Below are 140,159 nucleotides of genomic sequence, written 5' to 3'. Positions count from 1 at the left end.
GAAATTGTTCCAATAAGAGGAAGATGTTCATCTCTTCAAAAGCTTCACATTTCCTCGTGTCGAAAACTAAGCAAGATTGGAGATGGGTTGTCGACCTCCACTAATCTTGAAGAATTGAAGTTAAGTGATTGTCCTAATTTAAGTTCCATTCCAGATTTGGAAGGATTTTCCTTTCTTCGAAATCTAGATATATCAGAGTGCAGCAAACTGGAAATTGTTCCAATAAGAGGAAGATGTTCATCTCTTGAAAAGCTTCACATTTCCTCGTGTCAAAACTTAAGCAAGATAGGAGACGGGTTGTCGACCTCCAGTTGTCTTAAAGAATTAAAGCTAAGTGGCTGTGCTAATTTAAGTTCCATTCCAGATTTGGAAGGATTTTCCTTTCTTCGAAATCTAGATATATCAAAGTGCAGCAAACTGGAAATTGTTCCAATAAGGGGAAGATGTTCATCTCTTGAAAAGCTTCACATTTCCTCGTGTCAAAACTTAAGCAAGATAGGAGACGGGTTGTTGACCTCCAGTTGTCCTATAGAATTAAAGCTATGTGGCTGTGCTAATTTAAGTTCCATTCCAGATTTGGAAGGATTTTCCTTTCTTCGAAATCTAGATATATCAGAGTGCAGCAAACTGGAAATTGTTCCAGGAAGGGGAAGGTGTTCATCTCTTGAAAAGCTTCACATTTTCTCGTGTCAAAACTTAAGCAAGATAGGAGACTGGTTGTCGACTTCCACTTATCTTATAGAATTAAAGTTAAGTGGCTGTGCTAATTTAAGTTCCATTCCAGATTTGGAAGGATTTTCCGTTCTTCAAAATCTAGATATATCAGAATGCAACAAACTGGAAATTGTTCCAATAAGAGGAAGATGTTTATCTCTTCAAAAGCTTCACATTTCCTCGTGTCAAAACTTAAGCAAGATAGGAGACTGGTTGTCGACCTCCACTTATCTTGAAGAATTGAAGTTAAGTGATTGTCCTAATTTAAGTTCCATTCCAGATTTGGAAGGATTTTCCTTTCTTCGAAATCTATATATATCAGAGTGCAGCAAACTGGAAATTGTTCCAATAAGAGGAAGATGTTCATCTCTTCAAAAATTTCACATTTCCTCGTGTCGAAAACTAAGCAAGATTGGAGATGGGTTGTCGACCTCCACTATTCTTGAAGAATTGAAATTAAGTGATTGTCCTAATTTAAGTTCCATTCCAGATTTGGAAGGATTTTCCTTTCTTCGAAATCTAGATATATCAGAGTGCAGCAAACTGGAAATTGTTCCGAGAGTAGGGCAGTGCTCGTCTCCTAAACTGTGTCACGTTCTTACACGTGGAATAATGACACCGTGTCTCGTCCCTATGCCCAGAAAATTGAGGATAGTGAACTGCCCGAATTTGAGGTCCATTCCAAGTCTATGTCACTATTGTCTCACTGAATTAGACTTCACTGGTTTAGGCAAAAGCTTAACTTGTCTGTTAGATTTGCTGCAATCCTACACTCTCGTTCACAATCTGACACTATCTGATTTGCCTGATCTAAGATCGATTCCAGAAAGTTTGGGGAAATTGCGTTTTCTCCGTCATTTAACAATCAAACAGTGCCCAACATTGAGGAGCATTCCAAATGACTGCCTTGGCAGCCTTACTTGCTTGAGAAGTTTAGATATTGGTGGTTTCTCAGAAGAGCTAGAAGAATTCCCAGGTTTTGATTCCATCCGACGCCTCAGTGCCTCCCTTACAGAGTTGCGATTGCGTGGATGGGCAAAGCTAAGTTCTCTTCCTTACCAACTCCAACACCTCACTGCCCTTGAACAGCTGGAAATACTGACATTTCACGGCATAGAAGCCTTGCCTGATTGGTTGGGAAACCTGTCCTCTATAAAGCGGCTGGGAATCGATTCATGTGATAAGCTCGTGTATCTGCCTTCTGAACTTGTTAGGCGAGGCCTCTCCAAAGTTATAGCATTTCAAATTTCAGCGTGTCCTCTATTAGACATAAGAAGGTCCAAGGAATGCAGCTCCGAGTAGTTCAATATTTCCGTCATTCGTAGAACCCCAATTAAGAGAAAGCGGTAAGTTCAATATCTAAAACCAAAACATCTGTACTTTGGGCATTTGATAAAAGTATATCATTTTTCTCTAAATTGTTCTTCTCCTTGTTCTTTTCATCCTAAAATCTTGTCTAGTTTCAAACTGAACTTTCATTTCTTTTTTGTGGCATTTTTGCCAGAACTTTACAGGATTTGGATGGATATGAATGATTCATTGACTTATCATCTCAGAAGTAAATATATAGATAGAAAAGTAAGTTCTTTTTCTTATACCCATTTCTTTTCGATAAGTTCTTTTTCTTATACCCATTTCTTTTCAATGCAATTTACATCAGTTCATTCTTCCTGTGATTATCTTTGCAATTTAGTAGACAACCCTGTAATTTTGCTTTGACAAACATTTCATGGATATGACAAGTCCCTTTGTATATATAGTCATTTGGCAATTCTTTTAAGTATTTGGTCGGTTTCTCCATTTAGACAAGATATTTCCCTTCAGCTTGGTAGGCTTATTTATTTATTTTTTCTTTTTAAAAAATAAGAGGTTATTTGTTCACAAATTTGCAGGATTCACTAATTAGCTTGTACAGCTCAAAGACTCATCAGTCATAAAGAGAACGTAGAAACTAAATTTATCCATCGAAAAGTAAGTTCCGGTCACAATTTCTTTTCCATGTAATTGATGACACTTGTACAATTTATTAACTTTTAATTTTGCTTTGATGAAGACTACTTAAAAATTTATTTTCAAATTTTAATAAACTATATAATTGAACATTCTTTGTGTTTTGACCACTTGTTTTACCTTGCTTATGAAGTCTTTGGTTTCACAACTTATCTGAAGCATTAAGGATTACTATGTACAAAGCTCTAGTCACATCTGTGAGGTATTCATTATCGTTCTTGTCTTCTTGCAGCCCATTCTTAGTTTGCTTCCAATGGAAGTGATGGTACTACCATCCTTGTTTCATTTTTACCCAAATCAGCAGTTCTTGACAACATATCACGTACTTGTTCATTGCAACCAGCCTATCTTGCCGCTTTACCTCCGTTCTCTCTGTTTTCTAGAAGGCATGAACTATTATAGTAGGTCAACTAAACAAAGAATACTGCTTATGAAATTTTTTCAAAACTCAACTCACTAGGTAATTATCATTGTTTATGCATTTTGATCACTTATTGTTAACTTGTTTGTAATGTCTGTGGTCATGCAACATTTGCTAAATATATCTCCCTACTTGTCTGAAGCATCAAGGATTATGAATAAGGGTTCTCATGAGATCCAACTGGAATTTAGCCTTGTTCCTGATGGAAGCACTTAGGATAGCCACCCGTTATGGTACTAACCTTGTTACATGTTTCTCCAAGTCAGCTGTCCTTGACAAACATATCATATGCTTGTTCATCATATCTTGCTGCTTTACCACCATTCTCTTTCTTAACCTAGCCTTTTGCATTTTGGCAGGCAAAGTGTCTCCCTGCAGAGAAGTGGTGTTACTTAAGATCATAGAGGAAGTCTCTTGCAAGAATCTTCAATATGAGAGATCCAGGCATGCTTCAGATAGGTCAGTGATGAGTGATGACCAACTTAAGTTATAATCTGAGGATTAAACTTTTTTTCTCTACGTAAAGATTTATGATTTTGCTTTATCAGATGAGCTAGTGAGCTAAATGGCCTCAGCCAAGACCAGAGTGGCCCAGCACCGTACATGGGGTATTGGAAAAGGTCATATGGTAATGGTGTGACTACTTGATGCTATTGAGCTGTGTTTGATTGCAGTCACAGAAAAGGTCCAAGTCAGCTGTGACTACTTGTACAGATTTAGTTTTGTTGTACATAAAATGTTTCTGACAGATTAGCCGGGAAAAAGCTGCATTTTTCCAAAAGGCATAGACTATTATAGTAAGTCAACTAAACAGGAAGACTGCTTATGAAAAATTTTCAAATTTCAACTCACTAGGTAATTATCATTGTTTATGCATTTTGACCACTTCTTTTGCCTTGTTGTCTTCAGTCATGCAAGTCACCTAAGTATTTCTCCTACTTGTCAGAAGCCTCAAGGATTGTGAATAAGGTTTCTCGTGATATCCGACCGGAATTTAGTTCTGTTCCCGAAAGCCATTCTGGTTCTGCTCCTGAAGGAAGCACTTGCGATTGCCATCCCGTTATGGAACTAACCTTGGCTACCCAAATCAGCTGTCCTTGACAACATATTGTATGCTTGTTCATTGCAGCATCTTGCCACTTTACCACCATTCTCTTTCTTAACCTATTCCTTTTGCATTTTTGCAGGCGAAGTGTCTCCCTGTAGAGAAGTGGTGTTACTTAAGGCAAATAGAGGAAGTCTCCTGCAAGACTCTTTGATATGAGAGATCCGGACATGCTTCACATAGGTCAGTGATAAAACAACTAAAATTCAAATCCAAGGGTTAAAATTTTTTCTTCATGTAAAGATTTATGATTTTGCTTTATCTGATGGGGTAGTAAGCTAGAAGGCCTTAGCCATGACCGGAGAGGACCAGCACCAAATATGAATGGAAAAGCTATTCACAAAGGTACTTTTCCTTCATAGAATTTCTAGGATCTAAAACTTATTGAGTTCACCAATTGGATTGCCTTGGAATTAAAAATAGTAACTTAGTTGATCATAAATACTGTGTTTGGATTTTATCAGGAAAAGGAGCTAGCATCTGTGTATCGAGCTAAGTTGAAGATTTAAGCTTTCAGGTCATAATCCAAAATCATCAGAAAAAAAAGTTGGCTACCCTGTATTTATATCAAGCAAAGAGAGCTTGTTAGTGCCGATTATAATTGTCAGCTTCAATGGTGGTACATCAGTGCAGACTTTACATGCGAGAATCAAGCCAAGTAAAGATTGTTTCAATACAATCAAAGTTCTCTTAAATAGAAGATTTGATCTTCAAGGAATTTGATACAGTAAGATGTTTTTAGTGAGATTAGCGAATGTCATTGATTGTACTTGAACGCCCCTTTTATGTATATATAGTGAACGACTAGTGTAGGTTAATTGTAGAAATTGGAGAGCATTTTATTTGTTAAATCAGGAACTACTTTTTTTAGTGCAAAATTGTGAGTAAACTGAATATTGTTCATCAGCTTGGATCTAAGCTTGCAAGGGGAAAAGATTTAGAGGGAGAGTTATTTAGTTAGAAGTATAGGACTGAAGCTATAACTTGCTGAGTGAGTTGAGTTAAATCATAACTTGTAACTGTTGTTATAGTGGATTAACCTCTGAGCAAGGCTCCTCAGACGTAGGAAATTTCCAAACTGCGTAAACAATTCTCATATCCATCTCTATTGTTCTTCTAGTAGTTACTTTGTCCAGCTACAACTAAATGAATATTTAATAAGCAAAACCCGCAATTCTCAAAGCTTTCATCTTTCATCCATACATCCAAAAGCGAGACGAAGAAAGTAATTATCAAAGGATATGCAAACTTCTTTCATTTATGGAAGGTCCAAAATCTCTTCTCGAAGTCCTTTGACACTGAAAATTTAGGTTTTCGGTAAAAGCTTAGAGTTCGGATGTTGATGATCAATGGTAAAATTACGGAAACACTTGCATTAGGAGTTATATTATTGTAACCTTTAGGAAACTAAAAGCAGCCTAACAGTGCGGAAAAAAAAAGAGGACCGTTGAAGAAGCAAACCACCGCCTTTAATCGACGAAGGAAAACCGCACAAAAAGAACTTCTGCTTGAGTTATTTTTTAAAAAATAAAGACAAAAGGAAAACTTTTTAAAGTTAAGTGGACAAAACGTAAACATAATAATAGTATAAGGATCTTGAATGTAATTTACCCATTTCAATCATCTATTGCTTTTCGTTTCCTATTGTTCTTCGCTTCTCTGATATAGGGTTAACAGTTTTTTCTAACATTTCAAGCTTGTTATTTTGAAGCAAAGATGGCTGAAGCTTTCGTTAGTGCTGTTGTGGGAGTAGTGGCGTCAAAAGTGGCGTCAGTTGCGGTTGAGAAGATTAACCAAACCAGGTTAATGAACAAATGAATCATGAAAATCCGTACTTTCAATTCCCTCCAGTTCCAAAAATCTCATCTCCAACGATCTTACCCTTCTTCTTTTCACCGTTTTCAAACCTCAGCTACTTCAAGCCACGCCAAAAAATCCAACCCTTTCCTCAGCTTAGCCCAAGACCCCAATCCCACATCATTCTCTGTTCCCTACTACTCTAAACTCTTGTCAAAATGCAATGCCTCCAAGACCCTATATCCAGGCATGCAAATCCATGCCCATGCACTCAAATTTGGTTCAACCAATGACCCCAAAAGTAGGAACTTTTTGATCAGCTTGTATGCAAAACGAAAACTTTTTGGCTATGCCAGGAAACTGGTCGACGAAAGTCCTGAACCAGACTTGGTTTCTTGGTCTGCTTTGATTTCTGGATATGCCCAAAATGGGCTTGCTAGAGATGCCATTTGGGCTTTCCATGAGATGCATTTGTTGGGTCTTAAGTGTAATGAGTTCACTTTTCCTAGCGTTCTAAAAGCTTGTGCTTTTACAAAGGATTTGGAGTTAGGGAGGCAGGTTCATGGAATTGTGGTGGTTAACGGGTTTGAGTCTGATGAATATGTAGGTAACAGTTTGGTTGTCTTGTACTCAAAATGCGGGAAATTTGGTGATTCGAGGAGGCTCTTTGAGGATATACCTGAAAGGAGTGTTGTTTCATGGAATGCATTGTTTTCTTGTTATGTGCAGAGTGATTACTTTGGTGAAGCTGTGGAGTTGTTTCGTGAGATGGTTTTGAGTGGAATAAGGCCTAATGAATTTAGTTTGTCTAGCATGATAAACGCCTGCACTGGGTTGGAGGATAGTGGTGAAGGAAGGAAAATTCACGGGTTCTTGATAAAGCTAGGTTATGATTCAGATCCTTTCTCGAAGAATGCACTTGTGGACATGTATGCAAAGATAGGGAATCTTGAGGATGCTGTTGTCGTGTTTGAGGAGATAAGGGAACCTGATATCGTCTCTTGGAATGCTCTCATTGCTGGTTGCGTTCTTCATGATAAGCATGATTCTGCTTTAGAGTTTTTTGGGCAAATGAGATTATCTGGAACACATTCAAACATGTTTACCTTGTCGAGTGCTCTAAAAGCTTGTGCTGGCATCGGTCTCAAGGAATTGGGCAGACAGTTGCACTGTAACTTGATAAAGCTGAATGTAGGATCAGATCCTTTTGTGCATGTTGGACTTATAGACATGTATTCGAAAAGTGGTTTGATGAACGATGCAAGAATGGTTTTTAATTTGATGCCAGACAAGGACTTGATTGCATGGAATGCTGTTATCTCTGCGCATTCACAAAATGGGGAAGATATGGAAGCTCTATTGCTGTTTCCTTTGATGCATGAGGCAGGAGTTGGATTCAATCAAACAACATTATCGACAGTCCTCAAATCCGTTGCTAGCTTGCAGGTGAACTATGTTTGCAAACAGATTCATGCACTCTCTGCAAAATCAGGATTTGAATCTGACCGTTATGTTGTAAACAGCCTTATTGATGCATATGGAAAATGTGCCCTTCTTGAAGATGCAACAAGAATATTCAGAGAGTGCTTGATTGTAGATCTGGTGGGTTTCACATCTATGATCACAGCTTATTCTCAGTCCGGACAAGGTGAAGAAGCTCTTAAGCTGTATCTAGAAATGCTAGATAGAGGGATAGAGCCGGATCCATATGTTTGTAGTTCACTCCTAAATGCATGTGCAAATCTATCAGCATACGAGCAAGGGAAACAAGTGCATGTTCATGTCTTGAAGCATGGATTTATGTATGATAACTTTGCAGGAAATTCTCTCGTGAACATGTATGCCAAATGTGGAAGCATAGATGATGCTGAACGTGCATTCTCTAGTATTCCTGAGAGAGGAATAGTCTCATGGTCTGCAATGATAGGAGGACTAGCTCAACATGGGCATGGGAAAGAAGCACTACGGGTTTTCAATCAAATGCTTAAATATGGTGTTTCACCCAATCAGATAACTTTGGTCAGTGTGCTTTGTGCTTGTAACCATGCTGGTTTGGTTACTGAAGCCCAAAATTACTTCAGATCAATGAAGGAGTTATTTGGATTTGAACGTATGCAAGAGCATTATGCTTGCATGATTGACTTACTTGGTCGAGCCGGGAGATTAGATGAGGCAATGGAACTTGTAAATACCATGCCTTTCCAAGCGGATGGCTCAGTTTGGGGTGCACTTCTTGGTGCTGCTAGAATCCACAAGAATGTTGAGATTGGCCAACGTGCTGCAGAGATGCTTTTGATTCTTGAGCCAGAGAAATCTGGTACCCATGTTCTTCTTGCTAACATATATGCATCAGTTGGCATGTGGAATAATGTAGCAAAGATGAGAAGACTCATGAAAGACTGTAACGTGAAGAAAGAACCCGGGGTTAGTTGGATTGAGGTTAAAGACAAGATATACACTTTCATAGCGGGAGACCGAAGCCATGTTCAGAGTGAAGAAATCTACGCAAAGCTTGATGAGCTAAGTGAGCGTTTGAGCAAAGCCGGGTACATCCCCAAGGTGGAGTTTGATCTTCATGATGTGGAACGGGATGAAAAGGAAAAACTTCTATACCACCACAGCGAAAAACTTGCAGTAGCCTTCGGGTTGATTGCCACTCCGGCAGGAGCTCCAATTAGAGTTAAAAAGAATCTTAGAGTCTGCATGGATTGCCATACTGCATTCAAATTCATTAGTAAAATTGTGTCCAGGGAAATTATTTTGAGAGACATCAACAGATACCACCATTTTAAAGATGGTTCATGCTCTTGTGGAGATTATTGGTGATAATATTTTTTTCATGAGTATTGATACTTTGGCATTTAATGCCTCAATTTAGTGACCGTTATCCCTTTTAACATCGGTGAATTTCATCGATACCTGATTAAAAGTATTGACACTTTAGGTATGTACAAATTAGAGCATTTTTTTGTTAAATTAGGAATTACTTTTTCATTGAAAAATTGTAAGTAAACTAAATTGTGTCCGAGTTTTCAAGAGGGAAAGACTAAGAGGAGGAATTATTAGTTAGAAGTATAGAGTGAGACTGTAAATTGCTGAGTGTGTTAAATCACAACTTGCAGCTGTTGTTATGGTGAATTACTCTCTAATTAAGATCCTGCATATGTAGAAAACTTTTGAACTGCGCAAACAAATTCTTGATCTCCATCTCTATTTTTTTTCTTTCAAGTTACAACAAAACGAAAATTAAACAAGCAACATCAACGGATTCTCAAAGCTTTCATCTTTCATCCTTACATCCAAAAGGGAGAAAAAGGTAGTTGCCAAAGGATGTGCTTGATGAACCACAAAGAAGTTTCAAAATGAATGGGAAAAAATAACCCTTGGAGAAGCAAACCACCACCTTTCACCAACGAAGGAAAACCACACAAAAAGTACTTCTGCTTGAGTTATTTTATCGAAAATAAAGGCAAATGGAAAAGGTCTTACTATAGCAGTCGGAGATGTGAGCGATGCCAGCCCTAAAGCCGGGTTGGCTGCTCACAAGAAGGCAAAGACAGCAAAAATAGGGTAAAAAGATAGGAGGGCTCTAGAGAGAAAAATATAGAGGGTTTTCGTTGCCATTAAAGTTCAAATCAAAATTCCTGTAATTTTTTAAATAAAAGGGTCTTTTAATAATTTCCTCACTGCACCAGGGCAATTATACTTAAATTCAACTGCAGCAACAAGTTGGTTATCGGTAAGAAAACAATACAATGCAATAATACTTGAATCCTGTCATGAATCTGAGATTCATAAAAAAAAATCACTGCCTTCTTCACCAAAGATTTTAACATACATTGGTTAAATCCAGGAGTCAAACTCAAGAAATGGCATGCATATTGAACAATTCAAAACAATGTTCAAGTGAAGGGCTTAACACCCTATATTAATCACTATTTGGACATTCTATATATATATATATGCTGCTTCATACTCTATTAAATCCTAAATCCATTTGTTTTCTTTCACCACCATGGATCAAAAATGACAGGTAATGCAATCCCCCACCTCTCACACCAATACCCAGAATGATTCAAAACCGAGCTTTTTCACTTGCTGTCAGTGAAATCTGCATCAATTACATCTCCTTCAGGACCCTTGTTTGATGAATCTGAAGGCCCGGTTTCACCACCAGGTGCAGGTCCTGCACTGCTGCCTCCGGCACCAGGTTGGTTGTAAAGTGACTGGCCTAGTTGCATAACTTCTTGGTTGAGTGCAGCCATGGCATCCTTCATCCCTTGTGTTGAGTCCCCTGCAATTGCATCCTTGAGTTCTTGTAACTTTGCCTCAACTTTCTCTTTGACTGGACCAGGAACCTTGTCTCCAAGCTCTTTCAGCTGCTTCTCGGTCTGGTAGACAACGGAATCAGCTTGGTTCTTTGTGTCAATGGCATCCCTTCTCTCCTTATCCTCCTTTGAAAACTTCTCAGCTTCCTTTACCATTCTATCAACCTGTATATTTTAACAGAAGAATCAAGCCAACAGTTTATCATCAAGACTTACATCAGAAAGGGTTTCAGAGCAATTTAAATTTAAATGCACACCTCGTCATTTGGCAAAGTACTGGCACCAGTAATAGTGATGTCCTGCTTCTTCCCGGTTCCTTTATCGACAGCAGTTACAGAAAGGATGCCATTGGCATCAATGTCAAATTTAACTTCAATCTGGGGAACACCACGTGGTGCTGGTGGAATACCATCGAGTCGGAAGCTGCCAAGAGATTTGTTGTCCCGAACAAATTCTCTTTCACCTTGGAGTACATTGATCTCAACACTTGTCTGGCCATCAGCAGCTGTTGAAAAGACCTCCGATTTGGAGGTGGGAAGTGTGGTGTTTCTTGGGATGATTTTGGTCATGACACCACCAAGAGTTTCGAGACCAAGTGACAACGGGGACACATCCAAAAGCACGATATCACTGACATCTCCAGATAAAACACCAGCCTACAACCAATAGGGGCAGACAGAAAACATCAAAACAAGAATTTAACATTAGTAAGATGAGTTGTAGCAAGTAAACCACAAACACACCTGAACTGCAGCACCCAAGGCAACAACTTCATCTGGATTGACAGTCACATTAGGTTCCTTGCCGGTCATCTTCCTCACAAGTTCCTGAACAGCTGGGATACGTGTTGATCCACCAACAAGAATAACCTCATCTATGTCTTTAAAGGACAATTTTGCATCCCTAAGGGAATTCTCCACTGGTGTCTTGAGCCTATAGCATATATTAGATACCGAAACTTAACACCTTCAATGATTAACACGATAGACCAAACAGTATATATAGAGAGAGAGAGATTAGCATGATAAAAACTACCTGTCAAGAAGGTCTGAGCACAATTCCTCAAACTTAACCCTGGTAATGGTGGTCTCAATGTGTTTAGGCCCATCTGCCGTGGCAGTAATGAAAGGTAAACTGGAAAAACGAAAAGGTTATGTTATTAACACAATGTAGAAAACGCACAATCACTAGTATGCACAAGAAGAAAATACAGAAACAATTTTACCTTATATTTGCCTGAGTCAAAGATGATAACTCCATTTTAGCTTTCTCAGCTGTCTCGGTTAACCGCTGAAGAGCTTGTTTGTCTTTCAAAAGATCAATGCCTTCATCTCTCTTGAAGCTGTCGGCAAGCCAGTCAACAATTCTCTGCACACAAAAACATAACATATACAACATACTTCAGCACTGAAAATTACAATTACTATTAAAGAAAAATTCATCAGTCCCAAGTATAAATATACCTTATCAAAGTCATCACCACCCAAATGTGTGTCCCCAGATGTAGAAAGCACCTCAAACACTCCATCACCAACTTCAAGCACTGAAACATTTTAACACATGAACAATCAAACATTTGCTAGTATCTTCTCACTTATATTGCACCAAAGTACCAATGTCCAACACTCGTGTCCAATACATGAGTTTGAGATATAATCTTGAAAGAAACTCCAAACACATGAAAAAACTTAAAAAATTTTACCATGTCCCTTTATTTGACATTCACCCCAGTAAAAAATACCAAAGAGATCCTTGTATTAGGATTCAGACTGCAATTTGAAATCCGCTCAAAAAATGGGCAACTTAATCCTTGTATGATAGATCAAAAAGTAAATTAGTCCTTCAGTTTCATTACATTTCTACTGTTAGCCACGCCAATTTTTCAAAAATAGATAAAAACTTAACAAAACAGACCAGTTTTCTCTTTAATTTAACCTACATGGACTAATTTACCCCTTTTTAGTAAATAGGCAAAATACAATCAGACTCCTAGTACAAAGACCTCCATAGTACTTTTACTCATTCACTCAGATCCCGATTAACATATATTATGTCCAATATAGGTACATTCAATATTTCCAAGACTAATGTATTATCACATTTCCAAATCCATGTTCGGATATAAGTCGAATATAAGTCGGGAAAGTTACCTGAAACATCAAAAGTACCACCTCCAAGATCAAACACAAGGATGGTTTCATTGTTCTTCTTCTCAAACCCATATGCCAAAGAGGCAGCCGTAGGTTCATTGATAATCCGAAGAACTTCTAACCCAGCTATTCGACCAGCATCCTTTGTTGCTGTCCGTTGGGAATCATTGAAGTAAGCAGGGACAGTAACAACAGCTTTTGTTACTTTATCGTTTAAAAACTTTGAAGCATCATCAACAAGCTTTCTTAAAACCTACATCAAAAAGTAAAAACAATCCATTAACGATAGAAACATAGAAATATGCTAAATATAGAACACAATAAACACATCAAGTAAATTATGCTATTAGTCCCTGTACTTTACAAAAGTTGTAGATTCAGTCATTTCCTGTAGTTTTCAAATTTTAAAATTCCAGTCCTCACAGTTAAATTCATTAAGTTCTGATATTTCTAAAATCTGAAGGGACAAGTATATCATAATATTTAAAAAATCATGTCAGATATTACTCGCTAAAGTCCAGTTAACTGGATTAATGACTGTCATCTGTTGCAAGACTAAAATGAACAAATTTAAGTGCAAGGATTAAATCAATCACCTCCGCAAAGTACAGGGACTGATAGCAGAATTTAACCTAAATATTAACAGTACCTGAGCTGAAATTTCCTCGGCGGCGAATTGTTTACCAATGGCAGGACACTCAAGCTTAACATTACCATTGTCATCCCTTACAACCTTATAAGAAACCTGTTTAGATTCCTCGTCCACTTCTGACATCTTCCTCCCAATAAACCTCTTAACAGAGAAGAACGTATTCTCAGGGTTAACGACGGCTTGTCGTTTAGCAATCTGCCCAACCAACCTATCCCCAGTTTTTGTATACGCCACCACTGACGGCGTCGTTCTTTGCCCTTCCGCGTTCGTAACAATCGTGGGTTTCCCTCCTTCCATAGCCGCAACCGCCGAGTTAGTAGTCCCGAGATCGATTCCGACCACTTTCTCGTTCACAACTCTAACCGGCCCAACATTGTACCGTTTTCCATTGGTTTTCGCTAACCGTAAGAAGGCTGCGTTTAACGGCGACGGTTTACCAAGTCGTTGACCCAAGAAAACGGTTCTGGGTGAATGGTAGTTGGGTTTTCGAGAAGAAGCGAAACCGATTCCACCGAGTACGTTGATTTGAGCAGTGGAAGAAGCCATTTTAAAAACAATTGGGATTGAGAAATTGAGAGAAGCCCAAAACCTCAAAGGGAAAAGAGAGAGTGAACTAATATAAGGGACGGTCAAAGGGGTATAGGCTTCTAGGAAGAAGATAAGGGGGGAAAAGGGAGTAAGGGTTTATAGGATTTTATATTTTTTTCTTAAAAAGAGAAAACAAAGGGAGTAGTGTGAATGTTTGCGTGCGGTGTGTGTGAGGGTTAGGTGGTGACACGTGGATTACTTTCTAGAATGATCTAAAGTGTTGGGTTTCATTTAGGACCTTGATGATGATACTTTGAGGCTGTTTGGATGGAGAGAAAAATCCAGCTGGATGGAAAATTTGGGCTGAAAATTCAGATACTTGTTTGGTTTGAAACAACTCTTGAACAAAGCCCCAAAAGCCCAAAAATGATTTCTATTTTCTCTTTTTATTATTATCAAATAAAAATTTATTTTACCCTTGAATTTAAAAAAAAATCATTTCAATCAATCATTTAAATTTTTTGATTTTTTGGATTGCCACGTGGATATTACATTGAGAATTAATTAGTATTTTAATTTTTTTATAAAAAATATTTTAAATTTTTTTAAAAATTAATTAATTACTGATGTGACATACACATAGTTAACAAAGTTAACAGACAACCTAAGTTCAAAGACTAAGAGAAGCAAAAATTAAAAGGAAAGCTAAAATGACTTTTTTGTAAAGTTGTAAGGCCAAATAAAACATTATACCTTTAAATTTTAGTTTATATATTTTAATTTTGAGACACTGAGTTCTTATACTCTTTTTTATTTAAAATCTTAACCTATGTCGGTTTTGTTGTTAAAATGACTTTTTTGTAAAGTTGTAGGACTAAATAACACTAATATAATTGTAACTAATATCCAAACAATAACAATAAAAATAGTAACAATACAATAGTAAAATGGCAGCAAATTTGGCCAAAAGAACTTACCTGATGTTTGACCAATTTAGAAAACAAACTTTATTTTTTGTCGAAATCCATTTTTCAAGCATATAATTTTATCTAAACCCTTTCACTTTTTAGACAAACATTCATGCTTGAACAAGTGGCTTAGTTCATGATCAGGTTTAATTCTAACTCTATCTAATAAATCATAATAAAAATAAATTGAATACGTAAAATTAAGTAAATAACATCTTAAGTAATTAAATTATTAGTAAATTTATATTTTGATCACTTAATTTTAAAAAATTAGATTGATCTGAACATTCCGAGTTAGGTTTCACTTTCTATATAAGTTTGCTTAACCCAGATATTCAGGCTTGTATCATCATATAAGCAAGCCATACATTGTACTTTTTTGTGTTAGAACTTATATTAAATGTATCATATTAATCATGTTTAAATACAAAAACATCATTTTGTATTTTCGAGATTATTGAATCTATTGCAGTCGCAACATACATACATCAAGAAGGGATGATATACAGTTTAGAATCTCGATGAATCAAAAACTGGAAGATCAGTGCTTTTCCCATTGATTTCTGAGGTAAGGAAGATCGATTTTCGATCTGTTCTGCGTGTAATATGTGAGCTCTGGAGGTGTAAGTGCTTCGATTCTTCCACAACTTCAAACTGAATCTTACTTTGCCATGGATGAACTCTTGAAGTATCATGACGTATAGCACAAGTAATCTCATTCCTTCTCACTGATAACCACAAACACATCCTTCACTGACCATCTTCTTCTCTCGTTTTTGTTTGGCGGATTGATAACGGCTCTCTCGGCATTTGCTAAACGGTAACCGATAATAATCTCTCTCTTTAGTCGAGCTCGTAAGATTATTTCGTAGAAACTCAGTTCTTCACCTTCATGAAGGTAAAGCTCTGCTAATCTAATATGCAGCTCATTTCCCTGAAAACAGAGTATCCAAAATTACATGAATGATTAACTTTAGCCCCTATACATTAGAACAAAAAGTAAATTGGTCTTTTCTGTTAAAAATTTCATCTACTTGTACTATTAAAAATTGGCATGGTCGATGGAATAACCAAACAATGACACATGACATGTCACGTATACCTCATGCTGACGATACTAGTTTTATTAGTAGAAATGGATGAAGTTTTTAATAAAATGACCAGTTTACTCTTTGATCTAACGTATAAAATCTAAATTGCCCATCTTTAAGTAGAAGAGGCAAAATGTAATCTGGCGCCTAGTACAAGACACCCATGATACTTTTACCCATGATAAGTATGTTGTAAGAGCATATAAACCGAAGCAAGGAACTGAATAACCTAATATATATGTATATAAGCCTAAGTGACTTTTTGGCATTTCCAACCTTGTCCAACATGAGTATGGAGATGTGAACCTCAAAAAATCCTCCAAATAATAGGGAGAACATTGAAAAAATTGAAAATACCAATATCAGATACATACACTCACACCTGAGCCCAAGCAACACGGATTTTCATCATTATCTTTTAATCCTTTGAATGACCATGCCAATGGTATAAATCTTTTTCGATAGGGTGATCGATTCTTGTATCTGATATGTGAAAAAGGAAATGAAGAAGCTTATCCTGTCCAATCTTATTCAACTTCGGCAGCTTTTTGGGCCATTAAATGTCCTTCAGTCAGAAGGATATTGATTTACGGAAGCTTATCCTGTCCAATCTTATTCAACGAGGTATTAACTTCTGCCTCGAACCAAATCGACTCATTTCTTATTCCCAACCCAGTAATAAATAAGGAAACATATAGTGTTATGCTATAAATACTATTTGGACAAGTCTCATGACATGATTTAGCAGATCAGGGGCAACTTCTGCACAAGTTAAAAGTCGACATAAAGGTTACGGGAAAGAGAGAGTACCTCCTCTGCAAAAAGCTCTTCTAGTACATCATTTATTTGTCGATCCTCTGCAACCATGGCCAAGGCCATACTGACCAGCTCATTTGATAAAACATAATCACTAATCTTTGACATGGACAATAAATTTTTAGTCCTCGGATCAAGTATTTCACTAATTATTACTGATCTATCGGAAGCTTGCTGCATCTCCCCAATCCAAGAACCTCGGGAGAAACTTCCTCTTTGACCTCGGGTTACCATAGCTTCTCTATAAGGAAGACGCTTAGCCTGCCAAAAGCAAAATATTCAAATTTATGGCTGAGAAAGACAAAGACGGAAGTCAATATCTGAAGTATAAGCATGTAATATGCTATCAAGATTCACGAATATGCCTGTTTTCATGGATAATAATAAATAGTTAAAAATATGCTTATAGTTTGTTGATGAAAACCAAATAGTTCACAAAGAAATTGAGTCGAGCCGTAGCAACAACAAGGAAAGCTTTTCCTACTAAGCAAGTAGAAAAACTATGGACCGAAAAGAATCCATTGAATTGAACTAGACTTAAAGATCAAAACTCATAACACCTGAATATCGCGAATCAATAGCAATGTGGCAAGAGATCTGGAATCAGCTTGAATGGCCGAGTCTTCCACAGATTCATCAGCCAGAATTAGGATCTGTACAGACCATAAAATAGACATTTAGAAACCAAAAAAAAAAAATCCCTGAAACCTACCTCTTCAATCATCACATATCCTAATTCAGAAGGGTATAAAGGACCTATTATATGTCAAATAGCACAAAAAAATCATGCTGTGAAGAAAATCCATTTTCATCTTAAAATGCTCATTATCCGACATTCATCTAAAAATGTATTTTATCACGACAAATCTGCAAGGTGGCTGCCAATGCCACGCCTTCTAACAATTACCAAGATTATTATGAACTGAAAATTCCCTGTAATTTTCTATCATAATATACCATTGATAAAGATACTTACTGAATCAAACGATTCCAATGGAAGACTTTCTAGGTGACGCCGTATCACTGCATTACCTTCACGATGAACCAGTGTTATATTAACCAATCTACTGAGGTCCAGACCACCATCAATGAGCTTCCTTTCCCTCTCACTTTCAACTACCTCATTGAACATCCAGAGCTCTGATCCAGGAGCTAGGAAGGCATCCAAAACCTAAACAAAGATTAACGAGTACACATCCGTTGTAAGACAAAGAACAAAATGTGTTCCTATTTTGTGCATCAAAAGTAAAAACACAAGGGGGAGTCTTGAAATTGGTGAAGATTTCTTGGAGTTAATAGCTGATATTGAGTGACAATTTGCAGAGTGGGAGCATCATCCTTGATTCCACATAATATTACCATAATCATGTCTTCCATATCTCGTCGCCAACCACAAAGAAGTATTTTTTCCATCAACTTTGGGACAATAAAGTCTCCAGGTAAACTCCCTCTCCATACCTGCAGCATTCAGCCGAAGAGAAACACGATTAGGAGCTACAAAAAGAACGTACCACAATCATATCATCAACGTCTCTCCTCCATCCACAAAGTAGAATCTTCTGGGGCTTTCTTGCTGGTCGAGCAATGTGCATGAATGATGCTCCATTGACCTGAATGACCAAATTGATTATATTTTTGTAAGTTGTTTTAACTATGGTATGCCCCACTTATTAAATTTCATCATCGGCACCACCCTGTTGTGACAAGCCATACCAGCTCCTTTTCCAGTCCCTTTTGGTTCCTAAATTATCTTAATCAGTTTTCTAGATTACTCCACAATCATAGCAACAGGTTCTTTATCAGATTAGACTCAGAGAGAAAGAGAAACAATCAATAAGCAATTCTCTCCAGTTTTTGGTTCAGTTTTCCACCAGTTTCTTGTGCCACCATTGATGGTGTTGACCACAGAACATGGTGATGGCCAAATTTTAGTTAAAATAGACTAAAGGCAGACAACAAACCTATCATAAATCTACAGTTTCCTTCATAAAGTGTGCATAAATATACAAATGACCACTCCGGATTGAGACAATTTAGAAGAACTACCTGAAAACTGACTGAAGACCAGATAACAAAAGCTATGTTCTAGTTCTTGCCATGAATGTGTTCTTTATTAGACTGATTTGTTTCTGTCTTTAGTTTATTCATTTAATTGATTTCTCCAACTACTGAGCCTCAAGGCAGCCTGATTTGAACAAGGCAACCTATAGGCCAAATAGAACCACAAAATGAAAAAATGGATAAGGCTAGCAAGAATAACCACAAAATATATTTTGCATTTAGAGAAAGAAAAAAGCAAATGAAATCACCATAGGTAATGCGCCTGGAGCATAGGTGTCATCATCTTCTGCTATAACAAGAACTTCGTCTCCTTCTTGTAGAACATACGAGTCTTCAGGATTCAGGATAATTTTACCCCCTCGTGAAGCAACTTTGACTCCACAAGGAATAGCATCAGGAAAACTAATCAATACATCCTCAAATTGCATGCCATCCAATTGCGGCCATCTTTTTATGTAGAACTCACAATTTTCAAACCCAAGGATATCCTCCCATATCTGTCATTATCACTCCAATATTACTAAAGGTATAACTGATAGGATGCTAAATATAGTCCAAAAAGATCAGCAAGAAATGTCACACTATAAATTGGAGAAGCTAACCTGTGCAAGTCCAGGTTGCCTTGCACATTGAATCATCAAGCGCCCAATAACATCATGAGCTACAACTGTTTCAACAAGTTCTCCACCAACAAGTTTCACCAGAACCTCATTGTCAAGATCACTTAGTTCCACTACAATATGTCCTCTTAGACCTTCTTTTACTCCAGTCAAACTTAAAACTGTTCTCAAAGCACGAGCATCACTCTGCATTACACCATGAACAAGAGTCAGCATCCATCATCTAACCAACATCAGAGATACATCAGATTAACACGTTTGCAAAGACCTGGTCAGCATTTCCGTCATCAGCAAGGACAACAATTGCACGGGCCTTGGACACAGAAACCTGAAAGAATTGGCATGTTAGCAGAATAATTAGTGGCCCCAGCATGTACAAATCCTTTAAGCTTTAAACATCTTCAACACCAAACGCATGGATGAAATTAAAACAAAATGAAGCTGCAGCTATCACACTGGAGTGTTGTAAGGTTTCCTCAACTACACTAGCTGATTCAGCTTTATATTTTTAGATTATCTTTAAAGAGGGTTGAGCCTGCTAAATCTGATAGTGAGATTTTTAGCCAACTTATTTTGAAATACAAATCGAAAGGAAAGGAACTGTACTTTTTTAAGGTCAGCCAGAATTAGAGGGCTTCCACTTCTGCATATCACAGATGTCCCTCTGAAATCAAACTCCATTTTAGCAATATCTAGCTCCATCTCCTCCTTGTCCCGTTCAGCCATCACCACAACAATCCCTCCGCCCAAACTCTCATTAGCTATGGCAAGTTGATTGAGCAATGAACCCTGCATTGACAACAAAATAATCAACAACGTAGAGAACAACAGCATAAAACCTGTCACATATATAATGTTGAGTCTGAAATTTGTAGAGGTACTCATAGGTCATCAAAGTGGAATAAAACAATTTTTAAAATACTAAACAAAAATGCCAAAGTGTCTTCTGTGAATTCAGAAACGTAATTCTATACTGAACATTAAATCAGGCGGTAAGTCCTGGATCTTGCATATAGTATGTGCAAAGACAAATTCAGATGTTCGTATGATGTAGAACAAGAATCTAGAAAGAGTTAGGGAGTAGAGATTGTAGAAAAATTTCAGAGAGAGAGAGAGAAGAAATTAGGGAGAAATAAAAAGAACTAGGGTGGAAAACCAGAGAGAATAATATTTTTTTTTCTTAAAGGGGAAAAAATAGAAGGAAACAAAGAGAGTCAACACAGAGGAAATCTCAATATCATAATTTACAACAACTGAAATCGACAACATAAGTGCTTATAAACTCAATCATGAGGAGAAAATGTCAAATATAAACACATGTGTCCAAAATTTCTGATTGCGAAAGATAACTAATTATATTTCTTGAATCAACTTCCTTCATCCTGTATCACCAGACATTAAAAAATATATGATACATATGCACATGGTGTAAATATATGTAAAGGTCCAAATACTAGAAAGATTGGCCTTTATTCAGGAAGAAAATGAATTACATCAACCAAGAGTGCACAAACTTAATAGATCCAAACCCAATGAGATTCGTAACCATAGATAAATTGTCTGATTAAAAGTTTACCAATTTATCACTCCACCCAAGAATTAGAGTGTGGTTTTGCTCAACAACCTCACTTCTTCCTTTTCTCAACGAATCGAGCTTCTCAGAAATTGCCTCAGAAACAAGCCCAAGCATCATTGCAAAGATAAGCATCCCACCAAAGCTTATTGAAACAGAAACTAATCTGGGACCCATTCCTTCAGAGTTGGCATGGTTACCTGAATCAGCAACATAAGTCCAAGATAACCAAAGGCAATCGGCTAGGCTATCATCAGTGACACCAAAGAGTGCCAATCCTCCAAGGCAAATAAGCATTAGAGTTGCAACCAATAAAGCAAGTGCCTTAGCATATGGATGAACTGATAAAAGGACATCTACCCGATATTCAAGTTGCTTATTAAGAGAAACCATTTCAGAACAATTGTATGAGGATCTAAACTTAGAGATATAGTCAATATACTTGAAAACAAAGAGAGGCATGGATAGCAGTGCAATTGAGACAGTCAGAGCTAGAATTTTTAATCCTTTACTAGAAAGATGATCACTCTCTTGCAATATAGAAATGGTATCAAAAGTGTCTGACGTATTGCAAGCTTGTAATCTAATAGTCATAGTTGAAATTTGGTCCTGCAATCAAGAAACAATTTTTGTTTAGCAAGTTTTCTCATATTAACTAGTTAACAATAAGTCGTAGATGGATCCTATAGTATGAGCAGATGCACATTCATTTAATTATTATTAAGTACACTAAACCTAGATTTTATATGTTCGAAAAGGTATTCGCAAGCAGAGGCTTCATTTTGTCATTACTGTTTTCCTTTAGTTCAAAGAAAGGAAGCTAAAAATGCATTTCCATACAAAAACACATAATAATACTTTTGCATGATAAGAAACCAAATTTGTGACTACAAACTATGGAGCATTTTTATGTTATATGAGACAAATATGTTCTTTTTTTATACAACACAAGTTCAAAAACACACACGCTCACCTTAGTCTCAAGTATGGATCAACTCACTTCAGCTAATGGGCCTACCACTCGACTTCATGAGACAAATATGTTTGAATGTGCATTATTTTATATCTATTTGACATAGTTAGTTTCATAGCAATTTTTCCAGAAGCAAAAAGTAATAATCAAAACATAGTCTCAATAAACAAATCATTGAGGCATTAACTTCTCGTGCAAGTTAACAGCAGTAAGAACCAGTTACTGAAAACTCTTTAAAGTACAAAAAAAATGATAAACATGTAAAAATAAGCTGAATCATCAGACCAAAAACAAAAAAAGGCCAACTTGTTGGCCATTGAAGCAAGTTCATGCACTAAAATAGAATAGTTCCAGTTAATTAAACAACATAATTATAAAATAGGATCAGCTCTATAGGGAAATGTACCTGCAAGTCAATGACTTGATTATGTAAAGAGAAATTCTTGTGCACTAAAGAACCAAAAGCTGTAAATAAAATCTGTAAAAACAAAGTATACAAACACTATCAAATATCGACCAAAAAATAAGAAGAAGAAAGTCAACTAGAACAAAATGGGGAAAAAACAAAAAAAAAAAAAAACATACAGCTATGTAGGAGGCCATCTGCCACCGGATTTTGACCCGTTGACCGAAAACCCGAATACCCATTTCGCCGATAGCTGTTTTCACACCGGAAACAGCCTTGGAAACGACCCGTTTCTGTTCCAAAACGGGGCCCTCCTTTTCTTGTTTTGCCGTTTTCTCGCTCCTGCGAATAAGTTCAATTCTCCGACGACCCCTACCATACTTTTGGTCTCCATAGGCGGCGGAACCAGAGGAAGAAACGCTACGGAACGTTGAAGTTTTGGGTGGCTTCGAATCAGTAGGAGAAGAGCGAGAGTGTCTTGGAATAGTGGAGAACTTACGGGGGTAATTTGGGGATTGTGGAGAATTAGAAGTGGAGTGGATAAAGGAAGGTGAAGGGAAGAACCAGTCCCTGCTGGAGGAAGGAGATGATTCTGCTGAATCCTGGGACATGAATAGAACAATTGGAAATGTTTCGGGGGTTTTTTGCAATTTGTGGATTTTTTTATTTTCTTTGAAATAATTTTAGTGAAGTCCTACTTTGGAACCAAATTTATTAATACACTATTGATTAGTTGTGAGATTTTAAAATAATCAAAAATTTCAATTACATTATTTTGATTGATAGTGAGGTTCTTTGAATCCTATACAAATAATAATATTTTATTATTATAATAATTAACTTATTGTTTTAAAAGGACCGATAATAAATAAATAAAATTTAAGAGTCAAAATGTAATTTTTATCATTATATTAATTTATATTTTCTAAAATTAAAGGGACTATAAAAATAATTTTTCATTTGAAAGAGACTAAGACCATTACTCGCCCTCTCCCTCTACCCTTGATAAAGGGTTTGCTTTGTATACATCCCAATCGTCAAGCATTCCATCTATAGGTCACTAAGTTGAATGCTTGGTATATTCACTTCAATGACATGATATTTTACGAGGTTAAGACTAAGCTTCTAATGAAGTTGAGCTTCGTCAATTTTTACTTCCAAGTGTTGGGTGATACATCGAGTGTTTGACTTGGACATAAAAATTGCCCTTTAGATGAAATATGAATTAAATCAAAACTCTGATGATGCTAAAAGAAAATTCTAAAGCATTACGATTAATGTTTCAATTGTTGTGCCTTTGCACTAATTGTTCGTAGACACGCACCTTTGCTTTGAATTTTGAAATAATATTATTTCTTTATCACAATTATTTTTTTAAGGTCATTTCAAATTCTCGCTTAAATATTTATAAATAAAACTTTTTTATGAATTCAAAAGATTTATTTTCTTCTTTGCATTCAATTTTTTTATCGAGGAGATTCTTTTTTCATTCTATATCTTTTCGTGTTTGTTATTTTATTCTTTAAAGTGGACATCGATTTTTCCAAATTCCAAACAATCATTGTTCTAATGGTAGGCTTGATGTGGAGTCTTTAAAGAATGTCATTGAGAAACAAGACATTCAAATTACTTCACTAAATTCAAATCACTCGTGGACACTAAAGAGGTGTGTGTAGAGGTTAAGGATGCCTTTACTTGGAGCATATGTTATATTAAAGTTAACGTCGTGTTTAATATTTAGAATTTATGGTCTTTCTTACTAAGTGGGATTAAGTAGAGTGTGGCATATGATATCCCAATGTCATTTGAAATTTGTTTTCCTTTAAAGCTCGAATAGAAGAACTAGTGTAAGGAGATACAAGCCGCTACACAAGTAAAGATGATAGTTGGTGAATCGTCTTCCCTCGGACAAGGCATCTAAAAATATTAGTACAAATCTATTTTTATAGTCCATGGTATTTATGTACTAAGACATCTCATGTTGGTTATTTTTCATCAAGGGGGCGAAATCTTCCACATTGGCCTTGACAAGGCTCTAAGGGGGGACGAGACCCCTCACCTTGGCTATTTTTTCATAAGGGGGCAGGCATCTCATCTTGGTCTTCATTAAGCTTTAATGGGGAGCTAGACCTCTCACCTTAACCATTTTTCATCAAGAGAGATGGCACCTCTCACTTTGGTCTTCACTTCGTCCAAGAGTGACAAGAAGTCTCGCATTAGCCATTTTTCATCAAGGACAAGACATCTTGCCTTGCTCTTTATTAGGCTCCAAGGGGGGGGACGAGATCCCTTGTCTAAATATATACACCAAGGCTTATAATATAGCACACTCTTAAGTAGCTCTCAATAAGCTCTCTTCTTACAAATGATGAGAGTGGTGTATCTTATTTACAAGTAACCAAAATGCATCATACTACTAATTTTTATCCATTTGGACACTAGGATTGTTTTTAACATAAATATCTTAGTTAAAGGTGGTTTAGGGCCCTTTAAGGCAAACAATAGCTTAATTTTCTATTTGATTTATCATACAGAGACTAATTTGTTTTTTTTTTAATAAATGGGGGCAAAATGTAATTTGGCTCTTAGTACAAGGGCCTCCGTAGTACTTTTACCGCTCACCCTTTAGCTTATTAGCATGTATTCAGTATAGATTATTTACTGCTTCATTTGTGTAGCTCATCGGTCTGTTTCATAATCTAGACGTGGCATGTTGTTTCGATTAGTTGAATGTAAGATGTTTTTGGCTTTGCAGTTCATGCTCATATTCGCTACCGATATGTATGGTCCTGATGTTATTTAGGCTTGCAGGGAAGAAGGATAGGATCTCTTACTAGATTTTCGTTAAATTTGCAGTATAGGTTGTGAAGTCTAGGCCTGCCGACAACGTGCCTATGCTATCCCGATACAATCCTTTACTTATAATGTTACGTTTCAGGCTGTAGCTCCGAGAAGTGTACTTTTCTACCCTTTAAATACTAAGCTGAGGTATGGAAATTGTAGCAAGGGAGGGTGGAAATGCTCTGTCGGGTCCAAGGCCGATGGAATGGTCCACTGGCTCATACGCTCCACAAGGACCAGACAGGAATGGAAATAAGCATACATCGAGTCCGGAATCACCAATGATGTTGCTAACCGGACATCAGAGTGCTATATATACGACGAAGTTCAACCCTGCCAGGACCATCATCGAATCTGGATCAAATCGGGACTGCAAAAACTTTATGACTGCAAAAACTTTATGGTTCTAAAAGGACACAAGAATGCAGTCTTGGATCTTCATTGGACCATCGATGGATCCCAGATAATATCAGCAAGACCCGAGTTGAAACGGGAAAACAAATCAAAAAAATGGCGGAACACTCTTCTTTTGTGAATTCATGCTGTCCATCACAAAGAGGACCACCTCTTGTCATTAGTAGCTCCGATGACGGAACGGCTAAGCTTTGGGATATGCGTCAAAGAGGTGCTATCCAAACATTTCCTGATAAATACCAGATTACCGCCATTAGTTTCTCCGATGCATCGGATAAGATCTTTACAGGCGGGATTGATAACGATGTTAAAGTTTGGGACTTACGTAAAGGTGAAGTATCGATGACACTTCAAGGTCATCAAGATATGATAACGATGGTTCCTTTCTTCTCACTAATGGTATGGATTGCAAACTCTGATTATGGTATATGCGCCCTTATGCACCACAGAATCGTTCCGTACAGATTTTCGAAGGGCACCAACACAATTTCGAAAAGAACTTGCTGAAATGTGGCTGGTCAACCGATGGAAGCAAGGTCACATAAGGGATCGTGTACATATGGGATACAACATCCCTGCACATCTTGTATAAGCTACCTGGCCATACAGGATCTGTTAACTAAACCATCTTCCATCCTAATGAACCTATCGTCGGTTCATGTAGCAGCAATAAACAGATTTCTCTTGGGGAAATCTGAACTGCTCCAGGGTATTTGCTTTCAAGGTTAAATCTCGGAATTCTTTATTCTTCTCTTAAGTAGGCTTTGCGGAATGTTATTTTCGATGAACTTAACACCTTTTATCGACAATGTTTTACATTTTTTTATACAATACTATCTGCGGATCAAACTCTAATCTTGGAGACGGGTGAACTCCCTTTCGACCAATGGGTCTACTTCTTGAGCTCGACAATGTAATACATTTTGCTCAAATTTCTTTCATTTAGAGGAATACTGGTGGAGTATGTATACAGATCATACAATTGATTAATTGCATTGTGTACTACAGGTTTCTGTTAGCTTCCTATTCCTTTGATGATTTGACTTAGAAACTATGTTGTATTTTTCGAAAAATCAGATTTGAATATAAAAGTATAATTCCTCAAATGAGAAGAGATTGTATGAAATTATAATTTTATGTCATCCATATCCCTTTTCAATACGAAAATCATAAATCAAATTTTTCCTCCTTGTTTTCAACTTTTTACCCTGGAAAAATTAAAATCCAACTAGAAATGCTAAAAATCAAGAGGAAAAATCTAATTTGACATTCTCGTATTGAGAAGGGATAAGAATAACGTGAAATCATAATTTCATGCAATCCTTACTCTTCCTCAAATATATGAATAAAAGGGTTTAATTCTGAATTTCATCTCTCTACTAGACCTGTCCATGGGCCGGGTCGGGCCGGGTTTGGGCCGAGCCCGAAAAAATTTGGCCCGACTCTTAGGCTCGGGCCCGGCCCGGCCTGAAATTTTGCCCAGGCCCGGCCTGGGAAAAAATAATAAGCCCGAGCTCGGCCCGGCCCGACCCGGTTTTTAATAAACACAAAAAAATATTTTAAAAATAAAAATAAAAATAAAAAATATATATTATATTCGGGTCGGGTCGGGCCGGGCAGGGCAGGGCCCGGGCTAAAAAAGTTAAGCCCGAGCCCGGCCCATTTTTTAAACGGGCCTCGTTTTTTTGCCCAAACCCATATTTTGGGTCTATATTTTTACCTGAACCCTCCCATATTTCGGGCGGGCCGTCGGGCCGGGCCGGGCGGCCCCATGGACAGGTCTACTCTCTACTATGAAAAGTTGACATTCTATAATTGATTTTAGCTAATTTATAGCATATAAATTGTTAAATTTTGATTTTTGTTAAGGTCAAATTATGCTAGTAGTATTTGTTGTATATTTAGCTTTTATTCTTTAATTTGATCAAATTTTAGTTCTTATACTTTTTTAATTGGTTAAATTTAGTTTTTGTATTTGTTAAAGTTTAAAATTGTAGTCCTAACCCAAGCAATAGCAATTAAAGCTGTTTGATTTTTGTTAAGGTCAAATTTTGCTAGTAGTATTTAGTCCATGTTTTTCAATTAAATCATTTTTAGTCCTTATTAGAGGTGCTCATGGGTCGGGCGGTCCGACCTGGCCCGACGGCCCGCCCGAAATATTGGAGGGTTCGGGTAAAAATATAGGCCCAAAATATGGGTTTTGGCAAAAAATGAGGCCCGTTTAGAAAATGGACTGGGCCTCGGGCACCACTTTTTTGGCCCTGAGCCTGGCCCGGCCCGAATATATAATAAATATATATTTTTAAAAATTTTTTAATTAACCAACTTTTTTGCAAATAGACTTTTTTATGAGCAATACATGAATATGTGAATATATAGAAATAGCAAGCTTACGTGGCACTACACATCACATGAGATTCTAAAGATAACAGAACTTAATGAATTTAATTCGAATAAAACTAAAAATGACTAAATTAAACTAGAATGTCTAAATTTACAATATACACATATTACAATGATTAATACCATAATTTAACCTTTTTGCTAATTTGTTTTTGATACAATGCATGTTTAAACTTATACACCCATCATACTACTACATAGATAAACTTCCAAATCTAATCTAATCTCGAGCATGGATGCATTCACGTCAATCAATGGATCTATTGCTTGAGTTCACTTTTTTATTAATTACGTGCATATAAATTATTAAAATGTTAATTTTCATGACAAATATCAAAATAACCGAATCACGATAAATTTAAGTAAATTAACATTTCAATTTTTTTTAGATAAAAAAAATTAGAACCAATCACTAAATTATTCATGTGCCATCATGCATAAGCCAAACATCCAATCATGCTTTCTTTGCAATTATTGCCAGAGTCTCCTGGAACGCTATCGGATATAAGGGAAAACTCTCATTATCTATCTACAGCTACATTGGCTTTTCTAGAAGTTTACTGTATGACCCACTGCTATTGTCTCCTACATAGCACTTGAATTCTCATGACCAGATCCGAGTTCAAATGCTGATATTGAATTAAGAACCTAAATTAAATTTAAATTATAATTTTGGCCTTTTTTTAAGGGGAAAAAAGGGACATATTGTCTGTTTTATAATGCTTCATTATTACACTTTAAAGTTTAGCAAATAGCAAAAAAGCTAGCCGTTACAAAAGCTTTTCGACTTCAAATTTTTCTTAGCGCTCTAAATTCGAACGTTAAACCCCCAACACTATATATACACTCTTTCATCTCCCCCCTTTCTTCATCAACAAAACCCTAAATTTCGATTCAAATCCAAGCTCTCATCAATGGGGTTTTCAATTAACAACTCAGTAACCCAATCCCACACTCGTACCCACAAAACCTTCCTTATAGCCAGCTATTTCCTCTTGGGAACAGCCTCCGGTTGTATCTTCCTCACTCTCTCCCTACGTTTACTCCCTTCCTTATGTGGTTTCTTCTTCATCCTTCTCCACGCCATCACCATAGCCGGTGCCGTCACCGGTTGTTCCGTCGCCGTTTCTGGGTCAAACAGATTCTACGCAGCTCACATGGTGGTTATGGTGTTAACATCGATATTTCAAGGATCCGTTTCGGTTTTGATCTTGACCCGAAGTAGTGATTTCTTGGGGTACTTGAAATCTTATGTTAGGGAAGATGATGGGATCGTGATATTGAAGCTTGTTGGTGGGCTTTGTGTGACGGTTTTTTGTTTGGAATGGATGGTATTAGGTTTGGGATTCGTGTTGAGGTATTATGCTTTTGTTGAAGGTCATGAAGGTGTCGTTAATGGCGGACAGTATCAAAGGAATGGGAAAGTTCAAGTTTAAAGAAATGAGATTTGTGTTTGAAATATCGTAAAAAGCTTTGCTTTTTGCTTTTTGATTGCATATTCTTGTATTGTTTGTTGAATTATCACTTTGTGATTCATAATTTATATTCTTGATTTATATGATACTTAATTTATTGAAAATGTGATCTATGCTCTCTTTAATTGTGCATGTAGGAAGTATCGGCATTATTGCTTATGTAAAAGATATAAATATAAACGTGGTGAAGTTTATCTATCTTCCTATTAAATGATTAAAAAAGTTATAATAATTCTAAATAATTTGTATCAAAAAAGAGTTCTGAATCTCGAGAGGATTACAAATTAAAGTATTTTATATTAAATTCATAACTTTTTTAGAAATTTCAAAAAAAATAGAAATATTGTATTTGTTAAATCGAAATTTTCAATCATTACTTAATTATTACTATTTGGATTAGGAGTGAAAATTCGTAATTCAAAACTATAAAAAGTAAAAAATTGACTAAATTAAACCATAAAGACTAACTAATAGTGGTAAAAGTACAATGGAGGCCCCTATATTAGAAGTTGAATTACATTTTTCTCCTACCCAAAACATAGGCAAATTAATCTATGTATATTATATCAAAGGAAAAACTAGCCCTTTTGTTAAAAATTCTATCAATTTCTACTATCAAAAACTAGTAATCATACATCAGCATGAGATGCATATGGCACATCATATGTCATTCTCTAGTTATTCACTTAGTCACGTATAGATAAAAAAATTAATAAAAAAGTCAACTTCTATTTTGACCTAACATATATGGATAAATTTATTTTTTAAGTAAAAAGTGATATAATGCAATCTAACCCTAAATATAAAGACATTTACCACCAGTAACTTGTACCTATTACATTGATTAAGGGTGGGTTTGGATGGGTGATTGGGTGCAGTGCAGTGTGTTTAACTTACTTTTTGTCTAACATTACAGTATCTATAGCTACCGCTATTTTTACACTAACAGCAGGTAAAAACAATCAAAGTCTATTCAAAGGTGTGTAAAGCTATAAATATATACTTGAGTTGATTACAGCTTGTTAGAGAGAGCTATGACCCTTTAAAATATTGTCCCAATTCCCTAAAATTTTGCTAGAATCATCATTCAAAATTTACAAACTAATTTTAATTACAACAATATTTTAAAGACATTATTGTGAATTTTTAATTGTAAGTAAACAGTGTGTTTGAAAAAGACAACCTGGGAATCACATTCAGAAGACAAACCATCTTTGTTTGAATTTCGAGGGACCCCTTCACGAATTTCTATGGCCATGGAAATGGAATTCTATACTTGGACTTCTTTGTAATTTTGAAAAATATATATTAAATTCAATTTATTCTATTCATCTGCAACAAGTTTTTTTGGTACGAAAAATAATAATTCCATCCGTACTTAAATTATGCTTAGTCCTTCAATTTCAAAACATTTTAATTAAGTTCTCAAAGTATCAATATTATATCAATTAAGTCCTTCTCATCAAACGTCTTCAACTACTAGCTAAATTTTAAATTAATCTTTAAACTTTAAAATATTTTGATTGAGCCCTCAAAGTATTAGAATTGTATGAATTAAATCCTTCCATCACCGTAGTATTATCTTGGGTTTTAAATAGCCACTCAAATGTGATGTGAAATATGTTTAAATAAATTGGATCAACTTGTAAATGCGTATGTACATATTACACACACAACGCTTATCCAATGTGTGAAGAAAAAAGAAAGAAATATCCTCCTAACATGTTAGATCTACATTATCAATACGGTAGATACATATGAGTTTACAATTTGATCCACGTGTTTTAAATATGCTTCTAATAAAATCTGAATAACATGTAACATCTAAATTGACGACTAAGTTGACGAAAGGACATAGTTGATACAATATTAATACTCCGGGGATTCAAAAGCTTAAGACCAATTTAAATTTTAGACAATAATTTAAGAAGATTTGGTGGAATTAACCGCAAAAAATTAAAATTATGCCATGTTTTATCTATGTTAATTTAATAAATATCCCTTCACTTAGAGGTGTTTATGAATTGAACCAATCTCGGCTCCAAAAAATTTTCATGATTTTGTTAATAGAATAAATTTAGTGTTAATTGTGAATTTGTTTAATTTTGCGTTTAACTTATCAAATACAGTTCGATAAATGCAATTTAATATCGGTTTTATGATAATATGATTAGCTAATTATGAATTTTCATCAAAATAATTCTAAAATCTGAAGTAAGCACTAAAAAGTTAACTTTTAAGTACCTGAATGTGTAACTTTTGACAAAGAGTATCACATTAAACCAAAAATCACATAGGTGTATTAAAAAAGAGTGTGAAACACATGTACTAAATTATATATATGTTGCTAATAAGGCTTTAGTTGCATCCATAAACATTGATGTATTCAGATTTTGAGTATTTAAACTTGAATCTCACTATATATAAATTACGCATAGATTTTTCTCCATATTTATTTTGATTATTTATTTTCTTGCTTGGCAAAAGTACAATGGAGAACTCCGTACTATGAGTCAAATTGTATTTTACTCTTTTTACTCAAAAAATGAGCAAACTAGTTGTTTCTATTAAAAATTTCACCCATTTTTACCATTAAAAATTTCCATGTGTACCTTATACTGACATACAAATATCAGTTTTTAATGAAATGACCAATTTGCTTTTTTGATTTAACGTACAGGAACTATTTTACCTTTTTTTTTGTAGAGGGAACACAATACAATCCAATTTTTAATACAAAGATCTCTATGGTATTTTTACCTTCATTGCTTATAATGTCCATATTTATACATAAATAATGTATGGATTAGTCTCTATCTAGTTATTCAATCCAATGTTTATAGTAATTATGATATAATTTTACTTTTAAAAAAACAAATATGTATTATTATATAAATAAATTTTATAGATTTTTTTGAATAATCTCATTATATGCTCTTTTTAACACAATGTTTTGAACTACCTGTAGCCTCTCTCAACCCATAAATAGGAAGATAATGCGCTTCAGCACAGTTAAACTCACGTCCTCTTACATTGACAATAATATTTATACCAATCAAGTTAAGATTTAATCGGCGGTCCAAAATTATATCATTTAAATATGATTCTTTTTAAATGTAAACTTTACTGTGGTGACTCTTTTCAATAATTTGAAGCTTATAATTTTTATTTTTTAATAAAAATATATTTAAAAATGTAAAACCTTCAACTATTGATGATCAGAGGAAAGAATAATAGCATGTTATATGACTGTCTAACATGAAATAAGACAAGATATTAGTGCTGACAACTTCCTAAGTTTAGACACAAATCTCATCGACATATTCTATTTATAAAATATGTCTTAATGGTACACATACTAAATATAGCTTTATATTTCTTAATTAGAATAAAAAAAAATTTATAGCTTTATGAGTTTATAGGATGAATTTCTTTGCTTTATTTTACAATGAAATAAATGTTATTTTTATATTAAATATTTTGTTTTTTCTAATGTAATAAACATTTGGGTTAAAATAAAATTTTGAGATCTTGAGGGGTAAAATTAGAAATTCTTTTGGGTGAAATTAATTTATATATTTATGTAAAAGCTAAAGTGTAAATTCATTATTGTATTAGCTTATATTTTATCACTTTTAAGAGCTCAAACTGCAATTTTACAATATATTAACTAATGTATAATTTTTATAAATTTTAGAGAGTTTAAAGTTCATTCTTTCTATTTTAGGAGGTCAAGGCCCTGCCGCCATTGGAGGTATTGGCTTAAAGGTAAGGTTGAGGTCAAAAGTTTTCAAGTTCAAGTCTCACCCTACCTAAACTATACGTGGATCTTCGATCCAAAAATTTATTTTAATTTAAGTCTCACCATCTATGCTATACTCATATTTATTTTAATTCAGATCTGAATACATATTCTAATCATTAATTCAATCAAGCATTTTAATAATTATTATTCAAATGTGTATTATTTATCGTGAAAATGTATTCTAAATAAGAAAATCAATCCAATGCAAATTAAAAGATTATATATTTATTTAAATATAATAATATATATTTAAAAATTTAACCTTATTTTTCTTGGGAGAATGAAAGGAACTTAGAATATATATATAATTATGCTTATAAATTTAGAAAACAATAGGTCAAAGAATAATGAACAAGGAGCCTACCAAATTGGATTAAATACAAACCAACATTCTCATCTCTCAGAGCAATCACAATATTAATTAATATAATTATTATAAAATTGCAATACATTGATTTTTTTTCTTTTTTTTTTAACTCAAAAGTATCGATTGAGTCTTAGCTCGATTGGTATGAACATTATTACCAATGCAGGAGAATGTGGGTTCAAGTGTATTGAAGTGTATTATTCTCCTATTTATGAGTTGGGAAAGAACTATAAGTAATTCTAAGCATTGTATTAAAAAGAATAGATATTATCAAAAATCATAATTAAAATTTTCAAAAAAAATTAAACCCAAGCATTATCCGGCTTTTTCTTTAAATTTTTAGTATTAAGCAATTATATTACATCCTAATTAAATTTGAAATTAAGTAAGGTCAATTTTTTGAATGAAGATCAAAAAAATCATAATTATCTAATAACATCAGTAATTAATTTTCATTAAAAAACTAGAATTAAATATAATATGTTGGATGATATTTGACAAATCAAACGTAAAATTAAATAATTTTACAATTAATACTAAATTTATTCTATTATTAATATCATGAAAAATCCAAACCTAATAATATTAGCAAGTAACTTTCATCAAATCAATTTTAAAACTTAAATTAAACACTGAAAATTTAACACAGTTGTCTTTAGGTGCCAAATATAGGTACCAAATTGAGCAAAAAAACAACATAATTACCATATTAAGAAAATATTAAACTCGAGTATCAAAAAATATATTAAGCTAAAAAGTTTTTTTTTACTTATTTTAAAAGCCAAAATGAAAGGTAAAAGTAAAAAATTGAAGTAACCAACCATATATATATATATATATATATATTCTTTTAAGTCCTTTTTACATGATGAATGGTAGCTTTGAATTTGATAAAGCGTGTAGGGACAATAAAGAGGGAAGAGCCTCATAGATTGTTAATAATTTCTGACTAATTTGCTTGGTCCTTTCTTTTACAAGTGGGTGGATGTCAAATAACTTTGGAAATATTAATTTATTATTTTTTGCATATTTAAAAAATTTGCAATAGGAAAGGGCTAAATTGATAATATTTTAACTTTTGGTTAAATTTTGCTATTAGTTTTTATATTTTATGAAAGTTTTGGATCTAGTTTTTGTACATTGATTTTATCAATTTCGTCCTTATATTTTTTAAATTGGTCAATTTTAGTCATTGTATTTTTTGAATTTTTAAATTTTAATTTTGACCCAGATAGTAAAAGCTGGGTTCATTTGGTCAAATTTAATTATTAGTTTTGTACTGTAACACCCTAAACCCAGCCTAGATGTGACGGCCGAATCCAGAGTTGTCACAATGTAGGATTTTTAAAATAGGGTCATTCCGTCAAATCATTCAAGATTCATAGTTCATATTTGTTTATAACCATTTTCGAAAATGATATTGAATTCATTTATTTACTAAAACATAATTTATAGCAGAAGTCTTAAAACTGTTATATTTTAGAAATCTAGTTCATGTTTTCAGAAAAACCTTTTGTTTTTGTAAAACCATGTTTTCCATCATGCATCTCAATGAAAGAGTCAAAAACCGCATCTAAAACCAAAATAAAAACCAACAGTCCAGAGAATCCCAAAAATTACAAACTCTCAAATGAAACTAGAATTATAAATAATTTTTGATCAAGTGGTCACCGCTGAGCCTCCGTCGCACCGGCCCGTCTAAGCCTGTGGATTACCTGAATAGGACAGACAAACAGACGTGAGTTTTCGTAAACTCAGTGTGTAACCTAACAGAAATATACATGCAATACATACAGTAAACTCGGACACAGTCAGATACATATTCAAATTCGGACCTAAGCCCTTTATAGATTCAGATAATAGAACAGATATGCAAATCAGAAATACAGAATCCTACCCCCGTCATCTACACACCAACTCCGACCATCCCATCACACCATGTGGGGTTAAAAACACCCACCCATCCTTACACTTCATATCGTGCAATTACGACACATGTCAGATAATGTGTAGCCAAGCTGTCAGAATATAGGCGATGATCGTCATACAAAACACTTCATCCACATATACAAATCCCACCTAAAACATAATTATAGATTACATATACAATGATATCACGCTTAACATGCTCTTATACAGATATCGGATATACAAATATAGCAGAATAAGCAGACGTGATAAACAATGTCATAATCAGAGCAAAATATTAGACTATCAGATCACATAGTTTTAGGGTTTGGTTAGCCCTTACCGACTCTACCGTAAGCCCACAGTCGATCGGAGTGACCCGTGCGACCCTAAGAAAAATTTCAGAAATATGAGTCCACATACTTGTGTGAGCCCACACGCTCAACCTGGCCTGGCCCGTGTGGCCCACACGGTCATACTCACAGTTCTCAAAAGAATATAACTAAATATTTTTATATTTTAATTGAAAATTATTGAATGAAAAAATGAAGACGATAAAATTAATTAATTAATATTTAATAAATAGTGCATTCTTATTTTTATTTAAATTTCACTTAAAAATATTAAGCAATTAACTAATTTTTATTTTAAAAAGTAAATTAAACGCCAAAAAAAGTTGAATTAAAAGCATTAATTAGAATAGATTTTTATAATAATAATTAGAAATATAATTTTCTAAAATTTTTATTTTTTTGAAAAACTTTTCTAAAATTTTTACGATCATATAAAATTATAGAAATTTATTAAATTTGAGTTCGCAAATAAACAGTCCAATTTGGTTGGCTGACCTAATATTCACAAAAATTTCACCAAACTATGCTTATTTATTTATCGTGTAATGTCCTTTTTAAAAAGAAAAAAAAAGGAAATAAAGAAGGAATCCCATGAAAAATAAATAAATAAAATGTACTCCTTTAGAGTTGAGAAGAAGAGGAAGCAATCATTGCAAACAAATTTAGGAGAAATTACATAATATAATATTATGAAGAGATAATATAACTTTATCGCTTGCGATTTTCGAATTTGATAAAAATTATGGAACATAAGCGAAACAGACAGAGAAAGAATTGATCGATATAGTTATCCAAGTAAAAGAGTTGAATCGATTGATTCGAAAAGTATTTGAAAATATATTTTTTAAAAGGGCAAGAATCGATAGGTGAAAAAGTTGGACCAGTTTAATATCTTGTTTTAGATTTTATGAAATTTTAATTATTTCTTTCACTATTGTTGGTCTGGTGGTCGAACAAATCAAACTAGTTGGATTAAGAGCCAATGGTCTGACTTGTTCAAGCGATGATGTAGTACCATCTAAAATTGAAACGTAATTACTAAGTTTAGGAACCAAACATTATATTATCCTTATTATAAAATTAAAAATTGATCAGATGAAATCAAATTAGATCTTAATTATCAAAATTGAAGTTAACATAATTTTTTAACTTATTTTTCAAATTTAATATTTTTTTACGACCCCTTTTGAAATATTGAATTTACCTTCAAATTTAGAGAGATAACTCGATTCTTGAATAAATCTATCAAAAATATTTAATTAGGTTTAAATAAAAATACCCATAAACATTGTATTTTAAATTAAAAGCATTAACTAAAAAGATATTCAATTGACACTTAAAAAAGACACTTTTCTAAAATATCTTTTTAACATATAAAATTATAAAATATATATAATAATTTTAATTTGCAAACAAACATTCCAATTTTGTTGGCTCACCTAACCTTCACAATTTTTAAACCAAACTATATCTATTTATTTATTTATTTTCTTTTTAATAAAAAAAATAAAGGAGCCCCATAATAAAAACATGCTCCTTTACTACTTTAGTGTTCATAAGAATACAAGGTAAAAAAAGAAATTGAGAAATAATATATGTATACATTTAAAATATGTTCATGCTTTGTAGCTTATGGACCGACTTTGAATTTCGGGGACTATTTTGATATTTAAGTCAATAAAAGATGAAAATGAATGAAAAACCCAAACTAATTCTTAACACAAATAATATAACAGTTGAATCGAGAAATGATTGTACGAAATAGGAATGTCGCGTTATCTGTATCTTTTGTCTAATAATTTAATGTCACATCAATATTTTTATCTTGAAAAAATTAAATCTAAATAAAAATCCTAAAATTTAAAATAAAATTATTGATATGACATTAAATTATTAGAATAGGAAGACAACCTTTTCCCAATATCATATGAGAAAATATTGTATGAAATTGGGGCACAGGAATACTTTGGATTGTCCGAGTCACTTAATAGTCAATTTACTAACTCCCATAACCTAAGTTGCTCAAGGTCACTCTTGGCAATATTGTTCGATCTTGAGAAATACTTGCCGTTCCAGGTGATTTGACTTCATGATTGACAACTGGATGAGCTAGATGTTCATCGAGGATGACTTGCTATGTCTAATTATTATTTGGGGTTTAACTTTCATATTTGTTCAGTTAATCTCTTAATTTGGTAATTATTATTATATTGGAGTTTAAATTTTTTTATCGAAATTGATCCTGAATTTAGCAATTGTACTCATATCAAGACTTCAACTTAACAATTGTTGCTACGTTGGGATCAAAACTTTAAAATTTTCGAGAAAATATTAAAACTCCAATATGAGAAAAGTTGGAAAAAAAAGTTCAGGTTCTAAAAGGTGTTTTAATCCTTATTTTTCTTGAAAGTTTTATTATTATAAATATATATATAAATTCGTACGTATAAAGACATGTTCGAGCAGCTACAATATAGAATCAAATCAATACAAATAACCACTGAAAAAACTCATACATAATATACATGCACGATGAGATTAAATATTCACACACTGTAATTATGTATGATGTCATTTGAACTTATATTGTTCAAGGTCCGAAGCCTCCACGTTAACCAATAATGCTAAGGTCTCGTAATAATTTAGTGTGATTTAATTATGTTTTAATAATAATATAAAATAATATAATATAATTATGTAATACACGTGAGCCCTATTGTTGAATTCAGAATTCAATCAAATAGTGGATATTATTATTTAAAAAAATAAAATATACAAATTAATTAAAGTAGCCCTTAGTTTTCCCTATTGAAGCAATATTTGAATTAAAGGGAAGAAAAGAGAGAGAGAGAAAAGATGAATCCACCACTCAGCCACCACCATTACTCGCTCGGTTAGTGCTTATTTGTCTTTTTTTGTTAAATTATGTTCAAAGTCCCTGTATTTTCTGTATATTTTAAATTTAGTCACTTATTTCTAAGAAGTTAGTCCCTCTATTTTTCAAATTCAAAAATGAAATCCTATTATTAAAATTGTTATTTTTTTTATTAAATTTAGATCAATTACATTACTACAGAACGAGTTTTTTTTTTAATTTCGAAATATTATACTACCAAATTTAATAGAATAATGTTAGCTAGGGATGAATTCAGAGGGGTAGGCACAAGGCTAGGGCTTGGCCCCCTCTCTCGGATGGAAAAATTATTTCGAGTCACCTAATAAATGCTAGAATTAAAAGTTATTATGAGGAAAAATATGTAGCCCTTTCAAAAGTGATGAAATCATAAGTGAATATAAAATAAAATTTTATTTTAGCCTCACAAAAAAATTATACTTCAATTCAAACCCCTTAAGAAAAACTCTGCAATTGTCCCTGAAGTTAACAGTATCAACAATTGGACCTAAAATTTCAAATCCGAAAAACAGATAGATTAAATTTCTAAAAATAAAAATAATAGGACTAAATTTTAAATTTACGGAGAATACAAGGACCTATAACATATTTGACCTTTCTTTTGGGTAGGTGGGAGCATAAAGGTTTTACCTTTCACGTTCTTTTTGGCAACAAAAAAGAGAATTAACACACTTTTTTATTCTAAAAAATATTTTTTAAAAAATAGAATAAAATATTGCTAAACCCCTTTTCTTTGGTGCCTTTTTCTCTTTATTTTCTTAAAAAAAAAAGATCAATGAATATTCTGCCCTTTTTTTGCTACAGAGAAAAAAAACTAAAAATAAAAATTTAGGGGTAATTTCGTAAAAGCAAAGTGGATTGGATAAATTTATATTTACAAGTAATTACAACATCTCTTTGAAAGATGACGGACAATAGCCGGTGAAACAGTGGGGCACGAGGAACGAGAAACTGACAGGTGTCGTCTCCCACGCGAATCACGGGTTTTCTTGCCCTTTTCAAAAAATCGTACCCGAATATCTGATGTGTTCGGATGGGTCCACTCCATTCCCACCGACTAGTTTTTGTAATTTTACGTTGGATTTATTTAAATCAAGCGGTTTTTTTTTTCAATTTTATTAAAGAAAATAATTATTGTTGTTAATGTTTTTCTTCGATTCGATGCGTTTTATATTATTTTTGAAAATTAAATTTTATAAAATATTATTGTTAATATTTAAAAAATAATTTTAATTTTAATTTTTTAATAATAAATGTAGAATGATAATAGTTCAAAAGTGGTTTGGTTTAGTTCAATACAGATGACACAGTTTCACTTAATTTTTACTCGGACTATACACGATAGTATTAAAGAAGGACGAAGTGTTCAAGAGGTCAATGTTAAAAGGGTTACGTGTATTATGGATAAGGGATATTGTTAAGTTGAACTTAAATGTAATAATGCCTTTCTAGTGGAAATAAATTTGATTGGAGAAACTATTGATAGTCATTTTATGGAATTACGAGCTATTCATAAGTTGATACAAATGAATTGGAGGATTCATATTTGTCATATTCCTAAAACTCTTATCGTAGTTGTGGATTTCATGGTCAAGCATGCTGTTACAAGTTTATATAAATATCGTAGTTGTTTTGTTTTAAAAAGAGGTAAAAAAATATAAGTTTAATATAATTTGATATTTAAACTTGACAAATTTTTTAATTTGGAAAAAAGAGTACCAAATTGGACCCCTAAAAAAATTAAGCACCAACTTAAGAAAAGTACCAAATTGGATAAAAAAAATATTTAGGTACTAAATTAAAAAAAAAGTGCCAAATTCAAATACTAAATATTATATTAAGCCAAAAAAATATAATGACGTTTTCCTACATATCAAAACATTGTACATCATTTTGATATAAGGCTAATGGCAATTTTAAAGAGTTAATTATTGGAAAATTTGGTCCACCCCCTCTTTTAATTTGACACACCAAAGGGTCTTAGAAAAAAATAGAATTTTATTTGAAATTTTATATTTTAAAACTTGAAAACTAGTAGTATTTGTGTAATAAAATCATGTAAATATAACAATCATAATTATTTTTTAAAATATTTTTATATGCTTATTAAGTGATAAATTAAAATTGTCTATACTTAGGGTGAAGCCTATAATTTTATAGAAGTAGCATACCCTATTGCAGATATTTGCAGGGGGTGAAATCAAAAAATATTTAGGGGTTGGAATTAAGTCATCATTTTTGTAGGGTTAAATTTTAATTTTATCTCGTATGAATTTATGAGTTCATCACTTTTGAAGAGATTGAATAGAAATTCTTTTATTTTAACCATTTATTACGGGACTAAAAGATAAATTTTCCATTTGAGGGGGCCAAGGCCACTTATTACCCCCCTCTAAATTCACCTTTTGAACTAACTAACTGTAAAAGTAAAGGACCAAATTATGATATTTTAAAATATAATAACTAAATCTCAAATGTAAACGTAATAAAGAGATTAAAAGAATGTAAATTGACCATTTTTTATAACAACTAAAACAAACTACTTGACTAGTGACTAGTTTGATGTAGAGATGTTTATGGTAAATCAGATATGTATATATATTTCCTTAATTTAATTTATAAAACATTTAAATTCCTTTAAAACCCTCAAATCACATATTTATGGTAACTAACCAATGCATGCATTTATATACTTTGTTGGTATTTGGCAAATTTCAAATAAAGTGGCATTTTCTATAAAAAAAGATTGAACTTCTCCATTTATTACTAATCACTATATTAGATTTTGTAATCATTAATATGATGATTATGTTATTATACGAAAAGATTAATGTGTTAGTTATGATGAAATAATGATTATTAAATTGTTTTCGATTGAGTTTTAATTTGATTGGCGTAAATTTTACTGTTGATGTAGGAGGATGTGGGTTTGAACATGTTGAAGCACATTATCCTCCTATTTATACGATGAGGAGAGGCTATGGGTAGTTCTAAACATTATCTTGAAATTAACAGATATGATCAGAACCTATAATTAGATTGTTTAAAAGAATATTAGACCGAAATTTAATATTACTATTTTTAATAATCATTTAAAAATATTTTCTAAATTAAGGATTAGTGTTTAGTATGAAAGTGATGTTTGTCCCCAATTATTATTATTATTTGATTAGACAGTTATATTTTTTTAATGTAGAAAAAGGGAAAGTTTGAATTTGAAAGAAATTGACCCCAAATGCAACAAATTAGACAGTGAAACAATTAAAAAATAATAATGGATATAATAGTTAATCCCAATATTATTAAAAAATAGATAAAAATAAAATAAAATTATTTTTCATAAAAATAAATCAACTGTATTAATATCATTACACATAAACATTGAATAAAACAAAAAATAATGAATGATTTATAAATAAAGGTGAATGTACTTAATAGGTCTTTCTATTATAGAAATTGTATCAAATTAGTCCATTTACTATTAAATTGATATGTATTATTAAAAAGAACAAATTAAGTTCAAATTTCAAAGGTTTAACATTCAGTGTTCAACGTAGTTATATTTTGAAAGCTTTTTATGATTTTGTGCGTGAAATATTTTGTTTGAAGTTGAACTTTAGATGAAAAAATTCATTTTATGTCATTTTTAAACCATAAATGTTAGTTCTATTACAAATTGACATTATTTAATTCTTTTTAAATAGTACATAGATTAAATTGATCTATTTAATAGTAGATGGACTAATTTGATTTAGTCCATATAATAAAAGGACTTTGCAGGTGCTTTCACCTATAAATAAATGGTTAAAATTCGTTTGTGATCTAGTCCATGTACTTTAAAAACCTTTTTCAATTTAAAAACCCAATCCAATCATTATCATCGTTGATATTTTTCATTAAAAATTGTCAACTTAGGATATATGATACGTCACATGAGAGCAACCTAATACCATATCAAATTGATAAAATTTGATAGAAAATAGTCTAGAGGTGATCATGGGTTGGGCTACCTGGCCCGACGGACTGCCCGAAAAATCAGAGGGTTCGGGTAAAAATAGGCCCGAAATATGGGTTTAGGCAAAAAAATTATTCTAAACGGGCCGAGCCTCTGGTAAGATTTTTTTTAGCCCGGGCCCGACCCGAATTATATGTTAAATATATTTTTATATATTTTTATTTTTAATCAAATATACTTTTTATTAAATATATATATTTTGAACTTTTAATCTGAATTATATATTAAATATATATTTTTATTTTTAATCAAATATAGGTAGGGCCGGGCCGGGCTTAACAATTTTCTTTCGGACCGGGCTTGGACAAATTTTTAGGCCCATATTTTGGGTTGGGCCGGGCCCGAGCCTAGAAAACGAGCCTAAAATTTTGTCTGGGCTCGGCCCAAACCGTCGGCCCATGATCACCTCTAGAAAATACTTATAATTTTAATAATTAGACTGTGATTTTTAAATAAACAACTTGGACTTAATTTTAACTTTTTAAATACATGGATTAAATTTGTCAAATTACAAAAACTAGTTACATATTTTAACCTAAACAAATACTAATAACTTTACTCAAGTATAATTAAATAATAATTAATTATAAATAAATACTAAAACGCTAAGCCCGAATTCAAGAATTATCAATATTTATAATAATTATAATTAATTGGCATTTAATTAGGTTTAAATAAAAATATTAGTATTTACTTATAAGTGACAATTTTTTATTTTATTTAATGTTAAGATGCTGTGTTATTATTTAGTGATGATACATAAAATTCATGTACAAAAATTAAACTATTATTTGATATATCGAAAATGCGAGTTCTATTAGTAAATAAGATTATTCTATAAATATATTTATTTATTTTTATATGAAGCATCACAATTCCTGATTTTTATTTTTCGATATAATATTTACAATTCATAATTTATTTCAATCCTTAAACAAAAAAAATAACGTACTTCAGTGCACTCAACCTCACATCGTCGTGTAATAAGTATCAATTGACAAACATATTTATAACCATACAGAATGTCCAAAATCCAAATCCCAAAAACATAGTTTAAGTTTGATTTTGAAGAAAAAATATATTTTAAGTTGGATTATGATTAGATTTTGATATGTTTAGGACAAAGATATGGTACACTATGGTATGTATGTATCTGTGTCTTTTTATTACATCCTGCCTCATGCTGTGCTGTCTTCAACTCTTCCACTTGCAAATTCCCAGTCGCACCCGTAGGCGCGTGAGCACATCCCGATAAAGCGCGTCTTTCATGAGCTTAAAAATAAGAGAGATTTAATAATAGGTTTAACTGCAAAATTGCCCCTCAAACTATACTATTTTTCATTTAAGCATCCATTTTTTTTTCGGAGTACTTAAATTATCAATTTCATCTTATTTTATATAAAAATTATAATATATCCAATAAAATTGACTGGTATTGTGAGTTTAAGTAAACGAGACAAAATTAATAGACTAAGTATTCACTTTTAATAAAAAAAATACCGGTACCTAAATAAGAAATATGATATAGTTTGAGGACCGATTTTGTATTTAAGCTTTAAGGCCTTAGGATGTATGAGTTTTAATCAAAAAAAATTTATTTCGAGAAATTAGAAAATCGATCAGAAATGTAGTAATCAAATCGAAAAGCATTTGCTTTTATTTTTTTTATTTATATGTTATTTTAAATTTTAAATATTGAAAATATTAATAAAAGAGCATTTATAAATAAACAATATTTTTATTTAAATATAATTAAATATAAATTATAATTATTATTTTATTCGTAAAATCCTAAACCTTAAATTTGAAAGAAAACAATTATATTAATAGTTAAATGTAATAATATTTATTTATAAAATATTCTTTTTTTTAATTTTATTCTATGATAAATTATAATGCATCAAATATTAATTTTTATTTTATTTTATTAACTTATTATAAGATATTTTTTATATATAAAAAAATGACTACCGCAAACCATTTAACATAAAGAAAAATATAAAAATAAAAGGGGAAATTATTATTTAGAAATATTTATGGGTCGGACAATTTACTCGAATTGATCCAACATTTTGATTAAGTTTGAGTTTAAGATATTTACTTTCGACTTATTTGATTCAACTCGTTTTATTATTTAAATTTAATAAAAAAATTGTTTTTATGATTAAAATTAAAATTAAAAATTATCCCGAATTTTCTCATCAAGTCACAGGCAAAACAGTGTAAGCAGCTCATCTTTTAACCACACCCAGAAGAAAAGGAAAAAGAAAGTCCTTTTATATAAAATTGCAAGAATCTCACCACAGTTCTTTTTTTTAAAATAATGATGCAAATCCCAATAATGAAAAAATGTCTGTCTGTCTGACATTTTTAACCTCTTCTCCATTTTTTTCCTTTTTAATTTTTACAAATAAGTTTATTCACTTTTGGGTTAATTTAGAATTGCCTATAAAAAGCAAAAAAAGTTTAAGATTAAAGTTAAAAGATGAAAAGTAAAATATTTGATATTACTGTAAAAAGAAATGTTAGAAAAAAATTAACATATAAATTTGTTTTTAGTCAATATTTGGTTTTTTTCCTCGAATTTAATCATTATATTTTAATTTAAAATAATTTAATCATTTAATTTATAATTTCATTAGTTAATTTAATCATATATCATTAATTATTTTAATTAAAATATTGATGGAAATTTTAAGAAAAAAAAATCCTTCCATCGATTTATATTGGTATGATTAACTTTTTTTATCCACATTAGTCTTGAAACATTGTAATTTTTTTTAATTTGATCCCTAAATTTGAATTCCCTAAGGTGTGATGACGACCTTATTTTGTTTTAAAAAATTACATAAAATTTTAAAAAATTGAAAATATAAAAATTATAAATAAAGTATATATTGTTTATAAAACAGATGATGATGTGGCAGAATCTTAAAGTGTCATATCATCATACTTTAACATAATTCAAATTTAGGGACTAAATTTGAAAAATTATCAAATAAATTAAGAAAAGCAGAATAATGATTAAACTGACTGAGTCTTAATTCAATTAGTATCGAATAGGAAGGCATGGATTCTAATATGTTGAAACGCGTTTATCCTCCTATTTAAAAGTAAAAAAAAAATATTCACGTAATTGTAGACATGGTATTAAAAGAAGTCTTAATAATAAAAATCTAAAATTGAGTAGAGGGATCAAACCCATAATTTCCCCAAAATTTTCAATCTCCACTATCATCACACCTGGATGTAAACTCCACATATTAATGTTAACTGTGTCTGTTATTATGTTTATTTTTCCTTCTTACAAAGTTTGAAATATTGGGTTTTTGGTTTAAAGTTCATCACTTTCAAAGTTTCATCTCTGTAAAAAAGTGGTGAAAAAGTCTGTTTATAGCTCTAAATCTCTTAAACTAAACTTGAACTACCATTCTTCTTCTTCCCCTCTCTGACTTTGAGTTGGAACTTGAAACATACATGCCCATGTTGTCTGGTTTGGTCTTTCTGTAAACACCCATTGTGCTTCTTCTCTGTAATAAACTGAAAACTCCATTGTTGCAGCTTTCAAGGTTGTTCAAAGGTGGGGTTTTTTTTTTCTGAGAAATGATAATGCTGATAACTAAAGCGAGGGATTTTGTTGTTTTGTTTGTTCTCCTCTTTTTCTCCGCAGTGTTGACCGCCGAGTGTTTCGAGTATCACCGCCGTTTACTCCACCAGCCTTTTTTCCCGGTTACTTCACAGCCGCCGGTTTATCCTCCTTCTTCATCTTCGCCGTTTCCGTCGCCGGAGCCACAACCTCACTTGAAACAACAACCGAAATATCCTTTCTCCACCACTCCTCCTTCCACTCCTCATAGTCCTTTCTTCCTTTCTTTCCCTTCTCCGCCACCTCCTCCGTCGCAACCTTCCACACTCCCTACTTTTCCCGCCAATATTTCGTCTTTGCTCATACCTCATTCCCCTTCCCCTTCTTCACACCGCCGTCACCTGCTCCTTATTTCCCTCTCTTCCGCTCTCCTTGCCGCCGCCATCATCTTCTCTCTCGCCGTTTTGACACTCTTCCTCCGTCATCGTAGCCACCAAAACACTTCCTCCGACGACAAAGCTTCCCGTTCAGACTCTCTTCGTTTATTCCCTCCAAATATTCCTCCTTCAGATGCTTCTCAAAAACCACCTACTCCACAACCGCCACCGCACCAACAACCACAACAACCGCCGCGATATGTTTCAACGAATCGAAGCTCGGAGTTTCTTTACCTAGGCACACTCGTTAACACTAGAGTAGACGCTGCTAAAGCCACCGTTTCAAGCAATGGCGGCATCAAGCTAGGTGTTTCATCGCCACCGTACCAAAAGCTTGGCTCACCGGAGCTAAACCCATTGCCGCCATTGCCAAAAGTTCAAACCTTTCAAAGTGGTGAACAGTTCCTTCAAAGTCCATCAATGCGTTGTTTTGAAAACACCATTGAAGTTGAAGAAGATGAGTTTTTTTCGCCAAGAGGGTCTTCACATGGCAAAGAAAGCCCACCGCCACCACCACAACAACCGCCGCAACCACCACCACAAGAACCAGTAGTAAGAGTAGAGTCAAGCTCGAGAAGGGAATTTAATGGCGATAACTATGGTAGTCGAAGCTTCAATTCAAGAACAGCTTCATACCCATATTCCAACTCATGTTCACCTTCTAACTCGTTCTTGAACTCAAGTCCACCGAGTCAAAGATCCACTGTTGTCCCTATCTATACAGTGCAAATAAAAAACCCATCTTCAACCTCACCTTCATCTTCAAGGTTATCTTCATCATCTTCAGAAAGGTATTCACCTGATGGAAGTTCAAGTTTTTCAGCTCAAAACAAAGAATCTCCATCAAGGGTTGTACATAAAAAGCTTCCACCACCACCTCCACCGCTTCCTCCACCATGTTTTTGGGAGGTTCCCGCCGCGAAAAACCCTGAACCTGGTGGTCCACCGGTTCTCGTTGCACCTTCCAGGCCAGTGGTGTTACAGAACAATGAATCCATAGATAATACTACAGCTGAGACCCCGAAACCGAAACTGAAACCTTTGCATTGGGATAAAGTTCGAGCGAGTTCGGATCGGGCTATGGTGTGGGATCAAATAAAAGCAAGCTCATTTCAGTAAGATTCATGGTCTTGAATTACATTTATGTATCTGTTTATAGTTTTGAATTACATTTTTGTTGTAATGGTGGTTGCAGGTTGAATGAGGAAATGATCGAGACGTTGTTTACGGCGAATAATTTGAATTCGGCTACTAAAGAAAACGGTCGTAGGCAGAGTTTGCCGTCTGTTAATCAAGAAAATCGTGTTCTCGATCCGAAGAAGTCTCAAAACCTTGCGATTCTGTTGAGGGCATTGAATGTTACCATTGAAGAAGTCTGTGAAGCTCTCATGGAAGGTAAGCCCGAGCTTGAAATGATTTACTTATGCCATTACCGGAATATATTGAGTTCAATATTCAAACAAAACCGAACCCTTTTGTAGCTTTGGTATATGAACTAGTCCTGTGTCCTTTAGAGTTAAGACAGGTTTCTAATTTGTCACGTATTTGCAGTCTGCTTTTGGTTTATCTCTAAATTGTTTAGACTTTTTTCACTGCAAACAGGTAATTCAGACACTCTTGGGACTGAGCTCCTAGAAAGCTTATTAAAGATGGCTCCAACTAACGAAGAAGAGCGTAAGCTGAAGGATTTCACTGACGAGTCCCCATTCAAGCTAGGTCCAGCCGAGAAATTCCTCAAGGCTGTGCTCGACATACCTTTTGCCTTCAAGAGGGTTGATGCGATGCTTTACATTGCTAATTTCGACTCCGAAATCGAGTACCTGAAAAGGTCTTTTGAAACTTTAGAGGTAAGTCTCGATTTCCTGTATGTATGCCACTTGCATGAGCATGTTGTTCCCTTTTTTAACCTTTATTCTTGATATTCTGATATTTTACCTGTTCATAATGAAGGATTTTAATGTTTCGGTTTATGTTTTGTTGAAATTCTCTGGATTGCTGTGTTTCTCATATTGGCAGGCCGCTTGTGGAGAGTTACGGAATAGCAAAATGTTTCTTAAGCTTTTGGAGGCAGTGCTTAAAACAGGGAACCGTATGAATGTTGGTACCAACCGAGGGGACGCCCATGCTTTCAAGCTCGACACACTCTTAAAGCTCGTTGATGTAAAGGGTACAGACGGAAAAACCACGCTTCTGCATTTTGTTGTGCAGGAAATCATCAGAGCTGAAGGTTCTCGTCTTTCCAATGCCAATCAGAACCCAAAAGCTGAGAAAATACAACAGTCCGATCTTCAAGATGATGTTGAGTTTCGTAAACTTGGCCTGGAAGTTGTGTCCGGTTTAAGTGGGGAGCTAACCAACGTGAAGAAAGCTGCCGCTATGGACTCAGATGTTCTCAGCATCGATGTTGCAAAACTTGCAACTGGCATTTCTAAAATCCGAGAAGTCATAAAACTAAACGAAGAGGTTGCTTTGAAAGACAGCAGCCGGAAATTCTCGGAATCAATGAATGAGTTCCTAAAGAAGGCGGAAGAAGAGATCATAAAGATCCAAGCACAAGACCGAGTTGCCCTCTTAATGGTAAAGGAGATAACCGAGTACTTCCACGGAAACTCGACCAAGGAAGAAGCTCATCCGTTCCGTATCTTCATGGTTGTAAGAGACTTCCTTTCGATCCTCGATCAAGTATGCAAGGAAGTCGCGAAGGTCAATGAGAGAACAATATACAGTTCGGCACGACCGTTACCAAATCCCATTCCACCCCCGGTTTTCCCCGGACTCAACACTCAGCATTACAGTTCCTCAGATGACGAAACCTCATCATTCTCGTCATAGTTCCTCGGGTAAATCCCATCATCGTCATCGCGAAAAACCCAATATCTAACCGGGGCCTCATTTTCATAATCCAAATGTGCTTTTGCTAGTAAAAATGTCCAACATTATAATATATGATATGTAATTTCTTTTTTTCTTTTTGTTGGTTAAATCTGTACTTAAAAATATGTTTACTTTTAACAAGATTTTGGAACTTGTTTTGGTTATGTGTAATATATAGAAGAGGAAATAATGTAAGTGATAAAAAACTAGAGGACCTGTCCTGTAAATAAACAACTTTCAATGAATCTTATATATAATCTTGATGCTATTATTGTGACAGAATGAAGTGGACAAAGATTTGCAGGTTAGGGTTAGACAATGATGCTTTTATTTGGTATTAAAGTCTATTTTGGGTATTAGTGGACTTCTTACAAAGATGATGTAATAAAAGGTGGGTTGCATGAAAAATCTTGAAATAATTTTTGAACAATGTGAAAATTCAGACATTTGTTGATGTGAATTTTGAGTGGGGACACAGCAATTGAAGAGCATGTCCAATCAAATCAATTATGTATGACATGATTGGGACATGCAATTTGTTTATATCTACTAAGGCATAGGGAGATTTAGGCATGGCATAAAGATAGTTGATCCATTGGGCTTTTCAATGGTTTAAGATGGTAATAAATACACCATTGTATTTTTTTAAAGGGTAAATTACATTATAGGTCATTCAGTTATGAACATTTTAAAATTGATCATCCAATTAATCGAGATTTTTCTTTGTCTATTTCCGTTAATTGCACTAGCGGAAAGGTGACATGGCAGTTGAAAAATTGGTATAATAAAAAATTTAGCCTTCAACTTTTACATATTGTATTTAGTCATAAATTTAAAAATTAATCCTCAAAATTTCAAATGATCTTAATTTAATCCTAAGTCTAAAAAATTTAAAAATAGATAAATATACATAATTTTTTTAAAAAATATCATATTAAATTTATATTTTATATTAATATTAAATAAAAAATAAAAAACTCCTCTCCCTCTCCCTTCCCCACGTCCTCCCCCTCTCTCCTTCCCATCACCTTCATAATTTTTATATTAATATAATTATTTTTATTTAATATTAATATAACATGTAAATTTATTATTATATTTTAAAAATATATTTATGTATTTTTATATATTTCTTTATTTTTTTTAAAAATTAGGATAAAATTGAAACTATTTGTAAATTTTGAGGGTTAATTTTTAAAATTATATCTAAACCAATATAGTGTGTAAAAGTTGAGGTCAAAATTTATTATTATACCGCTTTTTCTACTGTCCCGTTACCCTCCTTTTAGTGAAATTAACAGACATGGACCAAAAAAATATCAATTAGTTAGGTGACCAATTTTTTTTAAAAAAATCATAATTGACTGACCAAAAAAGAAACAAATCTATAGTTGGGTAATAAAAAAAGGACCTATGATTAAATTTACCCTTTTCTAAAATACATCATTGCATATTTAGATTTTTAAATATATGTGTTGTCAATAAAGCTTTGATACTATTAGTAAAAAGTTGATATTTTAAAGCTTCGATGTTTTAGGTTTGTTTTTTACTTTACGTAAATTATGTGTAAGTTGTTCTGAATTAGTTCGAATTAAATTTCATTATGCGTGGGTTTTGTTCATAATTAATCTGGTTTAACTTTGGAAATATTTTAAATATTTATTTCGATCACATTATGTAATGTACTCCTAAAATTTAGGAAATAAAAACTATTTATGTTTACTTTAAGATTTAAGAATTTTGAAATATCATATTCGAGACTTATTTTATACAAATTGTGTTTAAATTTAATCAATATATTATTCATTTGGACGAAGTTTTGAAAGACATTTCGAAAACTTGACTTACCTCGACATAACCCACTCGCTTAAAATTCTTTTTGAAAGACATGTTCAAGACCCAAACCATCTAAGTAGAGTTTTGGAGGACATGTCCAAAACTCATCCCACTTAGTTTGGAATATGTGTCCAAGATCTTTAGACAACAATTCTTATAATTTGAATATTTTTCATAAAATTTAATTAACTAAAATATTTTAAAAATAGATGTGAAAATTTTGAGTTGGGATGAAGTTTAAAGAAAATAGCATGGAAAAGAAAAAAAAATTGATTACGGATTAGTTGACAAATCAAAATTTATATACAAGTAAAGTGTTATAGATAGATCTTGTCCCTTAATCATGTGATTGAGGGTTCGATCTTCGCTCATGGGAAATAGAACACATTTTATGGCCAGTCGTTTGCCTGTTTGGAGAGAACCTATGACGAGCGGATTAATCATTGTTGTTGGTGGTGGATGTCGTGGTTCTGTCTTAACAAATTGTTTAGGGACAAAGATAAATCCAATCAAGTTATGTATGGTGTTAATGTCATGCTAAATGCTCTAAAAAGTAGGTAGGATCCCACGTCAAAAAAGAAATAAAATATATTTAGATGTAAAATCAGGTGCCTTGCAGAAACTATCACATATGTCTTTTGGGAATAGGTTAATGATCTCGTGATAAATGGTATTAGAGCCATCCTTAACTTCACATTGAGCACCGCAATGAGTGAAGCAGAGTGGGTCTATTGTGATGGAGCCCGTGACAATGGAGAAGACAATGGGGCAAGCAAGGTGGATCAATCATGATGAATGAGCTCGTGACAAAGGCGTTTGGTGTATGTATTTTATGGTTTGAGAATGCTCAATATCCAATAATCACTTTAAGCTTTGATTAAATTTCGAGTTAAGCCAAATTAAATTATCAAACCAAAACCAATATATATATTCTTTTAATAAGATTCAAATCTTAAACCTTACTTAAATAGATATTATTGAACTATTGATTATTCCCAGGTTAGCAATTCAATGATAAGATTCAATAGCGTTACTCAATTGGTCTAAGTTTTGAGTTTTCGCAAGCATGATGACCAAATCCCAACAAATTAAAGGACTAGCTTCTCAATTATTATAAACTAAAGGGATGAAATTTAGAACTAGATCATATATTCGAAAAGGTTATAATATGCCATCAATCCATGTACTTTTCTCAAATTTAAAATTTAGTCCCCGTACTTTTACTTTCAGGAATTTAATATCTCTATTTTTTAAATTTCAAAATTCATGTCGAACCTTTAACAATGTTAAATTTTTTCCTTAAATTTGTTGATGTGACATTTTGAAATTAAAAAAATACTCCTTCGATAGCCATGCAACTAAAAAATAATGTTGAAATGAACTTGAATGTAACAAAATAATTTAACAGGGTTAATAATTTGACTTAAATTTTGAAATCTAAGAAGTAAAGGGACTGAATTGCTAGAAAAAAGTATAGGGACTAAATTTCGAATTTATGAAGAGTACAGGGACTAATATCAGATTTTAAGCATCCGAAACATTAATAATATTTAAAGGGTAAAAACGTAATTTAGTGAACACAGACTAGGGTTCGTAATTTTAAACGACCCGCTAACATAGCTAAGATCCCAAAATATATAAGCAAATTACACAGTACCCATTACCTTTGTGAACGAATTGTCGTCGAACTGTCAAGGTAAGCTCTATTTTGCTGCAATTTTCTTTTTAAAAATTCAGATTCCATTGAGCAACTTGTGTCAGCTTGAAGACCCTATTTTGGCTTCACCTATGTATTTCCGCCTCTTGTTTATTTGAATTTGTTTTGAGTTTTTATAATCATGGGTACCCTTTTTATGGATTCTATTTTTTCTTTGAAGAGAATAGATTTTTAATTTTGAAGTTTAGATTTTTAGGGTACCCTTTGACTGCATTTAAAAAAAAAAGTTAAATTTAATTGTTTTAGATGTTTGCAGTTTCTTAGTTGAAAATTGCCTTTAGTCATTGTTTGCTTAATTATGGGATTTTCTTATTGTAATTTCACAAAAAAATATATTTATAGAGTATTTGGAGTTCTATGCTTTGTAAAGGGAGGGAATTAGCTGCGTTTATATTTATATATGTGAGTTGTGAGATGTTGTTTTTAATTTATATAATATGAAAATCCAGTATCTAAAAGTACCATAGAGGACTTTTTACCAGGAGTTAGATTGCATTTTGCCACTTCTACTTGAAAAATGGGCAAACTAATCCTGTACGTTAGAACAAATAGCAAATTGGTCTTTTTTATTGAAAATTTCATTCATGTTGTAGGACCAATTTTTAATAGCAGAAATTGATGAATTTTTAAACAGGATTAGTTTCCTCTTTGATTTAACATATAGGGATTATTTTGCTCTTTTTTTGTGTAGTGGGGGAAAAATGCAATTTGGATGTTGCTAGGTTGAAGTTGATTTGATGTGTTTGAATCAGTTTGTGTGGACTCGTGATGTTCTTTACTCTGGATTTGTAAGCATGCATGGTTTAATATATGTATGTGTTTGTGTGTGTGTGTATGCACTATCCATATATGCTAGTCTTAATAGATTGGCTTCCTTGTTGTCTGCTCATTTGTTTGATTTTTGTATCCTTACTTCCATGGGATTATTCGCTTGACTGTAACTGTCATATGGTTGGTAGTTTTGTACGCTGGGAAAGCTTTTGGTATAATTGCGGTAAGGAAGATGAGTACAACAGGAGAGAAAGGGTCGGCAACTACGAAAACACCTGCAGATTTCCTCAAATCGATTCGTGGTCGACCAGTTGTCGTGAAACTCAATTCCGGTGTTGATTATAGAGGTTGGTTACTCTTTGCTCTTTCTGGCTTTATGATTGTTTCGTCTATATATGTTTCTGTTACATTATCCTTTTAGATTTATTTATTCATTTTCTTCTTCAATTTTTTAAGTTCAATTATTACTGTTTATGTCTTGAATTAAGTTAAAGACCAAACATCTTCGTAGTGTCTGTTCTTGGAGATAGATTTGGATTGACAGCTTGTTTGAGTTTGTTTGTCCCATGAAGTTTTTCTGGCATGTGTAACGCTTAACTCAAATTCTCGAACAGGGAAATGATTACCACTTGCTTTCTTGTAACCATCACGGTTTTTCACTTTTTTTCCAATGCTTATGGTCTATGCTATTCGAACTCGAGTGTGTTGAATACGGGTAATGTTTCCAAACACGGGTATGTTCATGACAGCTTGTTTGAGTTTTGTTTATTACACGAAGTCTTTCTCTTTCATGCGTGTGTAGAGCTTAGCTCAAATTCTCGGAAAAGTAAAAGAGTACTGGTTTACTTTCTTGTAAACATCAGGTTTTACATTCTTTCCCATGCTGATAGTCTATGTTACTCAGGCTCGAGTGTGTTTGATACGTGTCCAAATGTGGGGTTGTTCACTAATTTTTAGAAGTTTTTTCATGGGTAAAGGTACCATGGAGGCTCTTGTACTACGAGTCAAAATGCATTTTGTCCTCTTTACTAAAAAATGGGCAAATTAGTCCCTGTATATTAAATAAAAAAGCAGATCGATGTTGTCTGTAAAAAATTTCATCCATTTGTACTGTTAAAAACTAGCGTGATTGACGAAATATCTATTTGAGTAGGGGCCCCTATGGTAATTTTACCCTTTTTCATGAATTTGAGAGATCATATATCCATACCCAAGTATAGATATGTGTCTAACAGAGTGTTTCAAGAAAAATGAAAAGTAGCAGCAATATAACACAAGTCTTCCCCAGAGTTTTATGTCCTTAATATCCCGGCCCCTTTTACAGGTATCCTAGCTTGCCTAGATGGATATATGAACATAGCTATGGAACAAACAGAAGAATATGTCAATGGACAATTAAAAAACAAATACGGTGACGCATTTATTCGCGGGAATAACGGTAATGATTCTTATATAAACCTTAATAACACCTTCCATTCTATCAGTTGTGCATCTTTGTTGGCAATGATGGTGAATTTTCATTTTTACTTATGCAGTACTTTATATAAGCACATCAAAGAGGACATTAGCTGATGGTGCATAGTGTGTTGAAAGTGTCTTTACACTTAAATTTCAAGGCCAATGTGCCCTTTTCCTATTCTAAGTTTTGTATCTTGATTTTTATTACAAATTGAAGCGACTCTTCTTTTTGCCACAATGTCAATTCTCTTCCAAATGCACTATCTGTTAAATTCTACCATTAATCCTTTTATTATGTGTAAGTTGTGGCTTTAGTTTATATATATATTTTAATTTGGTCATTTTCGATTCTTGGTACTTTTTAAAGTTTTGAAATTTTAGTCTAGATCAAATGGCACTATTAACTTCATTAAGTTTGCTATTTTCAAATTTTGATGTGGCAAATATATTATCGTGTATGAAATATCATGTCAGCTTACTATTTTTACATGTTACTGACAAAAAAATCAGTAAATATATTATGTACTGTACAATGAAGTCAAATCTATTCTATGAGTAGGTGTTAAACCCTTGATTGAATAGGCGTAACGAGTTAATTAGACATTGATTCAATTGAGAAATGATAAAAAAAATATTTTTTACAAAATATTAAATATCTTTATGATTGTATTTTTTTTATAATTTTATATAAAATGTAAAATTACACATTTCAAACTTACCATAATTTCTAAACTTAATATTATTTAAACCAATTTTTTGCCCACGCTGATTCCAACCCAATATACCCCCAACATCACCCGATACTTGCCCAACCCAAAATAAAAATTAATTTACCTACCCAGACTCGAAAAATAAAAGCTATACTGAACTCCGATTTGATCTGCTAACAACATAATTTTTGTATACTTTTTTTTTATCAAAATAGAATAATAGTTTTTAATTATTATTATTTTTAATGATACTATTAATTGTTTTTTAGGAATAATTATGTTAAAGTAAATATTAATATATATTTTATTATCATATTTTTAAACTAATATTATATATAAAAATGGGGATTTGGTCATTACTTTGGGACAGATGATTTTTTCTAAGCTCGACCCTATCAAATTAGAACCCACTGTGTTTGGATTTTTTTTGTCACCCCTAATTTTTATATAAAATTTGATAAAAAGTACGAATATTTAATTTTATCATTTTAACTAAAGTCTCACTGGTGTTTTGCATAATTTTTTTTTCTATAAATATAGTTTTTACATAAAAAAACATCTCGAGCTTGCCAATGAAACGGGGGGCGATTGCTTTGAAACAAATCTTGCAGGAATATGAAAATTGTTGTGGTCAATGCATCAATTATGATAAATCCTCTGTTTATTTCAGTTCGAGTACCTCTGAGGGGGATTGATTTGGGGTTTCAAGTGTGCTGGGGGTTCGCTCATCAAATGAAATAGAACGATATTTGGGACTTCCAAATAAGGTGGGTTGGAGGAAGAAGGTTGCTTGTCAATCATTTAAGGATCGGATCAAAAAACGAATTGATAGTTGGAGTACACGACTATTATCGCAAGGAGGTAAGGAGGTATTCATTAAGACTGTTTTGCAAGCTAATGTCATGCTTTTTGTTACCTAAAACATTGTGTGGTGGTGAGTTGGAGAGTATAATTGCTCGATTTTGGTGGCAGAAAAGTCATAATAAAAAAGGTATTGATTGGTGTTAGTGGGCTAGTTTGTGTGAGCTGAAAGAGAATGGAGGCTTGGGGTTCCATTGCTTAAATCAGTTTAATATCACATTGTTAGTTAAACAGGGGTGGCGTCTTGTTAGCAACCTGAACTTATTATTAAGTCAGGTTTTAAAGGCAAAATATTATCCGAATTGTGATTTTGTGGAGGCAAGGTACCTTCATATACCTTGTTTAGTATTTGGTGTTCGAATGGTTTGTTGAAAGATGGCCTTGGTTAGCGTGTTTGCAAAGGTGATCAAATTTCTATCCATGGTGATGCGTGGCTGATGGGGGCTGAAAATTATAAGGTATATGGTGCGATTAATGATGGTAGGATAACAAAAGTCTCTGAGCTAATTAATCATTCGAGTAGGAGTTGGAATGAGATTTTAATAAGGAATACCTTTGTGGGTAGTGTTGCGGAAAAAATATTAAGAATTCCTCTGGCTGTTAAGGAGTAGACCTGTCCATGGGTCGGGCCGGGCCGGGTTCGGATTGGGCCCAAAAAATTTTCAGCCCACCTCCTAGGTCCGGCCCGGCCCATTTTTAATAAACATTAAAAAATTATTTAAAAATAAAAAAATAAAAAAATATTTTAAAAGCATTTTAAATTTTTTTAAAAAAATATATTTATTATATTCGGGCCGGGCCAGGGCCAGGGCCAAAAAGTGGTGCCCGAGGCCCGGCCCATTTTTTAAACGGGCCTCGTTTTTTGCCCAAGCTCATATTTCGGGCCTATATTTTTACCCGAACCCTCCCATATTTTGGGCGGGCCGTCGGGCCAGGCCGGGCCGCCCGGCCCATGGGCAGCTCTATTAAGGAGCATGAGGACTTGATTGTGTGGAGAGGCGAGCTTACAGGAATTTTCTCGATGAGAAGTGCATACAAACTTCTCCTTGAAAATAATCACGATTTACATATGACAAACCTCCAAAATGCCACAAAGGCTTTTTATAAGAAACTGTGGAACCTAAATCTAACCACAAAACAAAAAATTACACTTTGGAGAATTTCATGGAATTATTTGCCTACTTTAGTCAATTTATGCACTAGAAGAATAAGTATTAATATTGCTTGCCCTAGGTGTGGACGGAGTCCAGAATCGGCTGACTATGTGTTTCGGGACTGCCCTGTATCAGTAAAATTGTGGACAAAGTTCAATCTGTTGGAGTGGCTAGTTGATACATGAGCAATCCTAAGAAGCCTCATCTCGATGCAATACAACGCATCTTGAGGTATGTTAAAGGCACAATTAATTTTGGTATTTTATACAAGAAAACAAAAGAATGTCTGGTGGCTGGATATTGTGATACCGGCTATGTTGGAGACTATGATACGTGGCAATCAACAATTGGGTACATCTTCAGTATTAGATTAAGAGTAATATCAGGGTGCAACAAGAGACAACCAACAATGTCATTATCAAGCATTGAAGCAGAATATCGATTGACAACATCAGCGGCATAATAGAGTACTTGGCTAAAACAACTGATAGAAGAACTTCATCAGCCAATAGACTATCAAGTAAGGCTTCTTTGCGATAATTTATTAGCCATACGTCTAGCAGAGAATCCAATCTTCCATGCAAGAACAAAACATATAGAAGTGCACTATCTTTATATTCGTGAGAATGTTCTTGAATGGGAGATCAAGATGGTGCCAATAAAGACAGATGAGCAAGTTATAGACATATTCACGAAGAGTCCAAGTAAACCAAAGTTTGAGAAGTTCAGAGAAGTTTGCATTGAGGGGGAGTGTTGAAAGTCAATGCAACTTCTAGATAAAAGTTAAACTTAACTTTTAAGAGATAGTTTCTTTGGAATATTCTAGAATATATATATATAAAATAAAGAAATAGGATATTTTCTAGAAGATTGGATATTATACATGAACATTCTAGTTAATAAATATTTTTGAAATTAATGGTAAGGATGTTGATATGTGTCAACAATCCAATGATCACTAAATTCTATAAATAGGGTAAGAGCTTTCATTCATGTGATGATGAAAAAGAGAGAAGTAAGTGTGTGCAATAGAGAAGTTTATGCCATATTATAATTGTATTGTGAATTAATAAATGTGTTATTTTCTTTTGTAATTGTAAGTCTTGGTTAAACCTAGGTTTCTAAGCAGTTAGTACACTTGGGTTAGCTTCTATATATAATTGGCTCTGTTGAATAATATATGGTCCACTTTTCCGCCTGAGTATTATAGTGCACTTGAGAGAGATGGTGTTATATTACTTGTAGTTCCTAGGTCTTAACGGAGGAAATAAAAAGGGGCAGCTAGGGGGCCAAAACTGTGTGCAAAATTGATAGAATTCCTAGAAAAAAATCACCATGTTAAATGCCCTACTAAGCAGAATTGTCCGCTGAAAGGGTTGGTGGGAATGTTCATCCCAGACTATCAACATATATGCAAGATGCAAAAAAATCAAAGGAAGAATGACGCTAATGAGTATTGGTTGGAGAGCATGGAGGATACTATTGATCATGATAACCTTCTAGACTGGGCAAAAGAGATCAGGAAAGAGATTACTGAGCTAAAAAGGTATGTACCCTTTCTTCTGTTTACTATATATTACATATGATTCTAATTGTTTTGTGCTTGTGCTTCACTAGCTTATGTCTGGCTTTGGAGTGAACTTTGGAGACTTGAGAATAGAGGAGGTCCGGGAAACTGAGCTGAAAACGCTAACGGCAATGATAGTGGAAGGAAGGAAGAGAAAGGTTTTTGCTTTCGTAGAAACTGCTAGAGATAAAAAATTTAGATTTTTATCATCATAGGAATTTTATCATCGTAGGTGTTATCATTCGTACAAATAATTTAAAAACCCCATATTTACTATCCAAACTACTACATTCTAACCGTTTTATTTGTTTATTTGATTTTTTAATTTTAAAATATGAGATAATTTTTTATTTAAATTGTAATATAAATTCGATAAAAATTTAAAAATAGTTGCGGAATTCACGCGTTAAGTGCTTAAAATAATTAGTAGTCAGTTTTCAACTAATAATGTGTTCCTAAAATAATTGCTTAATATAACATTTGTTATCTAAACTTTACATTTTTTTTCTTAATTTGATATCTAAATATTTTTTGTCCAATTGAGTATGCAAACTTGATGCTTTTTTCTTAAATTGGCACTTAAATTTTTGGGGATCGAATTTGGTACTCGAACTTGACTTTTTTTTCCTAATTTGACACCTAATCTTTTTTATCATTTGAGGGGTTCAAAGTGTAATTTTATCATGTACTAACTTAAAATCTTATCAATTCTAAAGGTCTAAAAGTGAAAATTCTCATTTTAGAAGATTAGGTACCTACCTCCCATCAACGTTGCCCCTGAGTTTATTTATTCGAGTTATTTTAAGTTCTAATTAATTCAAGTTTAGATTGAACCAGCTCAGTGAATTAGGTTGGGACCAAAATTCACAAGTGATTTAATAATATTTGCAGAGCTTTCAAAGTTATTTCCCATGGAAGTAATAATTTGGTTATAGAAAGGAAGCTCATTAAAGAGATGGGTAGAAGCCAACCTAGACTCAATGATCTTGATCTAAGCACTACATCATTACTACAAAATTTTGTAAGACTTTAGTACTTGAATTTCATTTTTTTCCCTTATTTTTCTTTTTAATGATGGCTTAAAATAATCACTTAAATAATCTATTGCATAGACAATTTGAATGTGATGTGCTTTAGAAAATAATTGTTCAATACAACAAATTTTTTGAACAATTTTTATAATTTTTAGAAGATTAAATCAAATTTTTATCATTTTTGGAGGGCCAAAGTGTAATCTCACCATTACTAATTTAAAATTTTATACTTTATAAAGGGTTTATATAGAAAATTTTTCATTTTAATGGGGCCTTGCCAACCCCCTAGATCTGCCCCTGTCTTAGTGGTTTAATTGTGGTTTTAGTCCCTTTTTCATGTTGAAATTTATGATTCGGCATGTATACTTTGATTCAGTGTAATTTAATTTATCTACTTTTATAATATTGTTAGTAGGCCTAGATTGATAAAATCGTTGGTTTGCACTTGTTACTTGTTAAAATGATTACATGAATTTTTATTATCGTTATTTGATCATTTACGGCTGCTTGAAAATCTAATCTACCATGATTAATAAATTTACATGCTAGTCAATAATATTGTAGGTAAACTACACCCAATGTCACTAAACTATTCATAAGTTTATGTTTTGGTCATTTAACTTAAAAAAATTATAAAATGGTCACGAAATTATTCAAAAAATTTCATTCAAGTCATTGGGTGCGACATAATCTAGCATATATTTAAACCGACTTAAAATTTGGATTTTCAGTGTGTATATATATATTTGTTCATAACATTTGATTTCCATGACTATCTATTAATTCAGAATGGTATGCATGATGAATACATTTCACTGTTGAGCAATGACAAAGAGCTTGTTAGGAACAAAAATGGTGCAGCATTAAGGAAACTCTCGCATCAACAGGTTTAATTTGTTAAACCCCAAAAACATATAATTTTTAAAAAAAATTATAATTTTGTTGATTGAGTCTTAGCTTGATTGGTTGAAGATGAGTTATTGATAGTTCTAGGCATTGTGTCAAAAAAAAGCATATATAATTAGAATCTATAAGATTATTCAAATAAAATTTATAATTTTCAATGAATTTGATTCGATTATTAGTTTAAAGCTAATTCCATAATTGTTTTTGGTTTCTGTTTGTTTAGGTTGAAGAATTCATGTCGGAGTGGAATCATTCGTACGTTAAAACTTTCAGAATCAATTGCGAGTTTAGCATTTTACGTTCGTTGAGTGATCGTCAGTTGAGTAACAATGGACGAATCGAATTCAGAGATGACGATCGAGAAATACTTTGATATATCAAAGACATATGTAGCATAAATTAATTGGATTTCGAGTGAGTGTTAGATACGGATATCTATATCAAACATAGGTGACATGTACAAATTCCGGGATAAACACGGAGAAACGGAGACGTAAATGGTGATTTTGATGATGATAAATTACAAAAGCTGAGTTATATTAGGAAAAGAAGATTAAGTTTCATTTGGCTTCTCAAAATATTTTTGTTTTTAAATATAGAATATATAATTACATTAAAAGTATTTATTTGTTAAAAGATTTTAATTTTATGTGTATTCAATACGCATAAAATTTAAATACTTGTATTATATTAATTTTTTTGTTAAAATATCTTCAAGTCTATGTATTCTTCATATATTTAGAATTTAATCCTCTTATTTTTATTTCATAAAATTAATCTAATTCATTTACTTTTCATATTTAAAAATATAGGTCCAACTATGAACATAGTAAATATATATTTTTATGTTAAATTTAAGTTCATAACAATTTTATTTTCTTGTTACTTATCAAGCGAGTATTCTTTTTATGTCAGAACATCACACCAGTAAATTTAATAAAAAAAATTAACAATATTAATAATTAGATTTACATTTTAAAATATGAAAAATAAAAAGGCTCTTCTTGAAATTAGTTCAATATGGAACATTTAAAGAAAATGGAATAACAACAAAATAAGAGTATTTATTTTGTAATCAACCCATATTAACATTTCTATTATTATTTTCCCATTTTCAAACTTCTTTAATTTATATGAAGCATTAATCATTCCACTAAAAGTACATGGTAATGCCATATATATATATATATATATCATATAGAGCAGAACAAATATAGCTTCCATTTTTTGCTGCAATAACTTTGTTAATCAATAGCTTCCATTTAGAACAACGATTCAGTCCCCGGAATCGGCTATCGGTCCGGTTTTGAAGCATTGTATATGGCACTGATGTGTTTTAAGAAACCAACATTTCGATTGACATATGACACACAAATTTGAGTTCTGATCGAAGGTTTGCTTACCTGCAAAGAGGAACCTTACAAGAATCGGGTTCGTTGCACATACGGGAATGAAGTTCGAGAAGTTGCCACATGCGTTTACAATGACCGCATCCTCCGGGACCACGAGTCTTGCAACCGGAGAAATGACGGACTAAAGCTTCGAGTCCTTTACAAGCTGGAAAATTGCAGGCAATCTGGTTTCCTTTCAGCATTTTGTCACGAGGACCAATTGTTCGACAACCGTCTTTGCAAATGTGAAGGACCTCTATCTCTTCGTATAATTGCATATAGACCTTTTTCTCTTCGATCTTCCTTTGCCTCTCTTGCTTTTTCTAGGGGAAAAGGAAAGCAATTAAAACAAGACAATCTTATAACAATATAACCATAAATCGAAAAACGATAAGGGCTCGAGTTTGACATACAGAATCCGCTTTAACAACGGACTCCACAAGTTCTTGCTCAATATATGGATAAATACGTTTCCTCAATTTCCATCCTTCGGTTGAAGATACGGATTTTCTTTACGACCATACGAACACAAATGAGGACGAGCCTTGGTGCATCGTATTTCCGAGCTAACAAAAGGGTATCGATCACGTTTTCGGTGCTCACTCCATTTATTCCCCTCCACCTACCCTTCACTCACACTCCATCAATTTTAAATGAATACCACGTATAAAGGCCAATACCAGCAAGTAGTGAATGATAAAATTAGTGCATATCTTATTATCTCGGTCATCTCTTTCTTAATAAGCTCTTTCAGCTCTCTAGCCGTTTCTCCATGGACCTGCCTAACTTGCCTAGGTTGACCCCATCGGAGCGTATCATCTGGGGATTTCAACTCAGACCAGTAGAATCCTTCCTTGGGTACCCAAAAACTCCATTGATTCTTTTGCACTTCAACATCATGCTTTGGGATTGGAGGAAGAAGTTACCCTCATTAGATGAACAGTACGCCATGGGATTGGAGATATATCGAGATATGTTGTTGCATTCCACAGCATGAGGTTGAAGTGCAATGGAGTTTTTGGCTACCTAAAGAAGATTCTACTGGTCTGAGTTGTAATCCCCTGATATGCTCGATGGGGTCATAGTAGGCAGGTTAGGCAGGTCCATGGAGAAACGGCTAGAGAGCTCTAGGAGCTTATTAGGGAAGAGATGGCCGAGCTAAAAAGGTATTTATGTATTCCCCTTTATATGTCTTATATCATTCGAATTGCTTTCATTTATAAAAAAAATTAAATTTAATGGTTTTAGATGTTTGCAGTTTCTTAGCTGAAACTTGCCTTTAGGGTAGTCATTGTTTGCTTATTTATGGGATTTCCTTACTGTAATTTCACCAAAAATATATACATATAGAGAGAGAGAGTATTTGGAGTTCTGTGCTTTGTAAAGGGAGGGAATTGGCTGCATAGTGTGCTGAGAGTTTTAGACATTGAAAATGTTTTTACACTTAAATTTCAACACCAATGTGCCCTTGTCCTATTCTAAGTTTGTATGTTGATTTTTATTACAAATTGAAGGACTCTCCTTTTGGCCACAATGTCAATTCTCTTCCAAATGCACAAGTCATTTTATTGGTTAAATTCTACCATTAATCCCTGTATTATGTGTTAGTTGTAGCTTTAGTTTATATATTTTAATTTGGTCATTTTCGGTCTTTGTACTTTTAAAGTTTTGAAATTTTAGTCTTGATCAAATGGCTGCTATTTTCAAAATTTGATATATGGCAAATATATTGTCGCATATGATATGTCATGTCAGCTTATTATTTTCATATGTTACAAAAAAAATCAATAAATGGATTTAACAATTTTCATTTTCATTAAGATCAATATTTTGAAATTAAAAAAAATAACAACTAAGAATGGCCCGGATGGAGAACGTAGACTTAATCAAGTAGATTTAATTGTTATTGTTTGGTCAGAATTAAAATTTAATATTCAAAAAGTAAATAAACTAAAATTGATCAAATTAAAGTACAAGTGCTAAAATTACAACATATATATGCAAAGTACACGGTCATGACCTAATAGTAGAATTTGACCCTTTTTATTTTAGATTTTTATTAGGCTGAAATTTGAAATTTAATTGCTTTATAATTCTGTTATTTTATTTTTATAAGAGTCGATCTAAATTGATTAAAATGTTAATTGCTGTAGTTAAAGTGTTGTAAAATGTTTTGGTATTCATTTAGTAGAGTGTACTCGTATGTTTGTTATATTTAGAGTTTGAATTTTTGGAAGTAAGTTTGAGGGCGGTAAAATCTTAAGATTGTTGTGGGTATTTAAAGAAGACAATAAAAGATTAGCTCAGACTTAGCTCAGGCCCAACAAGCTAAGACGGGTAACGACATAAAAGATGTACATTTAGGGTCTGTTTGATTAAATGAATTGATTTTTCAGAAAATCATTTCTAACTTTTCCAGCGTTTGATTGGCGGAAAACATTTTCCATTTGGAAAATGAACTCCAAAACAAGGGAAAATGGGTTACATTTTAGGGAAAATGTCTTACCCTTTCAATTTCGGTAAGACATTTTCCGTTCTCTCTTCTCTATCGCCTCCTTCATTCCTTCCTTCATTTCCGGTAGAAAATTGCTTCTATTTATCGATTTTCCAGTAACTTGTTTTTTTAATTATTCAATACTTGTTTTTTTAACACAATTATAAATAATTTATTTGATATTAATTTTTTCAATTTATAACGATTAATATGTGGCTTAATAATTGAGTATTATTATAAATAAATCATTGCAATATATGTAAAAATAATTTAAAATATAAAAATTTATTAATATATATCAATATATGTAAAAACAATTTTTTCGAAAAATATTTCCAGGAAATTTGCCAAACAGCCGAAAATATTTTACACAGATTCAATCAAACACCAGAAAATATTTTCCAGTAAATCATTTTACAGAAAAGTAAAACATTTTCCTGAAATTATTTTACGGAAAATATTTTACTGGCAATCAAACAGATGACAGAACTTTAAAGGATATGTGAGTATACAAAGAGTACAATTCCGAATTATGCTTTCACAACATGCTGGTTTGGTCATGGCATGATATTTGTCTTGCAAAGTGCACTTATTTATGTATTGTGCAATGAAATTAAATCCATTCTATGAGCAGGTGTAACGAGTTAATTAGACATCCACTCAATTGAAAAATGATCAAAAACGTATTTTTTTACAAAATATCGAATATTGTTACGAGTGTATTTTATTTTACTTTTCTTATAATTTTATATAAAATCTAAACATACACCAATAATAAGATTTCAACTTAAGACCGCATAATTTCTAAAGCTTTGACTTTATAACTCTATTATTCAAACAGTTTTTCTCAACTTTCAGTGATGAAACGATGGGTTGCGATAACTTGTCCATTGATGACCGACTTTTTAGACAACATATTATCCTTAACACCAACGATGTTGTATACCTGGACTCAGGAAACACAACAGCTGGGGGGTACTTCATGATAATAATGGAGAGTGGATCTCTGGTTTAATTGATATATTGGGAGGGGCTCAATATTTGATGCCGAACTTTTGGCCATTCTAGAGGGCCTCAAGCTTATTCAACATAGAGGTCATAGAAAGGTCACTATCCAATCTTACAATTTGGAGATTGTTAAAGCTATCCAAGGAAGTATCTCCACTACGTCTAATTCAACCTTGGTTAGGAGAATTCAAACCATCTTGGCGCACGAAAAATAGTGGCTCTTACATTACATACCCAGAGAGCAGAATCAAGTTGCAAATTGTTTAGCTAAAATAGCTTTGGTCAAAAAAGAAACCTTGCAAAATTTTGACCTCCCTCATATAGAAGTTCTAGATATCTCAGAAATGAATAAGGCAAATGATGTTTTTTTCTATTCAGAACACTCTATGTTTTTTTTTAAAGTATTTTAATATTTTAATAATTTAATTATTAAATTTATATTTATTTATACATAATTTAACATCACATTAATAAATATTTATTAAAATCTCAACTTCGCTTCTAAATTAAAAAAAAAATTCATTATCAATGTATAAATAAAATGTGTGTGCCATCCATAATGCATATCCATAGTCTAAACTCCAAATACCAAAGTGTAAATGTATTGTGAAATATTTGGGTTGAAATGGATAAAGTCTCTCACAATGAATCTTCAAATTATTTATTATTATTTTATCTGAATTTGTTTTGATGAGTAAGTTTGAATATGTAATGATTCATCATGTTGATTTTGATATATGTCGTTGCTTGTATCTTCTTCTACAATTTTAAAATATTATCTTAGCCATTATACTTAACTATCTCTCGCTTGACAACCCAATCACTTTCATCCATGGAGGCTTGCTTTCCTAGTCAAATCTCGTAAAGCTTTCCATAATTTAAGTCATGGTTTACAAGACTAAGATCAAGCCTCATCCAATCATATATTAGTACAAGTCTTTACTTCATGAATACGACACTTATCTTGATACCCTAAATTAATAGTCAATATTTTTAGAATCGAATTAATGGTCGAACAGATCAAGTCAATTTGATTGGTTCAATTAAATAATTTATTAAGGTATTTTTTTATATATATTAATATAGTGAGAAGGTGGTGGCAAAAGAGTTGACCCATGACTTGGAGTGGGGTGCAAGGCCTTTGGGTTTTAATTAAACCCTTTTAAAGTCTTAAGCTACATAGTTCACACCATTTCTTAATTTGTCATATTTATTTGTGAATGATGTTCCACAATATTTGCAGTTAGCATCTGTTTTTGTTGCTTTTGAAAGGCCAAATCAAGGTGACCAACTATTTGTATTTTGCATGCTCTTATTTATTTGTTCTTTCCTCATATCCAACATATATTTGTATCTGATCTTCATTCGGTATTATGCCGATTCGTAATCTCGATTTCATAGCTTCTTGTATCCCAACTTTGAAAGCAAATTTTGTGTATGCAGAAAGATAAACATGGCAATGGACAGTTCAGAAGCTAATTCTACACAGCAAGTTCCGATCCTCGGAGGCAAAGAACATGAAAATTCGACCGTAATTGATCCAACCCTTAATCATGATCAAGCCACTAATAAGCCTAAAAAAAAGGCTCATCAATTCTATTTCGTCAAGTTTTGGCCATATAAAGACTTGGATGAAGAATCCAAAATTTCAAAATCTCAGCAACTGGTTGAAGAAGTGGATCAAAAGTTGAATCGAATGGACCAAGACTACAAACTTCTAAAGGTATGTTTTATGAAATACAGGTTCGTAAGTATCATCTTTTTAACATATGAAAAATCGGTGAAAGGAACACGGAAGCCCTATATTTTAATTATGTTAGATTAAAGAGCAAATTACTCATTTTTGTTAAAAATTAGTGATGTTGACGTAATAACCAAACAATTACACTTAACGTGTCACGTGTACCTCATGTTGACGTAAAAGGACCCGTTTTTAAGAGTAAAAATTGATGAACTTTTTAATAGAAGGTCTAATTTATTTTTTGATATAACATACATGAAGTAATTTATTTATTTATTATTGAAGGGAGCAAAATGCAATTTAACTCAATATATATATTTGTATTGATATATTTTCTTTTTCGAAATTTGGATTAGATATCATAAATTATTGTGGTGGGATTTTGTGGACAGTTGAAATGGAGAGACACACGCTCGCAGCTTTATCGTCTAAGCAACAGAAAATTAAGCATTTTTTATGAATTGAATTTGCAAAAAGATTTGTTGCATCAATTGCAACTTGTTTTGGATAAGCTTAATTTAGCTTGCAAGATTCCTCTTAAGCACAAAGGGGGACCAAATCATACTCAAGTAAGTTGCTCTTTACAATTCATTTTAGCCTTTTTCATGTGGTTGAATGGTTGTTGAATGATTATGTTTCTATATTCATGTTTTGGTATGTTTTGGAAAACAGAAGTTGAAGCTACATTCATTGTTGGTCAAATTCAAATTTTGAAATTTTCGGATCATTTCGAATTTAGGGTTTTAGGTTTGGGTTTTTCAGGTTGGGTATATTCTTATCATTTCGAGTTCGGGTTATTTAGGGTTTATTTAAGGGTGAAGTCAGAATTTTTTTATCATTTGAAGGATTAAAATGTAATTTTATTATGTACTAATTTAAAATCCTATCGATTCTAAAAGGCTAAAAGTGACTTTTTTTATTTTAGGGGATCAAGCCCCTACCTCCCACCAGCGTTGCCCATGAGTTTACTTATTCGAGTTATTTTAAGTTCGAATTGTTTTAAGTTCTAGTTAATTCAGATTTGGATTCAACCAGGTTGGGTTGTTAATTGGGTATCAAAATTCACAAATGATTTAATAATATTTGCAGGGATTTCAAAGGTGGATTTCCCATGGAAGTAATAATTTGGTCATAGAAAGGAAGTTCATTAAAGAGATGGGTAGAAGGCAACCTAGACTCAATGATCTTGATCTAAGCACTACATCATTACTACAAAACTTTGTAAGATAATTATATAATTTATTAAAGTTTTAGTGCATGAATTTCATTCTTTTTTACCTTATTTTTCTTTTTAATGATGGCATTGGCAGATTGGTTGTTTTAATTGGGGAAATAGAGATAAATCCAGGTATATCCATATGCTTGAAGAGCTTAAACAAATTGAAGAGAAAAAAGAGAAAGCTTTGGCTGATTTTGCCCAAAATCCCAACATTTTCAATTCCTCAACTCTGAGAAATGCCATAGAGGAGCAAATCAAAGTAAATTCCCTATACTTAATCCTATGTTTTCATTTTATCTACATGTCTCCGAAATATTCGTTATAAAAATTTTAATCGAATAATCAAAGTATTATTATATCAATAAGGTTCTTTCGTAAGTTTTCAAAGTGTTATCCGTTGGGAGTTGACGAACCTTTCAATGAGTTGTATTATCCCTGATAAGAGTTTTGCCTAACTCTATGGAGTAGGTTCAATAAAATGAGAGCACCTGATCAGACACGATCACCTACCAAGTACATATAAGCATTTACGCTTGGTAGGTGGCCGTGCGTCACTCATGGTTCAAGAGATGCTCCTATTCTATTGAACCCCCCTCAGGCTCTTTGTAAAGTCGGGAGACAAAATCCCGATCAGGGACAATAATGACCTGTTGAGGGGTCCAACATCTCTTGACAAACAACACTTCGAAGATTACTCCGGAAAGAGTCGGCCTCCCCTTAACAATTTTTGTTAACAACCAAATTCAAATTGTCTACTCAATAGGCAGGTAGGTGTTAACAATCTCATCCACGTGTTTCAAACATGCTCTATGTCATATTTAAGCTAGGGGCAGAGCTAAAATTTTACTTAGGGTGCAAAATTGAATGATAATTTTTAAGAGTCAAAGTGTAATTTTACCATTAATTTGTAATTTCATAAATTCTAAAAGGGCTAAAGGAGAAAATTGACCATATTGAGAGGCAAGGCCACTGCCTATCCCCTTACCTCCGCCTTTGCATTTAACACTCAAGCTACTGGTTAAGCTTTACAGAAGAACAAAATTGATACGATAATGATACTTTGAAAACTAGGTTAAAATATTTTGAAATCTGAAACCATTTCAAAATTCAAGACGTCCGGTGAAATTAACTATATATATATATTCACATGCATAGATCGTTAAGAAAATATCACTAGAACTAAGAATCGAGCAACATGAAGTGAAATCAACCATTGAAGGTTTAGAGAAAGAACTTATACCTATGAAAGAAGAGGTGTTTGTTTACTATGATCAACGACGAGAGATGTTGAAGCAAAAAGAAGCAGCCCAATATTGCATTTCGAAACTGAGGCAAACCTTTGTTGAAATGGTAAGCACAAATTTTAACTTTTATTTAATCATGGTTTTAGTCCCCTTTTTATGTTGAAATTTATAATTCGATACCTATATTTTGATTCGGCATGATGTGATTTATCTATTTTTATTTTGATTGATAATACTGTTGGTTTGCTGTTGTTAAAGTGATGATATGAATTTTTATTATTGTTATTCGATCACTTAGGGCCACTTGGAAATCTAATCCGCCATGATTAATAAATTTACATGCTAGTCAAGAATATTATGAGTAAATTACACCCAATGTCACTAAATTATTAATAAGTTTACATTTTGGTCATTCAACTTTAAAAAGTTGCAAAATGGTCACAGAATTATTCAAAAAATTTCATTTAAGTCATTAGGTGTGACATAATCTAATATATATCTAAACCGACTTAAAATTTGGATTTTCAGTGTGTATATATTTATATATATTTGGTCATAACATTTGATTTCCATGATTATCTATTGATCCAGAATGGTATGTATGATGAATACGTTTCACTGTTGAGCAATGCCAAAGAGCTTGCTAGGAACAAAGATGTCGCAGCATTAAGAAAACTCTCGCATCAACAGGTTTAGTTTGTTAAACCCCAAAAACATATAATTTTTAATGAATTTGATTCATTTATTAATTTAAAGCTAATTGTATAATTGTTTTTGGTTGTTTAGGTTGAAGAATTCATGTCGGAATGGAATCATCCGTATGTTAAAACTTTCAAAATCAATTACGAGTTTAGCATTTTGCCTTCGTTGAGTGATCGCTGGTTGAATAACGATGGACGGATCGGATTCGGAGATGACGATCGAGAAACACTTCGGTATATAGAAGACATATGTAGCATAAATTAGTTCGACTTCGAGTGGATATCTATATCAAACATAGGTGACAAGTACATATTTAAAAATATAGGTCCAACTATGAACATAGTTAAATATTTTCTTATGTTAAATTCAAATTCATAACAATTTCGTTTTCTTGTTACTTATCAAGTGAGTATTCTTTCTATGTCAGAATATCACACCAGCAAATTTAACAAAAAAATTAACGGTATTAATAATTGGATTTACATTTTAAAATATGAAAAATAAAAGGACTGTTCTTGAAATTGGTTCAATATGGAACATTTAACGAAAATGGAAGAACAACAAAATAAGAGTATTTATTTTGTAATTAACTCATATTAACATTTCTATTATTATTTTCCCATTTTCAAACTTCTGTAATTTATATGAAGCATTAACCATTCCACTAAAAATACATGGTAATGCCATATACATATATATATCACCTAGAGGAGAACAAATAGCTTCCATTTTTTGCTGCAATAACTTTGTTAACCAATAGCTTCCATTTAGTCTCATCTTTCTTGCATTGCTGCTGTATTTTCTCCTTAAAATGCCTACGAAACATTAAAAAGAACAACGATTTAGTCCCTCGAATAGGCTATCGGTCCGGTTTTGAAGCATTGTGTATGTCACTGATGTGTTCTAAAGAAACCAACATTTCGATTGACATATGACACACAAATTTGAGTTTTGATCGAAGGTTTGCTTACCTGCAAAGAGGAACCTTACAAGAATCGGGTTCGTTGCACATACGGGAATGAAGTTCGAGAAGTTGCCACATGCGTTTACAATGACCGCATCCTCCAGGAACACGAGTCTTACAACCAGAGAAATGACGGACTAAAGCTTCGAGTCCTTTACAAGCTGGAAAATTGCAGGCAATCTGGTTTCCTTTCAGCATTTTGTCACGAGGACCAATTGTTCGACAACCGTCTTTGCAAATGTGAAGAAGGGCCTCCATCGCTTCATATAATTGCGTATAGACCTTTTTCTCTTCGATTTTCCTTTGACTCTCTTCCTTTTTCTAAGGGAAAAAGAAAGCAATTAAAACAAGTCAATCTTATAACAATATAACAATAAATCGAAAAACGATAAGGGCTCGAGTTTGACATACAGAATCCGCTTCAACAACGGACTCAACAAGTTCTTGCTCAATATCTGGATAAATACGTTTCATCAATTTCCATCCTTCGGTTGAAGATACGGATTTGAAATTCTTTACGACCATACGAACACAAATGAGGACGAGCCTTGGTGCATCACATTTCCGAGCTAACAAAAGGGTATCGATCACGTTTTCGGTGGTAAGAAAGTCTTGCTCGAGATAACAAATGCAAACTCGTTTCAACTGCGGAACTGAGCAACAATGCGACAACAACAATAGATGGAGTGCATACTTTTTCAGCTCTTCCTCTTCATAGCTGCAATTTCCATATTGAAAAAAAATCGTGTATACCAGATTACAACTTGCATAACCCAAGAAAATTGGAAAAAGACCCTAACAAGTTTAAAACAGCTAGGAAACTATTTGAAACTTCTGGTAACTAGTATGCAAAAAAGAGCCTCGAAACGTACCATGATGAATATAAAAAACGAATGAATACAAGAACAGCATCGTGTGGTAATCCCGGGATTTGGATGTATTTCATGCCATGCTTGATTTTTGATTGCCTGATACGATAACCGAGCACAGGCGATGCAATACTCTGCAAACAAGAATTATATATATAGCTTCAACTTTACCACACATGCTCAGATTCCCGTTTCCGAGTCCGGTCGATCAACATTAGAAATAATCATGATCAACTCACCAGAACACTAGAATGAGCAAAAATACACGATTTATCCTCAGTGAAAATGCAAAGATCTGCACCATTACCGTCCTTGAAAAGCTTGTCCCACATATCTTTCGTTTCCTTTGGGACAAAGCAACTCCCGGGAGGCCATTTGGGATGCTTGTTTCTCGTAACAATCTTACTCGGAAGAGGCGGCGGTTTCGGTATGTTACAGCTGTTCAACACCGAAGAAGACATCGGAGCTTCCGCTTCCGGCATAGACAAAGTACCGACTGCATCTGCATTCCATGACACGGTTTCGATAAGGGGTGATAAACCGGCCGAATCAGTAACCGGTGAAGCCATCAAAGAGAACAACCTGCACTAAAAAATCAAACAGATAAGCTTAAAAAGTAGATTTAAACAAAGGAATCAACCAAAATTACGAACAAAACTCGAATTATAATAAACTAATGAACATGAACTTGCAAGATGATTATATGTATAAAAATTCATCAATATATATATATAATTTTTCTTGAATGGAATCTTAATGTTGCACCATTTCAATGTCAAAAATATCATCCTACAAGGAAAGTCAACATTAAAAAAAATCAATAAGAAAAAAACAGAAAACTTAATAGAATAAAAGAGGGAAAAGTATCAAATTAGGGCTAAAACTTGAAAATTCGTGTATTCGAATCGTACTACACGAATTAAGATATTCTTTAAAACAATCAACATACAAGAACAAAAAATCAAATAATAATAATAAAATGGAATAAATTAGTAAAATGAATCTTAGTATTATTATCTTATGATTTACATAATATAATAAGTTGATTAAAAAAGATTAAAATAATCAGAGTTAAAATAAGAAAATCTCAACCGCCCAATTCCAATATGAATAAAATAAGAGTTTCACGAAAAAAATTAATTAAATAAATAACTTCAGTTTTAAGCCTTTGTATGATTTTCTTTTTTCTTACTGATATTTTATTTTCCGGGAAAATAACGTACCTTTATAAATAAAGCGGGAAAATCTTCTGTGTAAATATAAAAAAATCGAAATTTGCTCGATCTTCTTCTAAGCTGAAGAACCTGTAAGAAAATTATTATATTACAAAAAATAAATTATAAAATTATATATTTACTAAAATATACAGAAAAATTAATTGAAACCCCAAAAAATAGAGAAAAACGATGATGATCGATAAAAATATATATCTGTAAAAGAAATGAAATGAATTTTTTTTAAAGAAAATTGGAATTAAAAAGAAGAGCAAAGCAAAGCTTAAAACTTTGTTTACCTTTTGGATGATGAACTGCTAGAAGAGCATTGGTGTATTCAGTGCAAAGAGAAGGAGAGAGAGAGTTTGGTTTATGAGACTTCAAAGCGGAGAAGACGAGAGAATTGTAATAAATAAAAAATAAATAAATAATATTGTTATTAAAAGTACATAATTTATATCTCGTGATAAATTTCATTTTCCAATATATCGTTTTATGATAGTCAATTATGGCAGTAGATTTACGTTCTCGGCATTCAACTTTATTGAATTATTAAAAAAATTTCTTTTAAATTATTGGGTTGTTAAAATCGTTGTTGTACAACTTTTTATACTCATACCAGCTGTACCAATCGAAAGCTTTTATTTTCCTTCTCTTTTACAGTTTAGTTTTTTTTTATAAAATGACTTTAAATGTCTCAATCTGCAAACCAAAACTCAAAAAACTTTCTTAACCAATTTTCGACACTGATCGTCTGATCAATTTGGATCTAAGGTATGTTATTCTATTCATTGATAGATATTGATTCACCGTACTCATCATCAAATTATTGCTTCGAGCTTACTAGTAAGAATTTTGTATTAAAAAAAATTAATAGCCCAGTGACTTAAATGAAAGCTTTCGAATAGTTTAGTGAACATTTTGTAACTTTTTAAGTTGAATGATCAAAATGTAAATTTAGTTATAATTTAGTGACCTCGGGTGTAGTTTACAAATTTAACAGTTAGATCATTAAAATATTAATCTTATACAAATTTATGAAATGGTATAAAGCTAATTTAGTTTTACACCAGTATAAGTAGATCCCTTCATGTGAATCTTTATTACTAATTAGCCACTTAAAGAGCAATTACCTTTAACATTTTATCATTAGGTTAATTTTGAAAATTTACATGTTTACAATTTGATCCACTTATTTTAAATATGTTTCAAATCGAATTTGGGCTACCATTTAACACTCAAACTAAGGTTAAATTATGCTATTAATCCTTATGCTTTTGTGAAAGTTGTGGATTTACTTTTATTTGATAAATTTTAGTCCCTATATTTTTGAATTGGTAATTTTAGTCCTGGCCCGAATAATAACAGTTAATTTTGTTTGGTTAATTTTAGTGAGAAATATGTAAAAATAATAAGCTGACATGACATTACACATGATAATATGTTTGACGCATCAGATTTTAGAAATAACATAACTTTATTTAATGAATTTAACAAATATTGTTCGGTGAGGACTAAAATTTTAAAATTTGAAAAAAATAAAAGGACTGAAAATAACCAAATAAAAGTACAATAGATACTAATAGCAAAATTAAACCCTCAAATTAATAGCTAAGCTAACAAATTAATTCAGAATCAAAATCTATTAAATGTTGTCTCTTTCTTTTCACTTTCACCCCTTTCACCTAATTCCCATATGGAGTTAATATTTTTATTTATCAACATCCCATCTCTACCAAAAAGGCTATTTTGGGAATGTCGACAAACTTTTTATTTTAAAAATATTAGATAATGGCAACTTTGATTGACAAACTTTATTTTTTTTTCTATTTTTTTTCCAAATTGCTTTAATATTTTGCCTTATAAATATCTTTACCAAAACTTTTGAACTACCAACTTTTTTTTTTATAAAAAAAATGTTTTTTGGGTTTTATTAATATTATTTTGAATAATTTTATTATAAATGCTGATAAAATCGGTTCTTTTTAACACAATGGCTAAAACTACTTATAGTCCATCCCCAACTCATAAATAGGAAGATAATACGCTTCAGCGCATCGAACCCGCTCCTTCCTGTATTGACAACAATATTCATATCAATCGAGCTAAAACTTAATCGACTTTTTATATAGTTAAGAAAAAAATATTCTCATATTCTCCATATTTTGTTCCAAATATAAATATAATTCTAAAAAAAAATAAAATAATGTTAATACTTTTAAACGTTTAACTCATTCTTTGACAAAAAAAAAGTTTGATTATTTTTTCTAAAAGAAATTAAAAAAAAATCAAATTTTTTACTTTAATGGTGTGCTTGAAAAAAAGAAGAAGAAGATAACTTGAAAGGTACAAAAAGTTGAAATGATGATAAAAGGAGAAAAAGAAAGCTACGATCTTTTTAATTTTATTTAAAATTAAAAAAATTATCAAAATAATACTTAAACTTTAAGTTAATGTATAATGTTATGTATGAAATTTAATTTTACGAGATTTTATACATAAAATTTTGATTTGATTCAATTTGCATAAATCATTAACAACATTATCAAATTAACATCAATTTACGTTGATATATTGTATACACAAATAATTATATTAATCTAATGTGAAAATAAATGTGTGTATTTATTTCAATGTCTAGAATTGAATCGAAATAAAATTTTATTACCAAAATCATTTATTTAAATGTGTACATGTGAAAATGAACTTTAGCAAGTTTACATTTTGGTCACTCAACTTCAAAAAGTTACAAAAAAGTCATTGAACTATTCAGAATTTTTTATTTAAGTCACTGGGATTTTAATATTGTTGTTGTATGGTCTTATTTGTTCGCATCGCCTGCACCAATCGAAAGCTTTTCTTCTCATTCTCTTCTATAGTTCATTTTTTTTCCATGAAACAAATTTGAACACCACAAGTCTTCGAATCAAAATCCAACCAACTTATTCTTTGATCTTTGACAGTAACTGCTAGATCGATTTGGATCTATAGTATACTTTTCTACTCGTCGATGAGTACTGATCCACTATATCAATTGTTGAATTGTTGCTTAAAGCTCACTAAATGAAAACTTTCAAATAATTTGGTGACTTAAATAAAAACTTTCAATAGTTCAATAATCATTTTGTAAGGTTTTAAAATTTGGTGATAAAAATATAAACTTACTAATAGTTAGTGACATTAGGTGTAGTTTACCCTAGTTAAAAAAGGTCAAAATGAGGAGATCTTGAATTTATCAAGAGATGAGAGACGATAAAAAAAGGTAAACGAGACGATACGAGGGACGTGGATGTGACCGTGCGTAGTATCAATTTCACCAGAAAGTGGGGACCACATAGTACCCGCCACACGACCCATACATCAACGAACCAACACTATATCGACACGTGGATAAGATGATAGAGCGCTCAGAAAAGGAGGGACATGGAAAATGGGGCGGCTTTAAGAAAGACAAAGAAAAGGACATGCTAGATTCTCTCTGTCTTTTTCAATTTTGTTGTTTAAGGGTTTATTAGTTTTTTTATTTTTACAATTTGGTCCCTTCGATTTTGGCCTTGAATATTCATGATTATTCTATTGAAAAAGCTTCCTCATTTCTCCATATATTATTGGTACACTTTCGCTTTAAAAAGTCGACCGAAAGCAATTTGGAAATCCAATTCATGAATCATTATTATTTTTTGTTTGATTAAATTGGAATATTGAAATATTTATTTATTTCATAAATATTTGATATGACTGTTTTGATAAATTTAGGCGAGAACATAATTCTCATTTATTATTTTAAAAAAAATAGTTCTTGATTGAAATACTGCCACGTGTTTTATTTGATCAGGTCCAAATAAATTGGACAACCAAATTCAGTTAAAATAAAAATTAAAGGCTCAAATTGAGGCAAAACTTTTGAATATAATCAAACAAGATAATATTTTTTGAAAACATTTAAATAAAGGTTTTTCAATGAATAATGATGTATTTAAAATAAATATATAATAGCTAAATCAAATATTATTTAAAAAACAAAAATATAATTTGGAAGCTGATATGCATCATTAAAAGACTTTGATCTTATATTAATAAAGAAATAAATCCATAAAGAAAAGACTTGTCCTAATTTCGGTACCTTAAAAAATGATTAGTCTTTTATTCCTTTGACCTGATTCAACATTTCGCTTTTATAAAAATATTTCAATATAGATATTTTATATATTTGTCATTAAAAGTAAATAAAAAACAATATTTTTATAATTAATTAATAATTCAACCGGATCACACTAGCCCAAATTCAAGAATATCTTATAAACCCAGACCTATTAGGCATTCTAAATAATCTGAAATATACAAAATAAAAAAATCAACCTTCTTTATGGTCATGATCCTTTGAACTTGTATTAGCATAGATGAAATATAAAATCTAAAGGTGAGAATACCATAAACAAATTAATCTCCATATGTTTGATCAAAAAATAAATTGATACTTTCTATTAAAAATTTCATACATTTCTACAGTTAAAAATTGATATGATAAATGGAATAACTAAACACACTTGGCATGCCAAGCACACCTGATTTTGAGATACATGGACCAATTTTTAACCGTAGAAATGGATGCAATTTTGTAATAGAAGAACCAATTTACTTTTTGATCTAATATATAGAGACTAATTTGCCCAATTTTTGAGTAGAAAGGATAAAATATAATCTGATTTTTAGTACAAAGAGCTCCGTATTTTTACTGAAATCCAAAGCATGTAAACACAGAAAAGCAAGGTGACCAAATAGCTATAATTCTCCTTTTTTTGAACCTTGACGAGAGATACAAGAAGATTTTCAAAGGGAAATGTTGTGAATGTGAATCCCTTTAGAGGTCACACAATTCAGTCACTAGGTGTACATAAAATATAAATAGAATCACATCAAATAATATGAACATTAGGATAGTAACATACCAGTCGTTCATATAAACTTCGGACATAAAGAAACTGAAATCTCCAGCGAGACCATAACCATCGTCTCATTCCATGCCGAAGTAATGGTGCAACAAGAACTGAAACCTCGCTGCTTAATTGAAGCCTGCTGAGAACTGAAAATTTGAACAGATAAATAGAATTCAGTATCAACAATAAACTAAAACAAGCATAAACCGGAATTTATTAGAAACAACATATACCGGAATATATTGGAAACACAACATCAACGTCTAAAAGCATTTCTTTCTGATTCATAACGGCCTTGTGAATAATGCGCCCTACGACGGACGCTCTCTTCTATTGTTGAGCTTCCACCCTTCTCAGCACCATAAATGCTTCTATTGGCAGCATCCAAGAAGTTTTTGCCAACAGATGTGCTGGACAGTGTAGCCTCCCGAGCATCATTCTCCTCGGCCTTTTTCAACCGCTTCCACCTTTGCTCTTCATGCAACTCAGCATCCTCTTGCATTTCACGAAGCCGGGCAGCTCTCTCCTCTTCAGAAAGTTTATGGGAAACACCCCGGCGCTTGTTATCCCGAGGTCCAGTATCTCTATGGTCATAAGACCGTCGATCTTTTTCTTGATTTTTATCTGCATCTATACTTCGTGGAGCTTGAGAAGAATATTTATCACGCTTAGACTTGTCATGGCTCCTCTTATCAACATCTTGATCATCATATCCATATTTCTGCCTGCGGTGACTCTTCTCTTCCCTTTCTGTTTCCTTTAATTCATGTTCTGAATCTGATTCTGTTCTGCGATAGTGCCCCTCATAATCTGACCTCTTGCGATGGTGATTTTTATCTTTTTTGTCCTCCTTAGAAGTGTCATCTTCAGAATATGAATGCCGTTTAGACGATGAATGTTTCCGATGCTTGGAACTACTACAGTGATGCTTCTTACGGTGTTCCTTATGATCAGGGGATTTTTCCTTTTGTTTCTTATCTACAACCTATTAAACCATTAAACAAAGCGGAAAAATGAGATTAGTAATTGCAACAGTAATTTCAAAGATCAATGGGTTCTCTACTCCTACTTAAAAGTACAATCATATTCACAATGAAACCTATAAGAACACACATTAAAAGCAATAGAATAGATGAATAACATACAGATTTGCGTATCATGGCCATTTGGACCGGGTTGTTCTTGATACGAGCAAGTGCTTCTTGTTCGCGCTGGCGAATCATAAGCAACGGATCTGAATGGAGCTTACGCCAGGTATCATTAGCCGAGTGAGGTTTGTCTTCAAACAACGCACCGGGCGCAGAAGACTGGTTGGCATTACCATCAGTACCTGCCTTCGACCCCGGAAGGGCTTCTTCGAGAGCCTTGAAACCTCCACCTCCGCTACCTCCAGCAGCGGAGCTACTAGCACCTTTCCCAACAGCAAGTCCAGAATCGTAGAGAAAATCCAACCTCTCCTGCTTCCTACAAAATTTTAAAAAAAATTGAAATCGAATCAAAACCCTAAACCCTAATTTTCGAATCACAAAAAGGGGGAAACAAGGAAATAGACTTACGGGACAAGGCCAGCTTGTTCTTGGAGAAGACGGAACTCAGAGCGTTCCCTCTCTTCATGAATCTGCTTACGAAGCTCTTCCAATTTCTTCTGCTCAGCCTCGTGCTTTTGTTCCGCTTTCCACACGTTTTCGATGTTCCTCAAGCTACCGGTATGCCATCCTTTCTTGTTCAGAAACTTCAATGCCATTTTTCAGATACCAAATAATTACCCAATCCTCAATTACGATGAATTTTCAAATCTTCCCTAAATCAGATCCTCTGCAAGATTGAATAAAATTGACTGTAAACCCTAACCAATATCAAGTTGAATAAAGTTGCAGTAAACCCTATAATCAAATCAAAATTAGAAATTATTGAAATTATAAATCGTTACTGAAATCAATTTCAATTGCAAACAAAAAACATACCTAAAAGGAAGCAGTCGATTGGAGAGTTATGGAGTCTGACAAGTTTTTGTATAATTTTGTTATTTATTAAATAAAAATTCATAATTTTATATATAAAAAGATAAATAGAATAAAAAATATTGGCGGTTCATGACTACAGCAATTTTCGGCCGAGCTGAAATATGGGTTCTTTTTTCTCATTGGATTGGGCTTGAGTCCACATTATAAAACTTTATTGGCTTAAAATGCAAAGTTGGACCTCAAGGTATATTATTTTTTATTTAAGTTTCTAAAGGTTTTCTTTCAGTTAAAAGTGGTATCTAAATTAGACCTGTTCATGAGCCGAGTTATTCATTCAAGCCTAAAGGGTTTGGGTAAAAATATTAGATTCGAAAAATGGGTCTGCGTAAAATAATTAGGCTCGTTTAAAATATGGGTCGACCTCAGACTTAAACATTCAAGGCCCAAGCCCAAGCAGACTCATTTTCAAGTTTATAATACTTTATATTATGTAATTTATAACACATTAAAAAAATAAACATATACTAAATATATAATACTACTCTAATGTAAACATTAAAATAATGTCAAAATGATTATATAAAAATTTTCAATAAATAAAAAATATAAAAAATAATTAAATATTAAAATAATATAATATAATATAAATATTTTTAAAAAATAAAAAATAATATGGGCGGGGCTAAATTGGGCTTCGGTTAGTTTTTTACAAAAATGCGGGTTTGGGCCAAAGTTTAGGCTCATATTCTTGCCGGATTTGGACAAACATAAAGTATATTAAAATCATGTTTATGTCCAACCCGAACCTGACCCATGAGCACCTCTAAATCTAAGCTATCAATTTTATCTCATTTTATCCTAAAACACGACAATGGCCAATAAGAATGTGACATATGGCATGTTTTTATTGGATTTCATACTTAGATAAAATGAGATGAAATTGATAGTTTAGGTACTATTTTTAACAAAATAAAAAATAAAATTAAACACCGAAGTGAAAAAAAACAATATAATTTAGGGTATAATATTGTAGTTAAGCCAACATTATTCAATAATTGTTGCATGAAAAGGAAAAAAGATCTCAGAACTACACCAACTTTCGTTTGTGCGAGAATTACATATTTAAATCAAAATCGAGTTTAATATATACAATTATTTTTTTATTTCTTATATTTACAAATAATTAATCCAAATTTAGCTAAATACCCTATTTTGATTTGCATATATATATTTAGTACAGCTCACGTGCCACTGATAGTAGCAAACCATTGCCATATATATACACACTATCAGTAGACAATTCCTGTGACTCGAACTTACAACATGAGTATAGAGATATGGACTGAATTTTATAAAATTAAAATTAAATATTATTTAATATTTATATTATAATGTTATATTTTTAATATTTATATGATATATAAAAAATAAAAAATAAAATGTTATAAAATGGAAAATTTGATACAAAGGGAAAAAGTGGTTCTATTGCTGCCATTAGCAAATATTTTTGACTTCTTTTATAATATTTCTGGATTTATCGTTGTCTCCATCAATGCTTATTATGTCGAGAGATAAGAAACTTATATCTTTGTTTTAAAATTCAAATTTTATAAACGGAAACAACAATGTTAAAAGAGTTTTGCTTCTCATTTAAAAATCTAACCTGATTTCAACCCTTAATTAATCAAAATTTAATACGGAATGAAGTAAAAAAGAAATATATGTGGTTAGAGTTGTCCATGTGTCGGGTCGGGTTTCAACAAAATTTTAGGTTCGGCCTGAAAATGATTGTAAATTTTTACCCAAACCGGGCCTAGATTATATATGCTAACCTTGGGCTTGGATCGACCTGACCTATATTAAAACTTATAATCTCGATACATTATAGTATCGACACCTTAGAGAGGGTATCGACACTCAAGCAATTTTTCTTTAATTTTCAAAACATCTAACCTTAAAACAGTACTGATACTAGGCAAGGTCTCGATACTTTTGAGAAAGTACAAATACTTTATTAAGGGTATCGATACTTTTAGACATGTATCCGGGCCAGGCTCGGGGCCAAAAAAACTTTACCTAGGACTCAACCCATTTTCTAAACAAGCATTATTTTTTTGCCGAAACCCATCTTTTAAGCTTATATTTTTTCCAAATATTTTCATTTTTCAGACAGATCTTCGAGTCGGGCTGTACAAGTCTACATATGGTATGTGGTAATATTTTTGAATTATTTAACGTTTGAGCCCAAAAGGTAACATTACCATGAAGGGGATGGCTGGTTGAATAATTTTAGATTCACTTAAGGAACATTGTTTCTATTCGGTCTAAAGTTGAAAATATATATTGCCTATATTTCGTGTGGATGAAATCATCTTATCTATATTTTTCTGAGATCCTATGATCAAAATCCTTCCACAGTTGTATATCATTTTTTTTACTCATATTTTGATATTGATTGATATTTAAAAATATATTTAATATGTGTCAACTCAGTATTGATTCAATTGGCGTGAATATTATTGACAATATAGGACGACGTGAGTTCGAGAGTGTTAAAACGTATTTATTTACTGATTTAAGGGTTAGGGGCTATAAATAATTTTATACAAGGTTTATTCACTTCTTTGATACATTATTGTATCAAAAAATATACTCGACCGGTTATGAAGATAAACAACTCAAAGAAAAGCTCATTATTTTTTTTTTTGTTTCCTTATAATTATTGGGGCTGTAGTGCTCTATCCATTGATATGATATAATCTTTTTTTCCATCCACTCCTTTTAAGATTAGTCGTGGTCTTAGACACTTTACCAATAATGGTATTTTATCTATTAATTTCATTGACACATTCCTATATAAATAGCATACTCCAGTATTCTTGAAGATCATAAATTATATAGGAGAACAAAAGCAAATGGAGAAAAAAGCTAACAAAAGGGGTCATGTATTGGTCATTCCTTATTCGACGCAAGGCCATATTAACCCAATGCTTCAATTCTCCAAACGCTTATCCTCCAAAGGACTCAAAGCAACCTTTGCCACCACTGTCTTCATCTCTGAAACCATGAAACCCGAATTACTCAACTCTGAAATCGATTTCGACACGATATCAGACGGTTGTGATAAAGACGGATTCTTCGCACTCGGGGATATTGACGATTACCTTGTACGATTACAAACTGTTGGGTCAAAAACCTTGACCGAACTTATCATAAAGCATAAGAACTCACCTCATCCTATTGATTGCATACTCTATGATGCTTTCCTTCCATGGGTTCTTGATGTTGCCCAACAATTTGGTATTGTTGGAATCGCTTTTTTTACACAGTCGTGCGCTGTGGATTACATATATTATTATGTTCATAATGGGCTTTTGAGTCTTCCGATTTCATCGTCAATGATGCCAATTGTCATTCCCGGGTTGCCGTTGCTTGATCTTCGAGACATGCCATCATTTATCTATGTTGTGGGTTCGTATCCATCTCATTTCAAGTTGGTGTTGAATCAGTTCTCTAATATAGACAAAGCTGATTTCATTTTAGTTAATACCTTCTACAAGTTGGAACAAGAGGTTAGTTTACTTTTAACTATACAAAGCTCTCTCTCTCTCTCTCAATTTTCTTCTCAATTATAGGACTTGATTGAGTTCTGCTCTAATATTTTTGGGCTTAGTTAATAATAACTTCAATTAATAATAATTGTAGATGTCAATCGTATCAATATAAATTAATAGTATTTAAATATTTCATTTTATTATTATTATACTAAATTTATCTTTTTTCTAGAAATTTAAGCATTTAATATATCATTTAGTATTGAGTTTAGTTTCAAATTTGGTATTTAAGTTATATTTAAGTTTAATTTCAATATTTAATTTGGTATTCAAACCAAACGACATCATATTGCCTAATGAATCTTTGACATGTGTTTTCTTGTAGAAAAACACAGATACCTAACTAGGAAAAAAAAACTCAGGTATCAAATTGAACATTTAAGCCAAACTTAAATACCAAATTGAGACAAGAAAATATATCTATTCACCCGAGTGGTAGTGATAGCTAGAGAACTAGTTTCAAAACCTTAACTAAAACCTAGACTTATCCATGGGCCGAGTCACCCAGTTCAACCCGAAAGGGAGAAGATTTTGAGAAAAATATAAGCCCGAAAAATGGGAAAGCTTTTTTTTTGCCTAGGCTCGGCACGAATTTGTAAAAAAAAAACTATTGCTATTTTATCATTATTTTTTATTGATTTGTTATCATTTCGCTATTATATTGTTACTATTTTTAAAAGTATAAAAACCAAAATGCAGCAAGTGGTATAGTGACATGCAAGGTACTTTTACCATTTTGTAATGATCTCTTTGCTATAAACAGGTTGTTGATTCGATGTCGAAGGTGATGTCTCAACCACTGTTAACGATAGGCCCAACAATCCCATCCATGTATTTAGATAAAAGACTTGAAAACGACAAAGATTACGATCTCAATCTCTTTAAACTAGACTCTACCAGTACATGTTGGTTAACCACCAAGCCACCATGCTCGGTCGTTTACGTCTCATTCGGAAGCTTGGTTAACCTAACCAGCGACCAAATGAAGGAACTCGCACGGGGTTTAAAGCAAACTGGGTTTTATTTCTTGTGGGTGGTTCGGTCTTCCGAGTTACCGAAAGTCCCACACGGGTTCATTGAGGAAATGGGTGATAAAGCATTGATAGTTACTTGGATACCACAAACCGAGGTACTTGCGAATGAGGCCATAGGGTGTTTTTTCACGCATTGTGGGTGGAACTCGACGATTGAGGCCTTGTGTTTGGGGGTACCAATCGTGGCGATGCCACAGTGGGCCGACCAAACCACGGATGCTATGCTAGTTGAGGATGTTTGGAAAGTTGGGGTTCGAGTTAATGTGAGGGAGGATGGGATTGTGAGTGGAGATGAAATAGAGAGGTGTATTAGACAAGTTATGGAAGGGGAACAAGGGATTGAAACGAAAAGAAATGCTATGAAATGGAAGGAATTGGCTGTGGAAGCAGTGTGTGAAGGTGGAAGTTCGGACAAGAATATTGATGAAATGGTCTCTAAAATATTGGCACGATGTAAATAGGGTTAGTGTTCTTAGTAAACAAAATATTTAAAATCACAAATCCGAGATTTAGTAGACAAGTTCTATGACTCGAACTTACAACATGAGTATAGAAATAAACATTTTTTGCATGGACTGAATTTTATAATATTTAAGCGTAAATATTATTTAATATTTATATTATAATGTTATATTTTTAATATTCATATGATATATAAAAAATAAAAAATTAAACGTTATAAAATTGAAAATTTGATAGAAAGGGAACAAGTGGTTCTATTGCTGCCATTAGTAATATTTTTGACTTCTTTTATAATATGTCTGGATTCATCCTTGTCTCTATCAATGCTTATTATGTCGAGAGATAAGAAACTTATATCTTTGTTTTAAAATTCAAATTTTATAAACGGGGACAACGATGTTAAAAGAGTTTTGCTTCTTATTTAAAAATCTAACCTAATCCAACTCTAAATTAATCAAAATTTAATACGGAATGAGGTAAAAAGAAATATATGTGATTAGAGTTATCCATGTGTCAAGCCGAGTTTCAACAAAATTTTAGGTTCAGCCCAAAATTGGGTGTAAATTTTTACCCAAACCCGGCCTAGATTATATATGCTAACCCCGGGCCCAGACTAACCTGACCTGTATTAAAACCTATAATCTCGATAAATTATGAGGTATCAACACCTTAGAGAGGGTATCGGCACTCAAGCAATTTTTCTTTAATTTTCAAAACATCTAACCTTAAAATGGTATTGATATTAAGCAGGGTATCGATACTTTTGTGAAAGTACAAATACTTTGTTAAGGGTGTCTATACTTTTAGACATGTATCCGGGCCAGGCTCGGGGCCAAAAAACTTTACCTAGGACTCAACCCGTTTTCTAAACGAGCCTTATTTTTTTACCGAAACTCATCTTTTAAGCAATTAAGCTATATTTTTATCCAAATATTTTTATTTTTCGGACAGACTTTCGGGTCGGGCTGTACAAGTCTACGTATAGTATGTGGTAGAAGAATATTTGTTGAATTATTAAACGTTTGAACGCAAAAGGTATCATTATGAAAGGGATGGACGGTTCAATAATTTTAGATTCAATTAAGGAACATTGTTTGTATTCGGTGTAAAATTGAAAATATTGCCTATATTTTGTGTGGATGAAATCATCTTATCTATATTTTTCTGAGATCAAAATCCTTCCACACTTGTAAACCTATATATCGTTTTATTTTTTACTCATATTTTGATATTGATTGATATTTAAAAATATATTTAATATGTGTCAACTCAGTATTGGTTCGATTGGCGTGAACATTATTGGCAATGTAGGACGACTTGAGTTCAAGTGTGTTGAAGCGCGTTTATTCACTTATTTAAGGGTCAGGGGTTATAAATAATTATATACACATTGTATCAAAAAATATACTCGATCGGTTATGAAGATAAACAACTCAAAGAAAAGCTCGTTACTTTTTTTGTTTCCCTATAATTGGGGCGGTAGAGCTATATCCATTGGTATGACATAATCCTTTTTCCATCCACTCCTTTTAAGATTAGTCGTGGTCTTACACACTTTACCAATATAAATAGCATAGTCCAATATTCTTGAAGATCATAAATTATATTGTAGAACAAATACAAATGGAGAAAAAAGCTAACAAAAGGGTTCATGTATTGGTCATTCCTTATCCAAGCCAAGGCCATATTAACCCAATGCTTCAATTCTCCAAACGCTTATCCTCCAAAGGACTCAAAGCAACCTTTGCCACCACTGTCTTCATCTCTGAAACCATGAAACCCGAATTACTCAACTCCGACATCGATTTCGACACGATATCAGACGGTTGTGATGAAGGCGGATTCTTAGAAGTCGGGAGTGTTGATGATTACCTAGTACGATTACAAACTGTTGGGTCAAAAACCTTGACCGAACTTATCATAAAGCATAAGAACTCACCCCATCCTATTGATTGCATACTCTATGATGCTTTCCTTCCATGGGTTCTTGATGTTGCCCAACAATTTGGTATTGTTGGAATAGCTTTTTTTACGCAGGCGTGCGCCGTGGATTACATATATTATTGTGCTCATAACGGGCATTTGAGTCTTCCGATTTCATCGTCAATGATGCCAATTGTCATTCCCGGGTTGCCGTTGCTTGATCTTCGAGACATGCCGTCATTTATCTATGTTGAGGGTTCATATCCATCTTATTTCGAGTTGGTGTTGAATCAATTCTCTAATATAGACAAAGTTGATTTCATTTTAGTTAATAGCTTCTACAAGTTGGAACAAGAGGTTAGTTTACTTTTAACTATATAAAGCGCTCTCTCTCTCTCTCTCTTTTATTCTCAATTGTAGGACTTGATTGAGTTTTGCTCTAAAATTTTTTGGCTTAGTTAATAATAGCTTCAAATAATAATAATTGTCGGTGTCAATCATATCAATATAAATTAATAGTATTTAAATATTTCATTTTATTATTATTTCAAATTTATCTATTTTTTTGAGAAATTCAAGCGGTTAATATATCATTTAGTATTGAGTTTAGTTTTAAATTTGGTATTTAAGGTTTTATTTTTTTCAATTTGATATTTAAGTTTAATTTCAATATTCAATTTGGTATCCAAACCAAATGACATCATATTGCCTAATGAATGTTTGACATGTGTTTTCTTGTAGAAAAACATAGATACCTAATTGGGACAAAAAAAACTCAGGTATCAAATTGAACATTTAAGCTAAACTTAAGTACCAAATTGAGACAAAAAAATATTTCTATTCACCCCGGTGGTAGTGATAGCTAGAGAATTGGTTTCAAAACACTAGCTAAAACCTAGACTTATCCATGGGCCGAGTCACCCAGTTCAACTCGAAGGCCAGCCCGAAAAGTGAGAAGATTTGGGCAAAAATATAATCTCGAAAAATGGAAAAACTTTTTTTTGCCTAGGCTCAGCACGAATTTGTAAAAAAAAAAATGTTACTATTTTATCACTCATTTTTATTGTTTTGTTATCATTTCACTATTATATTGTTACTATTTTTAAAAGTATAAAAACCAAAATGCAGCAAGTGGTATAGGGACATGCAAGGTACTTTTACCATTTTGTAATGATCTTTTTGATATAAACAGGTTGTTGATTCGATGTCGAAGGTGATGACTCAACCATTGTTAACGATAGGCCCAACAATCCCATCCATGTATTTAGATAAAAGACTTGAAAACGACAAAGATTACGATCTCAATCTCTTTAAACTAGACTCTAACGGTACATGTTGGCTAACCAACAAGCCACCATGCTCTGTCGTTTACGTCTCATTTGGAAGCATGGCTAACCTAACCATCGACCAAATGAAGGAGCTCGCACGGGGTTTAAAGCAAACTGGGTTTCATTTCTTGTGGGTGGTTCGGTCTTCCGAGTTACCGAAAGTCCCACACGGGTTCATTGAGGAAATGGGTGACAAAGCATTGATAGTTACTTGGATACCACAAACCGAGGTACTTGCAAATGAGGCCATAGGGTGTTTTTTCACGCATTGTGGGTGGAACTCGACGATTGAGGCCTTGTGTTTGGGGGTACCGATGGTGGCGATGCCACAATGGACCGACCAAACCACGGATGCTAAGCTAGTTGAGGATGTTTGGAAAGTTGGGGTTCGAGTTAATGTGAGGGAGGATGGGATTGTGAGTGGAGATGAAATAGAGAGGTGTATTAGACAAGTTATGGAAGGGGAACAAGGGATTGAAACGAAACGAAATGCTATGAAATGGAAGGAATTGGCTGTGGAAGCAGTGTGTGAAGGTGGAAGTTCGGACAAGAATATTGATGAAATGGTCTCTAAAATATTGGCACGATGTAAATAGGGTTAGTGTTCTTAGTAAACAAAATATTTAAAATCACAAATTCGAGACTTAGTTGAATTGATTTATGCATTAAGCATATTATATGTTATTAGAAAATAGGTAAAAGCTAGAGTGATTCAATTATGATCAAAACACAAATTTCACTCAAAATCTCTTAAATCGATATGATTATTCGGCTCTTTTTGGTACAATGTATGTAAAGAGGGTTTGAGCAAAAATATTAGGTTTGAAAAATAGGTTTGGGAAAAATAATTAGGCTCGTTTAAAATATGGGTCGAGCTCAGGCTTAAATATTCAAAGCCCAAGCCCAACCCGACCCATTTTCAAGGTTTTAATACTTTATATTATGTTATTTATAACACATTAAAAAATAAACATATACTAAATATATAATACTACTCTAATGTAAACATTAAAATAATGTTAAGATGACTATATAAAAATTTTCAATAAATAAAAAATGTATAAAATTATTAAATATTAAGATAATATAATATAATATAAATATTTTTAAAAAAAATCAAAAAAATAATATGGGCGGGGCTAAATTGGACTTGGGTTAGCCTTTTACAAATTTACGGGTTTGGGCAAAATTTTAAGCCCATATTTTTGGCCGGGTTTGGACAAACATAAAATATATTAAAATCATGCTTATGCCTAGCTCGAACCTGGCCCATGAGCACCTATAAATCTAAGCTATCAATTTTATCTCATTTTATACCAAAACATGACAATGGCCAATAAGAATGTGACATATAGCATGTTTTTATTGGATTTCACACACCATTTTGGGTAAAATGAGATGAAATTGATAGTTGAGGTACTATTTTTACCAAAAAAAAAAAACTAACGAAGTAAAAAAAATATAATTTAGGGTCTAATATTGTAGTTAAGCCAACATTATTCAATAATTGTTGCATGAAAAGGAAAAAAGATCTCAAAACTACACCAACTTTCGTTTGTGCGAAAAAATATCATTTTATATTTGCGTATTGTATAAGCAAAGAATTTCGTATTTAAATCAAAATCGAGTTTCATATATACAATTATTTTTATTTCTTATATTTACAAATGATTAACCCAAATTTGGTTAGGTACCCTATTTTGATTTGTATATATATTTAGTATAGCTCACGTGCCACTTGATAGTAGCAAACCATTGCCATATATATACACACCATCAGTAGACAAGTCCTGTGACTCGAACTTACAACATAAGTATAGGGATAAACATTTTTTGCATGGACTGAATTTTATAATATTTAAACTTAAATATTATTTATTATTTATTATTTATATTTTAATTTTATATTTTTAATATTCATATGATATGTAAAAAAAATAAAAAAATAAAATGTTATAAAATTGAAATTTTGATAGAAAGGGAACAATTGGTTCTATTGCTGCCATTAGTAATATGTTGGACTTCTTTTATAATATTTCAGGATTCATCCTTGTCTCGATCAATGCTTATTATGTCGAGAGATAAGAAACTTATATCTTTGTTTTAAAATTCAAATTTTATGAACGGAAACAGCAATGTTAAAAGAGTTTTACTTCTTATTTAGAAATCTAACGTGATTAGAGTTGTTCATGTGCTGAGCCGAGTTTTAACAAAATTTTAGGTTCGGCTCAAAAATGGGTGTAAATTTTTACCTAAACCCGGCCTAGATTATATATGCTAACCCCGGGCCCGGACCGGCTTGACCTGTATTAAAACTTATAATCTCGATACATTATGAGGTATCGACACCTTAGAGAGAGTATCGACACTCAAGCAATTTTTCTTTAATTTTCAAAACATCTAACCTTAAAACGGTATTGATACCAGGCAGGGTATTGATACTTTTGTGAAAGTACAAATACTTTGTTAAGGGTATCGATACTTTTAGACATGTATCCAGGCCAAGCTCGGGGCCAAAAAAAACTTTACTTAGGACTCAACCCGTTTTCTAAACGAGCTTAATTTTTTTGCCGAAACCCATCTTTTAAGCTTATATTTTTATCCAAATATTTTTATTTTTCGGACAGACCTTCGGGTCGGGCTGTATAAGTCTACGTATGTGGTAGAACAATATTTGTTGAATTATTGAACGTTTGAACCCAAAAGGTATCATTATCATGAAAGGGATGGATGGTTCAATAATTTTAGATTCAATCAAGGAACATTGTTTGTATTCGGTGTAAAGTTGAAAATATTGCCTATATTTTGTGTGGATGAAATCATCTTATCTATATTTTTCTGAGATCCTATGATCAAAATCCTTCCACACTTGTAAACCTATATATCGTTTTATTTTTTACTCATATTTTGATATTGATTGATATTTAAAAATATATTTAATATGTGTCAATTCAGTATTGGTTCGACTGGCGTGAATATTATTGGCAATGTAGGACGATGTGAGTTCGAGTGTGTTGAAACGCGTTTATTCACTTATTTAAGGGTTAAGGGTTATAAATAATTCTATACATTGTATAAAAAAATATATTTGATCGGTTTTGAAGATAAACAACTCAAAGAAAAGCTCGTTACTTTTTTTTGTTTCCCTATAATTGGGGCTATAGAACTCTATCCATTGATATGACATAATCCTTTTTCCATCCACTCCTTTTAAGATTAGTCGTGGTCTTACACACTCTACCAATATAAATAGCATACTACAGTATTCTTGAAGAACATAAATTATATTGGAGAACAAAAACAAATGGAGAAAAAAGCTAACAATAGGGGTCATGTATTGGTCATTCCGTATCCGACCCAAGGCCATATTAACCCAATGCTTCAATTCTCCAAACGCTTATCCTCCAAAGGACTCAAAGCAACCTTTGCCACCACTGTCTTCATCTCCGAAACCATGAAACCTGAATTACTCAACTCTGACATCGATTTCGACACGATATCAGACGGTTGTGATGAAGGCAGATTCTTTGAAGTCAGGAGTATTGACGATTACCTTGTAAGATTACAAACTGTTGGGTCAAAAACCTTGACCGAACTTATCATAAAGCATAAGAACTCACCCCGACCTATTGATTGCATACTCTATGATGCTTTCCTTCCATGGGTTCTTGATGTTGCCCAACAATTTGGTATTGTTGGAATCGCTTTTTTTACGCAGGCGTGCGCTGTGAATTACATATATTATTATGCTCGTAACGGGCTTTTGAGTCTTCCGATTTCATCGTCAATGATGCCAATTGTCATTCCCGGGTTGCCGTTGCTTGATCTTCGAGACATGCCGTCATTTATCTATGTTGTGGGTTCGTATCCATCTTATTTCGAGTTGGTTTTGAATCAATTCTCTAATATAGCCAAAGCTGATTTCATTTTAGTTAATACCTTCTACAAGTTGGAACAAGAGGTTAGTTTACTTTTAACTATAGAAAGCGCTCTCTCTCTCTTTTCTTGTCAATCATAGGACTTGATTGAGTTCTGCTCTAATAATTTTGGGCCTAGTTAATAATAACTTCAATTAATAATAATTGTTGATGTCAATCGTATCAATATAAATTAATAGTATTATATATTTTATTTTATTATTATAATAAAATTTTCTTGTAGAAAAACATAGTTACCTAATTGGGACAAAAAAAATAGTCAGGTATCAAATTGAACATTTAAGCCAAACTTAAGTACCAAATTAAGACAAAAAAATATCTCTATTCACCCCGGTGGTAGTGATAGTTAGAGAACTGGTTTCAAAACCCTAAACTAAAACCTAGACTTATCTATGGGCCGAGTCACCCAGTTCAACCCGAAGGTCAGCCCGAAAAGAGAGAAAATTTGGGCAAAAACATAAGCTCGAAAAATGGGAAAGCTTTTTTTTGCCTAGGCTCAACATGAATTTGTAGAAAAAAAATGTTGCTATTTTATCACTAATTTTTATTGTTTTGTTATCATTTCGCTATTATATTATTACTATTTTTTAAAAGTATAAAAACCAAAATGCAGCAAGTGGTATAGTGACATGCAAGGTACTTTTACCATTTTGTAATGATCTCTTTGCTATAAACAGGTTGTTGATTCGATGTCGAAGGTGATGTCTCAACCACTGTTAACGATAGGCCCAACAATCCCATCCATGTATTTAGATAAAAGACTCGAAAACGACAAAGATTACGATCTCAATCTCTTTAAACTAGACTCTACTAATACATGTTGGCTAACCACCAAGCCACCATGCTCGGTCGTTTACGTCTCATTCGGAAGCTTGGCTAACCTAACCAGCGACCAAATGAAGGAACTCTCACGGGGTTTAAAGCAAGCTGGGTTTCATTTCTTGTGGGTGGTTCGGTCTTCCGAGTTACCGAAAGTCCCACACGGGTTCATTGAGGAAATGGGTGATAAAGCATTGATAGTTACTTGGATACCACAAACCGAGGTACTTGCGAATGAGGCCATAGGGTGTTTTTTCACGCATTGTGGTTGGAACTCGACGATTGAGGCCTTGTGTTTGGGGGTACCGATGGTGGCGATGCCGCAATGGACTGACCAAACCACGGATGCTAAGCTAGTTGAGGATGTTTGGAAAGTTGGGGTTCGAGTTAATGTGAGGGAGGATGGGATTGTGAGTGGAGATGAAATAGAGAGGTGTATTAGACAAGTTATGGAAGGGGAACAAGGGATTGAAATGAAAAGAAATGCTATGAAATGGAAGGAATTGGCTGTGGAAGCAGTGTGTGAAGGTGGAAGTTCGGACAAGAATATTGATGAATTGGTCTCTAAAATATTGGCACGATGTAAATAGGGTTAGTGTTCTTAGTAAACAAAATATTTAAAATGACAAATCCGAAACTTAGTTCAATTGATTTATTCAATAACACATATTATATGTTATTAGAAAATAGGTAAAAGCTAGAGTGATTCAATTATGATCAAAACACAAATTTCATTCAAAATCTCTTAAATCGATATGATTATTCGGTTCTCTTTGGTACAATGGATATAAAGAGGGGTGATGTGTTAAATAATACTTATGTGTTGAAAATTTGATATCTACTACTCTTCGTATCTTGTATTTAGTAAGAAATAAAATATAAGTGTTATTTGTGAATCTGCCATCTTACCCTTAAAATCTATATATTCATATAATCACTCATAAGTAAACACAACCAACACCCAGATAAAAACACTACAGAATCATCCAATTCCTGATAAAAAATCATGTGGGCAGTTGATAAAATATCATAAAATGTTCCAACATTCGGTCATCATTATTTTGGTATCTCATATGTTTCTAGCATGGTGATAAGAGGAGTTTACCTTTCATCATTTGTTTATGTTTTGTCAAAAAGTCAAAGAAGACGATTGTTGAGACTTTAAATGTCTTGGTGCTGATGTTTCAACCCATGTTCGAACAGCCCTTTGATCTGCTTGTTTATTCTCGCGTTCGAACAAATTTTATACAAACCTTTGGACAATAATCTGAACATAACTTCAGGATAGCATAAGCAGTTTTCCTTTGACCTCCATAATTCAATTCTCTATAAACAAATGACCCTTAGAATATGTTTTATCCCTACGGTGATCGAGATTGGCTAAAGAAAATATTGGTGATCAACTTACCTTATCCCACAAAGTTTATCTCTATTTTTTAAGTTATTTACTTGTTAATTAAGTTGTCGATTTTACTTGGCTTAGAAGACTTTATTTTGAGATAAATAAGAGATTCTTTTATAACTTTACCACTGAGTTGAGATACGATTGATAATGAACACCAGCTCAATTAAAATCTTAAATATAATATAGAACACTAGGATAATTATTCTATACATTGTAGATGAAATAAAAATACTCCACAAGCAAATCTAAGACATATGCACGTAGCCATGTGACCTTTCCTGTTTTTTTTTTTTTTTGGTAAACACAATATTGCTTGTGAAGTTTTTTTTTCTTCTTAAAAAGAGAAAAACCAGTGATCCTGTTATAATCAAAACACAACCTATAGCCAATGAGGGCTGCCCTTTAACTACAACAATAAAAATTCATTAATCAACTGATATTTTCATTCTAAAATTGCTTTTAAAATCTTTCCAAAATAGAGATGAATGATGCAAATAGTAGATATTTTTATTTACCAAACACAAGTTATAGCATAAATTAAATGCTGCAATTCTTTAAGAACTTACCCCTCAAAAAAGCCTAATCACCAGCATCAAGTTCAAGCAAAAGCTTTTCGTTTCCTTCAACAAGCTCCTAATTTGAAGAAGATGAAAGCACGAATATTAGCATGGAAAGATTAACACCATTAACAGTTTGTCCAATGCTTGTGCTAAGCTCTTTGAGAAACGAATAAACAAATTGCTGTGATCTTTTCCACCAGTGTTTATCATCAGCTCCAAAATCAGGCGTTTCAGAGAGCCGCATTATGTGTAAAATCTTGGGGCAGTTAATGCCATATATTATCATTTGATTTTTGGAGTTTTGGGGTTCCTTTTTATGAGTCCATTGCTCCATTTTCTTTGAACATTATGCTGGAGATGGTTCATCATTTGTTCATAACTCCACGCCGTATCCATGTCAATCGAACCTCATTGTTAATCAGTTGTCAGAATTTCCTAGAAGCAAGATGGCTCTTCTGCAACACTTCAGATAAGCTGGAAGAAGAAAAAATGAGTTCAAAAACCCTGTTTGCTCGTTCATATTTGAAAATACTAATCTTTGCAGTATAAAAGATGTGGTGGGCAGAAAGAAGGGATAAATATCAAAACTAAACATGAACTTTGATTTTATGTGATTTTATGCATGAAATTTTAATTTGATTAAATTCTCACAAATCACAAACAACAGTATCGGAGTAGCACCATTTTATGTTGTTATATTGCATACATAAACAATTATATTAATCCAATATGAAAATAAATGTGTGCATTCATTTCTTTAAATGTGTACAATTGAATCAAATCAAAGTTTCATGAACACACATGAACCACAATACGAGCTTCATGTGAAAAAAGTTCATGTATCAAAATTGCACATTGGACCAAAGTCCATGTATAAATTTTATATTTATCCCTCAAAAGAATGCAGATGAAGTTCTAAATCGGGGAAAATCAGTTCCAAGAAACCGGAAATAGATATATGATTAAAACGAAAATTACCTAATAATCATCATCACCATCACTAGAACTGGAGCTATCATCTTCAGGTTTGCTTTCCATAGAGCCTAAACCTCCTACAGAGATTTTAAACAAAGCAGTTATGCATGGTATAACAGCAATTACTATATGCAATCAAATAAGGCGACTTACTTGTTCTATCAGAAGCCAACATCCAATCTTGAAGACAAACCAATGATTGTAACATCTTTGGTTTTAAAGAGCTACGATCAGTGCTAATCACTTGGGGACTAATGTCAAATGCACTGTCAGAAGCAATGGTGGACACTGGAATGGTTAAAACATCGCGGGCCATTTTTGAAAGCTCTGGATACCTCAAGGAACATAAAGTCCAATACTCCAAGACATCTATTTCACTGTTTAGATCATGGCTTGGTTCTTCTAAATAAAGATCAAGTTGAGACTTCTCCACTTGAGTTCGGAACCTGGCACTTTGAAAGGTTTCATAATCTTCAAACCCATCGTTATTGTCTTTATCATTGGATATTTTACTGGCAGCAGTTGATAATAAGGTAGTCTGAGAAGGGCGTGCTGAATTTTGCATGTATTCATCAAACAAGCCATACAAAGTGTTAACGCTTACGCTAACATATTTCTGAGCACCACTACCATATAGTTTGGTGTAACAATATTCAACAAACTTAATCTTGTATCTAGGATCCAAAATCGCAGCACATGACAATATCAAATTATAAGCTGACCAGTATTGGTTCAATTTCGAGTGCATTTCTCTGACCATGTGAGTCATGAAATTTTCTGGACCTCTAACCATATCAAATAAGCGACTATGAACTTTCCATGCAGCTTTGAAATACAAATTTGAAGTCGGCTGTCTGTTTCTAAAAAATACACACGTCACCTCGTAAAAGACTTTCAGAAATTTGTATAAGACACTCATCTTTTCCCACTCATCTTCTGATAATTTGTGTAGAAAGTTTTTGTCTTGTTCCGCCAAGTACACGAATGCATTCTTATAACAGAAAGCAACTTCTACCATGTTATATGTGGAATTCCATCTGGCAGGGGTATCGAGACACAACTTTCTTTGAGTATCCAAGTTCAAAGTCTTAGCAATTATGTAAAAGTTCTTCTTCCTATGGGGAGATTGCTGCACATACTTAATACCGAGTCTCAACTTTGCAATGATATCAACAACTAGGTTCAAACCAGCTTGCACAATTGAATTCAAAATGCGAAAGAAACAACTGACATGAAAAAACACACCCTTACAAGGGAGATACTTTTTCGCAGCAAGTCGTGATCTCAGCATGTCAGCCACACAATCATCACTCGACAAATTCTCCAGCGTAACACTGAAAACCTTGTGCTCGATGTTCCATTGAACCATACACAAAGCTATCTCATCAGCAACAGACAAACTATCATATGGAGGAGGCATAAGCTTGAACCTTAAAATCCTCCTCTGCAACCTCCATTCATGGTCAATGAAATGCGTGGTGACACAACTGAAGTGATCATCGGAATCGGATTTCCATGTGCTGGATGTCAAACAAATCCGACCAGGACATGTTGCTAACAATTCACGAATATTCTCTCTCTCCTTCACGTATATGGAAATTATATCCCTTTTAATAGAACTCCTACTCAGCACCGGAAATTCAGGACATGCAGCACTCAATAAACGTCTAAAACCCGCATCTTCAACCACACTGAATGGTTGTTCATCAACAATGATCATCATTGCAATCGCCCGATGAATCTCATCGACATCTAGTTTATAGTTCTGTAAGGATGTAGTAGCAGCAATCAAGGTGTCATGCGAAAGAGTGAGACGATTGGCATTCCGTTTAACAGGTTTAAAGCATGCTTCTATTGAGCGCTGATCTACTTCATGATTACCACGTTTAACGCAAGCTTCAATATGACGTCTCAAGTGAGAAGTACCACTAGTAGTTTTAGCAGTATATATTCTCCTGCATAACTTACATATCGCCTTTGAATCTCCTTGTTGTGCTGGAAGCTTCTCGAAAATATCCCAGACTTTGGATGTCGTTTTCGGTCGCTTCGAAGAACTTTCATATATCTCTTCATGAACCACATTTAATGGCGTAACAGCTTCCGCTGAAAGATTCTTGAAAAATTCTGCAGTTGAGACAAATGGAAACATAATAATCTCACACAAATCGAAATTAAAGACTAAACAAAGTGATTTATTGCAAAAATAGAATGAGAGCTTACCTGGACCAAGCTTCTGATCAAAGTTATCCATTAGTTGATAATATATAAAATCCAAAGGGAAAAACTCCAGAGAATCAATGAATCAGTTCCAATGACGCAAAGTTCATGCATGAGAACTGAAAAACCCTGAACATTTGAGATTGGGATTATAATTAAATTCTAAAATACACCAAAAAATCTTAGGGTTCTTCAACTTTCTAATCCATCAAACCAAAAAAAAAACACCAATTTCTATTTTATTTGACTCGGCAGATTGACAAATTTCAACGTCCAACATAAAAAAATTTAGCGACGAATGAAACCCTAAAATCGAAAACAAAAAAAAAGAGAGAGAGAAAAGGGATCGAACCTTAAATTGTGATCGCCAAACAAATACATATCTGATATTAAAGAATAAAAAACCACATAAACCCTAAACGAAAAATGACCCAACTCCAAAATCAATCTTTGTTCCACACTCACTAAAAAGACTTGATTGGTTACAAATAACTCAATTACACCATGAAAGACATAAATTTTTTTTTTTGAAAAAAGGACAGAAATTGGAATAAAATAAGAGAAGATCGTGGAGTTCCTAAACACTCGTAGTGTTAATAGACTGTTCGTAGCAGTGAGTATACAAATGAATAAATTACATTTTGGGGAAATGAAATGTAACAAAAGATATGGTACTAAATGTGTAAATTTTGTAAAATTTAATTTGGGAAATTTATTTCAAAAAGGTAAACCGAGGACAGCATGAGGGTGGGTTTGGATGAACGATGCGTTAGCTGTGATTAATGTAAAAATAGCGGTAATACTGATATTAAATACCATAACGATGTTATGATGTGAGACAAAAGTTAAACCAAAAATTCCTACTACCCAAAATTACCCCGAATCAATTGAAATCCACTTCATCTATCAATTTGAAAATAAAAAAATTTGCAAAGTGGGTACTATCATTAACAACTATTTTTATTTTAGTTACTTAACTTTAATAAATTTTCGTTTTGGTCACCTGTCGTTAATTTAATGTTATTATACACTTATTTTAGTTATATGAACTTAATAAGTTTTCATTTTGTAACTCATTTTATCTTCTAATAACTTAAATGAAAATTTTTGAACAATTTTGTGATCATTTTGTAACTTTTTGAAAGTTGAGTGACCAAAGAATAAATTTACTAATAATTTAGTGATATTGGGTATAATTTACCTTATATCATTTTGATCTTCAATATTTACACATTATATCAATTTGGTTGTATTTTAAAATTTTCAAAAAAATCATTATATATTTTTCGTTAATATAAAACTATTGTCACTTGTAAATACCCATATGGTAGAGGAAGGTCCAGCATGCACGTGCACATGCTAGGCTCAAAATGGTTAATTTTCAGTTTTGGTCATTCTAATATATTTATATTTGAAATTTAATCTTTATACCTTAGTTTCTAACATAATTTAGTATCTATATTTTTATAATATTATTAATTAGTTTAACATTTTATAATGTTATTAATTAATTCAAATAATTAATATCGTTAACTTCTCAATTAAAGTGTTACGTGGTTATATTATATAATTTGAAAGTAGATTTTTAAATCTAAAATGTAGAGGGATTAAATTATTGAAAATAAAGGTAGGAGGGTTAAATTCCAAATGTATGAAATATAGAGACTTAGAGTCATGGTTGTTTGAACTAGATTGGACCAACCAGGGTGTCGATCTAGAGAGGCATCAAACTAGTTGACCCATGAACTAGTAAGAGTCGATTGAACCAATTTTTTTTTTATTTTTTTTAATATATATATTTTTTATATTTATGATTTTTAATAATTTTTTTAATCGAATTGTATGAACCAGTGACCTGATTAATTCGATCATCGATCCGATATTGAAATCCTTGCTTAAAGTATATTTTAATCTTCAAATTTTTGCTTATAATTTGACGTAAATAAATAAACAACTCAACGCGAAATTAAATGGACCATGCTAATAATTAATTATTTATTAAGACACATCGTATTATTATACAATGCCACATGCCAAAATATGATTATGCATATTTAAAACTACATATATCACATTGAAAGATTTGTTATAGTTGAAGTACTATTAGTGTAATTATCCCAAACGTGATCTAAGTAAAATTACAGTAAACCTTTGGATATAAGTACTCTGTTCCATTTTTAAGCTCTTTTACCCATCAAACACAACAAAGAAAGAGACTAAAAAGAGAAGGAAGTTCATCTCTTTTTTTTTCTTTTAATGTGAACATGATTCAGTATTTTGTTTAGGTCGAGTTTATAACATACAATCTCGAAGATGAAGGTTTGAAAACTCGATATCAAAATCGGAACCTCCCATGAAATCCTCGTCTGGTTTTTGCTTTTTCCCAATGAACTCAAGTTTCCCCTCATTTCCTGCAACAACAAGCTACCAAGTGGTCAAAACTCGGAACTCGAAAGAATGAGAGCAATGTAGGTATTCAGTAAGTTTGGATTTATGTCGAATCCGGTCGTTAACCGTCACGATTTAAGTAGGCTTGTCACTCACATGTAGGTTTCCATTTACCTATCATGTATGACCCCGAAAAAACCTGATTCTTGCACCCTTGTCCAGGCAACATAGATTACAACCATGTCAAAGTAGTCCGATAACATGTCATTCATATCTAACATATAGAAACGACCACTTAATCGAAAAAATCAAGTTATAGAACCATACCAAGGAAGCTTGAAAGTGTCTTTCCACCACCCTTGTTTCGTGCAACTGGCAACTATTCTTTCTAATCGTACGATGATTTCCGAAAAAGTCGGTCTTATGAGTGGTTCTTGATCCCAACATTCTCCGATAAGCCTGTTCATACATTATAATCGAAATAAAGCTTAGAATACAAAATAAACTGTACTAATGAACTTGAAGCTTGGAAAGCAAGGAAAATATCCAAGACTTACTCCCTTAATTCCCAAGGACAACTTTTCGATTTGATCTTGAGTGGTGGTCTCTTTTGTTCAAAACACATCAATTTTACGGCCTCTTCGGCGGGTTTAGGATGAAACGGCACTCCTCCTTCAATCATCTGAACACTCATATAGGAAAAACCAGTCAATACCCCGTGAAATCCGGGCATGATCACAATGAATGAAACATCGTGCTTGTTACCTCATATAGCATAACACCGAAAGAATATGCATCAACACCTCGATCGAATATCATATCTTTATGAATTTCGGGTGCCATATATATATCTACAATAGAAACAGAAGCTAAAGCATTAGCAGAAAAGATTATAACATCCAGACGGAAGTTTTTTTTTGTTTGTCACATAACATACTTGATGGATCAAGTTGATCGTCTGGACGTGCTAATTTGGCCTTGTCAGCTGATAATTTTGATAACCTCAATAAACCAAAACCGGCTATCTTCAACTTACCACCATTATCCAGCAAAACATTTCTGGCACCTTACCAAAATTTCAAATATTAAAGGACAGTTCATTACAATAACGTAACATTCAAGTAATTCAACCTGCAAGGCATTCCCTTACTTTGGCTGTAAATTGCAATGGATGATCGGATCCGGTTTACATTCATGAAGGTAATTCATTCCCCTGATATCAAGAAAACGACGGTCATCAAAGCTGTCCCATGTTTGATTATGTATGATATATATATATGATATACGATAACATGATACCTGGCAATGTCAACAGCAAATCTTAAAACTTTGGATGTTGATAGACGCCCTTTCTTTTGAAGGTAGTTTTGGAAGTTGCCCTGAAACAAGGATCGTCGCCATGGTAATGTCAACAGCAATGCATATATACTGGTTAAATAGATGAATCAACATAACAAAAAGACATGCTTACTTTTGCATGATACTCCGAAACAATCATCATGGGAATGTTTTGTGTAACGGCTCCCACGAATTGAACCACATTTGGATGTCGAACTTTTTCTAGTAAAGTTAACTCGTATTTGAAAGCATTTCTGTTAAGGGAACAAATGTGAATGTAACTCAGTGTTAGGCTCTGCAAGAACTACTTTTGGTGTATGCACAAATATACATTAAACAGGAATGACAAACACTTTGAATCCCACGAAAGTGTACAAAGTACATCGGAAGTGTAAAGAACAGATATCGAAAAGGAAAGTACATATCTGAAAAGAAATCAAGGTAAGTGCATACATGCTTTCAGGGTCTGAATAGCTGTCCTTATCAAATATCTTTACAGATACCCTAGTGCCATTCCATTTTGCCACTTGATATGATCCCTGGCAAGTGATTTATGAAATGTCAACTTATAAAAAGGCATAGAATACAAAAAAAAAAAAATTGCCACCCCAGAGGGAAACAACCATGATTGCCTAAAATACATGTCGAAGTTCGCTCGAACGAAAATACGAGCACATGTCTACTAATCTGTCAATACTATCGTGAATGCTGGATGAAATGCAGAATACCATCTGCAAATCAACCGAACCGTCTTTCGTATTGGACCATACATTAGTTTCCAACAGCATCAATCCTGAAAAATGAAATGATGGGGAATCCGTACCTTTGTTATACCGTCAGACTTCCGAATTTGAAGCTCCATCGGGTTAAGCTCGTACTCAGGCACCTCTTGAGGATTAGCAACTGTCATTGGCGTCTTCCTGGTTTTCTAATATCATGGTAGATAGTAAATAACAATCTTCATGCATGCATAATATCGGTAAAAGTACCATGGAAGTCCTTATACTAAGAGTCAAATTAGTCTCTATATGTGACTGACAGAATAATTAAACAGTCAGACATGTTGACGTACAGGGACCAGTTTGTAATAGTAGAAATGGATGGAATTTTTAACAAAAGGGATCGTTTGCTCTTTGATCTAACGTACAAGAACTAATTTGCCCATTTTTTTAGTAGAGGGGGCAAAATGCAATTGAATGTTGGTACAAGGACCTCCATACATAATGACATAAAAATAGAAGCAAAATAGGAAGAAAATTCATTTATCTTACAGGAACTTTGGCTCCTCGGGCCTTCAAAATCTCGTACACTTCTACATTGCCATAGTACTTTGCATCAGCAGCTGCCTGGCCATATAAGAATATAACTATATTTACATTGCTCAACGTTCATTCATATCATCATCATGAATATTGATAAGTAATCAGTTATATAGTGTTGTCAAGGCATATATATCATCCTAATTTGCCAAATCCAACAACACCAGATTATTCACTGACCTCCACAAAATCCCAAACCATATTAATCAAAGCTGATGTGTACAACTTTCTATTTTTTTTACGAGTTTTTTCATGTATTTAGGGAATATCCTGAATCCCATATATGCATATTAATCAAAGCTACTTAGGACATATCCCCATATACTTGACCCACAAAATTGATCAAAGCTAATACGTCCAACTTTCAATATTTTTCAAAGTTCTTTCGTGTATTTAAATGATCATATTCCCATTCCTATATCGAGTCCTTCTAAAGAAGTCTTCGGTGCACCAATGAGATCTCTTGTTTTATTGAGCTTGCTGCCTCTTCAGGTAGCCTCAAACACTGGAGCTCTTCCGTAGGATAAGGAGACAACCCCTATAGACCACCTCTTCAGGCAGCCTCAAACACGATAAAAAGACAAAACCTCGATAAAAGGCCATACGAACTCTATATACAAGAATCAACCTTCGCTCAACACGAAAAAGGTAAATAAAGAAGAAATGTACCGTGCTACCCCAACGATCACGAGCATCAATATTAGCATTTCTACTAAGAAGAAGCTTGACAACCTCAACATGACCTTCACAAGCAGCAATATGTAAAGCAGTACGACCATCAAGATCAATACTATTAACATCAATCCCTCCATTCAACAAATCTTCTACTCCTTTAACATCCCCTCTACACGCCATAAACAAAAGCTGCATAGTCGAATCCAAATTCTCCGGCACCGACATCTCATCTTCACTATTCCTTCGTCTAATTGGGTCCAACGATGATTGCCGTCCAAAGCTAAACCGCAAATTGTTCCGCCGTGGGTCAAGCGACGATTGCCGACTGAATTGACGGCTTAAACTCCGTTTTAAAGACCCGGTTGAGAATTGCCGGGAAATTCCCCGTTTTAACTGCGATGCTAAGTTCTCCATCTTCATTTAAGAAAACCCAAAGTGTAAAAACGATTAGTTCTTCTCTTTTTTTTTGGCTCTGAAAAAGATCGAGAGCCAAAAAATGGAAGAAGAGTTTAAGCTTAGGGGCTCTCGATAATGGAACAGAGGAAAGGGAAACAAATATGATATTATGATGAAGATGATGATGATGATGAAGGGAAGAAGTTGATTTTGGTTTCTTTGGCTCCGAAGTAAACGCATAGCCAACAATGGTGAAGGAGAAAAAAGTGGAAAAATAGTGGAAAAAATTTGGTTTTTCTTAGACGACAACAAAGCCTTTTGCTTTCTAGCTTTTACTCTGTTTTCATTCAAGTTTTTAGTTTTTGAGATTTAGTTATTTTACTTAAAAAGGTAAATCTACTTGGTAGGTTCTTTTATTATATAGATTGTATCAAATTAGTCCCTCTACTATTAAATGTTTCAATTTAGTCTCTATATTATTAAAAAAAATCAAATAAGCCCAAATTTCAACAGAGTTAACAATTACGGTTAAAAATTGTTATTATATTGTTTAATAGAATATATTTTGAAGGCTTCTTATGATAAAAAATATTTTTGTTTGGAGTTGAACTGTGAATGAAAAAGTAAATTTCATGTCATTTATTAAACAATAAATGTTAACTATTTTTCGATTTGGCCTTATTTGATTCTTTTTAATAATATTAGAGGGACTAATTCAATCTTTATAATAGAGGGACTTCCTAGATACATTTATTGTAATTAAAAGGTTAAAATATGTCATCAGTCTATTTACTCTTCCCAAATTTGAAATTTAGTCCATTTACTTTGGTCTAATTGTTAACACTGTTAAAATATTTTTATTAATTTTATTTGTGTGACATTTTGAAATTAAAAAAAATACTCACTTAGTATCCATGGAACTAAAAAAAATGTTGTAATGAAATTGAATTTAACAAAATAGTTTTAACAATGTTAACAATTAGACTTGAAGTTTGAATTCTGAAAAGTAGAGGGATTGATTTCTTAAAAATAAAAGTAGAGGGACTAGATTCTAAATTTAAGAATAGTACATGAACTTGTGCCATATTTTAACCTACTTAAAAAGTTAAAAGCTAAGTCACTTACTTTTCTAATTTAAAAACCGTAATCTAATCATTAACATATTGTTGGTATTTTCTGTTAAAATTCATCGGCTTGACACGTGACATATAATTGGCAGAAAATAAATATGTTAAGTTGACATATAACTAGGATTTTTAAATTGAAAAAGTAGGAGGGTTGAATTTTTAACTTTTAAAGTATAAGGACTAATTCTCAACTTGTATAGAAGTACAAGGACTAATAGCATATTTCAACTTTTTTTTTATTAGGATAAGATCGATCAAAATAGAATCGGTTTAAGTTAGTTAAGATTTTTGGCAGGTGAAATGAATAGACTATTTTATATTAATAGTTAGGGTTAATTGCACCAAACGTACTCAAACTTTTGTTTAGAGTTTAAATTGATCCATAAGTTTTAAACAATTTAATTTAATCTTTAAAATATTAATATTATATCAATTGTGTCTTTTTATCACTCTAGCCATCAATTTACGCTCTAAATGTCACAATCACTTTATATGACCTACACATGTGCACCTCAACTTGGACTCAACGTGTTAGAAAACTAGATAATTCCAAAAAAATTAGGAGGGAAATGTCCTTTTTTTTTTAACATATCAGATATAAGTTGTCCACGTAATAAGTATACATATATTTATAATTTGATCCATTTATTTTAAATTTACTCTCACTTGATTTGATCTTGCATTTAACGTCCAAGGTAATGGCTAGACCGATAAAAATGCTTGATTGATATGATATTAATGCTTTAAGAACTCAATTATAATGTCTTGAATTTTGAGGACCAATTTAAAATCAATGTCATAATTTGAGGCTATCTGATGAGATTAACCATGGTATTGAGATGTTTTTGGTAAAATGCCTAGAAGTAACTATAATCCCTCCCCAACCTTAAAAAAACAATATCAATGTCAATCGAACTAAGACTCAATCAATAATAATATCTATTTTATAATTGGTTAAAGTATCCGGATATTCTTTTATTATAGGGATTGAATGAAATTAGTCTCTCTATTAAAAAGAGATCCTATAATCGAGATACCTTTCAAATTCATTCACCTTTTATAATTAAACTTTTTTTAAACAATCCCATTATAGGTTCTGATCATATCTGTTCAGTTTGACACAATTATGTCTAGAACTACCTATAGCTTCTCTCCAACCATAAATAGAAAGATAATACACTTCAGCACACTCGAACCCATATTCTCCTACATTAGCAACAATATTCATGCCAATCGAATTAAGACTCACTCCACGTAATTAAACTTTAAAATGTTTTTTTTTATTATGAGAAAAGATAATATTTTTGTTAATAAAATATGTAATCCTATCAATTCATAAATTTTGTATAAATCAAAGGTTGTTGTGTTGGCAGTCACGAGTCTTTCATACAATAAATTGTTTGTTTTTTTCTTCTTTGTTTATATATATATATGCTTTAGGCTAAAGTTTCTTCCATTGTTTTATTTTCATATATATATATATATGTATAATGGTAGCTGTAAAGTTTACTTTTGCTTTTGGCCGACCTCAATTTGAATATACATATAGTTTTCAATTGAGTCATTTCAATCAAAGTGGATATCATTTTCCTACTTTTTTTATTTATTCTTTTTATAATTTGGAATAATTTAAAATATTTTTATTAAATTACCTTTGAAACCTTCAAATCTTTAATTAATTGTCATTACCCACAATTATTTTTTTAAAATTAATAATATAATGTCAATCAACCTAATATTTAACCAAATAATTTTATTTATAATAGCAAAGTATTTTGGGTTGTTGATAAGTGAAAATTGGGTTAGGGGTCACCAATAATTGAGATATAGAAAAACTCCATAAATAAGTCATGGGGATAGGTAACCCCACATTTAAGCTAACATGTGGAAATTCTCTACCTTTCAATTTTCAAGCCTTTGAACCCATCCTCTTTTTAATTATTGTTGCCATCCCTATTACCCTACAATATGTTACCATTTTAATTTTTCTTTTTTATATATATTATGTATGTCATGATTCATATTCGGGGTTCGTGGCTGTCCTATTGCTTTCAAGATTTGAATTTATGTTCTCCCATTGAAGTATAATGTGCCTTACTATATTGCACTCAACCACTTGTTGGTTAGTATTTTAATATTTTAATTATATTTTTTTAGACGAAAAAAATTCATACTACTTATAAGGGGTCATTAGGTTATGTTATAAAAATTAAATTAGTAGTTGAATGGATTAAGTTATCAGTTCTTGGTTTAAACAATGTGATTGTTTATTCAATAATAATTAAATTAATAATTAAATTATTAAATAATTATAAATCGATTTAACCATCGAATTTTTGTCCCAATTTTCAATTTTATTGTTTACAAACAATTCACTTAAAGGCAATATATCAATTGGTTCTTGATCTAACTGATCTGATTGATCAGTCCAGTCTGGATCCAAAACAGTACTATTGGGAGGCGTTTGGCTTACAACATGTAAGTTTTTTTTTTAATAATAGGATTGTCGGAATGTAAATAATCACTTAGCACATTACTATTAGGTTTTTGTGTCTTTAGTGCAATTTTTTTGTCATATACACTCGTGATTTTTCAAATAGATTGGGTTAATCAAATTTCATAGTTATAATTATTATCTTTTGTATTTTATTCTCATCGGTTTTTGCACAAAAAGTAAAATGAACAAAGCAAATATTGACTCACAATTACCTAAGGTCTAACTAATATCAAGTGGCATCATAAGGTTAGATTATGATACGAGGAGACAACTTATATTAGTAGGTAACCTAAATGACCTATAATTTAAAGAATCAAAATAAGCAATGGACTAAATGGAGTATTATGTTGTCTATCAAGTTCAATTGGAGAGATATATTGTCTTGGTATCGCAGCGAATAACTTTCAAGAAGATAGATACATAAGTGTGATTGTCTGGTTTGACAATAGATCAAACAGAACCTCAAGTTGAATTAATACTAAATCCGTTTATGGATGAACTCACTTGTGACATTCATAATGTGGTTTACCTTAATCCCGACTAAGGGTGGGTTTGGATGGGCGATTGGGTGCAGTACAGTGCGTTTAGCTTACTTTTTGTCTCACACTACAGTATCGCTACAGTATCTAATCTCAGCGCCACCGCTGTTTTTACACTAACAGCAAATAAATGCACCACCCATCCAAACCCACCCTAAGCAATTGGCTATGAATATGTAACTCATTTACTTTGAAATATTGAAAGTTTGAGCTCAGTTGATGTCAAAGTCGAAAGTTAGTATGTCAGGTATATGACTTATGTATTGCATGACTTCATTTACGATAGTGGAATTTATAGCTCGTTCAAAGAGTAAATAACATCATTTCATTGACATTACATGGATTATGAAAAATGAACGCGATCACAAGCTATTTGTCAAGATAAATTATTGCTATTACTATTTGTTAGTAATAATCATTTTCATCATAGAAAGATGCAATTATGACTATGAGACAAAATAGGATCATATTGGACGAACGGATTTAATCGATCGAAATAGATTAAGGATATCCTATGAGGGTAATATAATTATGACAATGTCATTGGGCAATGCATAAAATTAAGTTGCTTTCGTATATAATGGGGAGTTTAGTGATGGTACTTATAGTGGATTGGCTCCATGACTATAATTAAAAAAATAAAAAAATAAAAAATAAATAGAACGATGGAAGAGACAGGTTAATAGTGGAGTGATCAATTTGATCAATTTTTTTAACAGTGACTAAATAAACAAAAAAAAAATTGGGATAACCAAAATAGAAATAACGCCTATTTAGAGTGACTAGCAAAGTAATTTACCTTAAAAACTAATGAATCAAATTATCCACTTATTTAATATATTTTTCGAGTAACATTTCAACTATATTTCTTTATTTATTATAAGTTAAAGGAAAGATAATATCCTATCTATTATATTATATTTTGATTATATTCTCGCTCTCTTTTTTCATGTTCATTCATCCCAATTTTGATTTATTTATTAAAAAAATACATTTTTTTATCAAATGGTAAAAAAAAGAAGCAAATAGTAACATACCCGATAATATGCTAAATAATATTACATTATGGTAATTCTTATTACCAGTAATCTTATATTTCGTAAACTGAACCACCATTTTTCTAACATTATGGAGATATATTTCTTCAAACTTTAGTTGTTTCAATCTAATTCCTTTCATATTAATTTAAAGGATAAAATATATTCCAAGTTCTTATACTTTTGTACATTTGAAATTTAGGGTCTGTTTGATTGCCAATAAAATATTTTCCGTAAAATGATTTCGGGAAAATGTTTTACTTTTCTGTAAAATGATTTACTCGAAAATATTTTCTGGTGTTTGATTGAATCTGTGTAAAATATTTTTGGCTGTTTGGCAGATTTCCTGGAAATATTTTTCGAAAAAATTGTTTTTACATAAATTGATATGTATTAATAAATTTTTATATTTTAAATTATTTTTACATATATTGCAATGATTTATTTATAATAATACTCAATTATTAAGCTACAATATTAATCGTTATAAATTGAAAAAAATTAATATCAAATAAATTATTTGTAATTGTGTTAAAAAAACAAGTATTGAATAATTAAAAAAACAAGTTACTGGAAAATCGATAAACAGAAGCAATTTTCTACTGGAAATGAAGGAAGGAATGAAGGAGGCGATAGAGAGGAGAGCACGGAAAATGTCTTACTGACATTGAAAAGGTAAGACATTTTCCCTAAAATGTAACCCATTTTCCCTTGTTTTGGAGTTCATTTTCCAAATGGAAAATGTTTTCCGCCAATCAAATGCTGGAAAAGTTGGAAATGATTTTCCGGAAAATCAATTCCTTCAATCAAACAGACCCTTAGTCTTTTTATTTTTATTTCAAGGAATATGGTCCCCTACCATTCAAATTTAACAATGCAAGTCCAATTGTTAACACTGTTAAATTCAAGTTCATTTTAACATTGTTGATGGCTCGATGCTAAGATCAAATAAGGTGGAGATGACGGTTGTATCGTGCAATTCACCTTGCTTAGGCAAGGTGCAAAAGCCATCCTAAAGGGTGTTTAGGTTATAGCTGTGGTTGAGTCAAATATTGAGAATGAAGAAGAAGGTGAGAGAGAGAGGTCCCCTTTTTAGGTGGAGCTAAGGGTTTATATACCCTAAGCTATGATCCTAAGGTGGCAGTGAGATATTCTTTCAATTACATTAGATGAATATGGTAGTTGAAATCGAGAATGGTGGTTAATGTCCGCTAGTGTTCACGTCTGTTTATGTGACTTGTAAAGATGAGGAGTGCCTCTAAGAACTAGATGTATAACAAACGTCTTTTTTTTGTTAAATGGTTACGAAGCTGAGTATTTTTTTTATTTGAAAGTATCACACTAATAAATTTTACCGAAAAGTTTTAACGGTCTTAACATTTTAACATAAATTTTAAAATGTGAAAAGTAAAAATACTAAATTTCTAAAAATAAAATTTCAATTTTTTTTTGTTTAAATAAAAGCAATACAGGCTGTTACATAGCAATTAGTCTAGTAGTAGATAAACCATTAAGGTCTTCATGCAATGCATTCAAAGCAAAATCAGGGGGTTGAAACTAATAATGAACGTCAATGCCCATTCTTTCTGCAACTTTTCCTAAGCAATCAACCAACCTATTGCATTCTCGATGCACATGTTTTAAGTTGGTATCCTAATCACAACTCAACAAATCTCGAATCGTATTAACAACATATGATTCTGCGTAATGTATCGTCAGGTTCCCCTTAATATAGTGTAGCTTTTCCAAACAATCTATTTCTAGCAAAACATCTCGGCATCCAAACTTCCAAGCTTAGTCAAGACCATCCAGAATGCCCTAGAGTTCTACCTCATACTCATTGCACATCTCGATGTTTCTTGCTAATCTCAAAAATCACAAATCAGTTGCATCTCGGATCACACCACCTGCTGTACCTATTCAAATTCAATTTAATAAAAACTTGAAGTAGAATTTAACCTAATTTAAACTTTTGTCCTTAATAGCCGGATCTATCCATGTGGATAAAAGAAATTAGCATCGTTGAAAGGAGATAAGCTATGAGAACCTCAAATTTTTCTTTATTCACGTGAAGGGTTTATTAACAGCTTCATTGTCAACCATGCTGATCTATTTTTTTTAGAAAGATAATAAATTTGAGTGGATTTAATTGTGTAATGTATAATAATAAACTTAGCCTCTAATGTTTATATTTTTTTTAATTTGGTCCTTTTTTTATAGTTAAATTTAGTCATTAACCTTTCAAAAATAGTCAAATCGTTGTTCTCTAATTGTTGACATGAAATTATTTGTCTTACATTCTACATAAAAAATAATTTAAAATTTATAAAAAAACATATAAAATAAAAAAATTCAAAAAAATATAAAGTTCATAAAAAATTTAAAAATAGCGTAAAGTACATGCGGATCATTATGTGCACTGCCATGTTTAAAAGTTTGACATTTGAGTCAGTATTTTCATTGAAAAATTAATTCAATTCTTTTTGAAATATTGATGGTCAAATTCGACTCTTTTTAAAATATTGAAGGTCAAATTTAACTAAAAATGTCTAAATTGATAAAAAAATACAAACGTTAGTGGTTAAATTTATTATTATGGCGTTCGAATAATGACAAAATTTATGTAATTAAGGACGATTTGTTAAAGTCAAATTGTGAAACCAAACAACACCAAATTGAATTTGTCTTTGGAGAATTAGAGGATTCTTTGATTTCCCTCAAAGTATTCTTAAACTCTTTCGAAAAGAATAAAATTAATTGTATATATTTTTTTATAATTTTTATAAAAAATCAGTTAGGGATGGTATTAAAAAATTAAAATTAATCCTTTAGTCGATCGAGCTATAGCTCGATTGGCATGAGATGCAGCAGGACGTGGATTCAAATGTGCTGAAGCGTATTATCCTCCTATTTATGGGTTGGGGAGGGACTATAGGTAGTTCTAGTCATTGTGTCAAAAAGAGCAGATACGATTTGAACCTATAACGAATTTGTTCCAAAAAAATCAATCCTTTATCATTTCACTCGTGATTGAATTAAATTATCGATGTTATATTAATCAATTCATTTTATTATTAAAATCGTTAATTTAATTCTTAAATGACATGCTAAATTTTATCTGTCATAATTTAAAATGAAAATTTTAAAGAGAATCATAATGTTTCTGCAGAACTTTTAAAAGTTAAAATTAAAAATAAAGTAAAATTAAAAAAAATACGTGAAAAGTAAAAATTTTATAAAAATTCCGAAAACATAAAAACTAATATTTTTATGGTATTCATTTTCTTTTAAAGTTTTTATTTTTAATTATACCACACAATATTTGATATCTTACTTAACAATTTTAATAGTTTTAGTAATAATTTTTTTATTAATAAAATTAAAATATTTCAAAATTTAAACCCCAATTAACTATGAATCTTATAGAATTTCAATGATGGAGAATAAGTATTAACAAAGTGAGGCAAATTTTTAGCCCATTTTACACATGTATAGGCACTAGCTATTCTTTATGGGCTAGGTATAGTGTTGGGATTGATTACATTAATAGTTTTGGACTTATTAGTTAGAGGTATTCATAAACCGTATCGGGTCAGGTTGGATTAGACTTATAAATAATATTAACACATTTTATATTTTTTCAACGTAGCCCAGAATATGAATCTAAAATTTTTATCTAAATCTATTAATATTTGTAAATAATTAATCAAAGCTGATTTATGATATGCCCATGTTATTTTTTAGTTTAATATTTAATATTTTATACTTTTTTATTTACTAAATTTTTATATATAATCATGTTAACGTTTGTTAATATTTACATTATAATATTATTATATTTTTATGTGTTATAACATATATAATATAAAATATTACAAACTTAAAAAACGTGTCGGACTAAACTTGGGCCTTAAATGTTCAAACTCTAGCATGTTCTATATTTTAAATAGGCTTGATTTTTTTTTGCACGAGCTAATTTTTCAAGCCTAATATTTTAACTCAAACCCTCCCAAATTTTGAATGAGCCTTCAAGCATGGACGAATAGCCCGTTCATGAACAAGTCTACAATTATGTAACATTAAAATAATTAATATGATATGGGCATGTATAATAATAATTACTAAAATATTAGATTATATTGTTAATAAATTATTGGTTCAATGATAAAATTAAATTTTTTTTTTACATTAATCTCATTATAGGTTGTTATCATATCTATTTTTTTTGATATAATGCCTAGAACTACCCATAGCCCTTCCCCACCCCTTAAATAGGAGAATAATAAGTTTCAACATACTCGAATCCATGTCTTGTTGCATCGGCAACAATGTCAATACCAATTGAACTAAGACTCAATCAGTATAAAATTAAAGTTTTAAAAACTTTGTAATCGTAGGTTTGGGTCTTATCATATATGAATATTTAAATCTTTGTCGAAATACGAGAGAATTTAAATAAAATTATAAAAATAAAAAATAATTAAAAAGTTATATTTTGGCTGTAAAGAGGCTAAAAATGTTTGTTTATGAGTAAGTTTCCTCTTTTGTCCCCCCTTAAAATCAGTTGTTTCTAAAAAGGGAAAATAGAAAATGGAAAAATCCAAACGGCGCCGTTTAAGCTACCGAACAATATATCCGGCCATTTCTCTTCTGTCAAATTTTGTTTTTAATCCTATATTTTGAGTTAAATTATGGATTTAGTACATATATTTTAATTGAATCAATTTTAGTTTAGTTGGTCAAATTTAATCCTTATATTTTTCACAATTTAAATTTTAGTCCTGAATTAAATAATAGTAGTCTAATCCATTTAGTTAAATTGTGATATTAGTCTTGTACCATGCATAAAACTATAGATTTAGTCATTGTTCTCCAATTGGATCGTTTTTAGTCTCTATACTTTTCAAATTTCAAAATTTTAATCTAAACACAAATAACAACTATTGAATCTATAAACTTTTTTTTTTGTGAGTAATATATGACATTACAATATGATAATATGATTACCGCATCGTATTTAGAAGGGAAAATTATCAAATTTATACATGAACTTTAGTCCAATGTGCAATTTGATATATGAACTTTGATTTGATACAATTATACACATGAAACTTGAATTGTGATTCATATGTGTATATGGAACTTTGATTTTGATTCAATTATCTACATTTAAATAAATGAATACATACATTTATTTTTATATTAGATTAATATAATTGTTTGTGTATCAATGACATTACACATATGATAATATGTGTGCATTAAACGAATGAATTTAACAATTATCGATTGGTGAAGTTTATAATTTTAAAATTTCCAAAGTACAAGAACTAAATCCACAACTTTCGCAAAATATAGTGACTAATGAAAGAATTTTACCAATACTATAACAATGCAGGGACTAATAGAGAAATTTAACCAGTTTTATTTCCTCAATTTATATCTTACTCTAATTTAGTAACAGCGTCGTATCTGTTTTTTTTTTGCTTCCTTTCTTTGCCGTCATGGCGGCTCTCTCCACTGTTCCACACCTACAGATCCACTGCTCAAAGACCGAGTCAGACTCAGTTCATAAACCCATTACTTTCCCTTCAAAAACAATAAGACCCATCATCCATGTCCCGAGAAAACTGGTCTTTTCCCCAAAGAGTGTCGACGATAAGATCTCAAACAGCAATTTCCTTGCCAATGGACCCGTTCCTTCAACTCCAACTCGTTCAAAGTACGTATTTTAATCTAACCTCTTTGTTTTACGTTTTACGTTTTACGTTTTGGGTTTTTGTTTTTGTTTCAGTTTACTTACTATAATTGCTGCTTTGCTGTTGGTTATGGTGAATTAAAGGGTGAGGCGGCATACGATTTCGGTGTTTGTTGGGGATGAAAGTGGGATGATTAATAGGATTGCTGGAGTTTTTGCTAGACGAGGGTATAATATTGAGTCACTTGCGGTTGGTTTAAATAAAGATAAGGCACTTTTTACCATTGTTGTGTCTGGTACTGATAGAGTGCTTCAGCAAGTTGTGGAGCAGTTACAAAAGCTTGTGAACGTTTGGAAGGTATGATCTTATCCTGAAAATTCTTCATTATATTGTAGTGATGTTTATTAGGCATGATGAAATTGAATGATAGGGGTGGAAGTAGTTTCCTTTCCTGCCATTGTTAACGTGCATAAGGGTCGGATTTGAATTATAAATTTTTGAGAGATTAAAATATAATTTTATCAGTTATAAATTTATGATATTATCATTTGAAAAGTGCTAAACATAAACTTTTTAGGGCCAAATGTAAATTTATCATATATAAATTTATAATTTAATAATTCTTAAGGGGCTGAACTAAAAGTTTTCATTTCCGGGGCGAGGCTCCTACCTACCCTTTTTAGATCCGCCTTTGAGAGGTAGACTTCTTTAGGTGAAGTCTGCAAAGTGTGGTTGGTCTGAAGCTGACCCGACCCGACTCTTCAATGGGCTGGTATTGTCTTCGAGACGAGCTGAGATTTTGTTTTTTGACTCTGCAAAGAGTGAGTGCTTAAAGAGGCTTCCTAGGGCATGGGTCCACAGAGTAAGAGTGACTTCAAAATGGATCGTGTGTAGTGTATGGTCACCTATGGAAGAAATGATAGTCATTTGCTTATGGTATGATTTGAATCCCTGACCTATAACATATAGGTCACTAGAGGGGAGGCATGTTATCACTTGATCTAGCTTAATCAAGTAGTAGCATATGTGCCTATAGTGGGTACGTGTTCAAATCCTACCGCGCGTGGATGCTCATGTTTCTTTGGTAGGAGGTTGTGCGTCATGGATGGTCCAATCCAACGAGACATTTCTGTCTTGTAAACTTTGCCTTTGGTTCGGGCTCTCATTAGAGTCGAGAAGCATAATCCCGGCTCGACCAGGGGATCATACTGACACGTTGAGGTCTGCTGACTCCAGGCCAATGACATTTTGTAGACTTTCGTGGAAGAAGTCGATCTCCTCTCAACACACCTTATGAAGTTTTTAAGTATCCCAAGATTGTCCATTATGATATCTTAAAAGGGTTGATGACATTTTTATATATGTCAATTTATTAAATTTACTTACTTTAATATCATGGATAGGTTGAAGATCTCTCAAATGAGCCTCAGGTTGAACGTGAGCTAATGCTAATAAAAGTGAATGCAGACCCAAAGTTCAGAGCTGAGGTAAATCCTGCTTGTGATTTTTAGAATGTTAAGACTTAAGAGTTCCTTCTAGATTTCCCTTTGATTGGCTGACCTTTTCTTGCTTATCAGATCATGTGGTTAGTGGACATCTTCAGGGCAAAGATTGTGGATATCTCAGAACATTCACTAACTATTGAGGTAATGAATGGATTATCTTCTTGTTGCTTCAGAATTTTTGGTGTTAATTGCCTGCAGATGAATTATTGTTCAATAGATTAATAAACTTGAGGAGTAAAAGTACCTCATGCTGATGTATTGGACCAGTTTTTAACAGTAGAAAAGAATGAAATTTTTAACAGAAAGATTAGTTAGCTCTTTAATTTAATGTATAAATACTAATTTGCTCTTAGTACAAAAGCCTCCATGATACTTTTACCAAACTTAAAGCATTTCTTTCAAATTTTGGACTAAGGGATTCAATTATGTTTCTTCAGTGTTGAATCATATGTTACATATCATGTGTTAAACAAAGGTAACAGGAGATCCAGGGAAGATGGTTGCTGTGCAAAGAAATTTAAGCAAGTTTGGGATCAAAGAAATTGCTAGAACAGGAAAGGTAAATGAGCTTGATGAAAATTTCTAGTTGGTTCTTTATTAGTTCAAGGCTAGTAATGCATATGTTTATCCTCAAATCTCCTATTAGATTGCTCTTAGAAGGGAAAAAATGGGTGCATCTGCTCCATTCTGGCGATTTTCAGCAGCTTCATATCCTGATCTTGAAGAAACAGTACCTGATAACGCTCTTGCAGGGGCTAGAAAGCAATCAGTATTTAGCGAGGCCGATGTTTCTGGAGGGGTAAGCCTTTCTGTGCTCCTATATTCTGTCATTGCATAATGCATATACCTTCTGCTCCAAAATCTATAGTTTTATGTGTTTTTGTCTGCTCATGCAGGGAGACGTCTATCCGGTGGAGTCGCCTGATGGCTTTACAATCAATCAAGTTCTTGATGCTCATTGGGGTGTTCTCACTGATGAAGATGTAAGCATGCTTATTGCTGGTTGTTAAGTGTCTCCTCTCTCTTTGTTACATACATATCCACACTAATAGATCAAAAGTTAGTAAAAGTATCATGGAGGCACATGTACTTGGAATCAGATTGCATTTTGTCCCTTTTACTTAAAAAATGAGCAAATTAGTTCCTATATGTTAGATTAAAGAGCAAACTGATCCTTCTGTTAAAAATTGGTTATTGTACGTCGAATTGAGGTACACGTGGCACATCATGTGTAGCCGTCTGATTATTTCGTCAGCCACACCAATTTTTAATGATAGGAAAGGATGAAAATTTTAATTGAAAGGACTAGTTTGCTCTTTGATTTAATGTACAAGAATTAAGTTGCTCAACTTTTTTAGTAAAGGAGATAAAGTGTAATTTGATTCCTAGTACATGGGTCATCATAAGTTCTGTTAGTTGTTAAGCATAAATGAGTAAGCCACAAGCTTCATGACTCGAGAGAATGATGTAGTTTCACTTTGAAATTTCACTTGTTCTTAGAACATGCTTGGTTCTATGTTCCAAGATTAATGTCCCTATTGGTGCTGAGCTACCTTTTTTTCACGAGTCACTGTTTAAAACGTATCTTCATGGTATTTTATTGTAACATTAACATTTTTGCTAATGTTTCTCAGACAAGTGGACATCAATCTCATACTTTATCCATGCTCGTAAATGACTCTCCGGGAGTTCTAAACCTTGTTACAGGTGTTTTTGCTCGAAGAGGCTATAATCTTCAGGTGAGTTTGCTGTCATTATTTCTTATCTCTTTCCTGCTCTGTTTTTTAGGGGGTTTTAATCGGCTAAATCCTTTTTACCATCATCAGAGTTTGGCTGTTGGACATGCTGAAGTTGAGGGGCTTTCCCGTATTACAACTGTTGTCCCTGGTACTGATGAATCAATTAGCAAATTAGTGCAGCAACTCTATAAGCTCGTAGATATGCATGAGGTGAGATTATACCAAAGGGTGCATTTCGAATCATTCACTAGTGAAGCAACTCTAAAACTATTAATTTCTTACTCCCGAATCTGAGTAACATACTTTAACTATTTTGTGTTCAATACCGAGTAACTTCCGTAACCAACTTGCAATGATGTTAGCCTTTGCTCCGTAATTTCTTGAGTGAACTCAACGGCTGACAATTGATTTCACTTCTTAGGTACGGGATCTTACACAGTTGCCATTTGCTGAACGAGAATTAATGTTGATAAAGATTGCTGTGAATGCCGCTGCTCGACGGGATGTCCTTGACATTGCCAACATTTTTAGGGCCAAGGCTGTCGATGTTTCTGACCACACTGTCACCCTCGAGGTAATTATTTGGACACTAGGTGTTGATCTTTTGTATAATATATGGAAAAGCACGCTCGTATCCGATACGTTTAGTCCGAACAACATCAACCCATTGCATTTGTCTACGTTACTCTAGCCCTTCTTCCTCTAAAATATGTCTGATATTCGTATTCCGACACATTCATACATAACATGGAGGTCCAAATATGTAAAAACAAACTTGAGCTTTTCTGTATTTGACACTTTTTTTTCCAAGTCCAAGTATAACAATATGTTTGGATGCATATTCCAGCTTACAGGAGATCTGGACAAGATGGTTGCACTGCAGAGATTGTTGGAGCCCTACGGTATCTGTGAGGTTCGTCGATAACATTTGGCATCCAGTGTAACAATCACATCATCTATCTTCATAGTATAACGACATTCCTTCATTCTTTTTGCATGTATTTAGGTTGCTCGAACTGGACGTCTCGCACTGGTGAGAGAGTCGGGTGTCGACTCCAGATATCTACGTGGTTACTCTCTTCCTCTATAAAATTTTAAAGTATTTTTAAGGTATTGGTGTGATATGTATGACATATTTTGCTCTTTATATACAGTTTGTGTTATGTTTTGAATAATCAGAACTCTAGTGAAATAGACGGTTTTCTTTTATTATCAAAATAATATGAAAAATATATATGAAAATGGCATAAGATCCCGATTAATTACTACTGTAAACTTGGGTGCCGCTACATTATCAGGCGGCACCACCTTAGATTTTCTCCCATTTGCTGCCATCAATCTCGATGAAGTAAAAAAAAACAATTTTTTAACTAGTATTGTTAAGTGGTCAAGCATCACAAAAAAAAAATACAAATATTTTCTTAAATACGAAACAAATACAATACGAATACAGTTTTTTTTTTAATATAGTGGTGCTGTCAGTGTGTTATTTTTTGTATAAAAAAAAGGTGGCAAAGGGCGTGAAAAGAAAAAGCTAAGGGAAAAGAAAGAAAAAAAAGGTGATGTAAGGTGGTGTTGACAACCTGTTCAGTTGAATCGGTTTGAAATGTAAAAAAAATTGATTGTGTGGAATATTGGGTGCAGAGCTAAGCATATTAACCATCATTGATGATCTCGGTTGTTGATAATCAAAACTGGAATCAGGCAGCGGATGTCTTTGGCAAGGATGGGATCGACTCGGTCCACTTTATTGATGCCCTCATCAGTGCATGTGTCTAAATCAACTGCTCACCAAACAAACACGATAACTCGTTTTCCATGTACCAACGTTGGTAGTGGACCGAGGGCAAGAAATCTCCCGTACAAGAGTCCAACTGAGGCCTCCTATCCATCCGGGTGTTTCACATTACAATTCATTGTTGATGTTTTAATGTCCAATTATTTGCATATTTTCCCTTCTTATTAATGTCGTGGACATTGTCGAAGTTGACTGGAACGTCCAAAACATTTTGCTTACACTTGAATTATCGTAGACCGGTCCTCGTTGTACCACTCAACAGTTGAAAAATTCATAACGGGTGCATTAATGCACCACACATATGAATGATGATGGTAAACCAACTGGGGAATTACACTTGTAACGTTTGACATACTATATGACATCTACACGAACTGCATAATTAATAACATGATTATAGTAACATCAGAAATAAATAACTAAAACAATTACTTGACACGAATATAATTTTATTTTGAAAAAAAATATCTCTTCTTCGGCATATGCCTCAATCATTTGTCTGTACACAATGAAGGTTTCACTTCCTGATCCCCAGACAAGTACACCGTCTAAATAACATTTCATAAAAAATAATTCTTATTCGATGTTTTAATTTTTTTTTTACCTATTTACAAGTGGGAAAACATATTGTTTCTGACATCTCGTACAGTGCCCAAGACTGCAGCAATACTAGGCACCAGCTTGTATCTTGTGTATCGTTTTTTGTCGCCCGACAAAACTCATGGTACAACGTTGCTAATAGTGCCAAACCCAAACTGTACAAACGAGCAACTTAAAAATCAACCAATAGATGTAAGTACATCAGGTGGACTTTATTATTACATGCATCCAACATGAGTACCCCCAATCAGCTCCAGTATATACAACCAAACAACGCACATTTTCTCCCACTGTGAGACACTATTGGTAAAGTTTTGAAATTTTGCTCTAGCTAGAAAATTTTCAATCTGGTAAATTTAACAACACCATCACCCAACGATTGTCCAAGCAACTGATAGCAAAACGATGTAGGTTCGATCACTTTACTTGAACCCGTGATCACGACAACATCAACTGGGAGCCCGAATTGCAATGTAATATCTTCTAAAGTGATGGCGCACTCTCCACACGACAAATGAAATGTGTGGGTCTCCGGGCGTCATCTCTCAACCAAGTTGGATGTCAAGTTGGTCTTAAGCTCTAACATCCTAATCAATGTCGTCGTTCCAAATCTTGCGGCATCCAAATAGGGAAAAATACATTCGTTCGACCGCTAGCTTGGACCATGGACACGCGTTCTCAAGACACAGTACTCACCCTGTCCATAACAAATTACCATATTAGTTAAATGTGCTAATTAAAAAATAAAGACGTGTAAATTTGTAAAATACCTGTGAATAGCAAGTAACAATTTGTTTTTATTGGGACATTAATCATTATGACAATGAGATCAGTTACTCTACTCAATGAACTCATTTATATCTGAACAAGCAAAATTGAATAAACATATCATTTTAGAACATAAACCCTTCCACATAATAATATTTACCACCACCTATTTTTGTAAACAATTTTATTTATATTTTATTTAAATATAATATACAAATTATTATTACAAACAACGAAAACATCCATTAAAACTAAATAATTTCTTCCTAAAATTTCAGCCCAAACAATTTTTTCCTCCCAAAACCCAACACAAAACAACTAACTATAAAAAAAAAAAATCACTTTGCTTCACTCAAATCCCATGTTATGTGTACGTAGATAATGGGTAAGGTAACTTAAGCATCACCGCTTAAAAAATTATTTTAACTGTATGATTGACTAATGATAGAAAATAATTTAGAGTGGTGGCGACACTCATATTTACTATAAAAAAACATTCTATTTTTATAAATAATTTAGATCCAATACCATTTTTATAATTAATTTTTTTATATTATTTGTATGAAAAACCCCAAATAAACTCTTGTTTAAACGCACATGTTCAACGCATATCCGAACATATAAAACACAACCACATGTACAAACGAACATGTTCAACACATATCCGAACATAAATACAAAATACATTGAAATAAAACACAAGCACATGTACGAATTATACCGGTGTTATTTTCCGTATAAGTGCATCAATCACGGGAGACCACGACTAACTGTTTCCCGACATTGCGACCGATGAAGAGGCCAATGAGAGCTGTTGGAGCACTCTCAATACCTTCGGCTACGTCTTCAATGTACTTTATCTTCCCTTCTTTGATGCTAGGTATGACCATTTCTAGATACTTGGGATACAAGTGATAGAAATCACTGACGATAAATCCTTGCATCCGGACCCGTTTCGGAATGATGTACATCAAGTTGTGCGTTGCTTCGGGTTTGTCATTGTTGTACTGTGAGATCATTCCGCATACAGCGATACGACCATGGACTCTCATGTTGAGCAGCACTGCATCGAGCATCTTTCCCCCGACGTTTTCAAAGTAAATATCGATGCCTTCTGGAAAGTACCTGGCAAAACATAGTAAAACATATCACATCCGATCAAGGTTGGATAACAGATCATGTGATTCAGACTGTCGAACCAATCTGAGTTCTATTAACTACTGACCTTTTTAAAGCAGCATCCAAGTCCGGCTCTTCCTTGTAGTTGAACGCCTCATCGAACCCAAACTTATTCTTCAGCAGATCAATCTTTGATACGGAAATCATCGAAAATGTTTAGATAAAAAGGGGAAGAAACAAGAAATGGAGGAATAAATGACAAAACCGAGAACTTACTTTCTCTTTGCTTCCGGCACTTCCGACAACATAGCAGCCTAACAATTTCGCAAATTGCCCGACAAGCTGACCAACTGCTCCGGATGCAGCCGATACATAGACATATTCCCCTTTCTTCGGGGTGCAGATTTCATAAAAACCAGCATAAGCAGTCATACCAGCCATACCTATAATGATGAAATCAAAGAACAATCAAACGAGCACAAGTATGTTCTTATTAAGTTACCAAGATTAACCTATTACTAACCATGAAACATAACCCAGATCATATAAGTGGCAAGAATCTAAACCATGCGACTCGACTTTGTGTCGTACATACATATATCTGACACTCAGCAATCGAGCCCAAGTATCAACTTACCAAGAAGTCCAGTATAGTAGGTGAGAGGCACATCTGTGTGTTGAATTTTGAACAAAAGACCAGGCACCGTTAAGAGAGAATACTCTTCCCAACCGGTCATCCCCCACACGAGATCGCCGTTTTTGTATTCCGGATGAGTCGAATCCACGACTTTGGCCACTCCGTAACCGGATATAGCCTGCGTAATGTAAATAGTTAAAAGGGTAAATTAAGGCATTGTTTGATAAAATGTTGATCTTTTATTACTTGAAATTGATTATGAGAGTAGGTGTCCACGGATCAAGATCTGATGTTAACCAAGGCTTTATCATTATGTTACAAGTTCGGTTGACAAATTGCAACATTTGTACTGTTTGGCGTTAGGGGCCAACAGGATTAAATCAAATTTTATCATTTGTTAGCCTTTTTGGCTGTCAAAGTGTAATTTTATCGTTGGATACACGTATTTGACACTGGATCAACTCAATCCTAAACAGCCAGAACTCACCATTGGGAACTATAAACCTTGATTTGAGCTAAAATTCTAATTAAACCCTCCAAAATTTTTTCTTTTTGAAATTCTCATTAAATTCCCCCACCAAGCTTCTTATAAACCGTACCAGCAAAGTCATCAAACAAAACCTATTTACTAAAAAAAAACCAGATCAAAATTGAAAATCCTCGAAAAACATGGGAAAAAAAGGGAAATTTTTTCAGTTCAGATTCATGAAACTCACCGATCCGGGCTCAAAAGACGGCACATACGAATCTTCGAGCTTCTTCATACGATTCCTCATGTAAGGATCGCAAGATAAGTAGAGATTTTTCACTAAAATTGAATCTTTAGTCCCTTCTGGAACTTTCAATTGAATGCTTTTTTCTTTAATTTCCATATCTGATTCTTTGGGCAAACCGGCATTCACATAGTTCTTGAGAACCACTTGCTTGTTCTTCACTAACGCTTCATCAGCCATTTTTGTTGCTTGAAACTAAATTAAAAAAAATACAAAAAATTGAAGGTTTTAAGAAAAAAAGAGTGAGACTTTAATGGCAAAAGTTAAAAAGATGGAAATCATCGGGTGATTATTTCAAAGAAAATAATTGATAAAAAAAAGGAAGGTACAGTTGGGAAGATATTATTTTAGAGGGAAACCTTTTGGGAAGATATTTTGTCGGAGGGAATCTATTACCTGTTGATGTTCGGGTCATTTATCCAGATTTAAAGGCGGTTTGACATTTTAGAGGGTTTAAAAAAATTTAGGTTTGAAATATAAATTTAAACAAAAAAAATAAATTCGTTTAAAATATAAGTTGAGTTCGAGCTTAAATATTTAAGGCGCAAATTTAACTCGACTCAATCATTTTTAAGTTTATAATTTTTTATATTATGTTATTTTTATAATTTATGTAATTCAGAACATATTTAAAAAATAAATTTATACTAAATATATAATACTACTCTAATAAAAACATTAAAGTAATATTAAGATGATTATAAAAAAATTCAATAAATAAAAAATATATAAACTTATTAAATAATTTTTTTAAAACAATATAGGTGAGCCTAAAATGGATTTGCATAATTTTTTACAAATATAGATAAATTTGGGCAAAATTTTAAGCCCATATTTCAAATCAGGTCGAGTTTGGACAAACATAAATGTGAATAGAAGCCAACCTAAACTAGTTTGTAGCATTTTTTACTCCACTAACAGTATATAAAATGGTAATTCATTTAAAAATAAAATTATATTTTTTAAAAGATAAATAATATATTCCTAACTTCAAAAATAATAAATTAGGAAACTTTGATACATTAGATTTGATATGATTTTTTTCCATTATGTGTATTTCTATGTTTCCATATATATTACCATATATTTATTTATATTTTACTATAAATGATCAATGATAAATATATGATATTACTATCTATAATATTTTACCATATAAACTAATGTCTTACCATATATATATATTCTTTTTATTTTTTGGAATATAAAAAATAGTTAAAATTTAATTTCAGTCCCTATCTTTTATTTAAATTTGAGATTTAATCTTTATATTTTAACTTTTGACATAATTCAGTACCTCAACCTTTATATTGCCATTAGTTAACCTAGATATTTTATTCTAATTAAAATACTGGCGTGAATTTTAACAGTGTTAACAACTATATTTGAATTTTTAAATTTAAAAAGTAAAATGACTAAATTTAAAAAAAATATAGGGACTAAATTCTAAATATGCCAATAGTATAGAAACTTGGAGCATATTGTAATCTTTAAATTTCAAAAATAATGCTAATTAATTGATTATATATCTGGTAATATAAATAGTAAAGATTATGTGGTTAATCAATTTATAATATTTAACTCTAATTTTAAAATATATTTAGTTTGAATTCATTACTTTCTTGGGCCATCTAACTATAGGATTTTTGGGTGTTTTTATTTTTATGTTAGCCAAGTGGTTAGCAAAAAGGACAAAAATTGAATAGTTGAATGATCATTTTGTAACTTTTCATAGTTGGATGACCAAAAAGAAAAAAAAAACTATAGTTGGATGACCTATACTATAATTTACCCGACCTTTAAATGTGACAACTTGTTTACCCTTGGAAGAAAGGAGAGGGGAGACCTAAAGACGAAGCTAAAAAATTTATGGTGTGAGGTTGAGATAAAATTATAAAATTTTACGGATCAAAGTTAAAATTGTGTCAAAAGAGATTAAATTAAATTATTAACTTTTTTTTGAGGGGCCAAAAGTGCAAAAGTTTCATTTATTACCAAAATGGACTAATTTCTTAGTTTTCTTAAAGTTCAAGGATCAGAGATTAACTTATCAATTTTCATAAAGTTGAAGGGTGAAATTCAAAATTAGATAATTATTTTTCATATGATTAAGGGATAAAGCAACATTTAGCTCTTGAACGTAGCAACTTTTCTCAAGTTGATATTTAAAGTTTGTTTGTTGATTTTTTTTTTAGGTTGGTTCCCGAATTTGGATTGCATCACATCTTTTGTCTTTTTAAGGTTAAATTTTGCTATTAGTCCTTGTACATTTTAAAATTTGTGAATTTTATCTTTATATTTTAATTTGATCAATTTTAGTCCCTATAATTTTCGAATTCTGAAATTTTAGTCGTTACCCAAACAATGATAGTTAAACTTGAGCTGTTAAATTCAATAACTAGTCTTGTACTTACGTATAGTTGTAAAATTTAGCCCATATTACCCAATTGGATAACTCGAAGTCCTTATACTTTTAAAAATTTTAAATTTTAGTCCTGATGCAAATGGTAGTCTTCAATCCATTGATTGGATTTTTAATTAGAAATATCTGGAAATAATAAGTTGACATGACATTATGCATATGATAATATATTTGCTGCATTAGATTTTAAAAATAGCATAATTTAACAACTACTGTTTGGTGAGGGCTAGAAATAGAATTCACGACTTTTACAAAGTACATGGACTAATGGCATAATCTAACCTTTTCTAATGCCCGTAAAATGTGATGATATAATACTTTTAGATTATATCATATCATCATTGGAAATTAAAAATATATATAAACTTTAAAAAAATAATTGAAATTATAAAGATATAAAAGTTAAAAGAAAATTTTCCATCATCATCAACATCTAAAAAGTTGTGATTTTCTTTAGTGATAAGAAGAAAAAAAGTATTTGACAAAAAAAAGGGAGGTCGACATAGATGATAATGTGGGGTCCTAAAATCTCAATATGTTATGTGAATTGTACCGTTTTAATTGTGAATTAATTGCCGACTAAATTCTAATTTGGTTGGTATTGATATTCTTGTCTATATAGGAGGATGTGGGCTCGAGCGTGTTGAAATATATTTATTCTCCTATTAAAGGGTTGAGGAAGGACTATAAGTAATTTTAGACATCTGTATCAAAAAAAAAATTGTGCCTTAGTTCTTAACAAACATTTGAGGTCTGATATGCAATTGTATGTTGAGTTTAGATTGTATCAGTTTTACAATTATTTGAACATTTCGGTTCTTAAATAAATTGTGTTGTAATAAGTTGATTTTACTTTTTGACTGAATCTTTTTAGATTTAATCAGTAACACCCATTATTCAGTCTGGTCGTCAGACCTGAGCTACATGAGGTTACCACGCAAAACTCAAAACATTCATGTACATTAAGCATACATGGCGGATCATGTCGCAGACTAATAGGTGGCAGATCGCTCCAACGAATTATTCAACTAAGTATAGAAATTTAAATGACGAAACCGCGGATACACAAAAATGGACCATTCCGCGGGCACCCCACACTGCGATAGGTTCTGCGGAACATAACAAAACTGAACTTCAATTTGTTCTTTTTATTTATTTGCTATATTGTGCGGCATTTACACCAACAAATGTCGTTAATTGTTCAAACATACAACAACATTTCGTAATATAAAAACCGCTATAGTATTCCCGTGAATGATTTTTTCCCGAAAATTATTCCTACAATTTGGAAATACATCCACCGTTGTGTTTATACATATAGTCATCGCTAAATATATATTGCCATAAATGCCGCTGTAAATCACTATTAATTCTACATTTTGCTGTAGTGCTTTTTTATGCATCGTTGATGTGGTGGATCTCTTAAGGTTCTTGACAATGGTTTCTTGGTTGGCTAAAGTTCATCGTCAACTAGGTCTGATGATGGCAAGGTTAGTATGCAAATTTCAACGGTTTGATCAATGTGATACATCTCTAATTTGTTTTTGAATTCTTCAAGTGTTGCTATTAATTCTACATTTTGCTGTAGTGCTTTTTTATGCATCGTTGATGTGGTGGATCTCTTAAGGTTCTTGACAATGGTTTCTTGGTTGGCTAAAGTTCATCGTCAACTAGGTCTGATGATGGCAAGGTTAGTATGCAAATTTCAACGGTTTGATCAATGTGATACATCTCTAATTTGTTTTTGAATTCTTCAAGTGTTGCTATTATTATCAAATTCCCTTTCTCCGTTTTGGGGATTTTTTTGTAGGCTTTGTTGCACATCAGTTTGTAGTGTCTTATTTATTATTTGTACCATATATATTGTGCCTTTATAATCATATCATTCATGATTTCTATTAATGAAAGTATTTTCTTCAAAAAACAAAAAACAAAAATTCCACAAGCAAAATTAAATTAACTTATGCTTTTTTTTCTAATGAAATAAATTTAGAAATAAAAAATACATTGAAAAATAAGTTCCAGCCCAAAAGTGTCCATATTTTGATTTAGCTTAATTCACGATTTGACCCTTAAATTATATTCATTTTCCCACTTTAACATTTAAAACTTTTGTCCCACTTTGGTAAATGAACTATCCTTTTCATCTTAGCTTAACCCAAAAATAAAAAATTAACAATAAGAACATGACATGTAGCATATTTTTACTGTGCAACAATAATTTTGGAGGTAAAATAATATGAAAATGATAATTCATATACCAAAGTGAAAAATGGAATATACTTTAAGGGCCAAATTATAAATAAAGTGTTTCGATCTAAAATTTCGATTACAAGCAATTAACAGCCACCACTTGTTTACCAATATTACGGCCACTAAAGATCCCAACGAGCGCTTTGGGAGCATTTTCCAAGCCATCAGCAACATCTTCTGTACGAGCCCATTTTGCCCGGGCCCAGTGCCAAAAAAAAAACAAAATAAAAATAAAACATAAACCAAATACATGAAATAAAGTCTAAATTGCAGCCCAAATTTCATATGGCCCAAACTACCCAAAATTAACCCTAAACCCAAAACAAACATAACCCTAGCCCAAGATTAACCCCATTTTCAGCAAACCCTAGTTTGCTTCCCCAAGGCTCCAGCCGCCGCACGCTAGGCCAACCATGGGCCACCTTGCGCACTACCACCACCACACCCCGCGCATGCCCTTCTCCTCCATGCGTCTGACACCGCCTGCAAAACGAGACACAACAACAGCAGCAACAGAGCAGTAGCGAATGGAAGAAACAATATTTTTTTTGTACTCTGCTTTGAAACATTCGGCTATAAAGCCTAAAAGGAAAATTTGTAAAAGGGGGGTTCCCTTTCTACGAATACAATAGTGGAAATATATATGAAATCAAATACAAGCAGAGACAGAAAGCAATAATAATTGTTAAAGGTGATTTTTTTAGTTTATTTCTTTTTCTGATTTTGTTATTATTCTTTCATTTTCTTCTTGCGTGAGAGAAACATTAGGAGAGAGAGGGAGACTCACCGGAGCCACGTCGTGCTCACGTCGACGAAGGGAGACTCACCGGAGTCACGGCGGCGGTTGGGTGAACCATTGGTGGCCTCCTCGGCTGGAAGACAAAAGGGATAGTAAGGGAGAATAAGGAATTTCATAAAACATTTTTGGGTTTCTTTTTAAAAAATAAAGGTTAAAATGTTTTTTGACAAAAAAGGGGTTTTAATGGTTAATAAAAGGAAATGGCATTGGGGGAAGGAACAGACAGCTTTTTTGACTTGGTTCATGCGCATGATTTCTCTAAATGGATAATTTGCGCGTTTAGTCCCCCTCCCTTGCACTACTGTCTAATTAAGTCATGTTTGTTTTTTTATTTCTTTTAAATTATCCCTGGGACTTGCGCATATTTTCATTTTAATTCGCGCTGAAACGACACGTTTGGGGGTCTAGTTTATTTTCAGTTTTAGTCTCAAGCGTTTATACGCGTTTTGTTTTGGTCCACGATTCTATTTCAATGGTTTACTTTATTTATAAAATATCCCTTTTATTTTAATTTTATTTTAATTGAGTTTTTCCATAATTCACTTTTTCTTAAAAAAGGTTCATTTAATATTTTTTATTTTCTTTATTTATTTGTATATATGTATTTCAAATAATTTTGACAATTCCACTTCTTCTTTTGAAAAACATTATTGTTTTATTTATTTATTTTTTATTTTTTTTTGTATGTTATTACATTGAAATGTTCTCATATCTATGTTATTAGGCATATAATTTATGATTAACTCTATTCTATGTACATTGTTGCTTTCATATTATTTTATGTAAATATTTTCTAAATTTATTGTGTATATTTTCTTTAAAATTATTCGTATATAGCTTGGCTTTCTTTTGAGGATTTTATTTTTTTATTGCATATTTTATTTATGTTAATTACTTTGGTCTTTGTATATACGTTATTTTCATTTATTATTTTCATATAAATATATCGTTCGTTTAGTCAATTTATTTCATTTGAAATTATGTTACATATTATTCGTTTCAATATATTTTTTAAAATAATCACCAATATATTATCCGTTTTTTTATACATATAAACTATTTTGAATTCTAATATATGTTATACATTTGTATATTGTTCGTATGGTTTTTAAATTGTTTTGTGTTATATTGGTTTCACGTAGTTCTGTGTATCACGTGTTATTTTTTTCGTTTTCAATTTGAATCCACTTATTATCGTTTCATGCTTAGAATTATGATTTAGTTTCTTATTATTGCATCATGTTTTTTACAAAATCCGCATTTTCGCTCAACATCGATTGTTTTATTACCCTTAAAGTAAACCAAGCGAATATATTTTGAGCCGGTTTCATAATTACTTATTTGAAAACTCTTCAAAATAAGGCAATGTTTCGTGTTTGGAAATTCGATAAAACGTGCCCTAACGTGCTGGGTTTCGGTTTCTCGTTCGACCAAATTGCCGAATATCCTTTTTAAACTTTCAAAATAAGGTAATATTTCGTATTTAGAAAATTCGAGAAAAATCGTGCCCTAACTTACTGAGCTTCGATTCTTCTCGCGTTGATCCTAAATAACCGAACGTCCTTTTGAAATTAAAATAAATGAGGTTTAAACAAAAAATAAAGGCAAGCTTACTCTCGAAAATACGATGTGTTGTATCCTAACTTACTGGACGTGACATCTTGTTACTTCGAGATAAGGAAGCATTTTCCATTTTGATTTATTTGAGTAATTTTAAAATAACAATATAAGGAGGGATCGTATTTTAAATTCTTTTTGAGTTTTTTAATTTTCGACACCAAGACATTAAGAAATCAATTAGGTACCAATTTTGGGCGTATCGAGGGTGCCAACCCTTCCTCGTGCGTAACCGACTCCCGAACCCATTTTTCTGAATTTCGTAGACAAAAATCGTTGTTTTAATAAAATCTAAATCGTTTATTAAAAACAACCGTTTTACGAGGTGACCCGATCACACCTCATCAAAAAAGATTGGTGGCGACTTCCATTTTTCGTTTTATTTTCAAAATCTAAGTCGACCCCGTTTCCATCCAAAAAATGGTGTCAACAGCTTGGCGACTCCACTGGGGACTTTAAATAAGAGAGTCAAGCCACGAGTTGATTGCTTTTTGTCTTTGTGTCAAAAATTGAAAACTTGCTTTTTGCCTTTATTTTGGCTTTTATTATTTGTTTATAACTACTGCTTTGTTTAGAGTTTAGGTGTATATTTCTGCACATTCCATTGCATGACCGTTGGTCACACCTTTTAAGTGGGAGTGAGAAACTACGCCTTCGTGAGGTTTTCACCTCCGCATGGGATAGTGAATCGCTTCCGGGATACATCCGTACCTATGTCTTCGTGAGATTTTCATCTCCGCATGGCCATAGAGAAATGTATCCCCCTGAACCGAACTCGGTCCGCATGAGCCTATAATGGGTGAGGATCGAGGAATCTGCTGGTTCGGGTACCCTTACTTTAGAACCAAACCTCATGTAGTGAACCTTAGGAGCCCACCATAGGTAGAACCACTTCGAACCCTTAGTATTCACCCAAATAGGTGTTCTATTTATTCTTGCTTGCTTTTGCTTTGTACTAACCTGTTTTCTTTTTGTTATGATTGCATTGCATTTTCATCATAAAAAGAGGTGTTGATTCACGTTCAGTTGTTAAATAGAGAGCTTGTCATAAGGAAATGGGTTTCTTGATAAAGTGGATAATAATACGGTTGTCCGAATATGGTCCAAGAAAACGTGATAAGAGAAGGATGATAGTTTAATGGAGGACCACACAACCATTGCTCCGTGGCCCGAGAATTTAATGTGACAAGGATTATTTGAGAGCCGCTGAACTTTCTTAAAAGAGAAGCCAACGAGCACCATGAGGTTTAGTGAGCAACGAGTCACGGCCCGGATTGAGTAAAAAGGAGATATAAGATACGTCCCTTTTGAAGAGTTCGTGAGACTTATCTTAACGCTCGAATGAAGAAAATGATCGAATGTCTCCGCATATGAGGGCAAAGCCGTATGAAGGATGATAGTTTAATGGAGGACCACACAACCATTGCTCCGTGGCCCGAGAATTTAATGTGACAAGGATTATTCGAGAGCCGCTGAACTTTCTTAAAAGAGGAGCCAACGAGAACCATGAGGTTTAGTGAGCAACGAGTCACGGCCCAGATTGAGTAAAAGGAGATATAAGATACGTCCCTTTTGAAGAGTTCGTGAGACTTATCTTAACGCTCGAACGAAGAAAATGATCGAATGTCTCCGCATATGAGGGCAAAGTCGTATATGTATCCGCTTTATGTAAAGAGATTTGTTTTCTAGTAAAGTTGTTCTAATAGAATTGAATCAAGAATCAACGTCTCTTTTTGCATTCATGTATCTGCGTTACATTTCATTGCAAGCATCTTTTTATTCATTAACATTACATTTCATTGCATACAATAAATTTCCTAAAATCCAAAAGTGTATTGAGTTCAGAACTTTAGTACAGAGCCAAATAGATGAAAAAGAATTAGAATTCTTTGAATATATCGATGGATTGGAAAGTAAAGATGTTTGTGCCTTTGAAGAAAGAACCAAAAAACCTATCAGGGACTTGTTTCTACATCCCTAGAGGCGTTCTAAACAACTGGACTGCAGAAGAGATCCCTGTAACATTTAGAACTAATTCAGAGTAATATTCAGAACACTTGTTGCCCTGAACGAGGGGTGATAAGAATCTTTTGTAAAAGGCACATGTCCAAAATCTAATTTTAGTGAAAACTTATCATTCAGTTTCATCTTGAGCAAATATTCTTTCATTCTTTTCATTACCTTTATAATCATACTATGCATATAAGTATTCTTAGATTATTTTATTTGGGCCTCCATTTGTTCCAATAACAGGTCTTCAGATATCAACGAGATGAGCGACGCTGTTACTAATTCAGAGTCTCTATTTGAACAAGACATGAGTATAGATGATCCTCAAGATTTTGAAGGTGACCAAGACAGTGTTTTATCTCTGGATTTGTTAAGAATGATGGAAGAAGAAGAAAAACAAATTCTACCCTATAAGGAATCAGTAGAAGTTGTGATCTTAGAAGAGGGCAGAGAGGTAAAAATTGGCGCTTGCATTGCCAAGGAAACAAGGCAAGACCTTGTTGAGTTGCTTCAAGAGTTTAAAGATGTCTTCGCGTGGTCCTACCAAGATATGCCAGGGTTAAGTACTGATATCATGGTACACCGATTGCCTATAAAGGAAGAATGCAAACCAGTCCAACAAAAGCTCCGAAGGATGAGGCCTGATGTCTTGCTAAAAATAAAGGAAGAAGTTAAGAAGCAATTTGATGCTGGTTTCTTACAGGTGGTCAAGTACTCAGAATGGGTAGCCAATATAGTCCCTGTTCCTAAGAAAGATGGAAGGTGCGAATGTGTGTGGACTACAGAGACTTGAACAAAGCCAGCCCAAAAGATAATTTCCCACTGCCTCATATCGATACCTTGGTAGACAACACGGCCGGATACTCATTGTTCTCTTTCATGGATGGCTTCTCCGGGTACAACCAAATTAAGATGCTTTCTGAAGACAGGGAAAAGACCACATTCGTAACAATGTGGGGGACGTTTTGTTATAAAGTGATGCCTTTTGGATTGAAAAATGCGGGAGCAACGTATCAGAGAGCCATGGCAGCATTATTCCATGATATGATGCATAAAGAGATAGAAGTTTATGTTGATGACATGATCGCAAAATCCAGAACAGAAGAGGAACACGTGGAAGTTTTGAGAAAACTGTTTCTAAAGTTAAGGAAATTCCAGCTAAAACTTAACCCAGCCAAGTGTACTTTCGGGGCTAGATCAGGAAAATTGCTAGGATTCTTAGTCAGCAAAAAGGGAATTGAAATTGACCCAGACAAAGTTAAGGCCATACAAGAATTACCTCCGCCAAGTACTCAAAAAGAAGTTCGGGGTTTCCTAGGAAGACTAAATTACATCGCTCGATTCATTTCACAATTAACTAAGAAATGTGACCCCATATTCCGTCTTCTTAGGAAACACAATCCAGGTATATGGGATAAGGAGTGCCAGAAAACTTTCGAAAGAGTTAAACATTACTTGTCCAACGCCCCAGTGTGATGCCACCTTGCCCTGACAAGCCACTGATACTATACTTGGCAGTATTTGAGAATTCCATGGGGTGCGTGCTCGGCCAACATGATGAGTCAGGACGAAAAGAAAGAGCGATCTATTATCTCAGTAAGAAGTTCACTGAATGCGAAACGAGATATTCGCCAATTGAAAAATTATGTTGCGCATTGGTTTGGACTACTCGGAGATTGGGACAATACATGTTGTACCATACGACTTGGTTAATCTCAAAGTTAAACCCTCTGAAATACATGATGGAGTCAACTGCTCTAAACGGAAGGATGGCCCGATGGTAAATTCTACTATCTGAATTTGACATAACCTATGTGAATCAAAAGGCTGTAAAAGAGAGCGCGATAGCAGATTTTCTAGCAAGTAGAGCCCTGGACGATTATGAGCCTTTGAACTTTGATTTCCCAAATGAGGATCTGATGTATGTGGCAACTACTGAAGCAAGCACACAAGAAGGCAATACTTGGAAATTAAATTTTGACGGTGCCTCAAATGCCATGGGCAACGGGATTGGGGCAGTCTTGGTATCTCCAAACGGTGATCATTATCCTTTCACCAGTAAACTAGATTTTGATTGCACAAATAACATGGCAGAATATGAAGCATGTATCATGGGAATCCACGCGGCTATGGAACGCAAAATCAAGGTACTTGAGGTATATTGGGATTCAGCATTGGTAATTTATCAGCTCAAAGGCGAATGGGAAACAAGAGACCCTAAGTTGATTAGTTACCGAAGGATAGTCCTAGAATTGATTGAGGAGTTTGACGACATCACTTTTTGTTATCACCCACGAGACGAGAATCAGATGGCCGACGCTTTAGCTACATTGGCTTCCATGATCAAAGTAAATAGACCAGAGGATGTGAAGCCTATCCAAATGAGCATTTATGATGCTCCAGCCCACTGTTGTAACATTGACGAGGAAGAAGAAAAGGACGACAACCCTTGGTATCAGGATATATTGCGATACGTGAAAAATCGTGAATACCCAAACCAAGCAACTGAGAATGACAAGAGAATGTTGAGGAGGCTGGCCAGTGATTACGTCTTAGATGGAGAGATCCTGTACAAAAGAGGAAAAGATCAGGTGCTGTTAAGATGTGTGGACGCTGTGGAGGCCAATCAGATCTTGGAAGAAGTCCATGATGGTATTTGTGGAACACACGCTAACGGTTTCACAATGGCCAGACAGATCATGAGATTTGGATATTATTGGTCTACCATGGAAGGAGACTGCATCAAATATGCTAAGAAGTGCCATAAATGCCAGATTTACGGAGACAAAATTCATGTGCCTCCATCACCTCTTCACGTCATGACTTCCCCATGGCCTTTCTCCATGTGGGGCATGGACGTCATTGGGCCGATATCGCCAAAGGCTTCAAACGGACATCGTTTCATTTTTGTAGTGATTGACTACTTTACTAAGTGGGTAGAGGCTACTTCTTACGCCAATGTCACAAAGACAGCTGTCAGCAAGTTTTTAAAGAAGGAAATCATATGTCGGTATGGAATGCCCGAAAGGATTATATCTGACAACGCATTAAATTTGAATAATAGCACGATAGTAGAGGTTTGTAGTCAATTCAATATCAAGCACCACAACTCATCGCCATACCGTCCAAAGATGAATGGTGCGGTGGAGGCAGCCAATAAAAATATCAAAAGGATTGTGGGGAAAATGACTGAGACCTATAGAGATTGGCACGAGAAGTTGCCATTCGCCCTCTATGCTTATCGAACATCCGTCAGGACTTCTACCGGGGCAACACCATTCTCTTTGGTTTATGGAATGGAGGCAGTGCTACCAATTGAGGTTGAAATTCCCTCCCTCCGAGTTTTTTCAGAACTAAAGTTAGACGAAGCAGAATTGGTCCAATCCCGATATGATCAGCTGAACTTGATTGAAGAAAGGAGGTTAAGAGCTATTCGTCATGGTCAAATGTACCAGAAACGAATGATGTGAGCTTACAATAAGAAAGTTCGTCCTAGAAACTTCCATGAAGGGGACTTGGTACTGAAGAAGATCCTTCCCATACAAAAAGACTTCAGAGGAAAGTGGATGCCAAACTGGGAGGGACCTTATGTAGTAAAAAAGGCCTTTTCAGGAGGGGCATTAATTTTAACTGGGATGGATGGCAAAAGCTTGCCCAATCCTGTGAATTCGGATTCAGTGAAGAGGTACTTTGCCTAAAAAAAAAAGAAAGGAGAGGCCAAGGCGAAAACCCGCAAAGGGCACCTTGAGACCAAAGGGGTTTTGAATTGAAAACCCAGGAATGGGCAATTCAAATTTTCGATCAAAGATGAGGCATAAAGTAGTTTTGTCTTCTTCGAATTAACAAGAAGAAAAGATGCTACATCTTGGGGCATCAACAAAGCCTTCTAGGACTTTTAAACACATATCAAGTTCAAAAGGGTCCTTAAGAAGTTTGGGGCAGAGAAGCTCATGCTACGATATCTGGGGCACCTATTTCTATTTTATTCATTTTTTGTATTTTTGACAAAATACATCATCTTGATTAATTTATTCTCGTTTTGTATTCTAGCAAAATTTGCTATCTTGATTAATTTGTTCATTTAGAGCTTTGCTCTCAGCAAATTTTCATCTTATCCGTTGTGATAATCTTTTTCATCTTATTCCTCTCGTATCTCAGCAAAATTTGCTATCTTGATTTGTTTGTTTAGAGCTTTGCTCTCAACAAAATTTTATTTTGTCCATTTTGATAATTTTTTTCAAGCATTTTTCATTGAAATAACGATTAATGGACTGACAATACACATGCAGAAGGAGTTCTGCATATTACTCTGAAAGTTTCTAAATAATACGAGGACCTGAAACAGGACTATTGTTTAGAACTAACCAAACTTAAGGGTTGGAAACATTTGAAAAATGATAGTCTAAATAACATCTATTTCTTTAGGTTTTCTGTCAAAGGTACTGGCTGAACAAGAAGGCATCAGTGATAGAACCTTGATGAACAATGAGGAATGACAACCTAAGCATTAAAAATGGATCATTCTCATGACATTCTACAAATATAATACATACACATCTAGTTAGGAGCATTTGATTCATTCTGATCATGTCATCCTAAACACTAGGCGTAAATAGGTCCTATCTTCCTATATTGGTAGGAAGTGGATCAAAGATGCAGATCTTGTCTTCCCATATTGGTGGCGAAGTAGATCGAAGAAAGCAGATCTTGTCTTCATGTATTGGCGTGAAGTAGATCGAAGGTAGCAGATCCTATCTTCCTATATTGGTAGGAAGTGGATCGAAGATGCAGATCTTGTCTTCCCATATTGGTGGCGAAGTAGATCGAAGAAAGCAGATCTTGTCTTCATGTATTAGCGTGAAGTAGATCGAAGGTAGCAGATCCTATCTTTCTATATTGGTAGGAAGTGGATCGAAGATGCAGATCTTGTCTTCCCATATTGGTGGCGAAGTAGATCGAAGAAAGCAGATCTTGTCTTCATGTATTGGCGTGAAGTAGATCGAAGGTAGCAGATCCTATCTTCCTATATTGGTAGGAAGTGGATCGAAGATGCAGATCTTGTCTTCCCATATTGGTGGCGAAGTAGATCGCAGAAAACAGATCTTGTCTTCATGTATTGGCGTGAAGTAGATCGAAGGTAGCAGATCCTATCTTCCTATATTGGTAGGAAGTGGATCGAAGATGCAGATCTTGTCTTCCCATATTGGTGGCGAAGTAGATCACAGAAAGCAGATCTTGTCTTCATGTATTGGCGTGAAGTAGATCGAAGGTAGCAGATCCTATCTTCCTATATTGGTAGGAAGTGGATCGAAGATGCAGATCTTGTCTTCCCATATTGGTGGCGAAGTAGATCGCAGAAAGCAGATCTTGTCTTCATGTATTGGCGTGAAGTAGATCGAAGATAGCAGGTCCTATCTTCCTATATTGATAGGAAGTGGATCCAAGATACAGATCTTGTCTTCC

At 33.0% G+C, this 140,159-nt stretch overlaps 17 protein-coding genes and 2 pseudogenes across 38 annotated transcripts in view; 11 read left to right on the top strand and 8 right to left on the bottom strand.

Moving 5' to 3' along the window:
• Positions 1-9,119, top strand: part of LOC107903203 (pentatricopeptide repeat-containing protein At5g04780, mitochondrial) — a 12,369-nt gene extending 3,250 nt beyond the window's left edge. For 2 of the 14 annotated variants that reach the window (XR_005909986.1, XR_005909996.1), the window contains exons 2-12: positions 1-2,060; positions 2,219-2,292; positions 2,607-2,685; positions 2,957-3,184; positions 3,288-3,378; positions 3,505-3,604; positions 3,694-3,942; positions 4,055-4,255; positions 4,333-4,433; positions 4,525-4,595; positions 4,715-5,153. The exon at positions 1-2,060 is cut by the window's left edge. Coding sequence is in view for 2 of the 14 variants with exons in the window: in XM_041087931.1 (XP_040943865.1) it covers positions 6,072-8,873 (2,802 nt within the window). In the remaining 12 variants the exon portion in view is untranslated. The other 12 variants (XR_005909988.1, XR_005909987.1, XR_005909992.1 and 9 more) reach the window with 11 other exon arrangements.
• A 784-nt stretch (positions 9,120-9,903) lies between these two features.
• Positions 9,904-13,931, bottom strand: LOC107903288 (heat shock 70 kDa protein 6, chloroplastic). The gene is made up of 8 exons (XM_016829314.2): positions 13,175-13,931; positions 12,526-12,778; positions 11,839-11,918; positions 11,601-11,743; positions 11,411-11,509; positions 11,119-11,308; positions 10,633-11,031; positions 9,904-10,540 (listed from the first exon to the last, which is right to left on the bottom strand). The coding sequence occupies exons 1-8, from the start codon at positions 13,721-13,723 to the stop codon at positions 10,139-10,141; spliced, it is 2,115 nt and encodes a 704-aa protein (XP_016684803.1). The 5' UTR covers positions 13,724-13,931; the 3' UTR covers positions 9,904-10,138.
• Positions 13,932-15,055: 1,124 nt separating this feature from the next.
• Positions 15,056-22,919, bottom strand: LOC107903353 (ion channel CASTOR). 3 transcript variants are annotated; one of them, XM_016829371.2, is made up of 12 exons: positions 22,393-22,919; positions 22,214-22,285; positions 20,838-21,443; positions 19,868-20,050; positions 19,530-19,589; positions 19,244-19,447; positions 18,890-19,138; positions 17,940-18,038; positions 17,557-17,751; positions 17,141-17,233; positions 16,575-16,841; positions 15,093-15,607 (listed from the first exon to the last, which is right to left on the bottom strand). In XM_016829371.2, the coding sequence occupies exons 1-12, from the start codon at positions 22,822-22,824 to the stop codon at positions 15,389-15,391; spliced, it is 2,679 nt and encodes an 892-aa protein (XP_016684860.2). In that variant the 5' UTR covers positions 22,825-22,919; the 3' UTR covers positions 15,093-15,388. The 3 variants fall into 3 exon arrangements, with proteins under 3 accessions (XP_016684875.2, XP_016684860.2, XP_016684868.2); XM_016829379.2 differs by lacking the exon at positions 17,940-18,038 and adding an exon at positions 18,092-18,190 and having other exon boundaries at positions 22,393-22,904; XM_016829386.2 differs by lacking the exon at positions 17,141-17,233 and having other exon boundaries at positions 15,056-15,607; positions 22,393-22,905.
• A 2,284-nt stretch (positions 22,920-25,203) lies between these two features.
• On the top strand, positions 25,204-26,166 carry LOC107906137 (U5 small nuclear ribonucleoprotein 40 kDa protein-like; annotated as a pseudogene).
• A 2,520-nt stretch (positions 26,167-28,686) lies between these two features.
• Positions 28,687-29,450, top strand: LOC107903374 (uncharacterized). Its single transcript, XM_016829393.2, has one exon. It carries the CDS (start codon positions 28,786-28,788, stop codon positions 29,305-29,307), a length of 522 nt encoding a protein of 173 aa, XP_016684882.2. The 5' UTR covers positions 28,687-28,785; the 3' UTR covers positions 29,308-29,450.
• Positions 29,451-45,978: 16,528 nt separating this feature from the next.
• Positions 45,979-49,769, top strand: LOC107903384 (formin-like protein 2). Its single transcript, XM_016829405.2, has 4 exons — positions 45,979-47,846; positions 47,927-48,126; positions 48,334-48,578; positions 48,748-49,769. Exons 1-4 carry the CDS (start codon positions 46,312-46,314, stop codon positions 49,561-49,563), a joined length of 2,796 nt encoding a protein of 931 aa, XP_016684894.2. The 5' UTR covers positions 45,979-46,311; the 3' UTR covers positions 49,564-49,769.
• Positions 49,770-53,004: 3,235 nt separating this feature from the next.
• On the top strand, positions 53,005-55,728 carry LOC107903391 (sm-like protein LSM36B). Of its 2 annotated transcripts, none has more exons than XM_016829418.2 (4): positions 53,005-53,137; positions 54,118-54,276; positions 55,254-55,367; positions 55,465-55,728. In XM_016829418.2, exons 2-4 carry the CDS (start codon positions 54,162-54,164, stop codon positions 55,509-55,511), a joined length of 276 nt encoding a protein of 91 aa, XP_016684907.1. In that variant the 5' UTR covers positions 53,005-53,137; positions 54,118-54,161; the 3' UTR covers positions 55,512-55,728. The 2 variants fall into 2 exon arrangements, with proteins under 2 accessions (XP_016684907.1, XP_040943857.1); XM_041087923.1 differs by lacking the exon at positions 53,005-53,137 and adding an exon at positions 53,855-53,946.
• Positions 55,729-58,873: 3,145 nt separating this feature from the next.
• Positions 58,874-62,230, top strand: LOC121214400 (uncharacterized). 2 transcript variants are annotated; one of them, XM_041087922.1, is made up of 4 exons: positions 58,874-59,837; positions 60,571-60,700; positions 61,502-61,600; positions 61,843-62,230. In XM_041087922.1, exons 2-4 carry the CDS (start codon positions 60,635-60,637, stop codon positions 61,990-61,992), a joined length of 315 nt encoding a protein of 104 aa, XP_040943856.1. In that variant the 5' UTR covers positions 58,874-59,837; positions 60,571-60,634; the 3' UTR covers positions 61,993-62,230. The 2 variants fall into 2 exon arrangements, 1 of the variants encoding a protein (XP_040943856.1); XR_005909983.1 differs by lacking the exons at positions 61,502-61,600; positions 61,843-62,230 and having other exon boundaries at positions 58,893-59,658; positions 59,730-59,837; positions 60,571-60,758.
• A 433-nt stretch (positions 62,231-62,663) lies between these two features.
• On the bottom strand, positions 62,664-63,961 carry LOC107960720 (BTB/POZ and TAZ domain-containing protein 3-like; annotated as a pseudogene).
• A 4,661-nt stretch (positions 63,962-68,622) lies between these two features.
• On the top strand, positions 68,623-71,854 carry LOC107960732 (uncharacterized). Its single transcript, XM_016897024.2, has 6 exons — positions 68,623-68,822; positions 69,343-69,474; positions 69,564-69,731; positions 70,628-70,822; positions 71,308-71,406; positions 71,503-71,854. Exons 2-6 carry the CDS (start codon positions 69,409-69,411, stop codon positions 71,680-71,682), a joined length of 708 nt encoding a protein of 235 aa, XP_016752513.2. The 5' UTR covers positions 68,623-68,822; positions 69,343-69,408; the 3' UTR covers positions 71,683-71,854.
• Positions 71,855-71,972: 118 nt separating this feature from the next.
• On the bottom strand, positions 71,973-74,879 carry LOC107903398 (BTB/POZ and TAZ domain-containing protein 3). 4 transcript variants are annotated; one of them, XM_016829437.2, is made up of 7 exons: positions 74,765-74,879; positions 74,475-74,555; positions 73,491-73,838; positions 73,255-73,385; positions 72,794-73,100; positions 72,390-72,703; positions 71,973-72,233 (listed from the first exon to the last, which is right to left on the bottom strand). In XM_016829437.2, the coding sequence occupies exons 3-7, from the start codon at positions 73,818-73,820 to the stop codon at positions 72,119-72,121; spliced, it is 1,197 nt and encodes a 398-aa protein (XP_016684926.2). In that variant the 5' UTR covers positions 73,821-73,838; positions 74,475-74,555; positions 74,765-74,879; the 3' UTR covers positions 71,973-72,118. The 4 variants fall into 4 exon arrangements, with proteins under 4 accessions (XP_016684926.2, XP_016684916.2, XP_016684935.2 ...); XM_016829427.2 differs by having other exon boundaries at positions 73,491-73,833; XM_016829446.2 differs by lacking the exon at positions 74,475-74,555 and having other exon boundaries at positions 73,491-73,833; positions 74,765-74,875.
• A 4,357-nt stretch (positions 74,880-79,236) lies between these two features.
• On the bottom strand, positions 79,237-81,557 carry LOC107903419 (pre-mRNA-splicing factor CWC25 homolog). Its single transcript, XM_016829462.2, has 5 exons — positions 81,367-81,557; positions 80,959-81,217; positions 80,548-80,866; positions 79,636-80,387; positions 79,237-79,548 (listed from the first exon to the last, which is right to left on the bottom strand). Exons 2-4 carry the CDS (start codon positions 81,144-81,146, stop codon positions 79,659-79,661), a joined length of 1,236 nt encoding a protein of 411 aa, XP_016684951.1. The 5' UTR covers positions 81,147-81,217; positions 81,367-81,557; the 3' UTR covers positions 79,237-79,548; positions 79,636-79,658.
• A 2,624-nt stretch (positions 81,558-84,181) lies between these two features.
• Positions 84,182-86,585, top strand: LOC107903426 (UDP-glycosyltransferase 74F2). The gene is made up of 2 exons (XM_016829476.2): positions 84,182-84,938; positions 85,744-86,585. The coding sequence occupies exons 1-2, from the start codon at positions 84,282-84,284 to the stop codon at positions 86,473-86,475; spliced, it is 1,389 nt and encodes a 462-aa protein (XP_016684965.2). The 5' UTR covers positions 84,182-84,281; the 3' UTR covers positions 86,476-86,585.
• A 1,374-nt stretch (positions 86,586-87,959) lies between these two features.
• LOC107903435 (UDP-glycosyltransferase 74F2) lies at positions 87,960-90,363 on the top strand. The gene is made up of 2 exons (XM_016829488.2): positions 87,960-88,756; positions 89,592-90,363. The coding sequence occupies exons 1-2, from the start codon at positions 88,100-88,102 to the stop codon at positions 90,321-90,323; spliced, it is 1,389 nt and encodes a 462-aa protein (XP_016684977.2). The 5' UTR covers positions 87,960-88,099; the 3' UTR covers positions 90,324-90,363.
• A 2,546-nt stretch (positions 90,364-92,909) lies between these two features.
• Positions 92,910-95,321, top strand: LOC107903453 (UDP-glycosyltransferase 74F2). The gene is made up of 2 exons (XM_016829504.2): positions 92,910-93,688; positions 94,343-95,321. The coding sequence occupies exons 1-2, from the start codon at positions 93,032-93,034 to the stop codon at positions 95,072-95,074; spliced, it is 1,389 nt and encodes a 462-aa protein (XP_016684993.2). The 5' UTR covers positions 92,910-93,031; the 3' UTR covers positions 95,075-95,321.
• A 1,054-nt stretch (positions 95,322-96,375) lies between these two features.
• On the bottom strand, positions 96,376-100,526 carry LOC107903443 (zinc finger BED domain-containing protein RICESLEEPER 2). Its single transcript, XM_016829495.2, has 5 exons — positions 99,994-100,526; positions 99,645-99,770; positions 97,578-99,548; positions 97,428-97,501; positions 96,376-96,923 (listed from the first exon to the last, which is right to left on the bottom strand). The coding sequence occupies exons 2-4, from the start codon at positions 99,673-99,675 to the stop codon at positions 97,428-97,430; spliced, it is 2,076 nt and encodes a 691-aa protein (XP_016684984.2). The 5' UTR covers positions 99,676-99,770; positions 99,994-100,526; the 3' UTR covers positions 96,376-96,923.
• Positions 100,527-101,858: 1,332 nt separating this feature from the next.
• LOC107903460 (integrin-linked protein kinase 1) lies at positions 101,859-106,097 on the bottom strand. 2 transcript variants are annotated; one of them, XM_016829516.2, is made up of 12 exons: positions 105,356-106,097; positions 104,639-104,713; positions 104,191-104,295; positions 103,821-103,906; positions 103,501-103,621; positions 103,329-103,408; positions 103,180-103,242; positions 102,967-103,088; positions 102,795-102,880; positions 102,587-102,711; positions 102,357-102,488; positions 101,859-102,065 (listed from the first exon to the last, which is right to left on the bottom strand). In XM_016829516.2, exons 1-12 carry the CDS (start codon positions 105,779-105,781, stop codon positions 101,876-101,878), a joined length of 1,611 nt encoding a protein of 536 aa, XP_016685005.1. In that variant the 5' UTR covers positions 105,782-106,097; the 3' UTR covers positions 101,859-101,875. The 2 variants fall into 2 exon arrangements, with proteins under 2 accessions (XP_016685005.1, XP_016685013.1); XM_016829524.2 differs by having other exon boundaries at positions 101,859-102,052.
• A 10,306-nt stretch (positions 106,098-116,403) lies between these two features.
• Positions 116,404-121,118, top strand: LOC107903474 (acetolactate synthase small subunit 2, chloroplastic). The gene is made up of 12 exons (XM_016829535.2): positions 116,404-116,679; positions 116,800-117,013; positions 118,060-118,143; positions 118,234-118,302; positions 118,637-118,720; positions 118,808-118,960; positions 119,058-119,144; positions 119,796-119,900; positions 119,988-120,110; positions 120,322-120,474; positions 120,748-120,813; positions 120,907-121,118. The coding sequence occupies exons 1-12, from the start codon at positions 116,462-116,464 to the stop codon at positions 120,988-120,990; spliced, it is 1,440 nt and encodes a 479-aa protein (XP_016685024.1). The 5' UTR covers positions 116,404-116,461; the 3' UTR covers positions 120,991-121,118.
• Positions 121,119-122,145: 1,027 nt separating this feature from the next.
• LOC107903483 (2-alkenal reductase (NADP(+)-dependent)) lies at positions 122,146-126,007 on the bottom strand. The gene is made up of 6 exons (XM_016829547.2): positions 125,539-126,007; positions 124,823-125,000; positions 124,462-124,628; positions 124,292-124,374; positions 123,788-124,191; positions 122,146-122,995 (listed from the first exon to the last, which is right to left on the bottom strand). The coding sequence occupies exons 1-5, from the start codon at positions 125,773-125,775 to the stop codon at positions 123,813-123,815; spliced, it is 1,044 nt and encodes a 347-aa protein (XP_016685036.2). The 5' UTR covers positions 125,776-126,007; the 3' UTR covers positions 122,146-122,995; positions 123,788-123,812.
• Positions 126,008-140,159: the final 14,152 nt, after the last annotated feature.

Source organism: Gossypium hirsutum, chromosome D02 (genome assembly GCF_007990345.1).
Source record: "Gossypium hirsutum isolate 1008001.06 chromosome D02, Gossypium_hirsutum_v2.1, whole genome shotgun sequence".
Taxonomy (NCBI): Eukaryota; Viridiplantae; Streptophyta; class Magnoliopsida; order Malvales; family Malvaceae; genus Gossypium; species Gossypium hirsutum.
Note: the sequence above shows the minus strand (reverse complement) of the source record. Positions and strands in the feature narration are given on the sequence as shown.

What these genes read in the sequence shown, in the direction of transcription:
- LOC107903398 (XM_016829437.2), bottom strand. Translation starts at nt 73,820, where the DNA reads ATGGCTTCACCGGTTACTGATTCGGCCGGTTTATCACCCCTTATCGAA. An exon ending in CGTTTTTTATATTCATCATG is followed by an intron (nt 73,101 to 73,254) that starts GTACGTTTCGAG and finishes TGGAAATTGCAG; the next exon opens with CTATGAAGAGGAAGAGCTGA. An exon ending in CCGTTGTTGAAGCGGATTCT is followed by an intron (nt 72,704 to 72,793) that starts GTATGTCAAACT and finishes TTTTTCCCTTAG; the next exon opens with AAAAAGGAAGAGAGTCAAAG.
- LOC107903419 (XM_016829462.2), bottom strand. Translation starts at nt 81,146, where the DNA reads ATGGCATTGAAGTTTCTGAACAAGAAAGGATGGCATACCGGTAGCTTG. An exon ending in GAACAAGCTGGCCTTGTCCC is followed by an intron (nt 80,867 to 80,958) that starts GTAAGTCTATTT and finishes AAAATTTTGTAG; the next exon opens with GAAGCAGGAGAGGTTGGATT. An exon ending in TGGCCATGATACGCAAATCT is followed by an intron (nt 80,388 to 80,547) that starts GTATGTTATTCA and finishes ATGGTTTAATAG; the next exon opens with GTTGTAGATAAGAAACAAAA.
- LOC107903453 (XM_016829504.2), top strand. Translation starts at nt 93,032, where the DNA reads ATGGAGAAAAAAGCTAACAATAGGGGTCATGTATTGGTCATTCCGTAT. An exon ending in TCTACAAGTTGGAACAAGAG is followed by an intron (nt 93,689 to 94,342) that starts GTTAGTTTACTT and finishes TGCTATAAACAG; the next exon opens with GTTGTTGATTCGATGTCGAA.
- LOC107903288 (XM_016829314.2), bottom strand. Translation starts at nt 13,723, where the DNA reads ATGGCTTCTTCCACTGCTCAAATCAACGTACTCGGTGGAATCGGTTTC. An exon ending in TTGACTCAGGCAAATATAAG is followed by an intron (nt 11,510 to 11,600) that starts GTAAAATTGTTT and finishes TCGTTTTTCCAG; the next exon opens with TTTACCTTTCATTACTGCCA. An exon ending in CCTTGGGTGCTGCAGTTCAG is followed by an intron (nt 11,032 to 11,118) that starts GTGTGTTTGTGG and finishes TATTGGTTGTAG; the next exon opens with GCTGGTGTTTTATCTGGAGA.
- LOC107903474 (XM_016829535.2), top strand. Translation starts at nt 116,462, where the DNA reads ATGGCGGCTCTCTCCACTGTTCCACACCTACAGATCCACTGCTCAAAG. An exon ending in AAATTGCTAGAACAGGAAAG is followed by an intron (nt 118,721 to 118,807) that starts GTAAATGAGCTT and finishes ATCTCCTATTAG; the next exon opens with ATTGCTCTTAGAAGGGAAAA. An exon ending in GAAGAGGCTATAATCTTCAG is followed by an intron (nt 119,901 to 119,987) that starts GTGAGTTTGCTG and finishes TACCATCATCAG; the next exon opens with AGTTTGGCTGTTGGACATGC.
- LOC107903483 (XM_016829547.2), bottom strand. Translation starts at nt 125,775, where the DNA reads ATGGCTGATGAAGCGTTAGTGAAGAACAAGCAAGTGGTTCTCAAGAAC. An exon ending in CGTCTTTTGAGCCCGGATCG is followed by an intron (nt 125,001 to 125,538) that starts GTGAGTTTCATG and finishes TACATTACGCAG; the next exon opens with GCTATATCCGGTTACGGAGT. An exon ending in CTACTATACTGGACTTCTTG is followed by an intron (nt 124,629 to 124,822) that starts GTAAGTTGATAC and finishes TCATCATTATAG; the next exon opens with GTATGGCTGGTATGACTGCT.
- LOC107903443 (XM_016829495.2), bottom strand. Translation starts at nt 99,675, where the DNA reads ATGGATAACTTTGATCAGAAGCTTGGTCCAG. An exon ending in TGATCAGAAGCTTGGTCCAG is followed by an intron (nt 99,549 to 99,644) that starts GTAAGCTCTCAT and finishes TCTCAACTGCAG; the next exon opens with AATTTTTCAAGAATCTTTCA. An exon ending in GTTGGCTTCTGATAGAACAA is followed by an intron (nt 97,502 to 97,577) that starts GTAAGTCGCCTT and finishes AAATCTCTGTAG; the next exon opens with GAGGTTTAGGCTCTATGGAA.
- LOC107903374 (XM_016829393.2), top strand. Translation starts at nt 28,786, where the DNA reads ATGGGGTTTTCAATTAACAACTCAGTAACCCAATCCCACACTCGTACC.
- LOC107903391 (XM_016829418.2), top strand. Translation starts at nt 54,162, where the DNA reads ATGAGTACAACAGGAGAGAAAGGGTCGGCAACTACGAAAACACCTGCA. An exon ending in TTCCGGTGTTGATTATAGAG is followed by an intron (nt 54,277 to 55,253) that starts GTTGGTTACTCT and finishes CCCCTTTTACAG; the next exon opens with GTATCCTAGCTTGCCTAGAT. An exon ending in ATTTATTCGCGGGAATAACG is followed by an intron (nt 55,368 to 55,464) that starts GTAATGATTCTT and finishes TTACTTATGCAG; the next exon opens with TACTTTATATAAGCACATCA.
- LOC107903384 (XM_016829405.2), top strand. Translation starts at nt 46,312, where the DNA reads ATGATAATGCTGATAACTAAAGCGAGGGATTTTGTTGTTTTGTTTGTT. An exon ending in CTGTGAAGCTCTCATGGAAG is followed by an intron (nt 48,127 to 48,333) that starts GTAAGCCCGAGC and finishes CACTGCAAACAG; the next exon opens with GTAATTCAGACACTCTTGGG. An exon ending in GGTCTTTTGAAACTTTAGAG is followed by an intron (nt 48,579 to 48,747) that starts GTAAGTCTCGAT and finishes TCATATTGGCAG; the next exon opens with GCCGCTTGTGGAGAGTTACG.
- LOC107903353 (XM_016829371.2), bottom strand. Translation starts at nt 22,824, where the DNA reads ATGTCCCAGGATTCAGCAGAATCATCTCCTTCCTCCAGCAGGGACTGG. An exon ending in ATCAAGTCATTGACTTGCAG is followed by an intron (nt 21,444 to 22,213) that starts GTACATTTCCCT and finishes TCTTGATTGCAG; the next exon opens with GACCAAATTTCAACTATGAC. An exon ending in ATATGGAAGACATGATTATG is followed by an intron (nt 17,752 to 17,939) that starts GTAATATTATGT and finishes ATCTTTGTTTAG; the next exon opens with GTTTTGGATGCCTTCCTAGC.
- LOC107903426 (XM_016829476.2), top strand. Translation starts at nt 84,282, where the DNA reads ATGGAGAAAAAAGCTAACAAAAGGGGTCATGTATTGGTCATTCCTTAT. An exon ending in TCTACAAGTTGGAACAAGAG is followed by an intron (nt 84,939 to 85,743) that starts GTTAGTTTACTT and finishes TGCTATAAACAG; the next exon opens with GTTGTTGATTCGATGTCGAA.
- LOC107960732 (XM_016897024.2), top strand. Translation starts at nt 69,409, where the DNA reads ATGGGTAGAAGGCAACCTAGACTCAATGATCTTGATCTAAGCACTACA. An exon ending in GGCAAACCTTTGTTGAAATG is followed by an intron (nt 70,823 to 71,307) that starts GTAAGCACAAAT and finishes CTATTGATCCAG; the next exon opens with AATGGTATGTATGATGAATA. An exon ending in GAAAACTCTCGCATCAACAG is followed by an intron (nt 71,407 to 71,502) that starts GTTTAGTTTGTT and finishes TTGGTTGTTTAG; the next exon opens with GTTGAAGAATTCATGTCGGA.
- LOC107903460 (XM_016829516.2), bottom strand. Translation starts at nt 105,781, where the DNA reads ATGAAGATGGAGAACTTAGCATCGCAGTTAAAACGGGGAATTTCCCGG. An exon ending in TATTCAGACCCTGAAAGCAT is followed by an intron (nt 103,622 to 103,820) that starts GTATGCACTTAC and finishes TTCCCTTAACAG; the next exon opens with AAATGCTTTCAAATACGAGT. An exon ending in GACACTTTCAAGCTTCCTTG is followed by an intron (nt 102,066 to 102,356) that starts GTATGGTTCTAT and finishes ACCACTTGGTAG; the next exon opens with CTTGTTGTTGCAGGAAATGA.
- LOC121214400 (XM_041087922.1), top strand. Translation starts at nt 60,635, where the DNA reads ATGGGTAGAAGCCAACCTAGACTCAATGATCTTGATCTAAGCACTACA. An exon ending in CATCATTACTACAAAATTTT is followed by an intron (nt 60,701 to 61,501) that starts GTAAGACTTTAG and finishes CTATTAATTCAG; the next exon opens with AATGGTATGCATGATGAATA. An exon ending in GGAAACTCTCGCATCAACAG is followed by an intron (nt 61,601 to 61,842) that starts GTTTAATTTGTT and finishes CTGTTTGTTTAG; the next exon opens with GTTGAAGAATTCATGTCGGA.
- LOC107903435 (XM_016829488.2), top strand. Translation starts at nt 88,100, where the DNA reads ATGGAGAAAAAAGCTAACAAAAGGGTTCATGTATTGGTCATTCCTTAT. An exon ending in TCTACAAGTTGGAACAAGAG is followed by an intron (nt 88,757 to 89,591) that starts GTTAGTTTACTT and finishes TGATATAAACAG; the next exon opens with GTTGTTGATTCGATGTCGAA.